Consider the following 144,179-nt stretch of genomic DNA (forward strand, 5'->3'; position numbering starts at 1 on the left):
GGGTGGTGCTATCCTCCCCCATTCCCTTATAAAGGAAAAACTAGGCTTGGAATCTTGAGCGACTTGCCCAAGATCCCACTTTAGAGCCTAAATCCAAGTTCCTTCATGTTCAGGCCAGGCCAGCCAAGGCAGACGACCTGTGAGGGCCTCGGGGGCCGCAATGCCGACGCCCCCGGCCTGAGAGGACCCGCCGCGAGAGGGGAGGGGCCCGCGCGCGCCTCCAGCCCCAGCCCCAGCCCCAGCCCCAGCCCCTACCTTCCTTGACTCCTGGCAGCTTGGACTGGTCAATGCTGACCTCGGCCATGTCGGGCCAGGGTCCTGGCTGCCCCCGGCCGCTCACTTCCCAGCCGCGCGGGCACCGAGCCGGGCCGGAGCTCACCCGCAGCGCCTAACGCGGCGCAAAGTCTGGCGGGCACAGTGCGCCGGCCGGGAGCCCGAGCGGGCCGGCGGACAGGGGTTGACGACAAAGAATGCGATGACGGCCCGGCGATCCAGGCTGGCGGCCCAGCTGCCCCGCCGCAGCCACCTGCTCCGCGCCCCGCGGCCCTGATCGATACCAAATACCAGGAGCCCGGAAATGGACCCGGGAGGTCCAGTACGGAGGGAGAGAGGAGACAGAAAGGCGGGCAGGCGAGCGGGCGGGCGGGCCTGGGTGGGGAAGGGGGAGGGGATCTGCAGGTCTGTAACCGCAATAGCGAGTGGCTGGCGAAAGAAGATCGGCTCCCGCCGCCGCCTCCAGTTGTCTCCTTTGTGCTCAGCTAAGCGCCAGAGGCTGGGGCCCTGCTGTGCCCAGGTCCCAGAGTCCTGCCCCGCCTCCCGCGGGAAGGTCGTGTCTTTAAGGTGGGGGCTTGGTATTCTGAAGGCCTAAACCAAAAGGCCACAAGGGTCACCCGGTTATCAATCCTGTCAACTGTGTAGTTAGCATTCTGTGCTACGGTTCAGAGATTAAGATTTCCACAGGGTGTTTACTGCGTGCTTGGCTGTGTCTCAGGCACTTTTTTGCACCTGGGATTAAAAGGGAGTTTATATGTGGGCATAAAAACTTCAAATACAACAAACAGAATGAAGAGCAGCTGATAAAATTCTGGGCCAGTGTAAGGAAGAGAGTAGAATGTTCACAACCAGCTGGGGGAACTGAGTCATTCATTGATCAAAAACACATGGAAGTCTACCAAGTTTGCTGGTAGGGACTGGGGGTGGTAAAGACATATGTCATATTTATCGCTGTTGTAGCATGCCACACATTGAACTATAATTATAACATTTCTATCACCTTATTTCATCTCCTGGTAACAAGAGTTCTCCTTCCTTTTGGAAAACTGCCCGAGCCACCCCCCATCACACATACACACACACACACACACACACACACACTAACACATCCTTGAGTTCACTCCTATCCTAAATTTGTGCAATGGAAGAACCTGAACACCACCTCCAATCTTACCCACTTTCATCAGAGGGTGTGTGTGTGTGTGTAACCAAGATAGGGTCTGTAGAATACTTCCTTAGGTTTTTTATATAAAGAGAGGCGAGTATTTTCTGTGGGGGAGGTCTGCCTTCACTACAGACAGTGAAGCCAAATGGTAAACAGAAGCAAAGATAAGAAAAAGGAAAATGAAGAGGACATGTTCTGATGGTAACACAGAAGCAAACCAGGATATCCCCAAGAGCAGCTGTAGTTTCTGTGCTCCTGGATTCTGGGATCTGCCCTCAACATTGGTTCCATTGAGCCTCAGTTTCTCTTAAGTGAGTAAAGGCCTGTTCTGTCACTCACAGCTTAAAGTCCAGGAGAAGGAGGTTTTATTTTAACTTAACATTGAAAAACAGACCTTAGGTTAGCAAAAATTTAGGAGAAGACTTTCTAGGCCAAAAAGTGGCAAAGTAAGATCCACAGGCCAAATTTGAATAACTACATGAGTTAAATGACTATATTTTAAATGATTATATAAACATGACATCTTTTTAATTTTGCCTCTTAAGCCCAAAGTCTATTAGACCCTTTACAGAAAAAAAAAAAAAAAATTGCTCTTCCTGTGCTAGGCAGAGAGGATATCTTTTTAATTTTGCCTCTTAAGCCCAAAGTCTATTAGACCCTTTACAGAAAAAAAAAAAAAAAAAAAAAATTGTTCTTCCTGTGCTAGGCAGAGAGGATACTCAGTAAGTTAAATATTAAACAAGTTAAATATAAATATACTCAGTAAGTTAAATATGTGAACATAAGGAGATAATATTAGAAAGGTAGGTTTATGGGGATTTTTTAAATTGTCCTGCCATCTATTTTTAACCTCCTGTAATTATACATAATATTTAAAATAGCTGTGTTTTCTGTTTTCCTCCCAAAATCTATTGTTTCCACTTCCCTACCAAGCTCTGCCCTGAGAAGCTAACTTGTATGGATAAATCACCAGGATCCTCTTGCTGTGTGACTTCCTGTTGAATCTGACCAATGATAATCACTGGCAGAAAAATCATAAGAAGGGAAGTAGAAATAGCAGATTATGTACCGCACTTTTCTTCCTCTATGCTAAAGCAAAATTTGCCTTGGCTCTGTCCTTCTATGACTACAATGCCCATCTAGAGGGCTCTCTTCCATGGCTTCAGTCTCTATGGTTCTCTAATAATGACATTTCCTTTCAGGCCTCTTTAGGCCTGGTCATAGTGGCTTCCACTGTTGCTAATTCCCTTAGCCTTAGCAACACCTCTATAAATGTCCTTCCTTATATTCTTTCAGTTAAACTATTTCAATTATTACTTGTTTCCTGCTTAGACTTTGAATGGTAAGATATGCCAAAAGGTCACTGCTTTGCTTTCCTTAAAAATACTCGCATTTCTGGCCTAGAGGAAAAAATGAAAACATACATAAAACTCAGGCCTATTGTTTAGCGAATCAGCTGCCTTTACCAGAAAAAGTAATGAAAAGGAACCAGAATCCCCAACCAGTTTCTAGAAGACAAGATCTGGAAATCCCCCATATAGTTGGACTTTCCTTCTCCAACCCCACATTCACACTGTATCAACCCCCAACCTGGGCAAACAGAACTCAGGATTGTGGGCATGGACACCTTCTAGCAGAAGACTAAGCAACATGGGTAATAACTAAATTTTTTTGAGTATTTATTTCATAGGAAATGAATATATGGTGAATTCTTTAGTATGTGTCCTTTAATGTCCAGAAATATCACTTGTGCAATAAAAAATAAATAAATAAAAGGACAGGCTTCCCAGAAGGAATAAAAATCCCTAATTTGTTGTAGGTCACAAACAAGTAATTTAAAGCCAAATCACAACTTGAATGCCGTAGTGGTAAATAAGGTTTCTATCTACAAAGCAACATGGAACCACTAATTGGTTTTTAATTCTATATGTTTGACATTAATAAGGTAAATTTGGGAATAATGAAAAAAAGTGATTGGAATATGGACAATTTGATCAGAGGAATTCCAACTGGAAAACATAAAATTCTACAGAGATAACTAGAGCCTCTATAAGGTAAGCTCTATGAGGAAGGGGATTTTATCTGTTTCATTCACTACTATCCCTAATACCTCAAATAGTGCTTAGCATATAATAAGCACTCAATAAATATCTGTTGAATATATAATATAGTTATCTAGCTATTATCAATAAAAATCATAACTTAAAGGAAGACTAAAGGGTAAAGAAATACCCCAGTGGTAGAACACTGGCCTACCATGTAAGAAGCCCTGTGTTTAATCCCCAGCACCACCACCAAAAAAAATAAATAAATAAATAAATAAATAAAAGGAAAGAAAATAATATAGGCAAATGAATAAATGACACTGGACCTTGAACACATAGGAAAGGATCCAAGGAGTTTCACACACTTGCAGGAAAGAATCCTCCCTACCTCATCAATAGCAGTTCCAGAAAAGAGACTGTAATCAGAACTGTTATCCACTTACACAGAAAAGTGATAGTCTGCTAAGGCTGCCATTAAAAAAAAAAAAAAAAAAAAAAAAAAAAAAACAGACTAGGTGGTTTAAACACACAAATTTATTTTTGTACAACTCTGGAATCTGAAAGTCCAAAATCTGGGTGTCAGCAGATTTGGTTGCTTCTGAAGCCTTTGTTTCCTTGGCTTGCAAATGTCTGCCTTCTTGCTGGGTCTTCCCATGCTTTTTTTGTTTGTTTGTTTGTTTGTTTTTAATATGTGTGTATGCACCAAATTTCTTCTTCTTGTAAGGATGTCAGTCAAATTTGAATTATAGCCTACTCCAATGTCCTCATTTTAACTTTAATCTTCTCTTGAAAGGCCCTGTCTTCAAATGAAGACACGTTCAGAAGTACTTAGGGTTAGGATTTCAGCATATGTCCTTTGGGGGAACATAATTCAGCTCATAAAAGAGACTAGCAGTACAATTGTACCATCCTGTTTATCTTTGTACTATGTCCCATCTGGACCCTCCTACTATGAGGAATGTCAGTAATGTTAGGCAGGATCCCCAAATTCCCCAGTTGCCCAGGCCCTTTCACTCTGTCCAATGGAATGGTTCATTATCCACAAAATCCCCTGTATCTCAACTATGAATGTTCTCTTTTCTTCTTTCCCTATGGAAACCTGGTTTTTCTTTTTTGTGGGGTTTGAGTGGTGGGGGGGTGGGTACTGGGGACTGAGCTCAGGGGCACTCAACCACTGGGTCACATCCCCAGCCCTATTTTGTATTGTATTTAGAGACAGGATCTCACTGAATTGCTTAGCACCTCGCTTTTACTGAGGCTGGCTTTGAACTCGCACTCCTTCTGCCTCAGCCTATGGAGCCACTGGGATTATAGGTGTGTGCCACCGCACCCAGCTGAAACTTGGTTTTCACCTGAAAATACTGCTTCTCCAACAGCCATCTAAATTAGTGGTATTTCTTCTTGCATACCCAATATCCTACTGGACATGGAGGTGTCTTGATTTTCTTCTTTGTATCTTTTTGACTCTTCTAGAAATACACATACATATACACAAACACATGTGTGTGTTTGTGTGTGTGTGTGTATTACCTTCAGAACTTTCTTTTTTGTTTTTTTAAATTTGTCCTAATTAGTTATAAATGATAGTAGAATGCATTTTGACACATTATACACAAATGGAGCACAACTTCTCATTCCTCTGGCTGAACATAATGTAGAGTCACACCAGTAGTATAATCATACAGGTAAATCGGGTAATAATGTCTATCTCATTCCATTGTTCTTCCCATCCTCACACCCTCTCCCCTCCCCTCACTTCCCTCTGCACAATTCAAAATTCTGTCATTCTTCCTCACACCCCCAAACCCCATTATAGATTAGCATCTGCTTATCAGAGAAAACATGCGGCCTTTGGGTTTTTGGGTTTGGCTTATTTCTCTTAGCATGATATTCTCCAGCTCCATCCATTTACCTGCAAATTACATAATTTCATTCTTATTTTAGGCTGAGTAGTATTCCATTGTGAATATAACACATTTTCTTTATCCATTCATCTGTTGAAGAGCATCTAGTTTGGTCCCATAGTTTAGGTATTGTGGATTGAGCTGCTATAAACATTGATGTGGCTGAGGCCCTGTAGTATGTTGATTTTAAGTCTTTTGGGTATTAACCAAGGAGTGGAATAACTTGGTCACATGGTGGTTCCAGTCCAAGTTTTCTGACGAAACTCCGTACTGCTTTTCATAGTGGTTACACCAATTTGCAGTCCCACCAGCAATGTATGAGTGTACTTTTTCCCCCACATCCTTGCAAACACTTATGTTGTTGTATTCTTGATAATTGACATTCTGACTGAAGTGAGACGAAATATTAAAGTCATTTTTGATTTGCATTTCTCTAATTGCTAGAAATGATGAGCATTTTTTCATGTTTGTTGATTGATTGTATTTCTTCTTTTGTGAAGTATCCATTCAGTTCCTTTACCCATTTATTGATTTTTTTTTTGTTTTTGGTGTTAAGTTTTTGTGTTCTTTATATTTCTGTGAGATTAGTGCATGTGGTAAAGATTTTCTCCCATTCTATAGCCTCTCTTTTCATGTTTTTTTTTAATTTTTTATTTTTTTATTTTATTTATTTTTATTGGTTGTTCAAAACATTACAAAGCTCATGACATATCATCTTCCATACATTTGATTCAAGTGGGTTATGAACTCCCCTTTTTTACCCCAAATACAAGTTGCAGAATCACATCAGTTACACATCCACATTTTTACATAATACCATATTAATGACTGTTGTATTTTGCTACCTTTCCTATCCCCTACTATCCCCCCTCCCCTTCCCTCTCATTTTCCCTCTCTATCCCATCTGCTGTTGTTTAATTCTCTCCCTTGTTTTTTTTCCCCTTTCCCCTCACAAACTCTTATACGTAATTTTGTGTAACAATGAGGGTCTCCTTCCATTTCCATACATTTTCCCTTCTCTCTCCCTTTCTCCCACCCCACTCGTCTCTGTTTAATGTTAAACTTTTCCTCGTGCTCTTCTTCCCTGTTCTGATCTTAGTTGCTCTCTTTATATCAAAGAAGACATTTGGCATTTGTTTTTAAAGGATTGGCTAGCTTCACTTAGCATTATCTGCTCTAATGCCATCCATTTCCCTGCAAAATCCATGGTTTTGTCATTTTTTAGTGCTGCATAATACTCCATTGTGTATAAATGCCACAGTTTTTTAATCCATTCATCTATTGAAGGGCATCTAGGTTGATTCCAAAGTCTACCTATTGTGAATTGTGCTGCTATGATCATTGATGTGGCAGTATCCCTATAGTATACTCTTTTAAGGTCCTCCGGGAATAGACCGAGAAGGGCGATAGCTGGGTCAAATGGTGGTTCCATTCCCAGCTTCCCTAGGAATCTCCATATTGCTTTCCATATTGGCCGCACCAATTTGCAGTCCCACCAGCAATGTACAAGTGTACCCTTTTCCCCACATCCTCTCCAGCACTTATTGTTGTTTGACTTCATAATGGCTGCCAATCTTACTGGAGTGAGACGGTATCTTGGGGTGGTTTTGATTTACATTTCTCTGACTGCTAGCTATCATGAAATTCATATGGAAAAACAAAAGACCCAGAATAGCAAAAGCAATGCTAAGCAGGAAGTGCGAATGAGGCGGTATAGCGATACCAGATTTCAAACTATATTACAGAGCAACAGTAACAAAAACAGCATGGTACTGGTACCAAAACAGGCAGGTGGACCAATGGTACAGAATAGAGGACACAGAGACCAATCCACAAAATTACAACTTTCTTATATTTGATAAAGGCGCTAAAAGCATGCAATGGAGAAAGGATAGCATCTTCAACAAATGGTGCTGGGAAAACTGGAAATCCATATAAAACAAAATGAAGCTGAACCCATTTCTCTTGCCATGCACAAAAGTCAATTCAAAATGGATCAAGGAGCTAGATATCAAATAAGAGACTCTGCACCTGATAGAAGAAAAAGTTGGCTCCGATCTACATATTGTGGGGTCGGGCTCCAAATTCCTTAATAGGACACCCATAGCCCAAGAGTTATATACAAGAATAAACAAATGGGACTTACTTAAACTAAAAAGTTTTTTCTCAGCAAGAGAAAGAATAGGAGAGGTAAACAGGGAACCTACATCCTGGGAACAAATTTTTACTCCTCACACTTCAGATAGAGCCCTAATATCCAGAATATACAAAGAACTCAAAAAATTAAACAATAAGATAACAAACAACCCTATCAACAAATGGGCTAAGGACCTGAACAGACACTTCTCAGAGGAGGACGTACAATCAATCAATAAGTATATGAAAAAATGCTCACCATCTCTTTTCATGTTATTGAATGTTTCCTTTACTAAGAAGAAGCTTTTTAGTTTGAATGCATCCCATTTATTGAGTCTTGATTTTACTTCTTGTGCTTGAGGACTCTCATTAAGAAAGTCAGTTCCTAAGCTGACATGGTAGAGATTTGAGCCTACTTTTTCTTCTGTTAGGCACAGGTTCTCTGTTCTAGTGCCCAAGTCTCTGATCCACTTTGAGTTGATTTTTGTGTGGGGTGAGAGTTAAAGGTTTAATTTCATTTTGCCTCTCATGGATTTTCAGTTTTCCCAGCACCATTTGTTGAAGAGGCTATCTTTTCTCCAATGTATGTTTTTCGTGCCTTTGTCCAGTATGATATATTTATGTGAGTTAGTCTCTGTGTCTTCTATTCTGTACCATTGGTCTACATATCTATTTTGATGCCAATACCATGCTGTTTTTATTACTGTTGCTCTGTATTATAGTTTAAGGTCTGGTGCTATGATACCTCCTGATTCACTCTTCTTGCTAAGGATTGCTTTGGCTATTCTGGGTCTCTTATTTTTCCAAATGAATTTTAGGATTGCTTTTTCTAGTCCTATGAAGAATGTCATTGGGATTTTAATAGGAATTTCATTAAATCTGCATAACACTTTTGGTAGTATGGCCATTTTGACAACATTAATTCTGCCTATTCAGGAATATGGAAGATCTTTCCATCTTTTAAGATATTCTTCAATTTTTTTCTTTAGTGTTCTGTACTTTTCATCATAGAGTTATTTTACCTCATTTGTTATATTGATTCCCAAGTATTTTACTTTTTTTTTTTGAGGCTATTGCAAATACAACAGTTTTTCTAATTTCTCTTTCAGAGAATTCATCACTAAAGTATAGAAATGAATTTGATTTATGGGTGCTGATTTTATATTCTGCTACTTTGCTGAATTCATTTATTAACTCTAGGAGTTTTCTGGGGGCTGCAAGCTTGGTTCCACATACAGAAATCAGTAAACATAATTGATCACATCAATAGACTTAAATACAGAGAACAAGAGCAAGCTGGAAATGGCCTGGAGTATAGTAAGCTAGAATTGTCCTTGGGTGCAGGTGTTTGGGTAACAACAGATTCATGTATTTAGGGACCTTGGAGGTGGGGGGACATGGAAACAGGGCATCCCAAGTTTCTATTTCTTGGAAGCTCATAAGCCCTGGCCCTGGGCCAAGAAGTAGTTCCAGAACCAAAATGGAGTCATTGATGTCCAGGATATCCCATTATTCTCCCTATTTTTTTTTTTTTTTATTATTGCAAAGGACTGGAGGTCAATCTTCTGTAGTTACTTCCTGATGGGAAGGGTGGTCTCTAGGCAGGGAAGCTGGGGTCATAAGGTTTAAGGTTTTTTTATAGTTTCCAGGTATGTCGTTCTGTGATTCTTCGGGTGTCCTTCAGGTTGGAGTCTCATATAGCTACTCAGGACCATCTAGTTGACTGTCTGGTGAAGATCTTTATCCAGTTCATCGGGAAATTTTGGAGGCCATTAAAAATGCAGGGACCTATAAGAAGTACTAAGAGAATCATTAGTAAATGCCCAATGAGTTTGGTTATCTACATCCAGAAGTGCCCCAGTAACCCTATATGCCAGGGGGAGTGAGTGGTCTCTTTTAGCTATTTTTTTTATAGCCGGTTTCTTTAGTTTATCTGCTGCATCTCTAACTATGCCAGACTTGTTGACCTAGAAACAGCCTTCTTCCTGGAGGAAGGCACATAGGCCTCCTTCTTTTGCCAGTATATGGTAGAGGGCCCATCAATTTTAGAGGGCCACAGCCATCAAGGAGTGTACCTGAATTTATAAAGTCAGCACCAAGTCAATGACCTGTTGGATATCTGCAATAACCTGTGCTGTTTTTATAGTGAATAGAGGTTCTTAATCCTGCTGCTCCTATATTAATCCCAGGAGATGTTTTTAGCCCTATGAGTAAGAAAATAATTTGGGGGCTCCCCTATGTTTGGTGTGTGTTGTTATTGGAATGGGTAGACATTGGTTGTGGGATTAAATGTCAGTTTGGGAAGTAAGAAAAATTAAGGTATAGAGGCCAGTTTATGAGCCTTGCAAAAGATAAAAACCTCAGAAGTTAGGGGATATTAGGACTGTGGGACTGACATGAGTGTGCATCTTAAGTTCTATTTTAAAATAATTATTAATATTATTATTTTGACTAAAATGTCCATGTGTGGCTGTGTTTTGGTTATACTCTCTTGCCAAGTGTTTAAGACCAAGTTGGTCAAAAATTGAATTTGTTTTTATCTGCTATTAAGAGTCACCTGAGTTCCCACAGGGGTTACTCTTGGGGAATTTGAGAACAGCTTCTTAGCTCTTTTACTGTCATCTGCTAATTAGGCCTCCTTGATGAGGTGGCTTCCTTTGAAAGCATTAGGGATATCTCCCTTTTTCAATGACCCTCCTTTTTTGCAGAAAGTGAATGGATTGGCTTTCTGTTCTCCAGTGGTCTCATTAACCTCCCTGATCAGAAGGTAATGTGGCTCAGAGCTGTAAAGGTCCTTGGAGAAGTTCTCTCATTCTCTGGGTTCAAGCCGACTCAGACAAGAGCCAAATATTGTTTGTTTGTTTTTGTCCTTTTATTTTAACCTTAATCTTTTTTATTCTTTCTTTTTTATTGAAAGAGGCTTTTTTTGTATCTTTATTTTATTTAACTATTACTAAATATGTGATGCTGAGGATCGCACCCAGCACCTTGCACATGCTAGGCAAGCGCTCTACCGCTCCTTAAAATTAATCTTTAAGCTTTGGTGTTAAACATCCAGCAAGCTAGTTTCACTAGTCTTAAAGTAAGTGTACTGGGCTTTAATTTCAATGTATATAAACTACAGTCATTTATCCCTTATAATTGGAGTCTGTATTAGTACTAAAAGTTAGCTTTATATCTTATTTGTCTTGTAGGTGATGGCTTATTATCTAAAATTAACCCAGTTTTTGTGTTCTTGAAGAAGTACATCTGCAAAACATTAATAGGCAAAGTTATAAAGTTTATAAGAAAAATACAAAATGAAATTAACAATAGTAAAAACATGTTCAGTCTGTGTGATAGCTAGCTTGAATTTTGGCTGCCTATTATATTATAACCCTGTTTGAGATCACAGTAATCTTTACAGCAAACATCAATCTTTGAATATAACTTTAAATGAACTGATAAAGTGTTTTAGTTCTGAGGGTGATTTTATTTTTGTCTCTTTCTTAAATGTCATTTTATAATGTTTGGATAGATTGTTTCCTGAATCTATATGAATGTTAATTAACACAATATATCATTACATTTAAAACATAAATCAGAGAAAGACTGAGAGAAATTTTAGGTTTTTTTGTGTAAATAAATGGCAAAATGTTTTTATGTTTTACAAAATTACCTTTAAATCAATTAGATTCTCCTCATTATCTTTTAAAAATTTTATTTGAATTTCAATTTCAGTGTGAAAAGTAACACAAATTGTCCATGTAACTTATTGACAACAGGTTAATTTATCCAGCTATGAAACATTAAATCACATGAATAAATATTAACCAAATTTATTACTTCTACATAAATCTGAGAATTAAAATTTAGAATTTAGGGTATATGGTAGCAATAATTACAGGTCTGTATAGGTTAACCAAAAATACAGAATAGCCTTTAATCTCTTATATTTAGGTAACAGTGTTAATGATCAGAAATTGACTTAGTCAAAGTGAACAGATATAAGACAGATCTTTAAATAACAGTGTGGCCCTTGCATGATCATATACAAAAAAAGAGCACTTATTGGTTATCTTGTAATAAAGTTACCTAAACTTTCAGTTTAGAACTTTTTATATAAGATTTAGATTAGGCTTAGCTAGATATAGTAATTATATATATATATATATATATATATATATATATATATAGAGAGAGAGAGAGAGAGAGAGAGAGAGAGAGAGATGTATGTATGTTTTGGTGTGAATTATATTATTATAATTTTAATGACAACTATTTGTTTAACCAGTTACAAAATAATCATTTAAGACTTTCAAACCCTAATTTGATCTATATTAAGCCCAAGGCCCATATCATTCAAAATGGAAAAAAAAATTGAAAGCATTCCCTCTAAAACCTGGAACAAGTCAGGGATGCCCTCATTCACCACTTCTATTCAACATAATCCTGGAAACTCTAGCCAGAGCTATTATGAAAGAAATTAAAGGGATACAAATAGGAAAAGAAGAACTCAAATTATCACTATTTGCCCACAACATGATTCTATATTTAGAAGATCTTCTAGAATATATTTCTCCTCTATTCTTAAGTATTTTCAGCTTTTTAAAAACTCTTACTCTCACATCCTATCACTCACTGCATCTCCTTATGACAATCATCTATATTTTTGCATAAATTCTCATTCCTTAAAGATAACAGCTTCTTTCTTACTGTTCCAACATCATGTAACTCTTTTTTTTTGGTGGGGGAAGTACTGAAGAGTAAACTCAGGGGCACTCAACCACTGACTCATGTCCCCAGCCCATTTTGTATTTTATTTAGAAAAAGGGTCTCACTGAGTTGCTTAGCACCTCACTTTTGCTAAGGCTGGCTTTGAACTTTCCATCCTCCTTTCTCAGCTTCCCAAGCCTCTCATTGCAGGCATGTGCCACTGAGCCCAGCCATCATCAAGGAACTCTTAAAAGTCTTCACAGACTTTCCTCCTGGTAACCAGATTTCTCTTTCCCTGATTTCCTGTCTTAGTTCATTTTCTGTTGCTAATAACACAATGTCACACAAACTGCATAAATTATAAATAAAAGAGAATTATTCTGGTTCATAGATATGATCCAAAGTTGAGAGGTCACTTCTAGTGATGGCCCCAGGATGGTGCAGGGCATGACACGGCAAGAGATAAGGACTGTGTATCTGTGTGTGTGTGTGTGTGTGTGTGTGTGTGTGTGTGTATGTGTGAATGTGTTTTGTGTATGTCTTTTTTTTTTTTGAGTTGTCTTCTTGATGTCTCTTTCTTTTTTTTTTTTTTTTTATTGGTTGTTCACAACATTACAAAGCTCTTGACATAACATACTTCATACATTGGACTGAAGTGGGTTATGAACCCCCAATTTTACCCCAAATGCAGATTGCAGAGTCACATCGGTTACACTTCCACAATTTTACATAATGTCCTATTGGTCATTGTTGTATTCTGCTACATTTCCTATCCCCTACTATCCCCCCTCCCCTCCCCTCCCAACTTCTCTCTCTACCCCATCTACTGTAATTCATTTCTCTCCTTGTTTATTTTCCCATTCCCTCACAACCTCTTGTATGTAATTTTGTATAGCAATGAGGGTCTCCCTTCATTTCCATGCAATTTCCCTTTTCTCACCCTTTCCCTCCCATCTCATGTCTCTGTTTAATGTTAATCTTTTCTTCCTACTCTTCCTCCCTGCTCTGTTCATAGTTGCTCTCATTATATCAAAGAAGACATTTGGTTGTGTATGTCTTTTGATCTCTTTTTTGTTTTTATAAAGTCACCAGTTTTAGTCATGGGAGTTGCATCCTGATGATCTTCTCTAATTTAACCAACTCCCAAAGGTCCCTCCTCTAAACATGGGAGCCTGGTAGTTAGATTGTTTCCACCTCTTGATACCTCACAATGGGTATTAAATTCCAGCTCTGAGTTTCAGAGGAATCAAACCATATTCAAACCATAGTTTATCCAATGATTTTATACACCACCTATCTTAGACACTACCAAAGGTTATTCACTAGAATTTACCATCATTAAACTGTCATTTTTCATGAACCACAAACACTTCATTCTCCAACTACTGCTTCTAACTCCCAAATTCCCTCCTACTACTAACTACCCCAACTTTAATGATTCTACAACCACGTCAGAACCAAAATCCATTGGCCCTCCTTACTACTGACTCTCAACTGCTTCTATACCCCATTTTATTCTGAACTGATCTGAATTGAACCTAGGGGAGTTTAACCACTGAACAACAACCTCATCCCTTTTAAGATATTTTATTTAGAGACAGGGTTTCTCTGAGTTGCATGTTTTCCCCATTTCTATGTGCATGGAAATATCAACACCATAATCAATCTGCTATAAATTTCATGTATTTCCCTTATATATTAATTTCCTAATCCAAGGGTTACTAATTGAACATCTTTCTCTGTTAAGCCTATAAAGTACCTTGGCCCTTTTTATTCTTAGTCTCTTAGGTTCCTGTAAGAACAAACGCATTGAAAAGAGGACTTTCACATCTTACCCTTTGCAAATCTATTAACGTATTTCTTCTCAGACTAACACCTTTACTTATATACTGCAATATTTAAAATATTTAAGAACCATAATGGCAGCAGCACAAACATGCCACCAGGGCAAATTGTAGAGTTTTCTACTGTTCCAGTTTGTACTCTTTACTTTCTGGATGATGGGCAGGTCCAGGGAGTCCCAGAGGACTGGAAATATAGTCTAGGTGGATTTAGGAGCATTCAATGGACTCAGAACTGCAGTTATTTATAAGCTATTCTAAAAGTATGTGTTATGGCTTGAATGTTTGCTCTTTTGAAATTTTACATTGAAATTTAATTGCCAGTCTCAGATTGTTGAGAGGTGGGATCTTTAAGAAGGCTCATAGAATAGGCTGATATCTTACACACACACACACACACACACACACACACACACACACACATACACACACACACACACAAACATAAAATCTTTTTACATACAGAGACATATATTAATATATAGTTTTTTGTGGTACTAGTGACTGAACTCAGGACCTGTGCCTGCTATGCAAGTGCTCCATACCCTCAGCCCTTTTGTTTTATTTTAAAATGGGGTACTGCTAAGTTGCCAAGGTTTTTCTCAAAATTGCCATCCTTTTACCTCAACTTCCTGAGTAGCTGGAATTACAGGTATGAGCTACAATGCTGGGCATTAAGTATATTAATGTATTAATGATCATTATGGCTGTGGTTATACTTATCTAGTGAATATCATTCCAGATCAAACCCAATCCACTTACTTTCTCAAAGATATTGCTTCATAAATTTTCTTCTCTTTACCACATCATTATTTATTTCTTCCTTCTACACACTCTATATATTCATACATGCTATAATTCTGCCACCTTAACAAAAATTCCCCTTATCCTCAAATTCCCCTGAGCTATTACCACATATTTTTGTTTCTGTTTCATCAATCTCCCTTGAAATATTTGGTTATTTTTATGATCTTCATTTCTTACTCTTTCACTTTTTTCTTGAAGCCTTCCTATACTTTTTGCCCCTGCCACTCTAAAGAGTCTCTAATTAACATTAGCAATGACTTCCATATTGTCAAATCCAGACATCAATCAGCTCTCTTCCTTTTATTGGCTAGTGGTAGTCACCATTTAACCTAGATGAGCCTACTTCCATTCTAGAAACATTGTTTTGATTCCTGCTTATCATTTTTATTTTATTTTGTTTCATTCATTGTTTGTTTATTTAATCCCAAGACAGTTCTACATCACTGGCAGTATTGTTGAGAACTTACTAAACCAATGAATTTTCAACTCCTGGCTTATTTTGAAGAGTGATTTTTGCCAATTATTGGAAAGAGTTATAAGCTAGATTACCTTGTATCCTTAGCAGTTTACAAATAAAGTAAGACTGAAATCAAATTACTATATACACATTCACACACACATGTGTGTATTATAATGAATATGAATGTATGTGAATACATGTGCACACACACACACACACACTATATATATATATATTATTTATACACTCTTTTTTTTTGTATCGGAAATAGAACTGAGGAATGCTTAACCACTGAGCCACATCCCCAACCATTTTTATATTTTATTTTGAAACAGGATCTCACTAAGTTGCTAAGGCTCTTTTTGAATTCATGGTACTCCTGTCTCAGCCTCTTGAGCTGTCCTGTGCCACCTCACCCAGCTATTTATAGACTTTCAATATGATATTATGTGTTGACCAAGTTTGCATTGCGGTAATCAAAATACCCAATGACAACAATTTAAAAGAAGAAAAGTTTATTTTGGGCTCAAGGGTTTAGAGGTTTAGTCCATTACCCAACTGCCTCCATTCCTCTGTGCCTTTGGGGCCTGTGAAGGGGTAGAACATCATGGCAGAGGGGGCGGTGGATGAAAGCTGCTCAGCTCATGGCCTCTGGGAAGCAGAACAAGAGAGGGAGAGGTAGCCAAGGACAAGCTAATCTCTAAGGGCATACCTCCAGAGAACTACTTCCACCAGCTATGCCCAATTTGCCTGCAATTACCACCCAGTAGTTTATTCAAATTTTTAATCCACCAAATGTATTAATCCACTGATGAGTTTATAGTTTTATCATCACCTAGAAGGCCTTTCTGAACCTTTCTGTTTTCAGAACTTGTGTTTTCAAAACACAAGTTATTGGAGGACATTTCTCCATCAAAACCATAATATTACATATGCATAATATTGCATATAATGTGTATATATATTATATATGTATATAATGTGTTTATTTATATATGTATACACACATATATATACTCACACATATATAAACACACATTTATTACCAACAAAGTACAAATAAGTCATAAAACCTTCTCTGAAAACTTGATAAAAATCTCAATTCCTTATTCTTTTATGGCCTCTGACTACACAGTCCATAAAAGATTTGTTCAAAGACATTATTTTGGAATCATGCCTTGGGCACCATTGCAAAAATTTGAAAGGCTCTCTGTTCAAACAAGAATGTGGAAATATCCTCATATCTGCACACATTTCAAATACAATTTTTTTCTCCCAAGTGTATAAAACCTATTACTAACTGAAAACCTATTACTAACATTCATTTAATGATGCTGTAAAATTTTTCTTGTTAATCTGAGATTTTTAAAAGTAGCTTAAGCTCTTATAACAGATTCCTTTGGAGTCTAACCTTCTTAAGGAATTCCGTCTTTCAACACCTGGAGTTTGCATTCCTAGTTAGGCAAATGACCACCCCTAGAATGGATGCCTAAACACACACACACACACACACACACTTTCACACACCTCACACACTTTCACACACCTCATCCGCCACACATTTTTATGTCACATTCTTTGTGTGTGTGTGTGTGTGTGTGTGTGTGTGTGTGTGTGGTGCTGGGGATTGAACCCAGGGCCTTGTGCATGTGAGGCCTTGTGCATTACTCTACCAACTGAGCTATATCCTCAGCCTATATGTCACATTCTTTAGACATTTCTCTCACATTTCCTAGAATTTTAAATTTTAGAATGTTTGAGACAGTATTCTAGTTCTCTCAGTTCTACTTCCAAACTTCTTACTCTGGAGAATTCATTCAATCTGTTTATTATTTGTCAGCTATTAGGAATGAAACTGTCAGTGTAGAATCATTTTGACTAAACAAAACAAAAAACACCAGCAATTCATATAATTAAACCTAATCCAAACATTTTTTTTCAACCTGAACTCTTTCCAAGTTTCATGTTATATACTTGAATGATGACTTGTTCATATTCGTTTTAACTGGTATTTATGCAGCAGTGACCAAAACTGATTTCTTGATTTCTTCACTATCTCCTTCTCCTCTGTGCTAAGGGCCATTGCCAAGTAGGAATGACGCATCGAAATTTCCTTGCCAGCGTACCCCATGTTAAATGGACTTGCCTTGGAATTTCGCTGTTGACATTGCATGTAAGGTGACCTTGCTCAAGGACCAGGGCGGATCCAGGTTTAGAGCTGATCAGGTTTGAGGAAGTATCCCGGTCCTTGGGTTTAGGGCGTTCCCGGTTTAAGACAATATGGGTTTTAGGGAAGTTGGAGGTTGAAGATTATTGCTGTTGGAAATAGGGCGTTCCTGCTGCCTGAGCTCCGGTTGAGTTCTCCGGAGATTCAGAAAGTATTTTGGGAAGAAAGCCTCGTGGAGTAGGTGAATTGGGTGGCAGAACTGGGATTGCCCCAGAACGTGTGTAGAGGCCGGTGTGAGTTCGGGAATAAAGAATTGCTGTTTGAATCTACAAGGTGTGTGGTGGCTCGTGATTCTGTGCCCAGCCAAGACATTGGCACCTCTGTGCACTTCATCTCTATAGAGAATACCTACACTCTAAATAAACCCTAAATAAACATATCTCTTTCACACCCCACATCTGTCTGTCAGTATGTTCAGTCAACTTAAGTCTCAAAATATAACTAAAATTAACTGAATTTCTTCCCTGACTGTTACCATCATGATGCAAAACCCCATCATTTCTCACCTGGATTTTTGTTATAATCTCCTTTCTAGATCTCTTGTTCCTGCCCTAGTCCTCCTTGAGTTTGTTATCTATCCAACAGAGTAACTTAAAAGATGGCAGAATATGTCATTTATTTGTACATCAACCTCTAAGGGTACTTACCTTTCTCAGAATACAATTCAAAGTCTCTATCATAATCTGCTATGGTCATTCCCTCTTTCTGACCTCTTATCTTTGCTTCCTTTCATTCCTTTTCCCACTAACCTTCTGTTGCACTTACACTTTATATTCTTTGAATAAGTTATGCATATTCTTGCCTCAGGGTCTTTTCATTTAATAGAACCTTCCTCCTGGTAAGCCTGCTCCTTGTCACATGTCAATAACTGCATGATGTACTCCCCAGATTTCATTCCGGAATTTTCTCAAATCACCTTCTCTGAGAGACCTTCCCTATCCTTATACAAAATAGCAACTCAATTTCTCCCTCTTTCCTTCCCTCCCTCTCTCTCTTTCTTCCCCAAATATTTTTTAAATTATTTATTTTGAGACACAGTCTTGCTAAATTTCTTAAGGCCTCACTAAGTTGCTGAGGATGGCCTCAAACTTACAATTCTCCTGCCTTAGTTTACCATGTCACTGGGATTATAGGTGTGCCATAACATGTCCAGGGTCTAATCTCTCTCACTCTGCATATTGCCCATTCTTTTTTCTATACAAGTTAGCCATTCTTGCAGATATTATATGTTTAAATGTTTATTTATCTGTCCAGTCTATATGAGGAACGGATCTTTTTCTATGTGGATTACTTCTGTATCTTTAGTACATACAATACTGTTGGCATGTAATACCTGTAATTAAAATATATATCAGATAGTGACTGGAGGTATAGCTCAGTGTTGTAGTGCTTTGTAACATGCGTGAGGTCTTTGGTTTGATCTCCAGCACCAAAAAAAAGAAAAAAATATATATATACACATATATATCAATATATGTATATGTATGCATATGTGTGTGTATATATACACATATATCCAACAAATTATTGGATAAAACATTTGATAAAGAATTATTAAAGGAAACCAGGCATAGTGGTACACACCTGTAATCCCAGCTACTTGGAAGCTGAGGCAGAAGGATTAAAGTTCAAAACCAGTCTGGGCAATTGGCCCTATCTCAACACCAAAAAATATTTTTTTTAAATTATTAAACTAATCATGGTAATGCTGATAAAATAATTTTTAAAGTAAATTTTTAAGAAAAATGAATTTTGAAGAAATAAATTTAAAAAAAAAACCTATCTGGGCATGGTGGCACACACCTGTAATCCCAGCAGCTCTGGAGACTGGGGCAGGATGATCTCAAATTCAAAGCCAGCCTCGGGGACTTAGCAAGGCCCTATGCAAATCAATGAGACCCTTTCTCTAAATACAATAAAAAATAGGCCTGGGGATGTGGTTCAGTGGTCGAGTGCCCCTGAGTTCAATCCCTGGTACCAAAAAAAAGTACCTAGACCTTAATAGATAGCAGGCATAATTTTTAAAATTTAGAGAAACAAGTTAAACAACAAGCTTTGCCATGAGGACACTTTAGCTTTTACAAAAGATATAGAATAAACTCAATAATACAAGGAAAAACAAGCTCAGTTTCTCCTACTGTACTCTCATAATACAAAGCACTTCTGTGACCCTGAATACATGTGCCCCTCCATGGCCCCCAAGCAATTCTGAAGCAGATTCTCCATTGGACAAGCTGAGTGTCTTCTAATTTAAATTAATTCTGAAATTATCTCCTTGGAAATAGTGTCAGATACTATAGTTTGAGGTATCAGCCCCACAAGATTCCCACCCCACTAACCCAATTTAGATACCAGTTACATTCATAGGTTATGGCCTTGTTTCTAAACAACTGGCTATAAATTGAGGTTCCCATAATCTCCTCCTTGGGTTCAACTAATTTACTGAAGTGGCTTACAGAATTCATGGAAACAACAATTTATTATAAAATATATTAAAAATGATACAGGCAAACAGATGGAAGAGATGCACTAGGTGAGATATGGAAGAAGGGCATAGAGCTTCTGTACCTTCTATAGGCATACTATCATCCAGGAACCTCAACTTGTTCAGCTAGTTGGAAGCCCTCTGAAACACAGGGTTTGTTTTTTTTGTTGTTGTTGTTGTTTTGTTTTTACTTTTTTTTTTAAATGGAAACTTCATGATTAATTGCATCACCCATTGGCCATTGGTGATAAACCTCCAGAATATCTCCCCTCTATGAAAGTAGAATATGAGACCAAAAAGTCCCAAAGTTCTAATCTTGCCTTTATCTTTCTACAACCAGCCCTCATTCCAAGGAGAAGCCAACTGATTAACATGCAAATAGACACATCATTTTGGAGAGTCCAAGGATTTTATGAGTTTTGTGCCAGGAAACAGGGATGAAAACCAAATATGAATTTCACACTATCACAAGCACAATATCTGAAGTCTAGTTTTTGGTTAAATGACATTTATTTATTACAAATAAATACATTTCTGCTTTGGAAAAGGAGAAGAGAAAAAAGACTTATTGACTCCTACTGTCATTTGAAAGATTTTCCATGACTGCCCTAGTAGTGTAGGTAAGAAACAATATAAAGTGAGTCAATATCGAGAGAGGTAAAGGGAATCTTAGCAAAGAGAATTCACAGGAACTCTGGTAGGAGGTCAACAGTTATTGTTACCAGATTCCTTGGTCAGAGGTCTGACAAATGGGGTACTAAAAGAGTATGGCCACTCACCTCAATAACAAAATGGAAAAGTAATTGTGAAAATCAGGAAAGGAAATTTAAACAGTATAGTTATACCATAAAGACAAAGGGGACCAGGATTTCCATCGTTGTCTTCAGGGGTACTGGCATAAACTCCCAGAATAGTCAAGGGAGACCAGAAATATGCATAGTTAAGCAGTCTTGATGGGTCTGGCTGACCATTATCTCAGAATTGGTCAGAATTTGGGGAGATAAGAAAGTATCTGTTGCCTGGAAGGTTGTTTCACCTTATCACAGATATTTATTGATTAGACTTGGAATTCATAATGATTCAGAGCAGAGTGTGAGCTATGATAAAATGTTCCTGATCTCTGGGCTACAAACATCTGACAGGCCAGGTACCGTCAAAAGTCCCACAAATTCTTATGTACATCAAGAATTATCTATAGACTACATAAATAATAGACCTGTCATAAAGCATATTTCAAATGTTTAAATGAACACAAGTGCAGTTTAATAAATATAAATTTAGTTACAAGTATTAGTAAAATCATAAGATTTATGACTATGTATTTTTCACCAAGGGTCCTTTGAAAATGAAACAATTATTTATGAAAGGAGATGTTAATTAGACCTTTTAAGTTAAAAAATATTGAAACCATTATAAGAGGCAAAGGCTGTAATCAAATGAGAGTTTCAAGTAAAATTAACTGCTAATTGGAACAAACTTCAACAGTTTTTTCCAAAAGAATATTCTTATCCATATTTCTTACACCACAGTATCCAAAATTCAGACAACTATTGCTAGACATGCAACTTGGAAAATATAATGTGGTTCACATGATCATGCTATATCATTAACACAGACAAGATATGGTTGTGTCTTTTTCTTTTGTTGTGTACTGGGGATTGAACTCAGTGGCACTTGGCCACTGAGCCACATCCCCACCCTGCTTTGTATTTTATTTAGAGATAGGGTCTCACTGAGTTGCTTAGCACTTGGCTTTTGCTGAGGCTGATATTGAACTCAGGATCCTCCTATCTCAGCCTCCCAAGCCTCTGGGATTACAGGCGTGTGCCATTGTGTCCTGCATGTTTGTGTCTTTTCACAGGCTACAATATTTTCATCAGTGGCAGTTCACTGAATACGTGTGGAGCACCTTGTAGCGGTAGTGGGCAATCACAAGATCAGGTTCTTTTATTCCAATCTTAATATTCCAATGCCTGTAACACTCAAGTCACACATCACACATTACATATACATATAAATATAAATAAATATATATGTATATAAATATAAATAAATATATATATGTATATGTATATATATATTAATCAATGAAATTAAATTTTCATGAGGTTGAAGTGTGAAAGACTTTCAAAACTTAGGATAAAACATGATCCAATTTATTTATGTGTACAATATTGACTGAATATAAAACCTAACAGAGATATTTTATAAAAATAAACACATGAAAATAGATGCAAAAAAATCTCCAACAAAATATTAGCAAATTAAATCTAGCAATAAACAAAAGGAATAATAGATAAATACCAAGTAAGGATTACTCCCAGTAATGCAAAATTGATTTAACATTAAAAAATCAAGTCAGTGTAGTTCAACATAATGATTAACTCAGTAGATTTGATAAAAATGCAACATGAATTTACAATTTCTAAAACATCTATCAGTTGAGAATAGAAGAAAACTTCTACAATATCATAAAAAGCATTTATGAAAACCATATGGTTGTTTTCATACTAGATGGGGAAATATTTCATGGCTTCCTTCTAAGATTGGGTACAAAGGAAGTATATATGTAAATATACATATATATGATATAATATAAAATATATATACATATATATATATATATGAGATATAATTATTTAAGTAGAAAATCCTAAGAAATCAAAAAAGTTACCACTAGAAATAATGAAGTAAGAGAAAGCACAGAGTACAAAAATTAGTTGTACTTCCAGTTAGCAGCAACAAATAATTAGAAAATAATTTGGGAGTGGGTACCTGGCATTGAACCCCAGAGTGCTTTACCATTCAGCCACATCCCCAGCCCCTTGTTAATTTTTTTTTTTTAATTTTGAGACAATCTCACTAAGTTGATTAGGGTCTGGCTAAATTACTGAGGCTGGCCTCAAACTTGTAATTCTTCTGCTTCAACTTCCTATGTTCCTAGGATTATAGGCATGTACCACCACACCTGATAGAAAATAAGTTTTAAGGCCAGAGGTGCAACTCAGGCGTAGAGAACTTTCCCACCATGTATGAGGTTTTGTCACAAGCAGTGCCAAAAAATAATAACTAAAAGTTTATTTACTGTACTACTATAGTGCATACTATTTTTAGAATTAAGTTTAATAAATGTATATAAGACTTCAAATCTGAACATTACAAAATATTGTTCATAGAAATTAAAAAACATCTACAATGGAGAAACATTCTGTGTTCATGGTTTAGAAGAACGATATGTTTAAGAGACTGATTCTCTCAAAAATTGATCTGTACATTAAGTATAATTCTATTTCATATCCCAATAAGCTTTTGGATAGAAATTGACAAGGTGATTTGAGAATTGTGTGTTTGTGTGTACTGGGGATTGAACCCAGCGTATTTTACCACTCAGCTACATCCGTATTTTTTTTTTTAATTTGAGAAAAATTCTTCCTAAGTTGCTGAGGCTGTCTTGGAACTTGCCATATTCCTGTATCAGCCTTCTGAATTATGGGGATTATTGTACAAGGCACTGATTTGATATCTAATATAAAATGAAATTACTAGAATGGTCAAAACCATTTTAGAAATGGTGAACTTAACTATTGGTTTTCATATCTTAACTATAAAATTAGCAATGAAGACTGCAATATTGCCATAAGGAAATAATTCCATGGAATAAAATAGAGAATCTGGAAGTTCTGTATATATGTTTAATTGATTTTTGCTTAAAGATGCCAAGGCAATTTAATGAGAAAAGGACTGTCTTTTCAACAGCTGAAAGAACTACCACTTTAGAAAACTATTTATCACTAATATTAAATATGCTTATTCTGTGGTCCTCACCTTCCTGTAAAAATGTGGCCAGCAAAGAAAATTGTGCTTGTTTTCTCTTCTTTCTGCCTCATTTTCCTTTCCTTTTCACTCCTACTTCATTTAGGCTTTCCATTCAAGTTTTAGCATGCAGCAAGTTTTTCCAGTTTCTCTTTTCAAATGGTTCCAAGCAGAAGATAACTGATATGAGTGACTCACAAGAGCTAGTCCTCAGAAAGTGTTTTGATTTGGGATCACACATGTTCTTGAAGCCATAAGGACTCATTCCATCTCTAGTGCTATGAGGAATGTCAACATAAATAAATAAATAAACAAACAAACAAATAAAGGAAGAAGAGGGGCAGTAATAATCATAAAGCTTTTACTTTTGGCTAAGTAAAATGAAGTGCAGGTTAAAAAAAATCTTTAGGAGGTGAAGTATTTGTTACATAGGATTGATGTAGATACATTTGCAATTATCAAGTTGTAGGAGCTGCCAAAAAAGAAGTAAATTCAGATTTTATGGGTTCTCCATAGCAAAGGAATCATAGTCAAACAAATATATAATCAGGGTCCACACATTTAGCAGTTGGTGGGACTCATATTGATTTGATTTTCTGACTTTGTAATACGAGCCAATTCATGGTGATATCTGAAAGCATCTGAAACTGCATCCCCCAAAATAATAAATAATATAATATTCCAAAGCAATTGAAAAAATTCAAATCATCATGAAAGGCTTAAAATGTGTAGAAATGCTATTCTCTAGAGGTTTCCTAATCAATTCATCTGTTTGATGTTTGTAGAAAACAATTGGATCAGGGTAGATTGGGGAGAAATCTAAAACTTTAACCAGTTTTAACTCTAATCATTGCTTCTGTGTCTGATTTTAAGAACTGTAAGGTCTGAGATTTTATTCCATTTGCAAATAAATGTTAGCCTGCCAATTTCAAGTATCTTGGCAGGAAATGTGAGATTCTTGGTTTAGACAAAAATAACAGTAGCTAGAATATCAACATTGTACCAGATCCCCAAGCTAAGGTCACAAATGCTTATAGGAAGAGGGTCAGGTAATTTCTGCATACTAAATGGGATGTGTTACAAGAGAGGATACTCAAGCTTAGGTACACTGAATCTTTTATAATAGTTGGTAAGCTTGCTTGGCCTTTGCCTCAATGGAAGATATTATCTTTTTAATCTGCACTAGAAAGAAAATTACTCTTTATTCTGAAGAGAGAGATGCTACCTCTATTTTCCAAGGATGTTTGCTATAAAAACATGCTGAAAAACTGTCTTGATGGAACAAAGGAAGTTAGAGACTGCTTACAAGACATGAAGAAATTTGGGGCATCCATTGAAGAATGACTCCAAATAGCAGATCTATTATTTTTGCTTATGCACATTAACCTAGTCACCGTCATTGGTCTGCTTGTCATCAAATTAATGATCTCTTTAGTGTGGCAGATCAAGTACTATTTGCCTTTACATGGCTATGTTACTTTTCCTAATCTCTTATAAAACAGTCTTCAGTTATCTTGACTATGCTGATCACTTTCATATTCTGCAGAATGTCATGCTTGTCTCTTCTATAGATAGAATTGTGATTTGTGTCTTTATCAATTTTGTGTTGCTTTAACAGAATATCCAGAACTTGGTAATGTGAAAAGGAAAGAAGTTTATTTGACTTACAATTATGTTGTAAACACATGAGGTCTCTGTCTAAAGAGAAGCTCCTTTGCTGGCAATATGGTGGAGAAGGACAAAGGAAAATGGCCTCATGCAGAAGGTGCATATATATAAGGAAGGACGCAAGAGACTACATAGAGCCAGGCTTTTAACAACTCACTCTTATAGGAATAAAACCAGTCCTGTGAGATCTGACTCACTTCTGGGATGAGATATCATTAATCCATTCATGAAGGTAGATCCCCTACTACCTAATTATCCTCTACTAGGTCCCATATCTTAAAGCTTCTATTGCCACAATGGAGACCAAGCTTCCAGCACATTAACCTTTGGGAAATAAATTGTATTCAAATCATAGTACCTTGTAATCAAGGGGTGACAAGTACCTTCAGTGTTCTAGTAAGACATAAATATGTCCCATAATATTTCCAGAGTAATGATCTGGGGCATATTGAGTTATTTCTTATAAATCAATGGCTCTTGATTAGGGATGATCTTATCTCAAAGAGACATTTGGCAACTTCTAGAGATGTTTTCAGGTGTTAAAAACAGCCAGAAGGGTGATGGCATCAAGTGGTAGAGGCTAGAGAAGCAATTAAACATCCTACAATGCATGAGGCAGTCCCTCCAAGAATTATCCAACCCAAAATCTTAAGCAGTATATGTGATGTTATCCCTTGGAAGTTCTACACAATGTAAAGTACAGTACACTGGGCCTGTTTGCATTTTGTAGGTCATGTTCACAGCAATTGATAATACTGCTTTGATCCTTCAATTGAGTGACTTAAAGGCTGCATGATTTGAATGTGGCCTTGCACAAAAGAGGGTTTTATGTAGATTTATGTTGTAGTGAAGGCTACTCTGCCATTTGGGACATTCATATGGCTCCAGTTTACCCTTGTTCCTGGCCCTGGTACTTGTCTTCTTTCCAAGGCACAGAGGTTTTAGCCATAGTTCTTGCCATGCCCATGGTGATAAAGGCCTCACCATTTCTGCTTGTCCCACCAACACAGATGAAGGACCCCCTATGTAAGATACTGACTAACATAAGGAGACCACTTCGAAATGGCTTTTAAATAAAATGAGTTGAAAAGATTCCAGCTTCCCTCCTGGACACTTTAAAGGCAAGGAGGGTGATAACACAGCCTGAAAGGGAAGGGGAGTAAAGTGCCATGGGGCAGACCAGTGAGAAACAAGAGATGAGAAGAATGCAGCGGAGAATCTTATGCTTCCTACCACAGGTTGAGCTGAGGTACAGTCTAGATTAGCACTGCAGGACTCAGCATTTGACTGTTTTCCTATGAATGTGGAATATTCCAGCACAAGAGCATATCACATTGCAATTGCTTTCCCTTATTCATACCTCATCTCTTTTTCTTCCTCTGCTCTTTTGTCCTCCTCAATGGAGCATTGGTATGTAGTTTTGCCTCAGGTACCAGAAAATGAGAGAACAATGAAATATAGTTTGTGAGGAGATTGTATGGATGAGTTGAAGTTACATTATGGAGAATCTTCAATGTCAAACTAAAGATTAAAACTATGCTTAGGTTCCAAGACTGTAGGATTCTGTATTCACACAGAGTGGCAGGAATTGAACTCTACATCAATAAAGTGACTCAGTGCCTGTCCAGGCATTCATTAACTAATTAAACTGGGGAACAAATATTGCTGATTATTTCTCTTCACATAATCCCTATGAATCTTTCACTTAATTGCAGGGGCTGTACTCTCTCCTACCCATAACTCTTCTGTTAGGAGTTGGGGAGAAAAGGTCTGCCAGAGATAAACCAAGGCTTCTGTGGGAAATTGGTTAATAAGAAAATCTATAGTAACCACAGCAAGAAAATTTCACTTCCTTACCTTTCCCTTCCTTAACAGAGGGTCTGTTTGATACTCAGGAAATTTAAGAACCTCCAAACAGACCTTCTGTTCTATGACCATTATCAATGTCTCTATACCTGAGGCAGTTTTTGAAACCACCATGGAGTCTGGTGAGTATTGTGTTTCTGACTTACATGTTTTTGAGGAGAAATAAAGACATAACTTATAAAATAGATGATCAATCAATCAATGTGAAAATTGCAAAATGTGTTTGGATTCAACCATCACTATATCTAATAGAAATGATCAAATCTGCAAGCTGGTTAAATATATCTTTCAATTTCACTTGTGATTTTTATGGTTTTAAGAAATGTAGTCTTTATGACTTAGGATGAGGGAAAAGAGAAATAATATAAAAATAGCTAGTGTTGGATGAATTTCTGTACAATGGAGTTTTGGGGTTAAAAAAAGAGATGCAAGTATTGTTTGAAGGGAGAATAGTATTTTGAATTGTTTGTACAAAGAAAATGCAAATCTCTGCAAGTACAGGCATGGTTCAGGCTGTCCTTTCATAAAAGAAGTTTACATCTATAAAAGAAATCTACCTTAGTAAAATAAATATCTAGAGGATGTAAACAGGCTTTAAAAATTCTTACATGTCCCTTTCTGCCTAAGATCTTTTCACAGAAAGAAGAGATTGGGGTTTGATACCTGACTGAGAGATTACCAAGAGATTGCAGCAAGTGGCTGTTTCCTGGAAGACTTTGTCTGCAAAACAAGGCAAGCTTTGCTGGCTGCATTCACTCATCTCAACCCTCCATCATCTGCACCACCTCCTTTACTCCTAGAAGTCCAAGGCCCTATCCTTTTGTTTAGCTCTATGTAAGCTTCCACTGTCTAAGCATCCTTTGAGTCTCATGTTGTTCGTGTGTAGTTTCTGTATTTAGTACATCAATAAATTTGTCTGGTTTCTTCACTATTAATCCACATATTGTGTTCATTTATATATTAAAACTATTGAACCTTTAATGAAAAAGAACAAATTTAAAGCTTTGCTGCAACATTCACGTGGTATAGAGATGTCTAATTGCTTCCTGCAGAAGCACACCCTCAGACAAAGATTCGAGAAGCAGTTTATTCAGGACGAAGTACCAGGAAAGAATGGGGAGAGTAGAAGAAGTGCAAACACAAGAGAACCATTATCAAACCATTTACCACTGTGGGCAACTGGAGACAGCTCAAGGTAACAGTGAACAACATACTTCAGAGTTGTCCCAATCAAGATGGAGGCAGCCAGCATATTTATTTTCCAAGTCCTTGTCTTTTATTGGATGAAGTCTACTCTCCTAAATTTGCTTTTAAAGTCATTAGCAAAGTTTGTCTTCTGTAATACATCTTTCCCAGGTGAAGGACTGGTACAAAACTGGAACTAAACAAATGTGTCTCCTCATCTGATTCTATGTGTGGCCAAACCGAAAACTACAACCCCAAATAGCAGGAGCAAGGCTCAAAATCATATGGTATTCCATGGACATTTGTTCATTGTGCTGTCAACCTGAAACATGAGAAAGTACACTGGTAAAGGAAGCACAAGATAAGGAAATTGGTACTCCAAAAATGCCATAACATCCATGAGTAGTGCGCCACACATTGAATGAAGGCATTCTGAATTCCAGTGATGGGCTCTGTTAGGTGCCTGGTCAGCCATGAATGACTGCACAGGGAAGGGACAATGAAGGATGACTGAGAACCACAGCGAGTCTTTTCTGACAAGCAAACATCTGGAAGATGGGGCTTGGTGTGTTAAAATATTTCCCAACCATAATTACATTCCCTTAAGGAAAATGTCAAAATCATGTCACGCCCTACCAGGTAGCCTGGACCCTGCCTTATCATGGCAATTATGTCACTACTCCCAAACACTTGGTCAACCAAAGCATCAAGTCCCTCACACAGAAAGCTTGCTGAAGGCTATACAAAGGTTAATAAACTGCTTAATGGGACAGGAAATTGAGGAAAAATGAGGGGGACTCAATTTCATTAAAATCTTCAACTCTGTGAGCAACATACCATCCTCTCTTGGAGGTAGTCCATGCAATTTCTATTCTCAATCAAAAGTCAAAATTTGTATCTAGGTGGGACTCTCTGGAAACTTCCCTGGAACCCCCAATAAAACTGGAGGGCAGGAGAGGCATACTGTCCTTCCCTTCTCTGAGAAGATCTACTCTCTCCCTTGACAGTGTCCCCTTTTCCCTTTTCCTATCCCTTTAATAAACTCATACCTGCTTTTCTGAGTGATATAGATGAAATCTTTCTGACATGATTGCAAGAACAAGTGAAAAGGAGACTTTGGCAGCTGCCTCAGCTTTGTGGCAGGCTTTTGCCCTGTAACACCCTCCTTCTAACATGGAACACAGCTTTTTTAATAACTTTACAACACTGCACAATACTTAGCTCACTGATCAGTAAGTGGTTGGAGATAAAAAGTTACTTAAGAATTGACTATGAATTAAAACTTTTTTTTTGTACCTGTAGATGTACCCAATACCTTTATGTATTTATCTTTATGTGGTCCTGAGGATCAAACCCAGGGCCTCACACATACTAGGCAAGCGCACTACCACTGGCCCATAACCCCAGCCTCTGAATATGAAATTTTTTGGAAAGGTAATATTTTCCTCAACACTACTCCCCAAATTCCTTATCTTAAATTCTTCCTTGCCAAAGCTCTCTCTTCATCTGTCTGATGGAGATGTCTCATTGCAAAGCCATGAGTGAAGCTAAACCTCAGAAGCCAACAAAATTGATTCTTTCTCAATCTTCCACCTTCCAGGGATCTTTTCCTCTCAACCCCTACCTCTTAGAAAAGCTTTCAGTAGTGCCAATAAATCTGAGTCTATCCTATTATAGTAGTTAATGGACTAACAAACAGCTGAGCTTAAAAGTCATACGCAGTCAGGAGTAACAAATTATACAACTCAGGGTAAAAGCTCTATAAATATTGACTCCATCTAATGGTTTCTGTCAGAGAAAGAAATCTCATTGTGATAAAAGCAATTTCTCCCTCCAGCACTGCTCTTCTAACTGGGGTTCTTCAGATGTATTAGTATTACCAGAATTTAATTAATAATACTCATCTGAATTGTTCAATAAATAACTTCACCTATTGCTCAATGTAGTGATGACATTGCAGATTTTTCATAGTGAAACCTTGAAAAACATTGTGGTGAGAAGCAAAATGAAATCTGTGGAAAAACATGGACGTGCGCCTGAGGAACTTCCGGATCTGGGGGCCTAAACATGGAAGCCTGAGGAACTACGAATCCTAGAGTCTCAACATGGTCATGCACCAAAGGAACTTCCGGATCCTAGAGCCTAAACATGGATGTGCAACTGAGGAACTTCCGGATCCGGGGGCCCAAAGATGGAGGACTGAGACATTTCTGGATCCCAGCACCTAAACATGGATGCCTGAGGAACTTCCAGACCCCCGGGCTTAAACATGGACATGCACCTGAGGAACTTCCGAATCTGGGGGCTTACACATGGACATGCACCTGAGGAACCTCCAGATCCGTGGGCCTAACTATGGACGCCTGAGGAACTTCTGGATCCGGGGGCCTAAACATGGATGTGCATCTGAGGCACTTCCGATGCTAAGGCCTAAATATAGACGTGCGCCCAAGGAACTTCCAGATTCTAAAGCCTAAACATGGACGTTCCCTGGAACTTCTGGTTCCTTGTGCCTATAAAGGGCAGGGGGTGACTCTCAGAAGGGAAGTGGCCCATGAAGGGGAGCCGAGTATGGGGCCTGTTGGGAGACAGACTGAGCTGTCGTACCCTGAACTTGAATGTGACTGTGGCCTCACTTCCCGGCCTTCTGTTATGCTCGAATTTGGGACCCCCAAAAGACCACCAGAGACCAAGATCGATGTAAACAGCAAAGAGGTGTTTATTGTGAGCTAGCTAGGTCCTCCACACGCACACAGCAACTGGTGATGCTGAGAGGCCCCGAGCCCAGGGTTTGCAGCAGTTTTATACATTCTTTGGAGAAGGCAGGGACCCCCACATACATCACAGCATCTCTTAGCAAATCATCACACACCACAGGAAAATCATATAACAACTCTAAAACATGATTATCACATTCACTGGCGGGAACAAGTTGGGTAGGGGTGATTGGTTACTACAGGAGGGGGATTCATTGGAACTGATTGGTTTAAGCCAAGAGGAGTGTTGTGCTGAACTGTTGGTTTCCCAACAGGTTATCAACCACCATAAACTACTGGGAGGGTCATCTGGCATCCCAGGTATTTCCCTGTCTCATGCTGATTGGTGGCTGCTAGGGGGTTGCTATGGATCCCCACCTAGTCTGACTGAGTCAGGGACACCTGGCACAGCAGATCTCTCCTGTTATTTGTAGATAAACAACTTGGCCGGGTGGGAATGTGCCTAGGAGTGCTCTGTGGGTCTTTCCAAGGACAAAGGTGATGTCTCTTCCTTGGACAGGCTTTGCTCTGAGGTAGAGGCTGGTTTTTCACTTCCAGGCGGTGCTGGGGAGGAAGTGAGACCAGGAGCAGGGGCCAGGCCCTGAGGAGGGACACCGTCTTTCTCCTCGCTTAGCCAGGCGCCCGGCCTGGCTGGGGATGGGGACATCTTGTGACACTGGCTGCCTCCTGCATCCCTGCCCCAGGACCTCAGGGTCCACAGGCGGGGACAATCGTTGATTTTCCCCTGGCCGCTGACCCTCAGCCCCGGGATCTGCCCAAGAAGAGCTCTGTCTCCCAGAGGGTCAGGGGGTCCCCGTGACCCGCTGCTCCTTACCCACCGTCATCCTGGGCAAGCACAGGTCAGGACACCAGACGCTACTGAGAGTGACATCTCCTGGATGGGTGGCTGGGGACTTTGCCTCTGTCCCCAGGCCTTGGACACCAGATGATCCCCCCCTCAAGAGACAGAAAATAACCCCAAACTGCCAAAGACTTATTTTTAAGCTTTGGATTCTGAAATTTTCCTGCTGCCACCTTCTTTGTGAAGCCAGTTTTTCAACAGAGACAATATTCTGGGGGGGGGGGGACTTGGAGTCAATCAAACCAAGCTGACATATCTGTCCCTCCAAGAGAAATCTGGATTGGAAGGAGAACAGCCATTCTCAACTGGCGAAATAATGAAATTCCCTTGTCCTTATTTTGTGTAAGCAAAATAAATAATCTGATGTTAATCATCAAATTATTTTTGATGAGTGCTTGGCTCATAGGAAAACTGATTCTGTTTTGTGGAATGAAGTGTTACCTGATTTTAAAATTTAAAATGAAGCCAATTAGGATTGTTAAATTATACTGTCAAATTCTGTTCTTTGATAGCAGAAATAAATAAACCTTTAAAAAAAAAGAAATTTGTGGAGGGCAAGGTAGCATTGTGAATCCATCAGGACTGAGAAAAATTGCATTCTATGGAGCCAAATTTGCTTGAACAGCTGTATTGTTTTTCACTTCATTCTTTAGGCCACCAGTCAGACCAAGACAAAAAAAAAATTTCTTCTTTTCCTTTGATAAGGCTTATATGAACTCTTGAATCTATTTGTCCATCTAGAAAGATAACTAGAACCCACCTAGAGAAGAGGAAATGACTGTTAGTCAAGGAGACCAAGGTGACTTATCATGGTTAGGGCAGAAAGTCACTCCTATAAATGAAAGAAAATAAAGTAACAGAATGAAATGTACACCAAAATAGATTTGCAGAAAAAAAGGAATAATCATACAAAGTTAAACAAAGCAGTGACTTTTTAAGTAATTCAATTCATGAATTTTTCACAATGTTACTGTGGATCTAATATTGTGGTAGGTACTTTGGTGAGTGTTAAAATTTATTATAAGGGACTTGAATTATTTTTTTCCTAAAAAAATAAATATACATGCTATAATCAGACAATAGTAGGCGATAAAGTGTTTATTATAATATTGCCAAGGAATATTTGAAGGGAAAAGATCTTATATATATTTAACCTCAACATCTTAACAAGGGAGAGACCAAATCCCAAGGCTTTTAAGTGCCAATGTTATATGATAGAGGTAGAAAGTGTTTTCTTCTAAAGAAATGAGCAAAAATCACTTAATGGGATGGATGAAAAGAATTATCACAATGAATAAGGTTTTCTTAACATTGATTTGCTTAGTAAATATAGATTATTTAAATCATAATAATCAATGTATATTATTCATATGAAACATTTGCCAATCTCATAATAATGTGCCAGTTGCCATGTTAAATATTTTGTATCTATTTCTTCTTTTAACCCTCATCATAGGCTAGAAGGAATGTGCTGTAAGAAAAATAAGAAATTATTATCCTTGTTTTCAAGCAACTCAGAATTTAGAGAAAGGACCAGATATTGACTTAATTATTAATAGAATGCAAAGGGTAAAATGACACAAAAATAGGAAAGATAAAGCAATTAGCTCTACACTAAGGAAAAGATTAGGAAATATAACCTTGACTTTTTTTTTAAATAATATAATTTTCAGGTAGAATGAATGAAGGATAAGGATTTTCTAGATAAGTTATAAATAAGGGAAATTGTGTGAACAAAGGAATGGACTCTTGAAAGCATTCTCTTATCTTCATTGCACCATGAGGCAAGTTCTAAGCCAACTCTCAGGGTAAGAGAAAAGGAGAAGTCAAAATCAAAGTCAGAGAAGAGTAAATGAGAACTCAGAGAATAAGTAATAACAGTGAGGAAAGTAGTGAGACCAGGGCAAAGGACAAGTACCTTATTATCAAAGAAAAGGAAATGGGTAGATAGCACTTTCCCATCAACCGGTTGCTAACAGCCTCTGGGGGAGAAGGATCACACATTTCAACACAAGCAATCACTCCTGTATGGCTGGCTCTCTTTCTGCCTTTTGGTCATGTAGGCATGAGAAGAAAGGAAACCTAAAATCTATAAAGAGGCAAGACATCCCCACTCTTCACTCCCACGGGTACCAGCTCTGGGTCCTGGCACCTCCCCAAGGAGTGTGCATGTGTGTGGGGGGGTGTGTTCTTTTAAATAAGATTTGCTGTTTGCTCTGGCTTCTGCATTTCTCAGGTGTTTAACCTTCAACATCAAGGGAATGAGGACCGGATCTGGATTTTCAAGACAGGTATCATTAGCAAAGGAGACATGGGTATTCTATGGTTCATATGCTTTTAAAAACATTTCAACTCATCCTTGGTCCAAATTCAAAAGGCACACAGAAGCAGAAAAGGCACAAAAGTTACAGGGAGGCCCATCATTTGAAGATACGCTCTTAGAAAAACAGGCACCGAAGCTCCTCTGGAAATATCCTTGACTTCAGAGCCCAAGTGAATTTGCAGGACACCTGCTACTTTCCTTTTGATATCTCTCAGCTTCAACAGTGTTCTTCCTTATTGATATGGACAATATTTCCCAAGCGCACTGTCAAAAGAAAGCAGGAGCTGAAACTCCAAACCCTGATTCTTGTGTTCTGATGAAAGAAAAGAGCGAAAAGTCAGGCAAGAGATCTTTATTATAAGTGAAAGTGAAGTGAAAGTAAAGTAAAAGCAAAGTGAAGCTTAAGGTGAGAGCGCTCCTTCTCTCTCTCTCTCTCTCTCTCTCTCTCTCTCTCTCTCTCTCTCTCTCTCTCTCTCTTAGAAAGAGCCTTCTCTGAGCAGAGAATGACAAAGGAGACAATGCTGTCTCCAAATTTATTGTGGTTTGATGTTTACCAAGAGAACTGGGGACCACCTTTGGTACTCTTTGCCAATCAGGTGTTCAACTCCTTCTTCACATTTGGTGATGGAGTTTTTGACCTTAGTTGGTCTTCTCTGGAACTATCATGTTGGCCATCCTATTCAGGGGGGCTTCACCTATATGTAAATCCCATGTTAATGTGGGCTCTGGGGTCAATAGCTGGTCAGAAGGAATCTTCCTTCCCAGACCAAAGGAGACACCTCTGGCCATAATTCCTAGCTTCACACCAACCTCAGTGGACTCTGTCAAGATTTAGTCCTATTAATCATTTTCTTGTATTTCCCATTGCTTCTGTTTGTTTGTTTGTTTATTTATTTTTTACAAATTAACCACCACCCTTTGCTTTCTCATCTACTTTGGAAGTAGTTTAAAGATGACCCTAAAGTAATTTGAAGTATACTTGTGTGACCTTGCCTGCATTTCACTGCTCATTTTTAGCCACTGCCTAACAACACAAGTGTGTCATTACAGTGTTCTCAAAGTTGAGTTTGGATCCTTTCCACCTCACTCATAAAATGCCAGCTATTTCCTGCACTTAGAAGAATAACAAACACACACAACAGCCTTTTATTCTCTTGTCCTGTTTTCCTCCATGCATGTGACTCTGAATTTGACTATCTCAGTCCTGGCTGGTTTTGAAGACATTTGTCCTACTTTCCTTGTAATAATTCTCAACAATCAAAGACACTTCTTCCCTCCAGCAAGTGGGACTTCAATTAGTCAAGCTAATGGGAGGCTGGGAATCTCTGTATGTGCTGTGAGAATCACAAACAGAGCCATAAATGGAGCTCTTCTTTTTTGTTAATGTGTTTAATTGTTAGATATTTTGGGGGACATATATAGACCAGAAATTCTGGTTGCTGGAGATAAATCGTTATAAACAAGTTATATATCACATCATATTGAATCTTATACTGCAATGGAGACAGACACAGCACAAAGAGAAACAAGTAATTGATTTAGAGTGGGAACAGGAGCTTTTCAGGACACGTACACAGCTCAGTGAAAAGCTATGACAAGATTACCCACTCTCACTTTGTCTGGAGGAATGAACAAAGATTTTTTTGAGGAAGCAACAACTTTAACTGAAGCTTAAAATGGAATCTGTGAGGTGGTGAGGTGGATTATGCCACCCCACAGGTGCAAAGTTTCTTTGGTAGAGAACAGCTGGAATTTTTTAAAAATTATTTATTTATTTATGGTTTGAGGAATTGAACTTGGTTTCACTCATTTCTAGGCAGGTTATTTTGATAAGGGTGGAGGAAGGGCTCTGAAGGAATTAACATTTCAATTGCTCCATTCTCTGGATCTGACCCTTGCCTATCTGCTTGTTTAATTCTGGCTTCACAGTGACCAGCAAAATAGGAGAAAACTAGGGACTTTTCCAAGGAGAAGGAGAAGGTCAACTACAGGGATTATGAATGCCTACAAGAGAACAAGGACAGTAAATATGTGTTGGATTTTCCAGCAGTGTGATTTTTGGTAAAGGCCATTGAAGCGAAGCTGTGAAGAAAAGTAAAAGCAAGATTGAAATTGTGAGCAAATATGTGGGAGAGAATTGGAGACAGGAAATCATTTGACAATTTTGGCCTTGGCTGCATAGAGAGGGGAAGGAAGGAGGAAGACTTTGTGAATTTGTTTTGTTGTTTTGCTTTGTTTTAAGATGGGAGAGAACAAGTTTTGCTTACATGGTTGTTGGGAAAATTTGGAAGTGGGGAGAGAGAAAGAAATTAAAGATACAGCTATAAAAGGAATAATTGATAACATAAAACTCCTGAGAAGATTGGAGAAGCAGATACAGAGATTTTGACCCTGGATAGCACAGATCATTCCTACAAGTACTGTCACACTGGTAACTGAAAGAAGGCAAGACTAGGGCCTTTTATTATATCCTAGAGCCCCTTTGGCCAAGGAGTCTACCCTTTAAATTGATTCCAATCCTTTTTATTCTCTGCGGTTTCTTCTTCTTTGAGTCTGGTTTTCTGATGCTTACAACATCCTGGGCTTAGAGAATCTTTAATCTCATTCAGACATGGCTAATTTCATTTTACATCATCTAACTGACTTGGGATTTTTGAATCAAGTTTCTGCTCCTGGGGATTGATTCCCAGATTAGATCAGAATCTAGGTGATTTCTTTCTTTCTTTCTTTTTATTGGGAGGTGAGGGTATGAGGGTTTGATCACTGAGCCCTTCTGAACATCACCAGCCCTTCTTATTTTTTATTCAGAGACAAGGTCTTGCTAAATTGCTGAGGTTGGCCTTGAACTTGCAATCCTCCTGCCTCAGCCTCCTGAGCCACAGGCATTATAGGTGTGCATTACCACACCCAGGTCTGTATTCACTTCTACTTAGGCGTCTTCCATGTTCTGAACCACAGTGAGAGATGATGCTTGAAAACTAACTAAACTTCCACATACAGTATGTCTGTGCTTGGTAATTCCTGACACCAAGCCCACCCATTGGAGCAATTCCTCTTCTAAGAGTTATTACTGATTGGTCATAAATAATCAGTGTATATTTTATTATTATTATCACTCTCTCCTATACTCTACTAGACAGGTCTTTAGATTTCACGGCTCCTTTTAATAAAATTGTGACAACCTCACAATGTCTTATTTCCACATTTTAAAAATACAATTAAATTCTAAGGGTTGGTGATATTACCAATAATCTTACAAAGTCAAAAAAGAATTATAGAGGAATATTATGAGTAATTATATGCTAGCAATTAGAAAACCTATATGAAATGGATAAAAAAATTTTCAAAAAAGACAAACTATCAAAAGCAAATCAAGAAAAAATAGACTAGACCTATAAGAAGTAAAAAAATTAAATTAGTATTTTTAAATAACTTCCCTCAAAGAAAATCCAGATTTGGATTTTACCAAATGTTTAAAGAGGAAGTGAAAACTAATTATTCACAAACTCTTCAAAAACCCAAAAGAAGCAAACCATTCTCAATTCATTCAGTTAGACTGGTTACTCACAGATATTATAACCCGGCAGGGACGTAACACGAAAACTATAAAATAAAATCCCCTGTAAACATGGACTCAAAAATCCACAATAAAATGTTAGTAAACTGAGTCCAGCAATATATGAAAAGGATCATAAGCCACGACCAAATGGAATTTAGCCCAAGAATACAAGGTCTGTTTAGGAAACACAAGCAAAAGCTGTGCATGGAGGTGCACACTGTAAATCCAGCTGAGGCAGGAGGATTACAAATTTGAGGTGAATCTGAACAACTCTGTTTCAAAATAAAATAAAAAAAAAAGGGCTAGAAATGTAGCTCAGTGGCAGAATGCTTGTACCATATATGCCATATCCTGGGTTCAATCCCCAGTACTGGGGGGAAAAAAACAATGTAATACACATGTTAATAGATTAAAAGAAAAGAATGCTGTTTTAAGATCATCTCAGTACCTGGAGGAAGAAAATTTAACAAAATCCAAAACCCTTTCACAATGAAAGCACTCAGCAAGCTAGGAATTGATGGGAACTTTCTCAATCTGATAATGGGCATCTACAAAATTTCCAGAACTATTATCACACTTAAAGTGAAAAGTTGAAAGTTTCCCCCCTCTAAGATCAGGAACAAAATAAGGAGTCTATTCTCATCACTTCTGTTCAACATTGTACTTGATCTTGCCAGGGCAATTAGGTAGGGAAAACAAAACAAAACAAAATAAACAGAAAACAAATGAAAGGCACCCATATTGAACAGGAACGAGTAAAACTATCTTTATTTGTTCATGACATCATTTTCTATGTAGAAAATTGTAAGGAATATACAAACAAATAAGCAAGCAAATACATTAATAAAAGAGGTTAGTAACTTTGCAAGATACAAGATCAATATACAAAAATCAATCATAGTTCCATATTTTAGCAATGAATCATGCAAAAATTAAATTAAAAAGATAATTCCACTTATAATAACGTCAAAAAGGTAAATGATGAGATATAAACTGAACATATGAGGTGTGAAATTAACTAGTTTGCCCCCCAAAACAAAGTAGCATTGAAATAAATTAAATATCTAAATAATTAGAAAGATAATCCAAGATCATGATTGAAAGGCTTAAAATTATTAAGAATGCAATATTTCCCAAATTGATCTTCAAATTCAATGCCATCCCCATCCCCACAAAAATATCAGATTTCTTTCTTTTTTCTTTCTTCCTTCCTTCATTTGTTTTTCAGAAATTGACAAACTGATTTTAGTATTTGTAAGGAAATGCGAGGGATCTAGAAAAATCAAAACATTTCTTTGCAAAAGAAAGACAAAATTGAAAGTCTCAAACTTCTCAATTTCAAAGTTTTCTACAAAGCTGTATTAATGAAGACAGACATAAGGATAAACAAGTTGATCAATGGAATAGAATTGAGAATCCAGAAAAAAACAATACATATATCTATACTAGTTGATTTTGATAAGATGCTGAGACCATTTATTTGGGAAAAGAATAAATAAAAGGCGTTGAGACAACTAGATATCCACATGCAAAATAAAAAGTTGGAACCCTACTATATTCAAAATTTAAATTAAAATAGATCAAGGTCTGCATTTTAGAGTTTTAACTATAAAAACTCTTATAAAAATAAATATTCATGGCTTTGAACTTGACAATGTGTTTTTTAGAAATGTTACTAAGAAGCAAAGAAAAATAGACTTTATTCACATACATAATTTTGTTCGACCAGGCACTGTAGCGGAAGCCTGTAATCCCAGTGGCTCGGGAGGCTGAGACAGGAAGATTACAAGTTCAAAGCCAGCATCAGCAATGGAGAAGTGCTAAACAACTCAGTGTGATCCTATCTCTAAATAAAATACAAAATATGGCTGGGGGTGTGGCTCAATGATTGAGTGCCCCTGAGTTCAATCCCCAGTTACTATCCCCGCCCAAAAAAATTTGTTTCAAAAATACTTTAAGAAAGTGAAACAATAGAATGTTTGCAATTCAAACAAAAGAATGTTTGCAAATCATGTATGTTATAGGGACTAGTATCTAGTATTTAACCTACTCTTACAGCTTAAAAAGACAAGTTTTTAAAATAGTCAAAAGTATTTGAATAGATATCTCTATTTTGTTTTGACAGATATAAGTCATTCTGAACTCTTTTAAAGAAAAACATACAAGTGCTATCTTGACAGAGAGTAGAACCTTCATTTTGGTTTATCTTGTTCTTCCCATTGTTTTTTATTTATTCATTTAAATATATGTTAGGAATTCTATAAATGAATAACAGAGATGTCAAAATGAAATTGTTCATTTTTGTGGCTTATCTTCTGTTGCTTAATAGAGTCTGAAAGTAATTGTTTAAATTAGCTTGAGACACCTCATGGACACTCATTCTCTCTGCTTTTCTTGTCATTCATTATGAGTAATCCTTAAGATCTAAGTGAAATTAGAGCTATCCTCTGTAAATTTTTTTTAATTGTGTATGAACAACATGCCTTTATTTTGTTTACTTTTATGCTGTGCTAAGGATTGAACCCAGTGTCTCACACATGCTAGGCAAGAGCTCTGCCCCTGAGCTATGGCACCAGCCCTATTCTTTGCAAATTATAATATAACTTTACAATGTTTCATGAAAATATTATTTGTCATATCTAATATGTAGACTAAGATCAAAGAATTGAAAATACAAGGCAAAAATGCTTGTAAGTTTTTCTTAAAGTGTGGGACTCTACTTTTAAATGATGAATTGCTTTCCAATTCTGTGTTTTCCCAATTTTGGAAAAGAGACCACTTGGGGTTAGACATGTATCTCTGAAGCTGAGTAGATATGGGTTTCACTTTGGGCACCAGAACTTTCTTAATTTGTTGTACAAGGTGAAAAATTAGAATAATTTTATAATTATTGAGAGCCTTCTATAGATATTAAAGGAGGTTCTGTGATTACTTGAAACTGGGTCTGGAATGAATAATTGCTCAATAAATGGCAACAATAATATTGCTGTGTATTATTATGGTGTATACCAAGAACCCCAGAAGCCAGCATTCTAACTGCATTTATCCATTCAATATAATCAATAATTTTTTTTTAAATGTTTATTTTTTAATTGTAGTTGTACACAATACCTTTATTTAATTTATTTATATGTGGTGCTGTGGATTGAACCCAGGGCCTCACACATGCTAGGTGAATGCTCTACCACTGAGCCACAACCCCAGCCCCCACACCCCCCAAAATTTTGTTTTTATTTGAATAATTGGATTATGCAATTATGACAGGAGTTAAGTAAAATATTTAGGAGATTTCTCAATAAAACAATACATTGTTATTAAGTCACCATGTTATACAATAGATCTCTTAAAGCCTTTGCTTTTGAGGAAATATCCTAGAAACTAGAAACTGTTGCCCAGATCAATGTCATGGAGCTTTTTTACTGTATTTTCTTCTGGTAGTTTTATAGTTGCAGGTCTTGTGTTTAAGTCTTTAATCCATTTTAAGTAGATCTAGTTTCTTTTTTTTTTTTAAAGAGAGAGAGAGGGAGAAAAAGAGAGAGAGAGAGGGAAAGAGAGAGAGAGAGAGAGAGAGAGAGAGAGAGAGAGAGAGAGAGAGAGAATTTTAATATTTTATTATTTTTTTTTTAGTTTTTTCGGCGGACACAACATCGTTGTTTGTATGTGGTGCTGAGGATCGAACCCCGGCCGAACGCATGCCAGGCGAGCGCGCTACCACTTGAGCCCCAGCCCCAGCCCAAGTAGATCTAGTTTCATTGTTTTGCATGTGAATATCTAGTTCTCCAATATCTCTTACTGCCTTTTATTGAAGAATCTGTCCTTTCCCCCACTATGTATTCTTGGTATCTTTGTTGAAAATCAGTTGATCTTATACATCAATTTATTTCTGGACTCTCTATCTGCCGCAGTCCGGCTGCAGCAAAATAACCAGGGGGTGACGAGCAACTTGTGTAGATTGATACAGCAGGAGTGGGAGCCGTTTATTGTAGGACAGGAGGGGTATATATATATTACACACAGCTTATCTAATTAACATAAACTAGATACAGCAGTCAACCAATAAGGAATCTCCATACTTAATGGCTCGCTGGCGTTACTTCACAAACCACTCCCTCTGGCAAAATGCCAGGCGCCATCAGACTTGTTTACAGACCCTAACATCTATCCTGTTTCATTGGTCTATGTGTATTTTTTTTTTTCCTGGTACCAGGGATTGAACTCAGGGCCACTTGACCACTGAGCCACATCCTCAGCCCTATTTTGTATTTTATTTAGAGACAGGGTCTCACTGAGTTGCTTAGCACCTCTCTGCTGCTAAGGCTGCTTTGAACTCTGCTTCAGCCTACAGAGATGCTGGGATTATAGGCGTGCACCATACACAGGGATTGTCTTGAATCTGCTGGTTGCTTTGGTAGTGTTGAGAACATTTTAACAGTAGTAACTGCCAAACTATGACCATACATGTCTTTTTCAATAGCTTTCATCAGTGTTTTATAGTTTTCAGTGCACAGGTCTTTCACTGCCTTCATTAAATCTAAGTATTTTATTTGGGGGGTGCTATTTTAAATGACACTGTGTTCTTAATTTTTTTTTCCTTCAGATAGTTCATTGGTGTATAGAAAGGCTATTGATTTTTGCTATTTTGATCTTCTATCCTGCAAATTTACTGAATTCCTGTATTTGTTCTAAGATTTTTTTGGTGGAGTCAATATAGTTTGTAGACAGGGAAAATTAAACTTGTTCTTTTACAAAATGGATGTCCTTTATTTCTTTTTCTCATGACCATATTTGTTTCATTTTACAGTTTTAAATTAAATTTCATTTTATCTTCTGTACATTCAGCCAACTTGTTCTCTTTTGGTTACCATTGCATGGAAAATCTTTTTCCAACCTTTCATGTTCAACTAAGTCCTTTATATTAGGCAGCTTTTTCTGATATAAAGGACTTAGTTGAACATGAAAGGTTGGAAAGAAAGGAAGATTTATTTTGGCTCATAGTTTCAGAGCTTTCAGTCCATGATTACTTGATTCCATTGATTCTGGGCCTGTAGTGATGCATAATATCATGGCAAGAAAGTTGTGGCAGAGCGAATCTACTCACCTCATGACAGCTAAGAAGCAGAGAAAGAGGGTCGGGGGGTGGGGAAGAAGTGTCTAGAAACAAAAAATGTACCCTTCTAGAGCATGTTCCCAGGAATATACTTTTTCCAACTAGGCCCTACCTTCCTTAGTTCCACTACATTCCAACAGTCCATTCAATTATGGATAATCAATAATCAATAATAATCAATAATCAATAATATTCAATAGAGAATCCATTGCTGAGGTCAAAGCCCTCATGACCAAATCTCTTTCCCAAAGCCCCACCTCTGAACACTGCTGTATTGAGACCAAACTTTCAGCACATGAGCCTTTGTGGGACATTTCATATCCAAACCATAACATCTCTAAATGTGGATTAGGTAGCACATTGTATAGTCTTATTTTTTTTAAATGCATTCATCTATATGTTTTGATTATTGAATTTAATCCCTTTAAATTCATATTATTGGTTAGTCAGAATCTACCACTGCCATTTTGTTAATTGCTTTCTGGTTGCTTTGTAGATTCTTTCGTTCTTCCTTGTTTTCTTCCTTGATGATTAGAAGTCTTCTCTAGTGATATGCTTTATATTGTTATATTTTTTGTCTTTTGTGGATCTACTGTAGGTCTTTGTTTTGTGGTTATGATGTTTACACGAAATATATCTAAGATGATACAACTTAATTTTGATTGCATAAAACAAAGCTACATTTCCATCCCACTCCCTCTGTGAGTGGGGAAGAAGGGTCTAGAAACAAAATGTACCCTCTAAAGCATGTTTCCAGCATGCTTCTGACGTCCTAATTTATATCTATTTATATTGTCTGTCCTCTAACAAAGTATTATAGCTACTATTGTTTTTAAAGTTTCAATTTTTAGCCTTTTTGTTAAAAATAGACGTGATATAAAGGATCTACACACTGTCACTATCGTAGTAGAATATTCTGAATTTGATTGTGTGCTTACTTTTACCTGTGAGTTTCACACTTTCACCTATTACACAGTAGCCTTCATTTCTTTCAGCATGAAGAACTCCCTCTAGGGTTTCTTGTCAAACAAGTCTGATGGTGATGACTTTTGACAGATTTTGTGTGGGAAATCTTTTTCTCTCCTTCATTTCTGAAGGACAACTAGAGATATATTTTTCATTGCTTTGTCAAGATCCCCTCAAATATAACAGAAAAGACTTGTGAGATGCATCAGATTTCCTAAAACAAACATTTGTGGAACAAAATTTGTGGAAAATATAAGTATCACTTTGTACAGGAAAGAATCATCAGCATTCAACCTTATCAGAGGATGCTTAAATTATTTTTCTACTTTCATAAAAACACTCATAGGCCAGGGTGTGGTTCAGTGGTAAAGGCACTTGCCCAGCATGTAAAAGGCTCTAAATTCAATCCCATCACTCAAAAAACAAAAAAACAAAAAACAACAACAAAACATGATCCATGAAAATTGTTCATATTGCAGTTTATATCAAAACTTAAAATAATTTTATATGTAAATATAAATATGTAAACCTTATATATATATTTTAAAATTATTCATATTTCAGAAAATATTACTTGTATTTAAAAATTTCTTTTCAATAAGGAAACATAAATTAAATATCTTCAAGAATGACTCAAATTTAACTTTCTCATTTCATTAAAAAACTTATTCACAAGTATTAATTTGGGATTATTGATTTGACTCATTGTGAGTTTATTTGTATCTTATTTTTTGCTTCTTTAACATTCAGCTTGCATTGGTATTGTTTTTTTCATCACATTTATATATTCTGTCTACATTAAGGAATATTGATTTCTTATTTTCTGTCTTTATATATATTAAAATGTAGTTTCAAAACTCAACTTCTATAGCTTATTAAATAAATATAGACTGATATCATCAAGATATATTTGAATGACATAAGTTTTTGAAACTCCGTGGTGTGATAAGCTTCTAGGATCAAGATTTAAAGCTATTGTTCATTGTTCAAATTTGAGGCTTGAAAATAAAAGACATTTAAAGAATAACAATTATTCTTTAAACTCATATACCTTTGTAACTAGAGAGAAGCTTAAGGCACTTATCATATTTTTGCCTTTTTATTACCAGAGATTTTAATGACTTATTCACACATTATTTGTTTTTTCAATTATTTTTTCTTCAAATAGCTATGATACTTACAACTCAGGGCTGAAATGACTATGAAAGTTCTTGAAAATATGATCAATTTAATAGTGGAAACAGACACACAAACACATAACTATAATGAAAAGAGGGATGGATTTTGAGATATGATATATAAGCAAAATGTTATGGTGTCTGAAAAGAAAGTTCTGACTGAAAGTAACAAGCAAGTAAGTGAATAAAGAGAGATCCAAAAGTCAAAACAGAGCTGGTGGCTTCAGGAATGGGTAAGTAAATGTCATAGAATAAAGGATTCCAGGAAGATAGAAACATGTCAGAAAAGTTCTAGAGTGAAGAAAGTACAGGATATGTTCAGGAATTATGAGTGGAAAGTGAACCTAAAAAAAAATCCACCAAAAAAAAAAACAGCCTAAATATCAAACTAATTAGTGTAGATTTTATTCAGGAAAATATTAAAGCAGTGGTTATGAGAAAAGTTTGGTTACTGCCCCTAATTAATTAATATCATCATGTGCTGCAGTGTGTACACTTGGAACTGAATCAGTTTTAGAACTGATGCATCTTAATCCCTTGGGAGTCATAAATGCCAAGACCAGAGGTCATTATAGCATCTCTGGAGCCATAAAATTGGAATTGGAGATATAAAGAAAGACTTTGACTTAAAAAAGAATACCATCACAATTAAGGGGTGTATTAAAGAGAGTAACTGATGGGACATTTGCCAGCTTTGAATTAACTAAATTGAGCCTGAATTTATAAAAGTGCTGGTTGCAGCAAAATGAAACCATCCTTCTCCAGTGCAGTGAGACAGTAATGTTATCCCATTATGATTCATTTCAAATTGGAGCTCTTCCCAACTTTAATTTATTTGGTTGGTTAAGAATGAAATGATGGTTACATTGCTATCTGAAAGACTATCCCTTGGTTTAAGAGAAATGGAAAGTATTTTCTCTGCTTTTACCTGCCTTCTATGTTCTTAGCCTAGTGGGATTAATTAATCCTGGAATCAAGAAATTAAGCAATAAATTACAAATGTTCAACCCACAGCTTTTGCATTCCAAGTCTTTGCCTTATGCTTATGTGTGTGTTTGAGTGTGTGGGCATGCATAGGAATGCTTGCTTTTAGTGAAATGGGCAAGTATGAGATATATTGATCCAGTTTTTCCTGCCATTGACTATATAACCTGTCACTTCTCCAAGTACTAAATCATGTTGACAGGACCCATTACATTTTATGATTTTTTTTTCCTTATCTAGAAGATTCGTAGTTGAAGCACATTTGATTTTAAATGTGAGCTCTGCTGCACTGAAATAACCGCCTTGAGTTGGAAAGTCAGTTTCTCTGCTAGCAGGGAAGAAGATTTTTAACATGAAGATTTTCTCAACCCCTTTTTGCTTTGGACTAACTTTGGTGTCTGTGATGATCTTTTTAGAATCAGTGCATGGATGGCCATATCTCACCCAAGGTATGTGCACATAAATCTAAAATCCTAGAAGTGGGTAAGTCATCCTAACCTTCCCCTTTATATCACTTTGATTTTCAAAAAATCCTTATTACAATGTGGATGTAAGACAAAAAATATAATTTAATTGCCAAACCTCCCCTTGAAAAGTTGCTGTTCTGAATCAAATGGATTCTATGATGTTTTCCTTTTAAGCAAAGTAAGTAAAATAATGTATACCAAATCAATTTTACTCAACATTGTACTAAATTAATTTCATTTACACTTAATTTTTTTCTAATTGTGTGGCATTTATTTTTTGTGTAACAGTATTGTAGTCAATGACAAATTCAATGCATATTCCTTCTCCATCTTGAAGAAAGGAGATTTTCATTCTTCAAGGTTATTAATGAATTACTTATGAAAGAGAGCATCTCAAGGAAAACTACAATAAGATAAAAATGTATTTGCAGGAATTTAGGAATAATAGTGGAGACCATGCTTTTATAATTATGTCAAAATGAATCCTAATGTTATATGTGACTAAAAAGAACTAATAAGAAAGAAAAAAAATAGTGCATGGGAAACCATAGTACTTTCAGGAGGGCAATGCTAACACCCATATTATGCACTGACTATATTTATCAGATTTCTAGCAAATTTATGACAATTATGATAAATGAAATAATTTATGACATTTGCAATACCATGACAAAATTAATGAAGATAAGTTTCTGCTCTTATCATATCATAATGTGATCTTTCTTTAAAATTTTCAGTGCATTCTATAGTAGAAGTAGCTCTGAAAATAAGTAAGTCTAAATTTTGTGCTGATTTATTAGGCAATCAACCTTATTGAAATGTTTATATATTTCATATATAAAAATATATATTTTATGTTTTAAAAATAGTGACTTAAAATGTAATAATAATGTTCTTCAAATAATATCCCTTCTGGCTTAAATTCTGTTTTTTTTTTTTTTTTTTTTTTCATCTAACTGATGTCCTTGTCAGGAAGGACCTCCTTTACTCTTTCATAGAGGGAGTCAAGACAGAATGTAATAAATTTTGTCCATGACACCAGATTGAGAAAAGGGATCAAGCTTCCCACATTTGGATCTAAGTCAATTTTACAAGAACTTGTTACCTCCAATGTGGTTTTAAAAGTCAAAGAAAATTAGAACAGTTCTTTTGAAAACAGAAATAAATTTGCATGCATCTTTTTATTTATGAGAGTTTTCACTTTGAAAAACAGATAGTAACAGAAACTTAAATAAAAGTCTGGGAGTCAAAGATTCTGGATTTTATTAATGGCACTCACATCTTTGTTTATCCAGTCAAAATCATTATACTTGGTAGGTCTCTTTCTGCAAAATACTTAGATTTCTAATATTTTTAACACAGTGTAAATGTGAGGGAAAATATGGCCATTTGTTGAGAACTTCACAAAATTAAGTGTAAGTTAGTGATAACTAATTGTAACTTCCAATTTCAGATGTATGTAAAATATATTTTAAAAAACTAGTTCTATAGTTTTACTACATTACAAATCAATAATACTCTGACCTTGGAATTCCACACAGTGATTTCCTTAACTCACCAGCAGCATCCTGGGAACATCTATCTCTGACATCCTCTTTGATCTCAGTGTCATCAAATATTAATGAGGAATATTAAGTTTTCTTATTAATATTATTTTCTGATCTAAATTGTTCAAGACTAGAGGGAGCTTCTCTCCCTACACAAATGTCTGAAAGTTACCAAGTATTTCAAGCCAACATTTATCTGCTGATATTGACTATAAAGCTTTCTCTCTATCTGGTAGATAACATCTAAGACAAAGGGCATTCTCCTTCCTGCCTTTATTTCCTGGGGCCATACGAAAGTGTGCCTCAGTAGATAATCCGAAGTTGGAAAAATCCCTTACCACCAAGGTGAAAGAAAGAATGATCAGAAGTATGGAAAATTTAATTTTTGTTATATTATCATTTTGAGAGCTTCCAAGTTTCTTTCTGGTAAAATCTCTTGACTCTGTTCAGTTAAAAGCTTCACATGAAAAGCAAGGGGATAACTAAAATTTTTCAGATTTAGTATGTAGAGAGTGGCAATGAGTCAACATTTTCTGTGTATTTGCAACATCACTCACTCTAGCAGCTGAACAGTGTTACCATCCTTTATGCCAAAGGTCATCTATGCTCAGATCTTTCATAAGCAAATACTTTATCAATCTTAATCTGCTGTTCGAAGGTAGAAACATTTTTAAAGTACATGTTTTCTATTTTAAAGCTATGTGTTTTAAAACTAAAAACAAAAGTAAGACAAAGACTTATTTTCAGTTGTTTTTCTTAGCCAATATTTTTCTTTACTTTAGAAATAAAATGTTCAACTTCTTGAAATAAATTCTGTCCTTAGAGACTCCATTAAAAGATGGTTGTCTTTAAAAGTGGCAAAAAGAACTTCTGAGGACAAATAGTCATGCAGGTATAGTCACTAGAAGCAAAAATGATATAGGCAAATATATTCATTTTGTTTTTTTTAAAAAATTCCACTTACATATGCAGAGAAATGAACTGTGCAGTAAGCAAATGAAAACTTAGGTTCATATTTTCCTAGTTATCTTCCTCCTACTCTCATGAATTTTCCAAATTGAAAGCAATTAATCTATTTCTCTTATCTCAGCCTAACAGTTCTCTTTCTGAAACAGTAGTCATTGTCATCTTGCTTTAAAATACACCTTTTTTTTAAATCAAATGAAAACATTTTAAAGATTATAATTTAACATTTTAAGGAATGATTAGAATAAAAGGCATTACCTAATCATATCTTTTTATTAACCATCTCTTGAGGATCTTTGTCTAATTAATGTTGAGCAAAACTTACATTAATATTCTATTAATATTTTAAATAGTCAAAAGAAAAAAAAAGTCTCATGCAGATAGTTTCTAATCTATGAACCAAAGGAAACTGAAGAACTGAATCACAATTAAGTATCTTTGGTCAGTGCAGAAAACTTTGATGATGTCACTGGCCCCAAATCATCATTTTCTTCCTTTACTTAGCCACTTAACTTCTTTCAACAACTGACATTTTTTAGACACAGGGAAGACAGATGACTTACAGAATACAGTCAGGTTATGAATCCAGTCCTCTAGCTAAATCTGTAGTACTGTCACTCCTAACCTTCAACCTGGGTAACCTAGCTTTGGTCCACCCTGTAGCAGTTATTATGAGGAGAGAAGGAAAGGGGAAATAAGCCTGCAGTCATTAAAGTTCATTGCTATATCTAATTATTATTTCAATGGCATTATTAGTCGAAATCTTGTCAAATATTCCATATTTTACACCTTGAATCAAGTTGTTGTCCCAATTTCTACTCCAGAATAAAGACGTTTGTAGTTCTGAGAGAGTTGCAAGTAATAAATGGCTGTGAGTAAATCAAGAAAAATTGAAAGATGTCAATATGAAAAAGTAGGTAGCATTTCAATTGATTTGTATTTAAATATACATATCAAATCAAATAAAAATCAAATGTTACTATTTTCTCTTTAAAACAACTTTTAGATTTTTATTTCTTATGTTAAATGCAGTAACATAATATTTTAAAAACACAAATTATAAAGAGGGAAGTACAATTTACCTGCAATTTCACTACTCAAAATAGCACACACAAAGGATTAGGGTACAATCTTCCATGTAATTCTCTCTCACATCATCTCTCTCTGTTCATATATAGTCACTGATTTATAAAATGGTCTCTTTGAATTATACATCTCTCTACATCTCTATTATTGGTGAATATATACATTGAGAGTTGCCAGTGCAATCCATTTAATTAGAAACAATTTCAGTGACTGACTCCAATTGGAAATGGTGGTGTGTGATCATTACAGGAAATGAACTGTTTCTACATAAGAAAGATATGAATCGTGAGGAACTATTATGGACTCTCCTGAATAAAAAGTTTGATTTCCAGAGGCCCTCCAACACTGGTGAGTTAAGAATGAAGTCAAGATTTTGCTATTAAACAATCTATTCTATCTTCAGGCCTGCTCTTTCATTTCTACTGGGGAATGTAGCTCAGTGGTAGAGTGCTAGCCTAGCATGTACAGGCCGTAATGTGTCAAAAAAGTTAACAATTAAAATAATAATAATAATAATAATAATAATAATAATAATAATAAAAGATACTTCATATCCCTATACTGAAGGCTTAAGTGTTGCTGTTGTTTCATATTTATGCTGATAGCCATGGAGTTATTATTCTGCTATATTTGAAGGTCCTAAATGGAATTGCAATTTGGAAAGTGGCTGGCGTGGAGACTATAAATTAGGAACTGATGGTACATTAACTGAGATTGTTTTCCTTTGTAGTATATTTACAAGTATGCACCAAACTGCTCTCCAAGAAATTATTGAAATTTTGTCAGAAATTTAGCAAGTCTAGAAAATGTCACAATACAACAATGTGGTGCCCTCTCATACAACATCTGCAGTAGCCTTTTTTTAAGGTTTATATATATAGGACAAAATATTAGCTAAAAGAATACTTTAGGGCTGGGAATGTAGCTTAGTAGAACATTTGCCTAGCATATGCAAGGCCTTAGGTTTCATCTCTACTGCAAAAACAAATAAATAAAAAGCCTTAATTAATACTTTTTAATAAAGCAAGATTTTAAAGTTAGAAGTAAGGTATTCCCACTGGAGAAAATTAACAAAATTACAAAAAAAAATTTGAAATTATAAAATCGGGAGAGTTACTGTTAGTATTTTGGGTGAATTTTCTTTCCCAAAGAAATTATTTACATGTAGAATTTGTATCTGCTCTTTTGATTTTTTTCTTTTAATATTTTCCATGTCAGTAAAATTATAGGAGTTTATTATAAAATAGTCAACGATGTAACTATTGATCTATGTTAGAAAATTTTGTGATTAATGTTGGAAGGAGATATTTTCTCATGACTTAACTGATTGAACTTTAATATTATGGGTATTGAAAAATACATTGAGTTTTTATATTAGGAATTCGTAGGTAACCTCAAATCATATGAAAAAGACCTTTGCCTTCCATGTAAGATTTTGAATGTGTTTCTTGAAGTGATTAAATATTTATTGCAGTGTCCATTTTTCATATGACACATTTTTTTTTTTACAGATTTAGAACTGGCTAACAATTTGGGAGAACATAACCAGGTGAGAATGTGTAATACTTAAACATTCAATTTTAATAACAATTATAAAACAATTTTTGTCACATAATTTAAAAAAATATATTACTACTAGCTAGGTGCGGTGGTGCACACCTATAATCCCAGCGGCTTTGGGGGTCTGAGACAGAAGAATCACCAGTTCAAAGCCAGCCTCAGCAAAAATGAGGTCCTAAGCAACTCAGTGAGATCCTGTCTCTAAGTAAAATACAAAGTAGGGCTGGAAGATGTGGCTCAGTGGTAAAGTGCTCCTGAGTTCAATCTCCAGTAATGGCCTGCCCCTGAAAAATTATTAATACTGTATTGTGAAACATTGTTCCCGCTGGAGGAAGAGTGAAACCAATATTTTTTAGGAACTGGTATACTATACAACACAAAACAATTAAAGTACACTATACAACACAAAACAAAACTATGGCTGTATGATCTTAAGTATAAAATGTTTAGAAATCTAGATTGTAGTTTTAGCTCTCTAGTTACCCAAGTATGAGAACTTTGGCCAACTAAAATTCTCTAGAAATCTCATCTGTAAAATAGGAGGCTAGAAATTGGTGTTTCTTCTAGTTATTATTTTTGAACCATGGGAAATTTTTTCCCCCAACAAAATGTTGTGTGTTCTGTCTATGAAACATCTAAGAATGGAGCTACTGTAATTCAGGCAAATGGCTTGGAGAGACCGCAGTGTGGCCTTCTTGAAAGGGAGCCTCCTATCAACCCCATCTTCTTCACTCCTTGGCATTTTATGAAGATGGTTTGAAAATCATTGAATTGCATGATTTCTAAACTCTCTTGAAAACAATTGGATGCTATTCCATTATTCTGTGAACTGTGTTGTCCTTGAGGAGAGAGAATTATGCCCATCATTCTCTTCCAAGCAGCAAGGATGTGGATTCATGAGTTGGTCCAGGCTGAACCCTATTTTGGTAGTTGTGTCTTCAGGGGTTAGGCAACTGGCAAGCTTGTTGAAAATTCAGACAAGTGGAATTTTTGATTGAAACCTTAGATTCTCAAAATATTTCTCCCTTCCTGTGAGAAAGGACAAAGATTTCAGGAAATCTAGACTTTCCTATAACTATTTGGAACTCCTTGAAAGGACTTCTCATTATAGGTGACATAAAATCAAGAGCAGCTACCCAGACTACATTTCCCTATGAATTGACACTCAGAGTTGCCTTCTTTCACCAAAGCTCTATTTCTTTGCATACCTACCTGAGTTGTGTACCTTTTTCAGACAGCCTCTAAATGCAAGTTTCCCATTTTTTTTTTTTTGAAGGGGAATGAGAATTGAGCCCAGGGGTGCTTTATTACTGAACCACATCCCCGGACCTTTTTCTTTCTGTTTTGAGACAGAGTCTTGTTAATATTCCCTCTTGTGATCCTCCTCCCTCAGCCTCCCATTTCTTTGGGATTACAGGCATGCACCCCCACACCTAGCTCCTATTATTTTCACGCATTTCTTTTGCTTATTTCCTCTTATTCCTTTCCTCTTTTTCTCTCTCTTCTTTTCTTCCATCTTTCTTTCTATTTCTTGCATTTGTTTTTTCTTTTCTTCAATGGAGACTACAGTGGTGGTTATTAAAGGCTAATTAATTATCTTTTAAAAATCTTAACAGCTAGAAAAACTCAAAGAACAGCTTACGGAGGCAAAAGATGCTGAGCTGTCCTATGCTATAGATGGTCTATCCTCTTCCCATCCTATCAAACGAGGTAAGCTTTTATTTGAAAGTTTTGTAACTGACTTGTAAACTGTTATTTTCATAATTAATTGTGAGATGGAAAAGATGAAGTGGATATTTTCTAATCTGATGGTAATGATCAAGATCAAGACTCATATTTTTGAAAAGCAATTCTAATGAGAGTGTTCCCCTGGAATGAATCTGAGCTTTGTAATGGTTGGACGGTCATACTTACCAGGTTTCAGTGAAAAGGGTCCCTAATGCTTAAAACTTCTGGTTTACTGTTGCTATTTTGGCCTAAAAGTCGATCCCAGGTGGTTCAAAAATAAAAGTAGTTCAATTTTCAGTTAATTCAGATCTTCAGACCTTTTTCCTTTATGTGAAGGGAACCCCACTTCTGTAACACTTGCTCTGAACTCCAATGTTCATTCATAACAGTTAAACTTACCCAGATTCTTTTGCATCACTCTAAATTTTCATAGTTTTTCCAGGAAATTCTTGATTTTGCTGACTCAGTTCTTAGTATTGAAAAAATTAAATGTACTCTGTCTATCCCCATCCATTATTGATGTGAAATTTCTTAGGGTACATATATTTTTACTTGTCTCCTTATTCCAGATGTGAATTTAAATTTTATAAAAGTATCTTTTTATAATACTACTAAAAGGAAAGAGGATAAACTAGTATCTATGAACTTAGCATATATCAGAAGTTTTATATTTTCCAAAATAGACTAGGCATTAGCAAGACAGTCAGCAAGACACACTGGTAAATGTGTGCAAGTTTTTTTTCTGAGTTTACATGAAGTCTTACCTATGTTCGTCATATTCTCTTCACTTTGTGCCTATTGTGTAGAACACATGGTGTCCACACAGCAGAATAGAAAAGGAAGGAAGTAAACATGCTCTTAATTGTAGGAACTAAGTCCATGATCCAATTCTAACTTTATGAGATTGGGGGCACCTGGGAAATGTAGAGAAACACAAAGAATAGTTGGAAAGTTCCATCCCTATCTTGAAGAGCTCTGCCTCCACACAGTCAGTCCTTTGTTATCTTCTTAAAAACATAGATCCCCCTTATCCACTCCCATTAGAGACAATTCCAAATGCTTTTCACTGGGGCCACAAAGCACCAAGAACAGGCATTGGGTGTGGTGCCTAGTCTTCACTAAACACAACATGTCTACTCTTTATTTACGGACATTTTAAACTAAAAAGACAAGATATCCACCCCATGCAAACCCAATAATTGGCAGAGGAACAGGGAAAGTATAACCACATTCAACAATCTCATTCATAAAGGAGGACAGGAGATAAACACTGACTGGAATGGTGGCCTCCTGCAATTTGGAAATATCTTGGGGCAAGTATTGTGAAGGACCCTGCCCTGAGGATGGAGAATGGTTTCTTGATTAGGGCGTGGTGGTTCTCAGGAGAGTTCCTTTGATGGTTGTTTGGTTTCCCTTGGCTCCATCTTTTTTGAAGTTTTGGTTTTTCCATTAATGTCCCTGAATGCATGTCTCACTAGATGGAATATTCCTTCTTGTGAATCACATGCTTTTTTGGGGTCTTTTCAAACTCTTACAAGGTTAGAAGTATGAGCTTTGTTTCAAAGGGCCAAAGACATTTTTGTTTCTAAGGTTTATGACTTCTTTTTCAATGATACTTTTCACAAACTTAGAGAGCTTTTCCACTGTTTTCTACATAACATATCATATCTTTGAACTATTATAATTTTTTGCATTCTTACCCCAACTTAATAGCAGCTGCCTTGAAGGTGTCTGGAATAATCCTTAAACACTGCATACTTAGTCTGTGTGTCCACCCCGACCCCCAGCTCTTTATTCCAACTGATATTTCCTGAGTCTGTCACTTGAAGTTATTTTAAAATTTCCTTTCATAGTTCTTGGGATCTAGAAGCTGTTGGCTTTTTTTGTCATCTCAAGACACTGTATTTCTAATCTCTCTTTAATCCAATTTTATTTGTTGACAAAGATACCAGTTCCTTCCTGAACTCATCAATCTCTTGCTAGTTTTTGCTAAATGAATCCCCAAATAACCAAACATATTTCTTATTTTTCTATTTTCCAATTTTTTGTCTAGAAGATCAAGAGATGAATGATTTGAATTCCAAGCTATTACATATGCCAGCTTTACCACATATTTTACTGTTTTGTTAAATGGCTCTTAATTTTTCCAAAACATAATATCAGTTTCATTTTCTGCCATTAGTGAGTTGCTGAGACTGTGTCATATTTTATATATTTCTTGGAGAAGCATCCTACTTTGAGTTACAATTTGGATATTGAAATATATTACATTAACAAAATATCCTTAAAATAAAGAGGTGTGATGTCCTCTAAGGTTTTTTTTTTCTGATTTTACATGAAGTCTTGCCTCTGTTCATTATATTCCCTCCACTTTGTGCCTATTGTGTGGAACACATGGTGTCTTGTGTCTACACAGCAGAATAGAAGAGGAAAGAAGTAAACATGCTTTTAATAGTAGGAACTAAGTCTATGATCCAAATCTAACTTTATGAGATTGGGGCACCTGGGAAATCTAGGGGAAGGAAAAAGAAATAGTTGGAAAGTTCCATCCCTATCACAGACATTTTGGGCTTATTATGCCATGTGTAACTAAATTGCCTTAGTAGTAATTTGAGGAGATCATTGGATATATGACTTTGGAATTTAGGAAATTAACCCAGATTGGAGATTTAAATTTGGTATTTATTAGCATCTCCATATTGGGCATTGTGATGAGACTACTAAGAAAATGATTCCAGATATAGAGAGAACATATGCAAAGGCCGAGGTCTAGGTGTCTCCAAATTTAGAGATTGGACAGATAAAAGGGAATTAGTTGAAGGGACTGAGTAGGAGTAATCACCACAGAAGGAGGCAACAAAAAAAATGTGCCCAGAAGTCAAATAAGAAGGGGTTTCCATAAAGGAGACTAAAGCTATGATAGATACAATAAGAATTGATACCTTCCAGCTCAATTTGGCACCAAAAAAATGTCAATGACTTTGAAAATAATTGGTAAACTTTTGGTTAAAGAAATCATGATTAATGAACTAGAATCACTGACAACAGACAATACTTTTTAGGAATTTTGTCATAAAGGGTAGAAAAAAATGGGAGATTAGCTAGAATTACTTGTTTGAGAGCCTCAAGAAGCTTTTTTGTTTTTTCATTTTTATGCAAGGGGTATTAAAACATGTTTGTGTGTCATAGTAAATAAATAAATATTTATGGTGATGAATGTATGAAATAAAGTCACAAAAATTTAGCCCACATTATGTGCAAAGTGAGTATTATTGGCATAAGTAGAAAGTGACTACCACATAAAACAATATGCAAATGTGAAATGGACCTAGAAATCCAGGTTTCAGCAGTAGGAATGTACACTTGCTATGATATATTCTAACTTTTAAAATTGTTTAATATATAGTTAATGGATAACTGTTAAAAACATAGTCGTGTAATACCAAGCATAGCATTAATAATGGGAAATTGAATGAGATATCAGGGGACACCAGGATGAGGGCTGGAGTTTTACTTCATGTAAATGATAAATGATTGTAATCAGTGGTGAGTTCAGTTGGCTCTATGGCAATACCCCTCATAAACAATTCCTTTCAACTAGGTCCAAAATTTCTCCAAATTGTATTGCATTACATATGCAGTTGAACTGCTTATGTGGTATAAGTATGTCTTGGCTAAGTGTAATTTTATATTTTTCTGCCAGATAGAGATATTCAAAGATCTCTGAAAGGACAGAGAGCACAGTGATGATAACTTTCTAAGGCATACTATAAAAAGAAAATTGGATTTGTGGGCCAAGCTCCTCAGTTTCATGTCTAAAAATAGACTTCTGCTTTCACAGGGGTTTGAGTTTAGTTTTGTTTAAAGAAAGCTGTGGATCTTGTAGAAATGAGAAGTATACTCTGAGTATTATGCCATACATTATGTATATGTGGTGCCAAGCACAGGTGTTTTTAAAGTGAGTTTAGTTGGGGAAGGAAAGCTGGGCAAGCAGATAGAGTTTAATCATTTATTTCAGAGAGTGGCTAAATTATACTATGGGTTTTTTTAACTCTTTTTCATTGTGCATCCCATTATTTCTGAACCAAAGACTCATCTCTCAAAGGTTTTATACACATTTAGATAGAAGGAAACGAAAGAAATTTATAATTAGCTAGATGAACCTACTGTAAGAAACATGATAGATCAGGGACAGCCCATGGAAGACTTAAAATGATTTATTTGCATAGTTAAGGATTAAAGTGATGCTAAATTTTATTTGATTAATCTGAAGCACAATTTTATGATCACAATTTGAAGGCTCAGTGTGATAAAGATTGAATTTATTTAAATATCACTTGGTGGTTTGCAATGCGATGTTGAAACTCTCTTTCTTCCTCTTTTCTCAGTAAATAAAAGCAAATTTAGCACTGTGTTTTACTTATGTGACTTCCTCTTTGAGACTTCAATTACATAAAAGAATGAATTTAACAGGTCATCCTACCATGTTCTCTGGATTGAATTACATGCCTTGTGATGTATAACAGTTATGTCCAATAGAAGTTTCTGTGATGGGACCATTCTCTAGTTTGCATTATCATTCTGGTAGACAATGGCTTCGAGTCACTCACTACCAAGTGCTTGACATGCAGTTGGTATAATGGAGAAGCTGAATTGTTAGTTATTTAATTTTAATTAATTTAAGGATAAAGCTAGATCCACATAAAGCTACTATATTGAATATGCTTTTCACAAAGCAGTCCCTCCTACTCCCTGAAGTACACACATTTTATTAAAATATAAGGTTTCATAAAATACCATCTAATAAAAACATTTTTTTTCTTTAGCTTGCTTTTGGAAATACTGTGTCTAAAGCTTTTTCTATGGATGCAAAAAAGATAAGAACGGCAGACAAAGATCTATCTATATGTCTATTTACCAAATCTCTACTGCTTAAATATTGCAACTGTTTCAAACATAAAGATGCTGTGGTATTTATTCTGCACATTATTTTTCTCACTTTGTTACTAAGTGGGTTCCAATGTACTTAATGTTTATGTTGTGAAAAATGACAGATCACTTGCATTGGTGAATTGCATGTGACTATTAAAATTACTTTTGAGCTGAAGTTGAAATTGCTGTATCTATTTATGTTTTCATAAATTCATTGCTTATAGTTTTGTCTTATGATGACTGCAGTTAAAATATTTTTAAAAAGCATCTTTGAAAATTAAAATAAATTATATTGTATCAATTTATGTGGAAAATATGAATTATTATTTTTTTATGATTGTGCTGGTTACCCTTTATTCTCTGTTAATTTGAACAATTGTCACTGAGACTATTGAAAAAAAAACATATATTACTGACAAGCAGAAATGTATTATTTATTGGACTCTAAGAGAAGTAGTGCTGGATATCTCTTACAATAAAATGTAAGAAAACTTTCTTACAAAACAATATGTCTATTAATTTTCAGCTCTGTTTCCCCTACAACATTACAAAACTATTTAAGACTCCCAGCATGCCTGTAAGAGGATAGACCTAGTGTAATAAAAACCACCAACCAAAGACCAAAGAGCTCCTTGGTTTTCCTTTGTTATATTTTTGTTTCACACCTACTTTTTCTTTCTTCTTTTTTGGTACTGGGGATTGAACCCAGGGCCTTATGCATGATAGGCAAGGACTCTACCACTGAGCTCCACCCTCAGGCCTTGTTTCCTGCCTATTCATCAGGCTAGTACATCTGAGAAAGCTTATTTAACCAATCCAAGGTTGGAAATTTAGTCTGAATTCTGTCTGCCACCCATACTGGAACAGAGGTATTATCAAAGAAACTTTATAGTTAAAGAATTTAAATGACTTGACTAGTATGTGGTAGCTGACCAGATGAGCTCACACACATTCCCTTACTTTACCATATGAAGAAGAAATGGATTTTTATCTAATCATGTGTGGTTCTTAAAGATAAAATCTCAAAAGATGACATGAACAGTGTTTCTTAAGCCCCTCAAAGTAAAACAGTACATAAAACAGACTAATTTTAGCAACTTGCCTATAATGCTACCAATATACTTGGTTAGGAACTATTCAAGTGGACATTAATAAATATTAGTGGCACAGTAATGCCTGAAGATGTTTCCATGTATTTACAACAGTTGTAAACACAAAAGTACTTTTACCAAAAGAGAGATGAAAAATTCTTTTATCATCTCATGGTTATTAACTTTGGAAAAGCTGAACAATATTTAAGCATCTTAAATCTTTGGGTATAAGGAAATAATGACATTCACAAAGTTTTTTTTTAATTATTTTATTGTTGGTTGTTCAAAACATTACATAGTTCTTAATATACCATATTTCACAGATTGATTCAAGTGGGTTATGAACTCCCATTTTTGTATACAGATTGCTGTGTCACATCAGTTACATTTCCATTGATTTACAAATTGCCTTTCTAGTGACTGATGTATTCTGCTGTCTATCCCATTCTCCACTGTCCCCCCTCCCCTCCCCTCCCCTCCCCTCCCCTTCTCTCTCTCCATCCCCTCTACTATAAATCGTTTCTTCCACTTATATAATTTTTCTCCTACTCCTCCTTTCCTCTTATATGTAATTGTGTATAACCCTGAGGCTCACCTTCCAATTCCATGCAATTTCCCTTAACTCTCCCTTTCCCTCCCACCTATCATCCCTGTTTAATGTTAATCTTCTTCTCCAGCTCTTCGTCTCTACCCTGTCCTTGGTTACTCCCCTTATATCAAAGAAGACATTTGGCATTTGTTTTTTAAGGATTGAGTAGCTTCACTTAGCATAATCTGCTCTAATGCCATCCATTTCCCTCCAAATTCTATGATTTTGTCATTTCTTAATGCAGAGTAATACTCCATTGTGTATAAAGGCCACATTTTTAATCCATTCATCTATTGAAGGGCTTCTAGGTTGGATCCACAATCTTGCTATCGTGAATTGTGCTGCTATGAACATCGATGTAGCAAAGTTTTTGATGCCTCTTCTTTTTAGAAGATTTTATTATTTTTTTTCAATAATTTCTTTAAGAAATTTAATTCCCTGAAGATATCTACAGTCTAAACGTACAATTGACAGCTTTTTTGTAGTATAAATTTTAAGATAATATAGCCAGGAATCAATGTCCTCTCATAAAAAGTTGGTTATGTAATTGCACCAGCAGGCAGAAATCCATGTTCATATATTCATTTGCATTATGAAACACTGCATGGGGGCAAGGAGTTAAAAAGGTAACATATTATTTTCAAACTAAACAATCCTTCAAATTTGTGGCTTTCCAATGAAATGTAGTTAGATTTAGTAATAAGCAAGTCCATTTAACAGAGAAATGAAATGAGTTTCATGTTCTTAACTGAAAGTGATGTCTTAATTTATAGTTATATTAGAAGAGGATCCTATTTAAACTACGATATTGCTGACTTATTTTCTATTTTGTCAGTGATAAAAATTAAAATATGAAAGTGAAATTATAGATGGGGAAAACATTTTTTTCTTCATTAAAGTTTTGTGTATATTAGACAGGCATTGCATATAAAAATAAACATCAACAAATAGATTGTGATGTCATATTTTATTTAATTGGATGTCATAACCCAATCTTGAATTAAAAATATTATATAGAAATCTATTTGTGAAACACAACTTCAAATCTTTCCCATAAGAAATATTTCAGCTGAAGTAGTTTTTAATACCATTTTTCAAAGCAGAAAGTAGCACCTAGTTGCTTTAGATGCTTACTAATATTCAAATGGGATAAAATGGAAAGAAGGAACTTCCCAGGAATAGGGAACATCTCCATAGTTCATCAGAAGGCTGGGGAAAGTAGATAGGAGAAATCATTATTTCTTTTAATTAATTTTATTGGTTCTCTTTAGTTATACATGACAACAGGATGCATTTTGACATAATTATGGAAGCATGGTATATAATTTGTTCTAATTCAGTTCCCAATACTTCCTCTTCCCTCCCCCTCCTTCTTTCCCCTGTTCCCTTTTTTCTAATCTACTGATCTTTCTGCTATTTACTTAGTCTTTCTTTTTTTAATTAGTGTCTGATGGATGTATCTGATGATAAAATTCACTGTGGTCTATTCATATATGTATAAAGGAAAGTTGTGTCAGATTCATTCCACTGTCATTCTATATCCCATCCTTACTCCCTTTCTTTCATTCCTCTTTGTCTATTCTACTTATCTTTATTCTATTGTTTTATAAACCCATCCCCTTATTTTGGATTAGCTTCTATATATACATAATGGAGTATTACTCATCTATAAAGAAGAATGACTTTATGGCATTTGTTGATAAGTGGATGAAACTGGAAACTACACGCTAAGGGAAATAGACCAGTCCACAAAAGTCAAAGGTTGCATATTTTCTGTGATCTGTGGTAACCATTACTTCTTAAATAATCCCCTCAAACTTTGAGCCCTGTAGAATATTTACCCAAGTGCTACTGATAGCTAAAACAAGAACTAGCTAAATAGCTAAAACAAATATGAAGAACATAATTGATTAGCTTTCTCAAAATTAATTTCTCTTTACTGTAGCTCTCTATTACAAATAAAATAAACACTCATTTACTGTTTTTCCCTAAACTTTGAAGATTTTTAAGCAATTTGAAAATTTCCAAAAAAACTGAGAAGTTTTATGCAAAACAGCTATGTGTTCTAAGTATCCACCATTATTTCTTTTACCTCTTTTCAGATCTTCTAAATTGGGTTTCTAAAAAGCATGTTGGATAACTAAAAATTTATTTATTTTTTAACTTAGGCCAATCATCCATTCAATTCTTATCTAATGTATTTTTGTCACCATGCTATTTCTTTGAGTTTATTTTGTTCTGTGTACCATACAAGTATATTAGGTCTGTTGGAAGGTGAGTTTTTCGAGAGTTTAAAGGAAGAGTGTTCTACAGATGCTTTACACATTTCTGCCAAATTACTCATGCTGAATCTCTGTTCCATGTTATTTTTGTATTTTGAAAGTATCTCCAGCACACAATGCTTATACACCTAAACTGCAGTAACATCACACTTTTTACTGAGAACTGAATTTTCGAAAGTGCAAACTCTTATGCCTTGATAGGTCAATTAAAAATAATCTGCCTCATTTTAAATACACCACTTCCAAATACATTATGCTCTTCAGTGCCTTATTAAGAACAGTGTCTGAACTAGGGTAAATAATTTCCTAGATGAGTCAATACTTCCAAAAAAGATTTGCCATTGTTCTATGCTGAAATGTTCTGTGCTGTGCTGGCCCCGGTCTGGGTGGTGGTTTACTGCTTACTGATTCTTTAACTTCCTGTCTACTTTCATCTGTTACTTTTTTGTGTAGTTTTTCCCCTCATAATGAACCACTGCTGCTGTTTATTAGCTATCAGTTAAAATTTAGAGAAAATTTGGGGAATAAGAAATATAAAAGTTTAACAAATGAGTAATATCCTTAACTCTAAAACAACTCTGGCTTTACAGCTCACTGGGGCTGTGTTTTATTTGGTGAAAGTGGACAAAACTTGAATATGATAAAAGTCTAGTATTATTATTATTACCAACAAGTTTATGGACAAAGAAAAAGAGACAGGTGAATGTACTCCAGCGAAAATACACATCATGGCCTTTCCTTACTACCCAATAATGAACAGATTTTATCTAGTTTTAAGACTCAAATCTCTCTCATTACTATTCTTTAACTGAAAAAAAAAAGAAGAAGAATTGTACATGCTTATAGAAGGTATTTATCTTTATCATGCTTTTTGAATGTGATTAAAAAATGAGGTCTGGCGAGCAGGTAACCATGCCTGAATAATTAACATACATATTTAAAATATACACGCATTGAAGTGATCTGCATAATTTAATGAAACCAAAACAATACTGTGACGTGATGGACTGAAGTTCAAGGTTTGGAAAAGATTTGCAGAAGGCCAGTTCTTTAAAATTTTATGCTTAAGGAGTATGAAGAACTTCACGGAAGCATCATCCACATTTCTGTGTCATTTCACCCAAGGAAGTTGCATCTGAAAAAATGAAAGTTGAAATTGCTAAAACTAATGAGATAGATCAGGTGAAAATCCATCAACTTTAATAGATGAGCTAAACCTCTAATTATATGATATTTCATAGTTTTTATTTATATGGCATATTTTTATTTTGAAAATAATGCAATAGTTTTGGATCAAAATGCACTAAAGAACATTTAAAAAAATGTATATGTTCTAGGTGTTTGTGCTCATGTGTTAATAAAATTTATAAAAAGTTTCTGTTAAAACTCCTTTCTTCATATATCTACTGTATTCTATTTCACTTGAACTTTCAATCTTGGCTCAAAGGATGCTGTCACGACAAACCAAAGACAGATAAAGAAAAGCTCACTACAACTTTCTGTTTATTGTTAGCTAACATATCTATAATTGCTATCTATTTTGCTCTTGTTAAAGGGATCCCAACATACACTGTCATTTATGTATGATCTTCCTGCTATATTTGAGAGTTATATTAATTTATTTAAATGATAGTTATCAAAATTTTTCTAAAATAAAAATTGTCATGGGCTGGGGTCGTGGCTCAGCAGTAGAGTGCTCACCTAGCATGTGCAAGGCCCTGGGTTCGATCCTCAGCACCACATAAAAAATTAAAGGTATAAAAAATTATATAAAAATTATTTAAAAATTGTCATTATAAAACCACACATATTCATCACATTATTAAAATAATAGCCTTAATGGAGGCATCTTAATTGTCATATTGCTAAATTCATCAGGCAGGTATCCTGATTTTAATGGCAGAGGTACAGAACTTGCTAATTGAGTCTAGAGAAGCTATGATACCTGAGACATAGAACACCTCTTTAAATTTGTGTTGCTTAGAACTAAGGCCCATTTAAAAACTCAAAACTTTGGTACAATGTATTAATAATTTGAGAAAGATATTGTGAAAATATTAGATTATCTTCTTTTCTAAAACACAGAGGAGATTGGTATCAGTTTGGAAACTAGGTAGTGCATAGCAGCTGTGTATAGACTTGACCTCAAACCAAGCAAAACTTCCATGATTAGGTTCCAGTTTCACTTTTGGTGTGAAGACTTAAAATGAAACCCAGAAGGTGAAAACCCACAACTAAACTTGCTTCAAAAGATAATATTTCAACCCTCACAGAAATGAAACAAAGATTTTCAGAATGTCTAAGATCTTGTTTCTCTTTGTTTTAGAAAGTATAACCAGTGAAGTTAAAATTCAACAATGACAATTTAGCACCAAGAAGGCCTGATGGGCCATGAAGAGAATGTTGGCCTAGAAGGCCAAACCTGAGTCTTAGATCTTGCTTTGGCCAAGAGTCTATAAAAGTTTGGGTAAATAAATTTCCTCTCACAGCACCTGTTTCCTGAATTGCTTTAAAAACTGGGATTGGATTAAAAAGACTCTAAGATTCTGGATATCCAACTACTTAGCTGTTTGACTATAGGAACATTATTCAATGACTTGTTATCTAATAAATGAGTTGCATGTTATATCACATGCTTTTTTCAAAGGCATGTAGTCACAATAGGAAGAAAGATGTCAAAAATAATCTTGAAAATTTGAATGGATATAAATATCATTTTGTGGGTTCTGTAATTCATATAAAACACAAAACTTCACATGAGGAAGTAAAAAATCTTGGGGATATTTGTGGGAATATAAACAATAATTAAGAGGGTGAATTCACAATGATTTACAAAAGGGAAAGAGAAAATACATGATGTTAAGTTCTTTTCTAAACCAGTCTTTCATGATATAACTGTCTTAAGATTTTAAAGATTAAAAAAAGCAATTTTAAAGATGCTAAACAAAATTTGTTAAGAGAAGGATAAAATTTACTAATTTGGATTGCACCCAATAGTGATTCAGGAAAGATTATATTAATTCAACTCTGTAGATTAGGAGTTATCCAGAATTTCTATGGCCTGGGATTTTATATAAGTATTCATATGAGCATGTATTTCCTGTACAGTTTGTTTATCATACTTGTTTCGGTTTAATTCAGAAATTTAAAAATGGGTAACAATCAAGGGTGGAGAGTTAATTGAATTTAATTGTTTCAATCTCAGTGCCATTCAATTAATACATTAAGAAACTGAAGGACATGGGCCCTATTCCATGAGTTACTTGGGTTTTAATAGCAATTAGCTACTTCCTACTTTAATGTGGCGATTTTTAACAACTCTTAAGAATGAGTGTACTTCGTATATTCTAGATGTGAAGAAAAAGTTCATTCTGAGTTTTGAAGATAGTGCAGTTCAAAAGGTAGTAGGAAGGGGAAGGAGTATGGGGGTAGGAATTATAGTAGAAAGAATCAGACATTATTATCCTATGTACATATGTGATTATACCACTGGTGTGATTCTACAACATGCACAATCATAAAAATGAGAAGTTATACTCCATTTATGTATGATGTGACAAAATGCATACTATACTGTCATGTATAACTAATTAGAACAAATAAAAATAGGTAGCATTCAATAAATAGTTATATTTATGGGCATTCAGTAACTGTAGAACATCATTAATCAACAAATACCTAGTGGACAAAATTTATTTTAATTAAGTCATTCTGATAAAAATATGTACTTCTTATTGTGACTGTAAAGCATTTGAGGAGAAGGAAAATTGGTTCATTTAAATTAAGGGGGGAATGGGCAAAAACCATGCTTTTGGAGACTGCATTATTGATCTGAGGATTATTGTTAGAGAAACAGGAAACAGAATTACCTCCTCGTTAGCCTGAAACTGATAAGGTAGTTATAGGTTGTCTTAAATGTTTGGGAGAAAGGATAAACCTGTGTAAGCCATATTGAGAGAAAATATATTGCCTAGATTTCATATTCAAAAATATTTAGTTTTTAAAACACAATGTATATGATTAAATAAAGTGTTTGACATATAAAATCAGGATTTAAGTTTCCTGGATTTTAATTCTATCTGCATGTATTACCATATGGCTTTGTGATTTAATTAATATATCTAAACCTTCTACTTGCTTATATAATAATGATAAAAATAATAATAATCATATACCTTATTAAATACTTATACGTTAGGCACTACCCTAAGTGCTTAATATGCATCATTCATTTTTATCCTTAGGAAAATACTATGTGTTAGAAATTGTTATTATACTAATTTTATAAAGTAAGATTTAAGAATTTAAGGTCGGTCCTTCAGCTAACAGGTAGATGACCTGGGATTTGAACCTAGAAAACCTGATGTCCCCTGACACTTTTATTCCATATTCTGCACTGCTTCTCAAGATACTGGAGATAGAAATAGTTCTACTTTAAGGGGCAGAATGATTCAATGAAGAAATGCATGTGAAGCACTAAGTGTAGGGCCCAAGACAGAGTATATTTTCAGAATGGTAATGTAAATTGTTGTTAATCACAAGTATTGTGTGTGCAACATATTCTAGATTTACTACAAAGATCTGATTTAATCTTCACAATGACACTATACTAGTTTAACATAAAAGACATATAAAAATAAGGTATACTGACAGAAACAAGATAATGAATGACAACCAGGATTTGAATAGGGTATTTTGATTCCATGACTTATATTCTTTCTACTATATCATTCTCTTTCCTATGTTCCATATTATTATAATCCTAGTAATATCTTCATTGATAATAATCAATAAAATGTGTGCTTTTTATAACAAAGGGATGACTATACACTTATGCATATTTATGAAGATGATTTATTGTTTTCATTATAAGTTTAAACTTTTTTCATGTTAATATTTACTAACTACATAGAAATTTGTGAAAATAATATTTTAGGATGAAGAAGATATAAGACATTCCTCTGTTTTCCAAATGTCTATTAAATTGCTTAGCATCAATGTACTAATTGTATACAGAAATGCTTGAAAAAGTGAATTTATGAGCTAAGAAATCAAAAAGGGGATTTATAAGCAAGAATGGATTAGTCTATCATGACATGTTAAATCAAATACTTGCATGCATTGCTACTTATTCAAATTGTACTCACACTTGATATCAATTAGCCTCTAGAATTTGAAAGCCGGTTTCTACCAATCCGATCCATGGGGATGCCAAATCGTCTTTTTGGATGAGCTACTACTTTCCTGAAACAAATCAAAGAGAATATTTTTAAGCTAAGGTTGCCATTATTAACCATTACTTTTATGCTTCCATTTCATGCAGAACTGGGGGTTTTCTTTGGGAGTTGGTATAAAGATAATAGTTACATTCACCAGTTACCATTCTCGCACTCTGAATGTTTGTGGAAGTGAGTATAACCACATCCATCTTACACACCAGACACCTAAGGTTTAGAGAAAGTAATATATGCAAAGTCAAATAGACAAAGTGAAAAACCAGGTTGTATTGACACACTGATCTGCTAAGTGGGTAAATCTCTTGTCCTCTTCAGATTTTATTCCTCTGTTTATTGAGGAAAACTGAACTGTTCTCCCCAAACTCTGCCTCAGAATAGATCTTTGGGGAAGTATAGTGGTGGGAGAGGAAAGGATGCAGAGAAGAAGGCTGAGTGGAAGGAAGTTTGCCTCTCATGCCTTCATGTAGACTTCACCCAGAAAAACCTTATATGCAGTGGTCTGTGTTGTGTGTATAATCTTGATATTAAATATTGTTTGAAAAATTTAAACAAGCTCCCTATTAAAATGAAGTTTGAAAATATCCACACAGGATTATAAGAGGCCCATTACATCTTTCAGTTTATATGTCCTATACATTGGCTTTTCATTTGGTACATATATAGTAGTGGGATTCATTGTTACATATTTGTACATGCAGACAATATTACAATATGATTTGGTCAATTCATTTCTCAGTAACTCCCCTTTTATTAGCTCTTTTGTTTTATTTTAAAACATTTGCTCTTTAAAAGGAAAACTATATTTAAGCATTTTTATTTGATTTTTTTAGTATTATCATCTATTGCTGTCAAAACAAAATCCTAACATGAGATGTTAAAAAATTTGAATATGTAACTTTCACTTTCTAGCCTTGTTATAAGAGGAGAAACTAGAATTTACTTAATGAAGACAGAGATAGGTGGGATAAACTAAGAAGTCTCTATAAGTGACTTGCCTCTCAGCAAAAGGTTACTAATAAAAGCCAGGCTCCGTGGTGTATGCCTGGAATCCCAGTAGCATGGGAGACTGAGATAGGAGGGTCATGAGTTAAAAATCAGCTTCAGCAACAGTGCGGCACTAAGCAACTCAGTGAGACCCTGTGTCTAAATAAAATGCAAAATAGGCCTGAGGATGTGGCTCAGTAGTCAAGTGCCCCTGAGTTCAATCTCTAGTTATACCCCCTGCAATAGTTACTAATACACATATGGCTTTTGGTTGACTTCTATATGCAGAAAAGTAGGAATATTACAAATGAATTATATTAGACATGTACAGATACGTACAATAAACACCTAGATCAAAAAAATAAAAATATTATTAGTGAATACTTTAGGACTGAGAATCTGAAAAGTTATTCCCCAACCAAATTCAAGGTTTTCTGCTTTATATTTTTGCAAATGAACTGTAATAATACAGTTTATTGCTTGAAAATCTCAGCGATGTGGCACATATTGCATTATAGTTCAAGTTAATTTTCAACATCTTATTTATAATATTTATTTTTTAGTTGTAGTTGGACACAAAACCTTCATTTTATTTATTTTTATGTGTTGCTGAGGATCGAACCCAGGGCCTTGCTCATGCTAGGCAAGCACTCCACTGCTGAGCCACAACCCCAGCCCAATTTTCAACATCTTAAAGAGTGGAAATAAAGACTTTTGGGGGAATATTTTCAATAGCTTCTTTAGTTCATTGCTTCTTGCATTATATAGTTAATCTCTACTACATAAGTGCCAAAAATTAATGAAAACCTCAATGATTTTTGAGGTTTTATCCTATAGTCATTCGATTGATTTATACTTTACTATGTCCTTACTATGTATAAGGTTGTTTCTGTGGCTGTCCTGACTTAGATGGATAAGAAATAGTCTTTGACTTCAAAAACTTTTAGACAAATACTCTCAGAAGTGATGATAATTTAATGCAAATTATAGAGGAAAATCTCTTATTCTTACTGAGACCAAAATTTTTCTTAATGATGGTCCTGATAGTACTGTGAAGCAAATAATTTATTAAAAAGCTCTGAAAAGCATGGAGAACAAACGAAACATGAGGGACTTTTAAAGTTGTACCTTGCACATAAAAATCTATAAATATCACTTAATTTATTTAAAAGAATTAATTTGTAGGTTATTAATATTTAGTACCTTCTACATGCCTGATGCTGTGTATTGTGCTATCTATACAAGGATGATAACAACACACAGGGGAGCTGATATGTGATTACCATCAAATAATATTTAGGAATATTATATTTTCATCTAATCTAACTTTGTTTTCTGCTGATTCACATCCATCTTCCATTCTGGGTTGGCTCTTGGTTTTGTTAGCTGCATTGACTATATGTACTGTCTTATAAGATTTGTCTTCTAGGAAAAAATTTGGTCAGTATGGGAAAATACTTATTGCTCATTTTTACCATTTCTGCATCCCTACCTTCCTTCATTATTTCTGAAAAATATTACTTCTTAAGGTGATGTCTGTTGTTTGCACTTCTGGATTTCTTAATTACAAATCGACTATATATTTGTCAATTTGTTAAACAAATAGGAAACTTGTTATTTGTAAAATTAAAATTTATGTTTAAGACTTATAAAAAACTAGGCATGTTGGTCATGCTTTCAGCCATTTGATACAATTATAAATAATTGCTGTGAACAGAAAATAACGTCTCTTTTGCATTTTAAATTATCTTTAAGCAGTTGTTTTCTTTGTGGTAGTCAGAAAATCAGCTTTCCACAGATGTCCACATGGTAATCCCCAGAATCTGCAAATATGTCACTTGCACACAGGATTAAGTTTAAGGACCTTGAAATGGGAAGATGATGCTGTTGTATCTGAGTATTTCCAGTCTAGTCACTGAAGTCTTTAAAAGTAGATGATGACTGAAGGAGACTAGGTCAGACAGGAACAGCAAACTGAGAAGGACTGCCCACAGTTGCTGGCTTTGAAGAGGAAGGAAAAGCTCATGAATTAAGGAATGATGTATCCCTCAGAAGTTTTGGAAAGGAAACAGGGACTTGAGCAACCATGAGGAACTGAATTCTGCCAACAATTTGAAAGAACAGAAAATAGATTCTCCCTTAGAAACTCTGGGAAAGAGGAACAGCTGGTGGATATCTAGATCTCCTCTTTGTCCAGATGGAAGACAATGCAAGAAGGACAGCATAGAGCACCCTGCAGGAGGAACTTTACAGGACACCTCTTGGCTAGCAATGGATTCTATGACTCATACGATCACAGGACCATATGACCTAGCTGAAAGAAGCCTGGAAAAAGTCATCCAGCATTATATACATGTTGGGTGGTGAGAATATACTGGAGTCTGACCTACAGAATTTTAAGATGATCAATAATTTTGTTGTATTTTTTTTATTATAGCAATCAAAAACCAAATACATCTCTCTATGTGATGTAGGGCTTATGTCTGAGTGTAATGGGGTTAATATATAGAAAATAGTAAGCCAATGTAATTTTCACCCTAAATCCCTTTAGTGACTATTCCACCATTGTAACTCCAGGAGACACCAATAGGGCAAAAGCCACTTCAGGAAGGGAGGGAATGTCCCCAGTAGTCTCTGATAAATAGGAAGAGGAAGTGAAAAAGCAAACCCTCCCAGGTGTTAAAAGGACTGTCAAAAGGGGAAGGAAATGGTAGCTGGGACAAAGATTCATATGACATGTGCACTGATTTCCCAAATCTTATTTAAGAAAAGTGGTCATAAAAATACAAATATTTTTACTTTTTAAGAGAAGTGTGATATTCTCATAAATCATATAAATTAGAACAGTACTGTTCCCTGCTGCCAATATATTTTTTCAAAAATGAAAGTAAAAGGAATAGATATAATATTTTTTTCTTTTAGGCTTTACTATAGTTGATCTTTCCTTGAGAGATCAGACTGTGAAAGATGTTATAGTGCTGAAAGCAAAATAAACCTGCTTTTTCCCTCTTTCCTAACTTCCCTCCCTTCCTTTCTTCTTTTCTTCCTTCCTGGATTCCCTTTCCCCCCTAATTTTTCTTCCCTCCCTTTTCCCAGGTTTGATCAAAGCAGTATTCAGAACCAGGAAATGGAGGGCTTGGGCTCTAATTTGATTGTTTTACTTAGTGTTAATGTGATCCTTTGCACGTCTGTTATTATCAGCTTCCTTTTTTTTGATAAAATTTAGATAATACTTGTTGTTTCTATCTTCTGGAGCTGTTTATTCATTTAATATATTTACTTGTTAAGTAATAGTTGCATTTGGATTTATTCTATGCACTGGGGATACAGTGGTGAATAAGACATGCTACCTCTCAGAGTTCACAATTCACCTTGAAAAGACATAATGAGTTAACACACGGGAAAAAATTTTGTACTTTCCAACTGATATTATTCTTTTCTACCAGTCTAATCCAGTGATTTTCAAACTATTTATAGCCTACCTTTATAAACACAAAACTTTTTAAAAAAGAGCAATATTTAAAGTGTTAAGTGAATTGTGTCAGTAAGTTACCTCTCCTTGTCCATATATAGTGACCACTGAAAGAGCTTCCAGAAACGCTTAAACCTCCTTAGAGCAGAGGAAGTTGCCAAGTGGGTAAAGTAGAGACTAACAATAGATACATAAGTACTTGATTTATTTTATCAAATTTAGGATTGGTTGCAAATGCTCAAAGGTATATAGAAATTAAATTTTAAAATTAAGCATATATATAACATATATTGTTTATATAAATATATATTATATATTATGTAATATATAAGATATAAATATATAAAATAATATATGTCATATATATATATATATATATATATATATATATATACACACACACACACATCTACTCAGCATTAGTGCTTATATAAAAACAAAATCTTTTTTCCAGAAAGTAAATAGAAATTATAATTGTTCAGTAAGTTAAAGAATTTCTGTATAATCTATATCAATTCAGAAGTAAACTGGTAATTTAGTTATTTTGTTATTATTATAAAAGTATAATAGTACTTTACTCTAAAACACATGTGCTGACAAAAATAGAGTGTGTAAAAATTAATATTAGAGCATTTAAAAAAATATTTTGAATAATTTTTTTAGTTGTCAATGGATCTTTATTTTTAAAATTTATTTATTTGTATGAGGTGCTGAGAATCAAACCCAGTGCCTCACACATGCTAGGCAAGCACTCCACCACTGAGCCACAGCCCCAGTCCATAGAGAAATATTCTTAAGTCCAAAAAGGAAAGCTGTACTTTCTGAGTATTTAGTCCCTCTTGTGACAAAATGGTGGTATGACATGGCTTATACTATAGGCATTTAAAACAATCCACGTTTTTCATTCTAAAATATTCTTTAAGTAATTTAAAGGTTTAGAATATCAAATTCATATAAAGGGAATGATTATTTTTTTAATTTTTCTTTTTGGTGCTGGGAATTGAAACCAGGGGTACTTTACCACTGAGATAGATCCCCAGTCCTTTTTATTTTTTATTTTGAAACAGGGTGCTGAGCGTCTTAAACTTGCATGCCTCTATCTTCTTAGGTGCTGGGATTACAGACTGTAATTACAGACTGTACTTTTAAACATGACTAAACTATGTAGTTTAGTGTACACTAAAATATAGACTTCCAATGTTAAATAGGATTTTCTTTAAAATTTATATTCTTGGATAATTCCATTTCTAAAGGTACTTGAACATTCTAAAAAGGTGCAGTTAAACATTGTATCAAAAATCACTTCATATAAAATACTATACATTTATTTATGATCTGTTTAAAGAAAATGAAAAGGAGTTTTCTATTTGCAGCACCAGCATAAGAAATAGAATATTATCAGCACTCTTGACATCACCACAGCATCCCTCTCCCCTTTCATGGCTCATTCCCAGAGGTAATATACAGACTGAAGCTTAGCCTAATAATTCTCTGCTTTTCCTTATCTTATTATCTGTGTATGTATTCTTCAAAAATTTTGTATTTACCTTAGACAGTTCTAGAATTGTACTTAAAATGAGTCATGTACTGCAGACTTAATGTACAGCATGGTGACATAGTCAATAATAATGATGTTAATACTATTACTAGTACTGATAATACTAATGTTAATATTAAAAATGGTAGTTTATTGTTTGACTATAATGTATTATATACTTGAAATTTGCTAATAGAGTAGATCTAAGTATTTCATTACCAAAAATGAAGGTAACTATGTGAAAGAATGGATATACTAGCTTGATTTTGACAATCACTTCACAATATAGATTGTATTAAATATCATTTTATGCCCTGAATATAATCAAGTTTTGTCCATCATAAAAAGGAATCATGTATGAATCTTCTCTCTTTCAACAAGTATTATGTATTTTGAGATTAGACATTATGTTCTTGTCTGTGTTAACATGCGTTGCTATAGTTTCTTTATTTATAGTTGCTGCATATGATTTCATCACATGAATATACAATGGTTTGTCCATTCTACTGTGAATTAAAAATTCAGGTATTTTCTTTTTGTTCTTCAGACTGTTCTGCTGAATTTTTTCTTATACATGCCTTTGGTGTTCATTTTAATGATTAAAGTATATTTTCAGAAGTAGAATTGCCAGCTATGCTTATACTTAATTTCATTTTATAGACCAGTTTCCAAAGTTGCACCAATTTACACATCTGAGAGCAGTATATGGCAGATCCTATTATTTCAAATCTATGACAACCATTGTATTGTCAGAATTTCAATTTTGCCAATCTAATGCATCAGTAGTCACACATGGTTTGGGTGTTAATTGACTTTTCCTGACTACTAATAAGGTTACTCACATTTTCATTTGTTTATTTTGGAAGTGCCTGTTTAAGTCTGTTATCTGTTTTTTTTTAATTGTGCTTTTCTTTTAAGTCTTTATTTGTAGAAAGGCCTAGAATACTCTGAATATTAAACTTTATAAGTTATATATATTCAAATATCTTGTCCCATCTGTGATTTTTCTTGTTTTTTTTTGAAAATAATATTTAGTGTTATTTTTATACCTCATCTAATAATCATCTCTATCTTAATAATGGATTCAGCTTGCCATGTTTACTGGAAATTCTATTGCAGTATAGACTGAAATTGTACTGAAATTGAACATATAAGTCAATTTGAAGAGAATCAAAATCTTCATGATAGTGAGACTGATTATTCAAGATCATTTATCATTTAGGTTATTTTTAATCCCTTCAAATAAACTAATTTTTAATAAATGATTTTAATAAATAATTTTCTCCATAAAAATCTTCTATAGTTTGTTGTATTTGTTTTTAGTGGTGTCAGCTAAGGATATGTATAGTAGGTGTTTTTTTTAATAGGTGTTCTTTCTCTTGTAATGAAGTTTTTTTGTATTATTAATTTACTGGTTATTTCATTCAGGAATAGATATTGAATTTTATCAAATGCTTTTTTGCATCTATTGGAATGATGTCCTTTATTTCTTTGATTTGTTAATTCCGTTATTGATTTTCTAATATAAACCACCCTTATACAGTATTTTTTGTGGTAACCCCTGTATTTGTTTTGTTATTTTGTGTGTGTATATGTGTGTGTGTCTGTGTGTCTGTGTGTATGTGTGTGTGTGTGTGTATTTGTGTGTCTGGGGAGGAGGTGGGATTTGGTACCTGTGGTCACTAATGAAGATGTCTGATAATTTTCTTTCCTGTTTTCTACATATGTGGTTTTGGTCTTCAGACAGCTCTAGTCTCATTAAATGGCAGAAGATTACACCTTCCTCTTTGGTCTCCCTTTTGTTATTTATTTAATTGCATCATGGTTTGAGAACATGTTCTTTGTGAAAACCATGCCTCGGGCTGGGGATGTGGCTCAAGCGGTAGCGCGCTCGCCTGGCATGCGTGCGGCCCGGGTTCGATCCTCAGCACCACATACCAACAAAGATGTTGTGTCTGCTGAGAACTAGAAATGAATATTGAAAATTCTCCCTCTCTCTCTCTCCCCTCTCTCACTCTCTCTTTAAAAAAAAAAAAAAAAAAAAAGAAAACCATGCCTCCACAATTTGTAAAGGTTTATTTTCCAGACTAGCAGTTCATTAATTTCATGTGTAAAGGTTGATTCATGTGTACTTAAAACTTTTTTCCTCCAACTGTTGGACAAAACAACAAGTTTTACTTATCCTGTTTATGGTTTTAAGTTCCTGGGGAAAGAAACTTGGAATCAGAGCATGGAGAATGTTCCTTCAAAACAATAGTCAGATTTGCTGCTCTATTTTAAAGAGGCAATAAAATGGTAGACCTCTATGAAGAAAGTCATACAGCTCCACCCATATTCAGTATTATGCAAAAGGGGAGGAAATAGTAACAATTAACTGAGGATGTAATTTGGATTAGTAAAACAGGGAGATGAATTATTAAGTGTCTATGAGTATAGCAGCCAGGCTCTGGCCCCCAATATTTCTGCCATTATATATTCTCCTTCCACATGGGGCAGAGATGACTTGTCACCAAGGATCTTGTGGAAAGACCATGTGAAAATGAGGAAGCTGCTGCACCTCTTGCTTTGCTGTGTTGAATGAATGCCTGGAGGGTGTGGGGGGAAACCAGCAGCCATTTCCTAAAAACACTCCAACAGCCCTATACAGAGATTTTCATAGCAAAGAACTAAGGCCTTGAAAATAGCCGGTGAGGAACTGGGACTCCCAGCTGCCAACCCAATCAGTGGGCCATTTTGGAAATGGATACCCAGCTCCAGCAGAGCCTCAGGTGCTGAGGCCCTGTTAACATCTTCACTGTGACCTTGGAGAGCCTGAATGAGAAGCACCCAGCCAGTTTTTTAAAAAATTTTTAATGCACAGAAATGGTTTTATAATTATAATGCTTATTGTTTTCTTAAGCTGCTCAATTTTGGATAATTTGTTTCACTACAATTGATATTTATTATCATGAGATTCTCAAGCAATCACACCCAATTTAGGGGTTCCAGGAAAAACTTAGGAAGCATGTGGGAACAATAAGCCAGATAGTCACCCCTGAATCTTGCAATTGTGGTTACTCTAATTTAAAATTCAAGTATAAAATTAAGAAAAAGAAAGAGAAGGACTGATAATTAACTATATAGGAGTTTGGAAGGACTGACATGTGAAAAACCTAAAATGAAGTACTCAGCCAGGCCCTGTGAGGGGTGAGAAGGAAATAATCAAAAATCTGTCCACAGAAAGACAGGTTTTCAAATTCAAATTCCATAATGTTAGAATGAAGGATCATACTAAATCTGAGTGATAAGATGGTTTTAACTAGTTATTACATAATGCCTTCTCCCCACTACCAAGTCCACATCTAGAATAGGGAAATAAGGTATGTATCCAATATACAGAAACCCAACATGCCATTTTTATTACTGACAAAACTCAATGTAGAATATGACTTCACATCTGCATTTCAAAGACCTTCCTTATATTTTCTGCCTGTATTAGACAGATTGACATAACTAGCTAGCCATTGCTATCTAATAAAAACAGGAAGGAAGCGTATGAGCTGAACATACTCAACTACTCCTCCCAACCTGACCAATCAAAGAAGAGGCTATTCCCCTGGAGGGAAGTGAATAGAGGTAGAAGAAGCCTAATTAGAGCTCCTGAACATGGAGGATGGAACCAGTTGGTTCCTTCATAATCAACAGTGTAATTTTAGAATGATGAAAGGAAATGCTACTTCACTCAGCAGAAGTTTACTTTTGACTTTCAGAATTCTATGTCAAAACTAGTAATTAAATTTTAAACAGACTGCTATTAAATTGATGATGATGATGATGATGCAGAAGAGAAATAATATTGGCTTCTGAAGTATTGTCCCAGGAATGAGATAACTAAACAGGCATTCGGAACAAAACCACCAGCACTGGGATCAAATAATGAGATTTAGGCAGCTATAGAAAGAACCAGGGATGCTTAATTTGGAAAGCACTGCAGAGTAGTAGGATAGGGCAAGGGGATCTGCATTTACTTGGTTCATGAATCTCTCTGAGGAACTAATGAAATTTTTAAAACTTCTATCTAACAAATAGAATCACACAAAAAATGTATTACAAAAATTTCTTTTTGGAGGGATGGGTAATACACATTGCAAAGCCCATGTATGGAGTCAAAATATTCTCCCTTTTAGAAGAAAGATTAAATCTTCATGACAAGAGTTAGGTGGGGAGAAAAGGTAAAGAACTGCGTCATTTTGTGGTGTTGAGCTGAAGTGAGAAGAGACAGGCAATAAAGAACAGTTATTGGCAAGAATGGGCCAAGATCATTATGCTCAAGGGCATTTCCCATTGCATGGTCAGGCTTTTTAACTTGGAGGGAAAAAGAAAGCTGGGGCACCTCCCTCTGAATACTTTTTCTGAGTTTCTAACATCTGAAATGTAGCCCATTTTGAACTACTTCCTTTGGGCATCAACAAATAAGAGCTAAAAAGAATCAGCAAAAATCATAAGATGTGGAGGTTGGCCTAGGTCTGTCACAGGATTTACAATGAGTTAGAAAGGAAATAAAATGTTAGGATTTTTATCTTAGTCTCTCGGACAGTCATCAAGAAGGGCAGTCATATCTGACAACTCAAACCTGGCACTACTCTTCTCAACTTTATCCTGAACCTTAGGATAGAAGGCCATATATCTTCAGTATGGTAATTTTTTTTATTAGTTGCACATGACAATACAATGATCTTGACATATCATACATTTGAATCAAATGTGGTATAATTTCTCATTTTTCTGAGTGTACAGGTTGCAGAATCAGTTGGTTATACAGACATGTATATACATACAGCAATACTAGTGTCTATTTTATTCTGCTGCCCTTCCTATCTCCCCATCCCCTCCCTTCCCCTCCCATCACTTCTCTCTACCCAATCTAATGTGACACATTTCTTTTTTTTCCCTCACATCATCATACATGTATTTTGTATAACGATGAGGGTCTCCTTCCATCTTCCATGCAATTCCCCTTCTCCCGACCATTCCCTCCCACCTCTCTTCCCTATTTAGTGGTAATCTTCTTCTCATGCTCTTCCTCCCTACCCCATTAGTATTTATTCAGTGTATACGTTCTAAGTGAACTTCACTGTTCTTGGTCATGGATAAGCACCTTATTCATGCAGCTTTAATTTCTTTATCAAAACTGGCTTTAAGTGGAAAATCATTGGTCTTGGAGTAAACAACTTGATGCATAATTTATAGTTAGGTAATCTCAGAAAACTCATCTCTCTAAAAATACACCAATAAAATGGGATTCATAGCAACCTCCTTCTTAGAGTGTTATGAAATGTTAAAAAGCAAGTAATATATCAAGAGTTTTCAAATAAGATTCTATTTCAGTTTTTGGCTGTGGTCCCAAAGTAGGCAAGTATTTCCTCTTGTATTCTAAAGTTAGGTGCTAGACTCATGTAGTATTTGCAAAGAATGTTGCTGCAAACTGATTTTTTCCAACTTTAGTCCAATAAAAGAATTGATGTTGAATGGGTCATGAGGAAAGAATTTCTCAGGAAGGAGTTATTGGAGAACAGGGGCATTTATCCTCTACCTTCAAATAGGGGTCTTCAGGAAAACCACTCAGAGTGGGATGTACCCAGGAAGCATGATAGACTTGATGCAACCGTACTTATAAAATCTAAAGGGCAAGAAGCTTTGAGAGTGGGCTTGATATCAGAGCAAAGAGGGATGACTACATAAGGAACAGCTTCTCTTTTAGTAACCAAAGTTAAGGATGTGGAGCATGTGGATGGAGCTGGCCTAGGTTAATTATAAAGGGTAAGTTGCCTCAAGGTCTCTCTGCCAGGGGTGATGGGTGAAGCAAACTCAGCAGGATGCTGGTGGTGGTGTGAAATGGAGAAGCTGAAAGAATAGAGGGTGAAGAGCATCCTGCCAGAAGAGAAGCATGGCTGGAGGCCAGGATGTTTATAACAAAGTTCCCAGTGAGGGTTATGTGATGGTCTGTAAAAATAAGTCCAAATAAGGAGTCAGCTTTGGGTTATAAAGTCCAGGGCGCACTAGAGCCAGATCATGACTGATCAGTCAAGTCAGATTTCTCTCTGCATCTCCAGTCTTGATTCTGGAGGAGACAAAATCAGGGGGGCTATTGCAGTGATGGGAGGGTGAGGATGAAACTGACAATAGCCCTCTTTCCACTGCAGCTTCCCAGCATGAATGGGCCAAGGCTGGGGAAAAAACTTTAATAATATTCATGGTTTGGGCTAAGACTTAAGATTTGATATTTAACAGAAAATAGTTATTTTTCAACTAAAAGTGAACACAAGGATTCCTATTATTCTGATATGACTATCAGAGCCAATGTGCCTACTTTTGGCTTTCCCAAGAGAAAGGAAACAAGCACTCCCATTAAGTGGGCTTGAATGCAGGGAGCAAGGTGTAAAATTGTCTTTGACAGTTATTTTCTTTCAATTAAATGATTATAATAACAATAGTCTGAAGCAAAATGTTAATTGACCCAGTTCTATTGAATGTGCATAACTGTGCTGGGTCTCTTCCATCAGCTCTTCACATTTATTTCTTTATCTTTTCTCACTCACTTTTAGTCAGAGGTGGCTGATGTTTTCGGATAACATAAAAGTTCCTGCAACCTCAGGCTTGGTTTGGGTCAAGCAATAGGTGACCTTGGCAAGAGAGACCAGGAGAGTGGGAAAGATGAGAGGAAAATTTTTCATGCTCCCATTCCCCCTTGTAAGACCTTCTCCAGTGAGCTATGCTTCTCAATGAGGCTTACTGTTTCTCCCAGGCATCTGATTCTCTATGACTATATATGATATTCCAGAAGCCTCTTGTTTCTTCAGGCCAGGGCCCTTGGCTGTTGTGCCAACCACTATGATTTAGCTGTACTCAGACTTTTGTAATCTTCTTATGAATAAACTTTCCCCAAATTTTCCTTTTTCAAAAGTGCTAAATATTTCCTGTGGGTACCCTGATTGACCAAGTAACATTATTTGCTTCTCTAATCTCAAAATCTTAACGGCAGCACTAAAGCAATAATAGTTGTGAAAATGTTTAGCAGTAATTAAAATAAAATAGAGTATTATTATTGTTCTTATCATTTGCAAGATATTTTCAGGAATGTGTGAAGGAGCCAGAAAAAAATCATTTGTTAGAAAAATTCCAGGCCTATCATCAATATCTCCTAATGTTAAAGGGCCATTCAGAAAGTAAGCACTATTTTACCAGGGATATAATCATACCTGTTTCCTTTGCTTTGCATTGATGAGGCGAACATTCATTAGTTTTAACTTTTGAACAAGTGAACTAAAATGAGGAAAATACTTTATACTTCAAAACGTAAAATTAACTTTGCCCTGGGAATTAAGTAACATGCATGTGTATCTGAAAATAAAGCTAGTGTCATAGTCAGTGAAAAACTTGGGTAAATAGTACATGATAGCACTGTTCAATGCATTCTAATATGATCGGACATAGACTTTGCCCTGTTTAGTGGTTTCTGTTTGTCTGTTGTCATTTTTTATTTTTCCTAACTATTCATGTATTGTGCTGTTCCGATATCTTGGTGGACTTTTTCAAAGCAGTTTAAATTTTTTTTTCTTGCCTAAATATTTTGAAGTTATCAAGAATAAAATAATGCATTTTATATGCTCAAGTCTCAGGGTTTTTTTTTTTTTATTGTTGTCGTTCAAAACATTACATAGGTTGGAACATGGCCGCCGAGGAGGAAGCAGGGACTCTGATGTCGCTGCACTAACGGGATCAAAAAGACCCTTTGGAACAGCGGCAGTCTTCACACTGAGGAACTTCTAGCAGAATTCCATGAAGAGGGGTCCTGCAGGGATCTGGTAGGTCTTTAAGAAGTGTCGGTGTGTGGCCGCCGGGACTCGGGGCCTGGGGACTGTGATACTTGCCGGAGTCAGGCCGTCGCCTCCCCGGCCCCGGGCGCCACGAGCCATAAAGACACGGACCGGGCCGCGGTGCAGCTAGAAGCCGGGAACGCCGGGGGCGGAAAGAGCGAACAGGGCAGCGCCGGCTGTAGAAACCGCGGCTGAGAGAGGCGCGGGAGCTCGAAGCAGAGACACACCGGAGAGAGTGAGCCAGCACCCCGCCATCATCCCGAAATAGCGAGAGGAGAAAGTTGGCGGCGGGAAGTGAGTAAGCCCCTCCTGTTCCGTGCCCCGCACCACCGCGTCTGAAAAGCTAAGACAGACAGCTGCGACTCAGCATTAAGCTATCCGGCTGAGGCGGCTGGTCAGCGCTTCTCATTCCCCGGAGGTGGATGCCTGCCGGGCCTTCGTGGGTAGTGGCCGCAGGGTCCAGGCGGGGCTTGGGAGACAGTGGGGACCCGCTCGAGGCATTGGTCGCCCGGCAGGGGGAGGCGAACTGCAGCCGTTTGCTGAGGACACCACTGTGACAGAGGGCTGGCGTGGCAGGACTGCAGCGGAGGAGATAAATTCATTGAAGCCTGCTGCAGCAGGTGTGTGGTCTCCTGGTTCTCCCTCCCCACGCATCAGGGAAACCTTAAGAGCCCCTCCCAGCTCTCCCGAGAGTGCTACAGCCAGCCCAAGGGAGTCAGAGGTGCTGCGGGACTGCCGCTCCCTCCAGGGATGGCTGTTGAGGTCTCTTGCACCAGCTACGGGGGTGTGGCTACAGGAGGGCAAGCAAAATTCGCTGAGGATTCTCAGCACCAAGCTCTACAAGCTTAGGGTCTGAGGGAATGGCAATCTGGAGGAGTGAGCCCAGTCGTTCATGAAAACAGGGCTCCCGGGAGCAGCAGACCCGGCCTGTAGCCAGTATTGTGGTGAGAGGGGCCTGGCTAGAGGAAAAGTGGAAGTGTTTGGACACAAGAGGAGGCCCTAGGCACTCAGGATTGGAGACTCGCCCAGTCTGGGAGGAGCTGCTGCACAGTGATTGGTTCCCGCTTACTGACGGGAAAGACTTGACCTGGGGGGCACAGCGCCACCTAGTGGAAGAGAAGTTAATCAAACTCTAAGACGGCATTTATTAGTCTTTTTTATTGTTTTTTTTTTCTTTTTTTTCTTTTTTTTTTTGATTGATTGGGGTTTTTCTTTCATCTTCATTTTTCAATCTTGTTTTTTCTTTCTTTTCTCTTTTTTTTCTCCTTCTTTCACTTCTAATCTCAATTTTATTTATTTTTTTTAATTATTATTAATATTTTTTTAAATTTTTGTTCTTTTTTAGTTCCTATTTCTTTCTTCTTTTGTCTTTTCATTTTTCTTATCCCCCCTTCCTTGAATTCTACCTGCCTACTCTCATTCTCCTTAGTGACTCCTTCCCTTCCCTTCTAATACCTTTCCTCCCTAGCATCAAATAAATTTATAGGAAAATAACACTAACCCAGCAGTCAACCAGAACAAGAAGCAACATGAGCAGCTTCAAGAAGCAAGGAAGAAGAGGAGTACAAGCAATGCAGGACAGCCTAAATACTCAGGAGGACCTAGAGTCATCAGAAAAATGGTCATATAAAGACCTCAAGGAACACCTTAGACAGATGGAATGGAACCTCAAAGAGGATACGAGACAGCAAATTCAAGCAGCGAAAGAACACATTGAGAATGAGTTACATAAACAGCTAAAAGAAGAAGTTAAGCATCTTTATAAGGAGATAGAGATTATAAAAAATAATCAAACAGTAATTCTAGAAATGAAGGAAACGATAAACCAAATTAAAAACTCAATCGAGAGTATCACTAACAGAGTGGAGCAAGTAGAAGCCAGAACGTCAGATAATGAAGACAAAATATATCAACTTGAAAAGAGTCTAGCCAACTCAGATAGGCTGGTTAAGAATCACGAGAAAAACATCCAAGAGATTTTGGATAACTTAAAAAAACCAAACTTACGAGTCATCGGGATAGAGGAAGGCACAGAGATTCATGCCAAGGGAATGAATAACCTGCTGAATGAGATAATTACAGAAAACTTTCCAGAAATAAAAAAGGAAACAGATATACAAATTGTAGATGCATACAGGACACCGAGCACACAAAATCACAGTAGACCAACGCCAAGACACATTGTTATGAAGCTATCCAATATACAGAACAAGGAGAAAATATTAAAAGCTACAAGAGAAAAGAGACAGATTACATTTAGGGGTAAACCAATAAGGTTGACAACGGATTTTTCATCACAGACACTGAAAGCGAGAAGATCCTGGAACAATGTATTTCAAACACTGAAAGACAATGGATGCCAACCAAGAATTCTGTATCCAGCAAAATTAAGCTTCAGATATGACAACGAAAGAAAAATCTTTCATGATAAACAAAAGCTAAAAGAATTTGCAGCCAGAAAACCTGCATTGCAAAGCATTTTGAGCAAAACACTACACGAGGAAGAGATGAAAAACAATAACCAAAACCATCAGTGGGAAGTGCCTCAGTAAAGACAGAGGGCGAGGGGAAAGATAATCACGGAGAAACAAACTAAATATTAAAAAAAAAAAAAGGATAAACATTCAAACATGGATGGAAGTTCAAACCATATATCAATAGTAACTCTGAATGTTAACGGCCTAAACTCTCCAATAAAGCGACATAGGCTGGTATCATGGATTAAAAAAACAAATCCAACAATATGCTGCCTCCAGGAGACACATCTGATTGGAAGAGACATACACAGGCTGAAGGTGAAAGGATGGGAAAAAATATACCACGCACACAGTTCTCGTAAGCAAGCAGGAGTGGCCATCCTCATATCGAATAAAATCGACTTCAAGACTAAGTTAATCAAAAGGGATAAAGAAGGTCATTATATACTGTTAAAAGGAACCATTCACCAACAAGACATAACAATTATCAATATTTATGCACCAAACAATGGTGCTGCGACATTCATAAAACAAACTCTCCTCAAGTTCAAGAATCAAATAGACCACAACACAATAATTATGGGTGACTTCAACACACCTCTTTCACCGTTGGACAGATCCTCCAAACAAAAATTGAATAAAGAAACTATAGAACTCAATATCACAATCAACAACCTAGACTTAACTGACATATATAGAATATATCAACCATCATCAAATGGATATACTTTTTTCTCAGCAGCACATGGATCCTTCTCAAAAATAGACCATATATTATGCCATAGGGCAACCCTCAGTAAATATAAAGGGGTGGAGATAATACCATGCATTTTATCTGATCATAATGGAATGAAACTGGAAATCAATGATAAAAGAAGGAAGGAAAAATCCTACATCACATGGAAAATGAACAATATGTTACTGAATGATCAATGGGTTACAGAAGACATAAAGGACGAAATTAAAAAATTCTTAGAGATAAATGAAAATACAGACACAACATATCGGAATCTATGGGACACAATGAAAGCAGTTTTAAGAGGAAAATTCATCGCCTGGTGGTCATTCCTCAAAAAAAGAAAAAACCAACAAATAAATGAGCTCACACTTCACCTCAAAGCCCTGGAAAAGGAAGAGCAAAACAACAGCAAATGTAGCAGAAGGCTAGAAATAATTAAAATTAGAGCGGAAATCAATGAAATTGAAACAAAAGAAACTATTGAAAAAATTAACAAAACTAAAAGTTGGTTCTTCGAAAAATTAAATAAGATCGACAGACCTTTAGCCATGCTAACGAAGAGAAGAAGAGAGAGAACACAAATTACTAACATACGGGATGAAAAAGGCAATATTACAACAGATCCTACAGAAATACAGAAGAAAATTAGAAATTATTTTGAAAACCTATATTCCAACAAAATAGAAGATAGTGAAGACATCGATAAATTTCTTAAGTCATATGATTTGCCCAGACTGAGTCAGGAGGATACACACAATTTGAACAGACCAATATCAATGGATGAAATTGAAGAAGCCATCAAGAGACTACCAACCAAGAAAAGCCCAGGACCGGATGGATATACAGCGGAGTTTTACAAAACCTTTAAAGAAGAATTAAAACCAATACTTTTCAAGTTATTTCAGGAAATAGAAAAAGAGGGAGCTCTTCCAAACTCATTCTATGAGGCCAACATCACCCTGATTCCGAAACCAGACAAAGACACCTCAAAGAAAGAAAACTACAGACCAATATCTCTAATGAACCTAGATGCAAAAATCCTCAATAAAATTCTGGCGAATCGAATACAAAAACACATCAAAAAAATTGTGCACCATGACCAAGTAGGATTCATCCCTGGGATGCAAGGATGGTTCAACATACGGAAATCAATAAATGTTATTCACCACATCAATAGACTTAAAGATAAGAACCATATGATCATCTCGATAGATGCAGAGAAAGAATTTGACAAAGTACAGCATCCCTTTATGTTCAAAACATTAGAAAAATTAGGGATAACAGGAACCTACCTTGACATTGTAAAAGCTATCTATGCTAAGCCTCAGGCCAGCATCATTCTGAATGGACAAAAGTTGAAGGCATTCCCTCTAAAATCCGGAACAAGACAGGGATGCCCTCTATCTCCACTTCTATTCAATATAGTTCTCGAAACACTGGCCAGAGCAATTAGACAGACGAAAGAAATTAAAGGCATAAAAATTAGAAAAGAAGAACTTAAATTATCACTATTTGCAGATGACATGATTCTATACCTAGAAGACCCAAAAGAGTCTACAAAGAAACTACTGGAGCTAATAAATGAATTCAGCAAAGTGTCAGGATATAAAATCAACACGCATAAATCAAAGGCATTTCTGTATATCAGCGACAAATCTTCGGAAACGGAAATGAGGAAAAACACTCCATTCAAGATATCCTCAAAAAAAATAAAATACTTGGGAATTAACCTAACAAAAGAGGTGAAAGATTTATATAATGAAAACTACAGAACCCTAAAGAGAGAAGTTGATGAAGATCTTAGAAGATGGAAAAACATACCCTGTTCATGGATAGGCAGAACTAACATCATCAAAATGGCGATATTACCAAAAGTTCTCTATAGGTTTAATGCAATGCCAATCAAAATCCCAACGGCATATCTTGTAGAAATTGACAAAGCAATCATGAAATTCATATGGAAAAATAAAAGACCCAGAATAGCAAAAGCAATTCTAAACAGGAAGTGTGAATCAGGCGGTATAGTGATACCAGATTTCAAACTATATTACAAAGCAATAGTGACAAAAACAGCATGGTACTCGTACCAAAACAGGCAGGTGGACCAATGGTTTAGAATAGAGGACACAGAGACTGATCCACAAAGTTACAACTATCTTATATTTGATAAAGGGGCTAAAAGCATGCAATGGAGGAAGGATAGCATCTTCAACAAATGGTGTTGGGAAAACTGGAAATCCATATGCAACAAAATGAAACTGAACCCCTTTCTCTCGCCATGCACAAAAGTTAACTCAAAATGGATCCAGGAGCTTGATATCAAATCAGAAACTCTGCTTCTGATAGAAGAAAAAGTTGGATCCGATCTACAAATTGTGGGGTCGGGCTCCAAATTCCTTAATAGGACACCCATAGCACAAGAGTTAACAACAAGAATCAACAAATGGGACTTAATTAAACTTAAAAGTTTTTTCTCAGCAAGAGAAACAATAAGAGAGGTAAACAGGGAGCCTACATCCTGGGAACAAATCTTTACTCCTCACACTTCAGATAGAGCCCTAATATCCAGAGTATACAAAGAACTCAAAAAATTAGACAATAAGACAACAAATAACCCAATCAACAAATGGGCCAAGGACCTGAACAGACACTTCTCAGAGGAGGATATACAATCAATCAATAAGTACATGAAAAAATGCTCACCATCTCTAGCAGTCAGAGAAATGCAAATCAAAACCACCCTAAGATACCATTTCACTCCAGTAAGATTGGCAGCCACTATGAAGTCAAACAACAATAAGTGCTGGAGAGGCTGTGGAGAAAAGGGTACACTTGTACATTGCTGGTGGGACTGCAAATTGGTGCGGCCAATTTGGAAAGCAGTTTGGAGATTCCTGGGAAAGATGGGAATGGAACCACCATTTGACCCTGCTATTGCCCTTCTTGGACTATTCCCTGAAGACCTTAAAAGAGCATGCTACAGGGATACTGCCACATCGATGTTCATAGCAGCACAATTCACAATTGCTAGACTGTGGAACCAACCCAGATGCCCCTCAGTAGATGAATGGATAAAAAAATGTGGCATCTATACACAATGGAGTACTATGCAGCAATAAAAAATGACAAAATCATAGAATTTTCAGGGAAATGGATGGCACTAGAGCAGATTATGCTTAGTGAAGCTAGCCAATCCCTAAAAAACAAATACCAAATGTCTTCTTTGATATAATGAGAGCAACTATGAACAGAGCAGGGAGGAAGAGTAGGAAGAAAAGATTAACATTAAACAGAGACATGAGATGGGAGGGAAAGGGTGAGAAAAGGGAAATTGCATGGAAATGAAGGGAGACCCTCATTGCTATACAAAATTACATACAAGAGGTTGTGAGGGAATGGGAAAATAAACAAGGAGAGAAATGAATTACAGTAGATGGGGTAGAGAGAGAAGCTGGGAGGGGAGGGGAGGGGGGATAGTAGCGGATAGGAAAGGTAGCAGAATACAACAATTACCAATAGGACATTATGTAAAAATGTGGAGGTGTAACCGATGTGACTCTGCAAGCTGCATTTGGGGTAAAATTGGGGGTTCATAACCCACTTCAGTCCAATGTATGAAGTGGGTTATGTCAAGAGCTTTGTAATGTTGTGAACAACCAATAAAAAAAAAAAAAAAAAAAAAAAAAAAAAAAAAAAAGAAGAGGGTTTAATGTGAACAAAGCTTAAACATTAATTTCCAAATGGTCATCTCTGAATCCAAGTTCAAAACCCATTAATTAGATCTTTAACCCCAGAATCTAAATAATTGAAATTCCATAACTTGCTAAAGATAAATAAACTATTTCATGATAAAGAAAAAACAACAACAACAACAACAAAAAAAAAACATTACATAGTTCTTAATATATCATATTTCACAGTTTGATTCAAGTGGGTTATGAACTCCCATTTTTACCCCGTATACAGATTGCTGTATCACATCAGTTACACTTCCATTGATTTACATATTGCCATTCTAGTGACTGATGTATTCTGCTGTCTATCCTATTCTCTACTATCCCCCTTTCCCTCCCCTCCCCTCCCCTTTTCTCTCTCTACCTCCTCTACTGTAAATCGTTTCTTCCACTTGTATTATTTTTATCTTACCCCTCCTTTCCTCTTTTATGTAATTATGTATAACCCTGAGGATCACCTTCCAATTCCATGCAATTTCCCTTCTCTCTCCCTTTCCCTCCCACCTATCATCCCTGTTTAATGTTAATCTTCTTCTCAAGCTCTTCGTCCCTACCCTGTCCTTGGTTACTCCCCTTATATCAAAGAAGTCATTTGGCATTTGTTTTTTAAGGATTGGCTAGCTTCGCTTAGCATAATCTTCTCTAATGCCATCCATTTCCCTCCAAATTCTATGATTTTGTAATTTCTTAATGCAGAGTAATACTCCATTGTGTATAAATGCCACATTTTTTTCAATCCATTCATCTATTGAAGGGCATCTAGGTTGGTTCCACAATCTTGCTATCGTGAATTGTGCTGCTATGAACATCGATGTAGCAGTGTCCCTGTAGCATGCTCTTATTAGGTCTTTAGGGAATAGCCCGAGAAGGGGAATACCTGGGTCAAATGGTGGTTCCATTCCCAGCTTTCCAAGAAATCTCCATACTGCTTTCCAAATTGGCTGCACCAATTTGCAGTCCCACCAACAATGAACAAGTGTACCCTTTTCCCCGCATCCTCGCCAGCACTTGTTGTTGTTGGACTTCATAATGGCTGCCAATCTTACTGTAGTGAGATGGTATCTTAGGGTGGTTTTGATTTGCATTTCTCTGACTGCTAGCGATCGTGAGCATTTTTTCATGTACTTGTTGATTGATTGTATGTCCTCCTCTGAGAAGTGTCTGTTCAGGTCCTTGGCCCATTTGTTTATTGGATTATTTGTTCTCTTATTGTATAATTTTTTGAGTTCTTTGTATACTCTGGATATTAGGGCTCTATCTGAAGTGTGTGGAGTAAAGATTTATTCCCAGGATGTAGGCTCCCTGTTTATCTCTCTTATTGTTTCTTTTGCTGAGAAAAAATCTTTTTAGTTTGAGTAAGTCCCATTTGTTGATTCTAGTTGTTAACTCTTGCGCTATGGGTGTCCTATTGAGGAATTTGGAGCCCGACCCCACAGTATGTAGATCATAGCCAACATTTTCTTCTATCAAACGCCGTGTCTCTGATTTAATCCATTTTGAGTTAACTTTTGTGCATGGCGAGAGAAAAGGATTCAGTTTCATTTTGATGCAAATGGATTTCCAGTTTTCCCAGCACCATTTGTTGAAGATGCTATCTTTCCTCCATTGCATGCTTTTAGCCCCTTTATCAAATATAAGATAGTTGTAGTTTTGTGGATTGGTTACTGTGTCCTCTATTCTGTACCATTGGTCCACCCGCCGGTTTTGGTACCAGTACCATACTGTTTTTTTTACTATTGCTCTGTAGTATAGTTTGAAGTCTGGTATGGCTATACCGCCTGATTCACATTTCCTGCTTAGCATTGTTTTTGCTATTCTGGGTCTTTTATTATTCCATATGAATTTCATGATTGTTTTATCTATTTCTAAAAGAAATGCTGTTGGGATTTTGATTGGCATAGCATTGAACTTATAGAGAACTTTTGGTAATATCGCCATTTTGATGATGTTAGTTCTGCCTATCCATGAACAGGGTATATTTTTCCATCTTCTAGGATCTTCTTCAATTTCTCTCTTTAGGGTTCTGTAGTTTTCATTGTATAGGTCTTTCACCTCTTTTGTTAGGTTGATTCCCAAGTATTTTATTTTTTGGGGGGATATTGTGAATGGAGTAGTTGTCCTCATTTCTGTTTCAGAGGATTTGTCGCTGATATACAGGAATGCATTTGATTTATGCGTGTTGATTTTATATCCTGCCACTTTGCTGAATTCATTTATTAGCTCTAATAGTTTCTTTGTAGACCCTTTTGGGTCTGTTAGGTATAGAATCATATCATCTGCAAATAGTGATAATTTAAGTTCTTCTTTTCCTATTTTTATGCCTTTAATTTCTTTCGTCTGTCTAATTGCTCTGCCCAGTGTTTCGAGGACTATGTTGAATAGAAGTGGTGAGAGAGGGCATCCCTGTCTTGTACCAGATCTTAGAGGGAATGCCTTCAATTTTTCTCCATTCAGAATGATGCTGGCCTGTGGCTTATCATAGATTGCTTTTACAATGTTGAGATATGATCCTGTTATCCCTAATTTTTCTAGAGTTTTGAACATAAAGGGATGCTGTACTTTGTCGAATGCTTTTTCTGCATCTATCGAGATGATCATATGGTTCTTATTTTTAAGTCTATTGATGTGGTGAACAACATTTATTGATTTCCGTATATTGAACCAGCCTTGCATCCAAGGGATGAATCCTACTTGATCATGGTATATAATTTTCTTGATATGTTTTTGAATCCGATTCACCAGAATTTTATTGAGGATTTTTGCATCTAGGTTCATTAGAGATATTGGTCTGTAGTTTTCTTTCTTTGAAGTGTCTCTGTCTGGTTTAGGCATCAGGGTGATGTTGGCCTCGTAGAATGTATTTGGAAGTTCTCCCTCTTTTTCTATTTCCTGAAATAGCTTGAAAAGTATTGGTGTTAGTTCCTCTTTAAAGGTTTTGTAAAACTCTGCTGTATACCCATCCGGTCCTGGGCTTTTCTTAGTTGGTAGTCTTTTGATAGTTTCTTCTATTTCATCTATTGTTATTGGTCTGTTTAGGTTGTCTATATCTTCCTGACTCAATCTGGGCAGATCATATGACTTAAGAAATTTATCGATGCCTTCACTATCTTCTATTTTATTGGAGTATAAGGATTCAAAATAATTTCTGATTATCTTCTGTATTTCTGAAGTGTCTGTTGTGATATTGCCTTTTTCATCCCGTATGTAGTAATTTGGGTTCTCTCTCTTCTTATCTTCGTTAGCATGGCTAAGGGTCTGTCGATTTTATTTATTTTTTCAAAGAACCAACTTTTAGTTTTGTCAATTTTTTCAATTGTTTCTTTTGTTTCGATTTCATTAATTTCAGCTCTGATTTTAATTATTTCTTGCCTTCTACTTCTTTTGCTGTTGTTTTGCTCTTCTTTTTCTAGGATTTTGAGATGAAGTATGAGATCATTTATTTGTTGGTTTTTTCTTTTTTTAAGGAATGAGCTACAAGCAATGAATTTTCCTCTTAGAACTGCTTTCAATGTGTCCCATAGATTCCGATATGTTGTGTCTGTGTTTTCATTTAACTCTAAGAAGTTTTTAATTTCTTCCTTAATGTCTTCTATAACCCATTGATCATTAAGTAACCTATTGTTCATTCTCCAAGTGATGCATGATTTTTCCTTCCTTCTTTTATTGTTGATTTTCAGTTTCAATCCATTATGATCAGATAAGATGCATGGTATTATCTCTACTCCTTTATATTGTCTAAGAGTTGCCCTGTGACATAATATATGATCTATTTTTGAGAAAAATCCATGTGCTGCTGAGAAAAAAGTGTAACTGCTTGATGTTGGGTGGTATATTCTATATATGTCAATTAAGTCTAGGTTATTAATTGTGTTATTGAGTTCTATAGTTTCCTTATTTAACTTTTGTTTGGAAGATCTGTCCAGTGGTGAGAGAGGTGCGTTGAAGTCTCCCATGATTATTGTATGGTGGTCTATTACACTCTTGAACTTGAGAAGAGTTTGCTTGATGAACATAGCTGTACCATTGTTTGGGGCATATATATTTATGATTGTTATGTCTTGTTGGTATATTGTTCCCGTGAGCAGTATGTAGTGTCCCTCTTTATCCCTTTTGATTAACTTTGGCTTGAAATCTATTTTATTAGATATGAGTATGGACACTCCTGCTTGTTTCCGCAGTCCATATGAGTGATATGATTATTCACAACCTTTCACCTTCAGTCTATGTATATCTTTTCCTATCAAATGCGTCTCCTGTAGGCAGCATATTGTTGGGTCTTGTTTTGTGATCCATTCAACTAGCCTGTGTCTCTTAATTGGTGAGTTTAAGCCATTAACATTTAGGGTTATTATTGAGATATGGTTTGTTCCTCCAGCCATATTTGTTTATTAATGTTACTAAACCTGATTTGTTTTCCTCTTTGATTACTTTCCCCCCTTTACTGTCCTACCTCCCACTGTTGGTTTTCAATGTTAATTTCGATTTCCTCTTCCTGTAATGTTTTGCCAAGGATTTTTTGAAGAGATGGTTTTCTAGCTGCGAATTCTTTTAACTTTTGTTTATCGTGGAAGGTTTTAATTTTATCTTCCATCCTGAAGCTTAATTTCACCGGATACACGATTCTTGGTTGGAACCCATTTTCTTTCAGTGTTTGAAATATGTTATTCCAGGATCTTCTAGCTTTCAGAGTCTGTGTTGAGAGATCAGTTGTTATCCTGATTGGTTTGCCCCTAAATGTAATCTGCTTCCTTTCTCTTGTAGCTTTTATAATTCTCTCCTTATTCTGTATGTTGGGCATCTTCATTATAATGTGTCTAGGTGTGGATCTCTTATGATTTTGCACTTTCGGCGTCCTGTAGGCTTCTAGGATTTGGGATTCTGTTTCATTCTTCAAGTCTGGGAAGTTTTCTTGTATTATTTCATTGAATAGATTGTTTATTCCTTTGGTTTGGAGCTCTGTGCCTTCCTGTATCCCAATGACTCTTAAGTTTGGTCTTTTAATGTTATCCCATATTTCTTGGATGTTCTGTTCATGGTTTCTTAGCAGACTTGCTGAGCTGTCTATGTTCTTTTCAAGTTGAAATACTTTGTCTTCATTGTCTGATGTTCTATCTTCTAAGTGATCTACTCTGCTGGTAGTATTGTCAATTGAGGTTTTAAGTTGGTTTATTGCTTCCTGCATTTCTAGGATTTCTATTTGTTTGTTTTTTATTACCTCTATCTCCCTGTGAAATTGATCTTTTACTTTCTGGATTTGTTTATGTAGTTCCTTGTCAAAGTGATCTTTCATTGTCTGATTTTGCTGTCTCATGTCTTCCTTGAGACTCCAGATCATCTGAAGCATGTATATCCTGAACTCTTTATCTGACATTCCATCTGTTGCAGCTATTACCTCTTCTAAAGTTGAGTTGACCTGCATTGCTTGTGGTCCTTTCTTTCCTTGTCTTTTCATACTGCTCGCGTTTCTTTCTGCTTGGTGAAACTGTTGTGTTTTTGAAATTTTCCCCCTATTTATTTATATTGCTCTTGTATAGTTGGGAGATCTCTCTTGGAGGGCGGGTAGTGGCTGTTCTCCTCCTCTAATTAGGGTGATCTATCTACCACGCTGGTCGGTCGCAGGTCTGCCCACCCTGTGGGCGCGGGTGGCGGCTCTACCCTGCCCCCACTCCAATTGTGGTGACGTAACTACCCCGCCCTTGGGTCGTTGGTCCTGATCCGGATGTGAGCGGCAGCTCTGCTCCGCCCCTACTCCAATTGGTGTGATGTGTCTACCACGCTGGTCGGCCTCTATGCCTGTTCCGCCGGTGGGTTGCAGATCTGCCTACCTTGCGGGCTCGGGTGGCAGTTCTGCTCAGCCCCCACTCCCAGTGGGGGTACCTAACTGCCTCTCCAACGGGTCGCTGGGCCTTTTCCGGACACGGGCGGCGGCTCTGCTCCACCCCCACTCCAACCAGTGTGACGTGACTGCCTCGATGCTACTTGTCCACCACACTGGCAGGCTGCCGAGCCTGTCATGCCAGTGGGTCGCAAGTCTGCCTACCTTGCAGGCTCAGACAGCGGCTCTTCACAGCCCCCACTCCAAATGGGGTGACTTGGTTACCGCGCCGTCGGGTCGCTGGTCCTGTTCCAGGCGTGGGCGGCTACTCTCCTCGGCCCCAGCTGCAGTTGGGGTGTCGTGATACCACGCCGGCTGGTCATTTGGCCTGCTCTGGGCGCAGGTGGCAGCTCCACTCTGCCCCCCAGGCCCCCACAGCACCCAGCAGGACCCGGACCGAGAAGCAGTCCCCGCAGGTTCCCCAGCCCTGGGCCAGAGCAGCTTCGGGACTCAGAACCCGGCCTCTCCGATCCCAGCCACGCTCTGCTAGGAGCAGGCTCCACAGAGCGACCCCCGCAGATTCCCAAGCCCCAGGCCAAAACAGCCCCAGGAGATCGAGCCTGGCCACTCCAAACTCTCCCAGCTCGGTGCACGCTCCGCTAGGAGCAGGGTCAAAGACGCAGTCCCTGCTGGCTCCCCAGCCCCGGGCCAAAACTGTTCCGAGACTCAGAGCCCAGCCGCCCCTCAGCGCACGTTCCACTTGGTGCTGGCCTCAGCATGCAGTCCCCGCAGGTTCCCCAGCCCTGGGCTAAAGCAGCTTCAGGAGCCAGAACCCGGCCTCTCTGATCCCAGCCACGCTCTTCTAGGAGCAGGCTCCACAGAGCGACCCCCGCGGGTTCCCCAGCCCCAGACCAAAGCAGCCCCGGGCGCCCGAGCCTGGCCGCTCCAAACTCTCCCAGCTCGGTGCATGCTCCGCTAGGAGCAGGGTCAAAGACGCAGTCTCCGCGGGCTCCCTAGCCCCAGGCCAAAACTGTTCCGGGAGTCAGAGCCCAGCCGCCCCTCAGCGCACGTTCCACTTGGAGCTGGCTTCAGCACGCAGTCCCTGCAGGTTCCCCAGCCCTGGGCCAAAGCAGCCCGGGGAGCCAGAATCCGGCCGCTCAAAGTCCGGCGCATGCCTTGCCAGGAGCGAGCCCCGAAGAGTATTCTCCTCAGGTTCTCCTGTCCCGAGCCTGAGCGATCTGTCTTCGAGACGCAGGCAAGTACCAGCCTGAAATCACCTGTTCCGTAGTTGAATGAGCTGAGATCAGTAGAAAACAGGGATGATTACATCAGCTCTCCAAGATGGCGGCTGCTGTCCTCCTCCGTGGTCCAACCGGTGTCGAGAATCAAACTGGACCGCTTCTCTCCTCTGTCTCAAAGCCGGAACTCAGCACTAAGCACGGCCAGTGCACCGCAGGCAGGAGCCCCCAGAATCCGCATCGCTGTACTCCCGCTCCGGTACCTTGCCGCTACCCAGCGCGTGCCCTGGACTCCATCCGCGGGGCGGTCCGCCGACCAGGCTCTGCTACCCTCCGTGCGGAGAAATCGCCCGCGACCGAGCCCCCACAGCTGAATTCCGTGCGCTGGAAATCCGTCCTCTAGATTCTGGAGCACCTCAATTTCACTGGAAATTCCCAACAAGGTAGCCTTCAGCCGTTTCACCTCGTCTTTCTCCCGCACGGTGACGTGGCGCACTGGGGTGATGCACTCCCAATGCCGCCATCTTTCCAGACCCAAGACTCAGGGTTTTTTAGAGGGCAGCTATGTACTAATATAATTCAGGGGTCTACAAATGTGGATGGACAAAGGTTGCTTTTTTTTTTTACTTTTATTAACCTGTAATTAAAATACAATACTTCAATTATGAAAATAAGGAACAAATTCCAACAGTATTTAGTTCCACCTGGACCTTTGTGACAATTGGATATCAAAATACTGTCAGACTACATTTTAGTTGTTATAAATACTTTGAAATGTTTTTTATGGTCCATTTCTTGAAATTATTATTGGTTTTAGATCCATTTCTAAATCTTGTTATTTTGTGTATTAATAATCATATATGTTAATATACTACAAGTTAATAATTCTGTTTCTAATTTGTAATGGTTGAATTCTTGTGAATTCTACCCATTCAAAAGTGATATATGAGATAGATGATATAGACTTCTTCAAAGTTCCCAAGTGACGTATGGCAGAAAAAGCTTATGAATCCCTGGGTTGAGTTATCGGTGCAATTGTTAGGACTAGAGAATGGATGACAGAAATCAGTTACCTTCTCTCCGTCAGTAAGAAGATTGAGAAAGTTTGTTTGAGAAGGAGAAAAATGTATGGTATGCACCTGAAAACCACGGGTGTTTATAAGCAAATCAGAAAATATGTAGATTCATACATATTAAAGTAATAAATTCCCAGCCTTGTGAAAAATCAAAAAATAAATACTGGACCAAAACTATCATTTCATCTATTGAGATAAAGGTGCAGGCAAATAATCCTTAGTAGAGATCTCCCGTGTAAAATTACTGTAGTTTTAAACTATATCATTGTTACTAAATATGTAAAGATATCTATTTTAGTCCTGTGCCTCTATTATACATGTTTAATGATATTTAAATATCTTTGTAATGTAAAATATTAACCTTGAATATTTTAAAATTTTTATATACCACAAGAAGTCTAAAATTATTTTACTAAAACTCAAGGAGTATAGAAATATGTTATGTAATATTTATTATTTATCTCCTCTAGTTTTCCACCTCTCTAATTTACAAACTAAATTTAATTTTTGCTTTAAGACTAAGATCAGGAATTCTTGTAAAAAACATGAATGCTGCAGCAATATCTCATAGGAAATGCAATTGGAGTTTAATTTGAATGCACAAAGTATCAGCTATCATACAAAAATATATAAAAATATAAAGAATTTAGTTTAGAAAAAAAATTGTTCAACTTTTCAAGCTCAGGGGTCAGTCTGTGCAAATGCCTTTTGCTCTCTTTAACTTGCTAAACTTCTGGAAATAGTTGGAGGTGAAGGTGAAGGCAGAGAAAAGGGGACAAGATAAAGATCATCAATTATTCTACTAAAATCCTTTCTAGTTGTTATCGTTTGGATATGAAGTTTCTCTAAAAGCTCCTGTTCATGAAGGAATACTCAGAGGTAAATGATTAAATTATGAGAGCTGTAACCTAATTGGCCCATCCTAGTTTGCTGGCTGACTGGGTGGTAACTCTAGAAAGGTGGGGAACAGCTAGAGGAGTTGGGTCACTGAGGTTGTGTCCTGGAAGAGTGTGTCTTATCTTTGGCCCCTTCTCCCCTCCCTCCTTCTCAATGTTTCCTTACCCTTCCAAGACCCCAGCAACTTGACTCTGCTGGGCCCTTCCTTCATGAAGTGCTGTATCACCTTGGGTCCAGAGTAATGGAGTTTTGCCTCCTCTAAATTGTTCTTGTTGGATATTTTGGTTACAGTGATGCAAAAGCTGGCTAAAACACTCTGTTCATACAATATTGGGTGGCACTTTTCAATATGGCTCCAGGAATAGAATGAAGCTATAGGAGCTTTGCATTGCACATTCCAGAGTGCATCCCAACACACACCATCCCTGTGTGACCCCAACTCTCCTTCATTATTTCATTTATAATTCAGCTTTTTTTCTTATTTCCTAACATCAAACCCACTCCATGCTATTCAGTTCTCCCAATACGACACCCCAAATATTGAAGTCTCTAAGCTATCTCTTACATGATTTTCTCTTCACAGAACAATGTTCCTAATTCCTCCAAAATGTCAAGAATATTACTTATTCATGTCAAAATTTGTTCTTATTACTGAATTTAAAATTTTATATTTTTTCTATCATTTATTGAAAATTATTCACAAATATGCACAATATTGTCAAATAGTAATTTTTCTCCTCCGTTTGTTCCCACAAAACTTCTCTTTCAGATTTTTTTTATTATTTTAAAATTTGTACTCAGCTTTAGTAAGGCATAATCCACAAATAAAATTGTATATATTTATGGTGTAAATATAATGTGACATTTTGATACATATATGCATTATAAAATGATTAAATCAAGTTAATTAATATATGCATCACCTCACATAGTTAAACATTAAAAATATACTCTATTAGCAATTTAAAAATATATAATACATTAATATTAGCTGTAATCACCATGTTGTACAATAGATCTCCAGGACTTATTCATCTTGTATAACTGAAACTTTGAACCCTTCAACCAACACCTGTACCAATATTGAATGGCAATATTGGATGGCAAAATGTTTTTAAAAAACAATTTTTTTTTTGTACCAGGGATTGAGCCCAGGGGTACTTAACCACTGGGCCACATAATATTTTATTTAGAGCCAGGGTGTCCCTGAGTTGCTTAGGGCCTCACTGAGTTGCTGAGGCTGGCTTTGAACCTGGAATCCTCTTGCCTCAGCCTTCTGAGTTATCGGGACTACAGTGTGCACCACCAGGCCTGGCAGTTTGACTTTTTCTTTTTGATTCCATATATGTCCCACAAAACTTATTAGATTAAATTTTATGTTACAATTGTTTATTCTACTCTCCATATATTTGTGTTCTATTCTGAGTTATTTCTTTATAATAGATTTATTTATCTTTTTTCCTGGTCCAATCTGCTATTTATCTCATTGTTTAGTTTTCAAAAATATCTGTTGTAAAATATTTCAAACACATATCAGAATAAATAGTTTAATGAACCCCTCTGAACTCATCAATCTGTTGAGAGCCACAGCCAAAGGGGCCCCAGCAAACTTCCAGCTGCCAGCAAACTTCAGACTGCCAGCTGATGATTGGCTCACAGCGGCCCCAGCAACATCTAGCTGATTGGCTTCTCTGCGGTGATGTTCATTGGGCTGTTTCCCTGCCCTTCAGACTGCCAGCTGATGATTGGCTCACAGCGGCCCCAGCAACATCTAGCTGATTGGCTCCTCTGCGGTGATGTTCATTGGGGGACTTCTTTGGCTCCGCCCACACAACCCAGCCAATCAGCCTCAAGAGCAGGAGGATTGTGGGAGGTGGTGAGGTTTGTGTGGGGGTGAGAGGCTTGGGGGAAGCCAGTGGTGGCAGTTGGGCTCTGAGGGTTTTTTCCTGAGGAGCTGTTTTGTTTGGCGTTTGTAGTTCTAAAAATAAAGTTAGTTTCTTTTGACAAGTGGCTCCTGAATTGTGCCCAGCCAGACTGCGGCATCAATCTAAGACAATTGCCAATTTATTGTGAATCTTGCTGTATCTGGGTCCACTTCTGCTTCTGTATTATTTGGAAGCAACTTTCAGATAAATAAACAAATAAACACTATCCCAGTTACACTGGTCTTTTTCACAGTAGTGAGAAAGCAGTACTTAGTAGAAAACATACTTTGAATTTTGAATTTTTATCTTTTTCTGGACAGAAGATTTTCGGCAGAATACTTTGTAGCAATAGCAAGCTACTGCTTCTAATGAGACACTTGATCATAAGCATAAATAAGCAATATTCTACTATATACTGTGTTGCTCATTATGCTGTTCAGTAGGTGGGATGTATTAAATGCATTTGGACTAGTGAGATTTTCCTCTTCTGTTGGGTTTATCAAGATGTAACCCCATCATAAGCCGAGGAGCATCTGCACTTTCAATTTAATTATTTTTCTGAGGTGTCTCTCATTTTGAATGATGGTATCATTTTCCTATTTGAAAGTAAATAATAATTACTTAATATCAAATAGTTATACTGCTTACATTTGCAACTGTCATTTACATATGTTAACTTATAAAAAGATTATTGTTCAAATCAGGCTGTAATTAAAAGAAATTGTTAATGCTTAATAAGTCTTTTAGGTCTACTTTAATCTCTAGAATCCCCTTTGCTGTCCATCTCATTTTTTCCTATTATTTCTTGAAGAAACCGGATTATTTGTCCTGTAGTTTCTCACCATCTGGATTTTGCTCTTTGCATCTTTGTAGTGTTTCTGAAACCATTCCTGTCTTCTATGGTTCCTGAACATTGCTTGGTGGATCTGGAGGCAAGACTACCTTTATTTATTTATTTGTTTGTTTGTATGTTTGTTTGTTTTCTGGCAACAGTCTCTTATGTGGGGCTGGCTTCTTTCATCAGGAGGCATGTAATGACTTGCTGTTTCCCCTTGTGGATGCTGGCAGTGTTCAAAAATCATTGTCTACATCCAATGTCCATTAGGGTATGCAAAATAGAGACATCCTAATTCTGTCATTCCTTCTTTATTTATTAGAGAGAACAATTCTATAAAAGATTTCTACCGCATCAGCTAATCTTATCATTTCCTGATTATTTTAGCTACAAAGATTTAAAGAGAAAATTTCATGTCTACTGTCAGTAGTGGAGTTCTCAAAAGAAAGATTAATGTTATCCCCATTTAGAAGTTTTTAAAGCAATGAACTGAAAATTAATATTCTGTAAAGATGACCTATTAGACTTTAAAATATCATTTTAATACACAGATTTATGCTGATTTGGTGTACTGTATTTAATGTCTTATTTAAAGCTAAGATTCTCATATTTTAGATCCTTTTGACTGACCATCATAATAGCATGCTTCCTTGCCATCAGGGTTCTCAAGACAGTTAGATAAAAGATAGACAATAAAAAAAGAAAACTTAGGGAATTTAGGGAGAAATATGATATTTAGGGTAAGAAAAGGAATCCTAGTAGATTTTACAGAGAATTTGGTATGATAATTGGGTGGTATCTTGTGCCTTTGCTAATATAAAATTTATTACACAAGGAACAGATATTGGGAGCATAGAAAATAAATTAAATCTGGAATCACTGCTGTAAAGTCATTTGCTGATTCTTTAATTATGGGTTAATTAAGGGAGATCAGTAATTGAGGGAGATGCATTTATTCTAATTCTTTTATGTTGATTAAAATATCACAATGCACTTTAATTTGATTATCATGTTTAATTTTTTTTACAGAGGTAGGTAATCAGACCCATTTTGTAGACAAATAAGCTGAGGATTACAGAGGGTAAGCTACTTTTAAAGTCTCCAGGCAAGAAAAGAGCAGAAATTTGACTTAAATACCTGTTTTCTCACTCCAAGTTCTGAGAGCTCTTCATTATTTCTTGGTAGAGGAAAATGCATTAATTCACATATTTTTGAAAACTTTGTGTTGAGGATAAAAATAATGATATTCTGAATGCTTCTATTAAGTAGAAGACTCAGGTGATCAGAACATTTATCCCACTATGCACATGTTCTCCTTCACTTTGCAAATGCAAACATGTCTTACAAGAGCCATGGTATACATGTGTGTGAGGATCCTCCTCAGGGAACATTCTGACAGGAAAGCTAATGCACACTGTAGCTAGAGGTCATTTTGTTCCTTAATCACTTACTTCCAAATTCATACTATTAAACCCACAAGTTTAATACTCTGTCAAATCTGTTTGCATAGAATTTTTTCACTGTATTTTTTTTACATTTAATTCTCTTTACTTTGGAGCCCAGAATGAAAGGATTAGAGAGTGCAGATTTACCTTCTCCAAAAAGCTCGCTTACCTCTGTTTAACTTTATGATCTGCAGAGCCCGCTGAGAGCCTGTCTAGGGGAGACCCAAAGCCAGAAAAGCTCCTTTTCTTCTTTGTCTCTGTCACGTCGTTCTCCAAAGATACCAGCTCATCAAGGAGCAAGAGTTTTGCAGTCAGGTCAGTGGCTGACTTCTCTTCTCGGACTGTGGGTGGTGACTGCAAATCTGTGACTCCAGAATCAAAGGCCTGTAGAGTAGACAAAGGTGATTCTACTCTTTAGATGAAGAAACCCAAATTAGGTAAAGTTAGTGGACACTTCCTGTGTTTAGATGACATCCCTTTTGTGTAACGTTCTATACTTTCTCATGGAATTATGTTTCTCACAGAAAGCTAAAACTTTGGAGAAGGAAACATATAAAGGTACTATATATATATATATATATATATATATATATATATATATATATATAAGAAAACAGACAAAACAAAAATTCCAGGCTTGTCTCTAAAAATTGAACATATTCTGATTATTCTTTTGATTTTGTACCACTAAGAATTGAATTCTTGCTTATCATTCTTAGAATGCTTTATCTATACCTTTTTCATCATCATATCTATTACATTTTATTTTACTTATATTAGATGGCTTACAACACATTTGTACTCCTTATTAGATTATAAATAACTTGAGGACAATGATTATCTGATTAATCTTTTATTTGTTCTATTCAATGCATAGCCCAGTATTTTACTCAGAGTTAGTACTCAATAAATAACTTATGAATATTTATTGGATGAACTCTCTCAAAAAAAAAAAACAAAACCAAAACTAAATCTCTTGCTGCTTCCCTTTAGTCACTCATTCGTTATTTATTTATAAAACCTATTAAAAGCCCAATCTATGCCAGGCTCTGCATTACATTGAAGGGATACAAAAATGAAGAAAATTTAGCACTTGCATGTCCAGGGACTAAACTTCTTCATCCATGCAATTTATTCACAATCTGTGAGTGTCTACAATGCATGATAACTAACCCAATTTAATGTCAAAGTCTAGGATAAAATTTCTTGTTTGCTTAGATGTTACTATATATTGTCACTTTGTACTTCATCCAAGTCATAATATAGGTGTGGATGCTCAGATTGTGAAGTCTGTTTTGTTTTTTTTCCTTTCTGGGACCCAGCAAAACAAAACAAAACAAATCCTCTGCTCCTATTAACCATCCCTATCAATCTGCTGTACAAGAAACACTGCTTCTTTTTAAGAGCCTGAGAATATTTCTCTAAGGGAGTAAACTAGCTTCAGGGGCTTTCTTCCTTTCCTCTCTCACTTCCATCACATTTTTCCATTTGCCTCACTCTTGGTCACAACATAGAAACTGAAGAAGAGATGGAATGTCAGAAAGAAACCCCAAAGAGCAGGAGACAGACCTTCAAAGGCAAAGATCTTACATTATCTCCAAAGCAGCCTTCACAAAATATTCTTCGAATTAATATATATACAAAGTAGAGTTTTGTTTCTTTAATATACCCTTAATTCTGCAGGGGGTGGGGGAGTGAGCTATAGAATTCATGTAAGACTAAACCTTTTGTAAGATGCATTTCAAATCCTCACTTTAGGTTATTTAAGAAGTACAGAGAATACATGTTTCTCATAAGATCACACTTAATTTGATCTTGAGTTTTTTCTGTGTGGAGATGTCCTCATATTTGCTTTTCTTTGTACTGTGGTCAAGACATAAAGAAAACATTTATACTGTAATAAAAATACACAAAATTTGGAATGCAAACAACTTCAAACTGATTTAATTAAAACTGGTAGAGCTGTGGGCGGTGGTGCACACCTGCAATCCTAGCAGATCAGGAGGCTAAGGCACAACTTCAAGATCAGCCTTGGCAATTTGGTAAGATCTTAAGCAACTTACCAAGACCCTATGTCAAAAGAAAAATTAAAAAGGAAAGGGACTGAGGATATGGCTCAGCAGTTAAGTGTTCCTGGGTTCAATTCCCAGTACCAATTGAAAAAAAAAAAAGAAAGAAAGAAAGAAAAAAATGTGGTAGAAATTATATATATATATATATATATATATATATATATATATATATATTTAATAATGCTTTCTACTTTAAGGAATACAAGTGTTTCTTATTTTGAGTTACTTTTAATGTTGAAAATATGTGACTTGCTCTGAATTTGCTTTGAAGGTTAATAATCATTACTATTTACATTTAAAGTTCTCAATCTTGAATACCATTGGCAAAACAAACAAACAAAAAAAAGCAATAGCAAAAACACCTATTTCCTTGACTTTGTGTTATCAGAATATATCCCTATATTTTAGCTGTGCCTCCTGACTATAGTAAAAATAGCTTGTGTTCATAAAAATGTTGATAAAGTCTTTCAAGGTAGTTTCCTTACCTCTGTTGCTGCATCCACCGAGAGCACTTTTCCTGAGCTCCACAATATCAAAGACACAGCCAGGATGAAATGTGCACTTGCCAGTCTCCAGTCCAGCATCTAAGGGTCATGTAGATCAAGGTTAGCATTGATTAGTTTTGAATAGAAATATAGAGAAAACATCTCCTAAGAAGTATGTTACATGCACATGATAAGCCAAATTATTCACTTCTGTGTATTGGAGTGTATTTCTACAAAACTTAAATAATACTCAATAGAAGCTGTCAGTCTTCCAGATTGAATTCAATCAAGTCTTCATTTCCACGGAAACCTAGATTGGGTTTGTATAGCTATAATAATAATAATAATAATTTAATTCAAAGAAACCTGAGGTCTGAGAAATTTATATAACTTTATTCTTTGTCTAATACAGAGAATAAAGCCTCATGTACCTAAGGAGAAATATGTAAAATTGGCAAGGTAAAAGAGAAAAAGGCCTGATGGGTTCTGAATCAGACAGAATGTGGTGTATCTGAAAGTATTTACATTAAAAAAAATTAAAAAATTATATTTTTATTATGTCAGAATTTTTATGCAAGTTTCAAAGTGTACATATAGAAAAAATAGTGAAATTTCAATACAAAATGTTAAAATTCCATGTCCAATCTAATAAAATCAAAAGACAAATTACAAAATGGAAGATATTATTAATAAATATATAAAAGAAAAAATAGAATTTGGAGCATGTAAATAAGTCTGATAAATAAATTTAAAATATAGACACACAACTAAATAAAAATGGCCAAAATTATAAATGGAGATTTCATAGAAAAGGAGAGAAGTTAATGGAAAATAAACATCCCATAATATATATAGCCTATTTAACATAAATAAAAAGAGAAATGATATACCATTTACACAATAAGATCAGCAAGAAATTTAAGATACCACTGCATATGTTTAGAATAATGCTAGAAAAAAGAAAATATAAAAAATGCTGATGGATTTGGAAATGGATCCTTCCATTTGAAAAAAATTGGGCATAAGGATTGAAAATTATCATGCAATACCTATGATCTTTTATTTTGTTTCTGGGTATATATTTCTGAGAAACTCTTATAAGCTTATTAGGAAGTCTGGAAGTCCAAACCCTTATAGTAGTAAAAAGCTGGAATCAACCCAAGTGGTCCATTCGAAAGATGAGGATTTGTCAATTGAAATTTATTTATACTATGGATTTAAAGAAAATGATTTAGATATACTTTTATTTACCATTGAATTTTTAAATGTATTTGTGGATTTCATTAAAACTGGGAGTGGGGAGTATAGAACAATACATGTGTTATGATTTGGATGTGAAGTGTCCAAAAAGCTCTTGTGTGAGACAATGAAAGAAGGTTCAGAGGACAAGTGATTGGGTTGTGAGAGTCTAAACCCAATCGGTGAATTAATCCCCTGATGGGATTAACTGAGTAATAACTGAAGGCAGTTGGGGTATGGCTGGAAGATGTGGGGCAAAGGGGGTGTAGCTTTGTATATATTTGTACCTGGTGAGTGGAGCTCTCTCTCTACTTCCTGATTATCAGGTGAGCTGATTCCCTTCTCCACACTCTCTTACCATAAGGTTCTGCCTCACCTTGAGCCCCAAGGAATGGAGCCAGCCATCTATGGACTAAGACCTCTGCAACCATGATCCCTCAAATAAACTTTTCCTCTTCTGCAATTGTTCTGGTCAGATCTTTTAGTCATAGCAACGAAAAAGCTGACTAAAACAACATGCCATAATAACACTATATACTTGAATTGGAAATACAGTAAACACTTCCATATATTTTTTGAATATATACATATAATTAAACTGTAAACCAATGGAACTTGATTTATGAATATGAGTGCCTCAGAAGAAGAAAGAAGGTGAATAAGATTATGGAGGAAAGATAAAGGACTTAGTTTTTAATCTATAATTTTAAAAAAAGTATATATAAAAATTACATTTAAAAATTATGTGTAGTAGGCACAAATGTATGTTATTTATACATTTCTGATTTATACAGCCAATTAAAATTCATCTATGATTACTTAAATTATCACTATTTGCAGATGACATGATTCTATACCTAGCAGACCCAAAAGGGTCTACAAAGAAACTATTAGAGCTAATAAATGAATTCAGCAAAGTGGCAGGATATAAAATCAACACGCATAAATCAAAGGCATTCCTGTATATCAGCGACAAATCCTCTGAAATGGAAATGAGGACAACCACTCCATTCACAATATCCTCAAAAATAATAAAATACTTTGGAATCAACCTAACAAAAGAGGTTAAAGACTTATACAATGAAAACTACAGAACCCTAAAGAGAGAAATTGAAGAAGATCTTAGAAGATGGAAAAATATACCCTGTTCATGGATAGGCAGAACTAACATCATCAAAATGGTCATATTACCAAAAGTTCTCTATAGGTTTAATGCAATGCCAATCAAAATCCCAATGGCATTTCTTGTAGAAATAGAGAAAGCAATCATGAAATTCATATGGAAAAAGCAGGAAGTGTGAATCAGGTGGTATAGCGATACCAGACTTCAAACTATACTACAGAGCAATAGTAACAAAAACAGCATGGTATTGGTACCAAAACAGGCGGGTGGACCAATGGTACAGAATAGAGGACACAGAAACCAACCCACAAAACTACAACTTTCTTATATTTGATAAAGGGGCTAAAAGCATGCAATGGAGGAAGGATAGCATCTTCAACAAATGGTGCTGGGAAAACTGGAAATCCATATGCAACAAAATGAAACTGAATCCCTTTCTCTCGCCATGCACAAAAGTTAACTCAAAATGGATCAAGGAGCTTGATATCAAATCAGAGACAAGGCATCTGATAGAAGAAAAAGTTGGCTACAACCTACATACTGTGGGGTCGGGCTCCAAATTCCTCAATAGGACACCCATAGCACAAGAGTTAATATCTAGAATCAACAAATGGGACTTGCTCAAACTAAAAAGTTTTTTCTCAGCAAAAGAAACAATAAGAGAGGTAAATAGGGAGCCTACATCATGGGAACAAATCTTTACTCCTCACACTTCAGATAGAGCCCTAATATCCAGAGTATATAAAGAACTCAAAAAATTAGACAATAAGATAACAAATAACCCAATCAACAAATGGGCCAAGGACCTAAACAGACACTTCTCAGAGGAGGACATACAATCAATCAACAAGTACATGAAAAAATGCTCACCATCTCTAGCAGTCAGAGAAATGCAAATCAAAACCACCCTAAGATATCATCTCACTCCAGTAAGATTGACAGCCATTCTGAAGTCAAACAACATCAAGTGCTGGCAAGGATGTGAGGACACTTGTACATTGTTGGTGGGACTGCAAATTGGTGCAGCCAATTTGGAAAGCAGTATGGAGATTTCTTGGAAAGCTGGGAATGGAACCACCATTTGACCCAGCTATTCCCCTTCTGGGTCTATTCCCTAAAGACCTAAAAACAGCATGCTACAGGGACACTGCTACATCGATGTTCATAGCAGCACAGTTCACAATAGCAAGACTGTGGAAGCAACCTAGATGCCCTTCAATAGAGGAATGGATAAGAAAATGTGGCATTTATACACAATGGAGTATTACTCTGCATTAAAAAATGACAACATTATAGAATTTGGAGGGAAATGGATGGCATTAGAGAAGATTATGTAAGTGAAGCTAGCCAATCCCTAAAAAACAAATGCCAAATGTCTTCTTTGATATAAGGAGAGTAACTAAGAACAGAGTAGGGAAGAAGAGCATGAGAAGATGACTAACATTAAACAGGGATGAGAGGTGGGAGGGAAAGGGAGAGAGAAGGGAAATTGCTTGGAAATGGAAGGAGACCCTCAGGGTTATACAAAATTACATACAAGAGGAAGTGAGGGAAAAGGGAAAAATAATACAAGGGGGAGAAATGAATTACAGTAGAGGGGGTAGAGAGAGAAGAGGGAAGGGGAGAGGAGGGTAGGGGGGATAGTAGAGGATAGGAAAGGCAGCAGAATACAACAGACATGAGTATGTCAATATGTAAATCAGTGGAAGTGTAACTGATGTGATTCTGCAATCTGTATACGGGGTAAAAATGGGAGTTCATAACCCACTTGAATTAAAGTGTGAAATATGATATATCAAGAACTATGTAATGTTTTGAACAACCAATAAAAAAAATTTAAAAAAATGATCTATGATTTCTATTGGGCTTTCTGATTGCCTGTTTGAATACTAGACTATGAACATTGCATAGTACAGGAGGAGACATTGTCCTACTGAGGGCAGATTTCAGGTATGAGCCAGGTGTAATTGCCACTTAATATGAAGAACTGGGAAAGTTCCCAAGGTTCATTGGTAATGAATGAGAAGTCTCAGTACACTTCTGTTTCCTTAAGGAATAATAATTTGAAAAACTTGCTGGGGGCAAAGAGAAAGAAATGCTACCATAAAATCCGAAGGACTGGGTTTGATTCTCATTTTTTTTCATATTAGTGTGACCTTGTATATATATATCATTTAACACACTTGAGCTTCATTTTACTTATATATGAAGTAAGAAGTAATTCTCACCTCATAAGAGCTTTGAGAGGATTAAATTGATTCATGCATAGCCCCTTTATATGGTATTTATAATTTGTAAGTGAAGGAATATTTATGAGCGTTACTAAATATTTCTTTAATAACCACATATATTTTGGTGTGACTAAATTTTTTCTTTATGACACCTCCTTAAAATATTATCTTAAAACCTCAGTGTAAATCTTAGTGATATATGTTACATGTTAGAATATGAACAAATAAATTTTTTGTATAAGCAGAGTAGCATCTGTATTAATCATGTTTATTGAGACTAAATGGAGATAAAAATATTTTGGCATTGTCTGTAAAATTTATTTTTATCAAATATAATTTTAATTTTCACATAGTTTAGCTCAAACTATTTGCTCATTATCACATCAAATAATTTATTTTGGAATCTTGCACTTCATACTATTCACTATATATTTTCTTTATTCCATCCTTTCCTGGAAAGAAGCAGCAAACAAATTTTTTGTTCTCTTTTTGCTAAACTGATATTTGATTTGGGTATTTTCACAATAAATAATAATTTTTGCATAAATCATGACTATGTCTCTAAATTGAGAAAATATATGAGAAATAATGCAACCAACCAAACACTGCCTTAGATATTCCTTTAGAAAGTCAGCCACTTAATCATAATTTGTGCTCATTTTGCTGATGTTTCTTTGTCTTCCACATAAACGAAAATATGTTAAGAACAAAGGTATATTTTTAAAACTGATCGCATGTTTTATATATATTATTTTAAAATAGAGTTCTATCATTTAATCAAAGATAAACTACCACTGTGATATTTTCCTTCTTCATTTTTATTATGTTAAAAATAGGTTTTAAAGTGTGAAATTGCCCAATTTTATAAGTGTTTCCATGTGGATTTCCTTTAACTATTTTTATAAACAGCTTACTAAGGTTTCTCTCCATTTCTGTAATCTTATAAATGGCACAGAATGATGGGTGTTTATAGTATTGATGATTATGTCGGAGGCATATATTTTTGTGCTTGGGTGTATATAGGAAAAAAGTCATAATATATCATCTAACAGATAACCACATCCTGATTATTTGGATAAGGAGATGTAAAAATAAATGCTGAGTTAAATACACTCTTTTAATGGTTTAAAGCCAAGCTTGTAGCCAGTTAACCAAAAGGCCAAGTTCCTAAATATGGCATTTGGTACACTAATGAAAACAAGCACCCTGGCACCTGCCGCACAAAAGACATTTGATTAACCAGTTGAAACTTGACTGCTACAAAATTAGAAACAGAGGAAATTATAGGGAGGAAAGGAAAAGATTACCTTCAGGCCCATTTCCCTATTTTGTTGATAGTGCATAAATATAGCTCATGGTTTAAAAATCTCCTAAACGCCATATACACTCTGATTCATAGAGAGAACCTCAAGGGATGTTCATTGACTGTGTGAATTCACCAAAGGGGGAAGCATGTGCACCCTTTCAGTATATCAATCATTTTTATTGATTAGTATTCCTTGGGGTATTGAAGAATTTCAAAAGAGACAAGTGAACACAGGATTTACTATATAAGAAGATTTTGTGTGTGCTTCAGTCTTAGGCAATTAGGGAATAGTATACGTGTTAACTTTGTAAACAATACTGCTGATGAAGAAATATTTCACATAGTCAAACATTTTCAGCTCTGTTTCACAGCCTTTCTACCTGTAAGACTTTCTATCCTGAAAGAATCTTCTGAACTCAAGCTAGAGTGGTGGTAGATGGATCAAGAGAGAGGGATACCAACTTTTGTCATTTAAGTTGGGAAAAAAGTATGTATTGCTTATTCCTTTAGAAAAGTGATAGTTCATATTGACATGCTGCTATGAAAGTCCAGCAGACTTAAATATATTTAAACCACAGTTTAGAGAGAAGACTATTAAAATGAAGAAAAGTGTTTCATTGTTAAGAATCATTATTCATCTTTAATGGGAACAACAAATCTCTGAAGTGGCTGGGCATGAAAAAGAAAAAAAAAAAAGATTGAGAATCATCATTTGAAAAAAGGGAGACCAAACTGGAGCAAAGTGCTAAATTTCAAGATGATAAAGATGAAAAAGAGATGCATTGTGAGCTGGTATCTGACCTAAGGCATTTTAAAACTGATAAAACTTTTAAAGTATCTCTATCTGAAGAATAAAACTTCTCAAGTGATTAAAAACATTTCTCTTTAACCTGAGACTTCATGATTTACATTTAACTTAAGGATAGTTGATCCAAGTATTAGAAACTACTGGGGTTTTGGGTGAATCTTGATATCATCTGGGAATTTTTTATTTTCCCCAATATCTTGATTGAAGATATTCAAAACAGATTCTATGCACATTTTCAACAAAAATTAAAAATAAAGGACTTAATTAAAGATTAAAGATTTATGGCTAATTCAACTTTCACTTTTTCTTTACCTTCTCTTCTCAGTTAAAAATTTTTGACAGGACATTCTAAAAAGGGAGACTAGTTCTGACACCATGAATTGGCCACGTGTTCCTGCTGACAACACTGTGTACAGACTTTTTTCTCTGAAAGTGAAGGTGGTCTTCCAAGCAGGCAGAGTCAGTATGATCAGTAAATCTGTATGACTGTGAGTTCTTCAACTCACCACTTATCCCACTCCACTAAGTTACAGTCACATAGGTCTTTTTGATAACAGAACAGCTTGAGATATAGTAGACAACAGAGTAACTATTGCACACACACACACACATACACACACATATTAAAGGAGGGTCCACAAACACAATGCTTAACACAAAGTCCATGCAATTCACTGCATAGAAAGAGACCTGATACAGGAATTCAGGGACTAAGGTTGCTCACTGCCTCTGCTGGTATTGAGCAATGTGGCGTTTGCAAACCCTTTCTTCTTTAGACCAAATAAAACAGAATTCCTAACTGACTACTGATGTTGCGTTGGCTTTTAAAGTCAGTTGGTAAAGCTAGTTGGTGGAGGAAATGATGGTAGCTGGTGCAGGCTTAGCTAAAAGAAGCTTCCTGCTGTTCCACCTACCAAGCGGGAGGCTATGCACAAGACTGCATCCTGGTCGTGACATAAACATTCTCCTCCATAATTTTAGGTATTTCTAGGCAAAAGAAAGAACTTCCAAACCTTTGATTTAAAGATTCCACTTATAATAAGATATTCTATTGTTAAAATGTGTTTGAAGAAAGAAAAAATGCTGTTCATTATGTGGTGACATGCTATCACATATCAGACTCCCTCCAAAATTCAGAGATGTTAAATGTGGGACAGAATTGATAAAATAAGGGTTACACACACACACACACACACACACACACACACACACACACACTTTCAAATGTTTACATAGAATTTTTTTGTTTTACGTTTTCTTTTTTCCATCATGAGTAAGTCACTAGATGCATTCCCCTACAGTTCAAAACAAAAAATTATTAGCACTAAGATTCAAGTTGCCGTAAAGTACATGTATGTTTCCTCTTTTGGGCTCAGAGAAGGGAAGGATAATATGATACTGAACTTGATTATCCTATATAATTTTAAAACCACACAGTTAATATTAATAATTTTAAAGTGTTGACTGAGGCCTACTCCCTACCATTTGGAATAAATAGTCTATCAAGGTAAAATAATTATTTGAGTAGACTCTCAGAAATCAAAAATCTTAGTGGATGCAGAAAGGTGGACACAAAAAGAGGAGAGTTCTTTATGTTTTTATTAGTGCATTATTATTATACATAATACTGGGTGCATTTTGACATAATAATACAGACATAGAATATAAGTTGTTTTAGTTCGGTCCGTAGTACTTCCTCTTTCTTTCCCCTTCTCCCTCCCTCTTTTCTCCTTCCTCTACTCTACTGCTCTGCTATTTACTCATAATATTTTAAAGTCAGTGTTTTATAGATATACATAAAGGTGACATTCACTGTGGTATATTCGTATAGGTGTATGTCATAATTTAGTCATTTTCATTCCACTGTTCCTCCTTTTTCCTCTCTCTCCTCCCTTCCCTTTCATCTCCTTCCTCTGTTCCAGTGATCCTTCTTCTATTTTTATGGGATCCCGCTCTTCCCCTTTTTTGCCATTTTGGTCTTTAGAGAAAACATTGAACCTTTGACTTTTTCTGAGTCTGGTTTATTTCATTTAGCATGATGTTCTCCAGTGCCTTCCATTTACCAGCAAATGCCACATGATGTTCTCTAGTGTCTTTCTTCTGTATGGCTTAGTAAAACTCCACTGTGTATAGATACCACATTTTCTTTATCCATTTATCTGTTGGAATACACCTGGGCTGGTTCCACAACATGGATATGTGAATTGTGCTGTTATAAACACTTGTGTGCCTGTATCTCTACAGTATCAGGGAAATGCAAATTAAAACTACAATGATATTTCATCTCACTCCATTCAGAATGGTAATTATCAAGAATACAAATAATAAGAAATGCTGGTAAGGATGTGGGAAAAAAGTGCACTCACATAGTGTTGGCAGGAATGCAAATTAGTACAGCCACGCTGGAAAGCAGTATGGAAATTACACAAAAGATTAGGAAATAGAATCAGTATATGCCCCTGCTCTCTCACTCCTTGGAATTCATCCAAAAGAAATAAATCAGGAGGTTTTGATAACAAAAATTTTCTACCAATATCACATAATTATATCTTCATATATTTGCTATATAATATTACTACAATAATTTTGGTTATGAGTAAATGAATATTTAAAAAATAAAGCTTTTAGTCAATGAACATCTATTCATTAACATCAGAAAAATTATTTCTGGGGTGATTAGGAAAAAATTAGTATTAGATTTGAAAAATGGTGATAAATATCCTTGCTGTGCTCCTTATTGGCCTGGTAACTTTGACCCAAACTCTTAAATTGTTGAATAAAAGTCACTTTTTTAATTCACAAAATTTTAATTAATTAATTTTAGTTAAACTTAATTATTTTATTGGCTTAGAATTAGCAAAAAATATGAAACAGGCTTAGAGTTGCCAACTAAGAGCAATAAGCATATTTGTTTATTTAATGTTATTTACTAAAAATTTATAAAGATGTATATATACATCTCATAAGATTTCTTATTTTATCATAGATAATATCTCTGCACTGGGAACTTTAAAATGGTGCATGAAAACATTTGTAAAGCATATGATAATGTGAAAGGTTTGATTAAATGTTGTAAAATTCATGATTAAGCTGAAGGTAGATCTTTGAAGCCAAGCTTTACTAGAAAACATAAAGGTTACATGCACTAAACAATCACATATAGAATTTAGAGCCATTCATAGAGAAAATCTGCAAAATTTGTAATGAAAAATCAAAAAGATCAATAATAGTTTTTCCTTATATAGATAACCTTGATATTTCAATAAGTAACAATGTTTGAACAGAATTTTAAAGAAGGTTGTTTCTAGTTTTCTTCAGTGTGAGGCAATCAGTTGGTTGAGACACTTCCTTGAACCTTATAATTTGTAGATTCTGTCACATACATCATCTACATCAATTTCATAAAGTACATCTGAGAATTACTCATTTAAGATTCTCCTTAGAAAATTTGATTTTAACAAATTGTGTGATGGACATCTTACTTTATGGTGGGGTATGATTCTGCAAAGAAGGTGCACATTGAAACTAAGAAATGTAACACTTTCCAATTTTTTAAAGAATTAAAATACCAAGGCACGTGCAGTGGTGTGTGTCTGTAATCCTATTGGCTTGGGAGCCGGAGACAGGAGGATCGTGAGTTCAAAGCCAGCCTGAGCGATGGCGAGGCACTAAGCAACTCAGTGAAGCCCTGTTTCTAAATAAAATACAAAATAGGGATGGGGACATGGCTCAGTGTTAGAGTGTCCCTGAGTTCAATTCCTGCTATATATATAAAGAAAAGAAGAATTAAAATACCAGGATTGTGTTCTCCATTTCTCATTGCTCTTCAATTGGCAGTAGTAAATTTTCCAAAGTCACAAAACCAGTCAGAAGTGCCAGAACAAGTTACATTTTCAGACTTCCAGTTTCACTCTCTTTCAAGTATAACCTATTTGTGGAAGTATAAAACATTTTTCCACCTCCAAAACTAATTTCATCTAAAGCAAGGATTTTATGGATGAGTTGTTAATGTGGTGGACATCTGTCTTTTAAAATGACTTTCCCTGGATACTAGAGAATAGGATAGACAGCAGAATACATCAGACACTAAATGGCAATATGTAAATCAATGGAAGTGTAACTGATGTGATACAGCAATCTGTATATGGGGTAAAAATGGGAGTTCATAACCCACTTGAATCAAACTGTGAAATATGATATATTAAGAACTATGTAATGTTTTGAATGACCAACAATAAAAAAAATAAATAAAATGACTTTCCCTGTGTAATACAAATCAGGAAGAATGGTAATTTTCTAGTGCACATGTATACCTGATTTTAGTCTGTTTGGTACCATTTTCATTCTTTTTCTGATACTATTGCCTTTGAAAAATCTCAAAAATTTTGTGCTTAAGTGCCTCTGTTTTATTTTTGTTGTTGTTTGTTCGTTTAGTTGGAATTTTCAGTGGGATTACTAGTCTTTCATTTGCAAATAAAATAAAATAAAATAAAATAAAGGTAGAAACCTACAATACTACTTTAAAGAAAAATCCTATTATTAGAAAACCCAGATCTTTATGTTTAACAAAAGTTATTTGTGGTTGTAACCTTCTTGAGAACAAAGACTATGCCATATCCCCAAATTAATCTTAGCACCTAGCTGAATACTTGGCATAGAGTCAACATCAAGTTTAATGAATGAGTGAAGAAGCCTCATGCAGTAAACAGGAATGCAGGGCAGATATTAAAATCCCAGTGTTATCAGTATGGATACTAATTCATATCAACAATCTTATCTAGATTTAGAAAAAAGATTGATCCAAATTTTTACACCTATATTAAACTGTGATGAAGTTCTTACTAGAATCCTGACATGGCCATTAATGTTTTACATCATAGACTCTTACTCTAAAGAAAGCAACATGCAGCATCATTCCCCAATAATCATTCCTCCAGAGTTTAAGAGCTTTCCTTATTAGATATTATTCTGCACTTAGATCTCTGAATAACTAATATTTTTTGATATAAAACCATGACATGGACAAGCCAAAAAGAACTTTGGCATATGACTATGAACAATTCTGCTAAGAAAATTTATTCTTTAATTCATATGCTTATGCTCACAAATGGGAAAAGAGAATACCTTTAAAACTATGGATGGGAAAGAGCTGTAGAATTGCCCATAAGCAAGTTGGGTGGCTATTCAGTACAGAGGCAATTTTTATGGAGCATAAAAAATCTTTCAGAGGGTAAAAGTGAATAAACAAAGTAAAATGTTACATATAAATAAGCCTTATGATAATGTGGGACATGACCACCCCCTTCCCTCTTTATCCCACTTTCTATTGATATATTTTAATAAAATTCTTACATTTAAATTACATTAAACAAGCCAATACAATCAATGAAACAGTACTCTTCCAAATATAAAGAAAGAAAGAAAAATAGGGGCTGGGGCTATAGCTCAGTGGCAGAGCTCTAGTCTAGAACATGTGAGACACTGGTTTTGATCCCTAGCACCACATGAAAAAAAAATAAATAAAGGCATGCTGTCCATTTATGACTACAAGAAAAAATTTTTAAAAAGAAGAAAAAATATATATTTTATATGTACATATATAAAGTATATATATTATATATATTTTATAATACTCAACCACAGGATACATTTATTAGGCATACTCAGCATGTACCAGGTACCAGGGATGTAAAAGAAAGTCAGTTACTTTCCTGGTCCTCCAGGTTCTTCACTTGCAAGGATTTCTTTCCACAGGAGCAGACTCTCTGGAATGCATGCATTTCCTTCAGCTATAATTGTTAGAGACAACCTTTAAATAATCTGCAGTGCTTATTGGGAAATTAATTCATGCCCTTTAATCTCACAAGTCGGGATAGGTCAATATGGAAAGCATTATAATTCTATTTTGTTTAAAATTGATGAACTGAAATTAAGCTGAGTTGCTTTAGAACTTGGTCTCTTAACTCCTGGTATTGCATGTACACTTTCCATTATAAAAATATGCATTAGTAGAAATGTGTCAATTCTTAGGTTATGTAGACCTTGATAGACATCCTGATGGAGCATGTTACTTAGCCTCTATTTTAATATATTCATCAGGTAAATGGGGCAAAGACATACTTTGCAGGTTTATTGTGAGGAGTAAAAATAATACAGGTAAAGTGATACACATGAATCAATTAACAAATAATAATTATATTAGCCTGACATTGCCTTTCAAATGTGGTGACTTCAAAAACTTTTTTATTTTTATGAAAAAATATCAGTTTGCATTCTTAATTTCAAGGAATACAGTTAGTCCTTGGAAACTAGAATTACAACATAGTGATAAAAATAAAACATAATAAAGAAAATAATATTGAATGGGGGTAAGGAATTTTACTAAAGAGAGTTCTAAGTAGCAATCACTATGATACTTAATGAATTATCATTGTTTTCAGTCATGAAAATATTAGTATGCAATAATAGAAATATCCTCCAAGGCAGAAGACAAAGGAAAGAGAGCTCAATTGAACCCAAAGCACAGTTATCTTTCAAGCTCTAATTTATTAACTGAAATGAATTTTTAATATTATTTCATATGATATTTTTTAAAAAATGTTATTATATCTTTTATGCTTTTATTTTATTTGTTTATATTTATACGGTACTGGGGATTGAACCCAGTGTCTCATGCATGCTAGGTAAGTGCTCTACCACACAGCTACATCCCCAGCCCTTCATCTGATATTTAGAGTGTGCTTTTCACATTCGGAGCCACACATATCAAAGGAATACAGAATTTTAGGAGGGAGATTGCGATATTACAAATTGTTGAATTTAGCACTCAGTAGAAGAAGAAAGTGTCCATTTTGGAATGAACTTGCTCAAAGGAGAGGAAATACGGGAGGGGAGACAGTAGTGCATAAAGAGGAGGCAGCAGAAGGTGGTGGTGAAGGCATGGTGCTTGGTAAGGAGGCTTGAGCCCACGTAGGTGACTAGAACAGACTAGAATAGAGCAAGGGCAATGCTGAGGAGCAGCAACCATTGCAAACCAACTGAGGCATCTGGCAACTGCTGGCATGTTATGTTCTCTCTGCTTCAGAGCCGCGTCCTGAAACTTATTTGGAGAAATGGGGAGAGCTTTAGCTAAACAGTGGCTTAAGTCAGAACATCCAGATGATGTGCTTTGGTCTGCTAAGCAGGGTGTCTAAGGCTAGAAAGGAACTTGCATCTCACCTATCTCACCTCACAGACTCCAGCACAATGAAGCTGAGTGACTAGTCCAAGGTCACAAAGCTGTTGAAATCAGGATTAACAAAGGTTGTTCTACTCCAGTAATGCCAATGAATCTAAGCCAAAGGTTTCTGGTGGAGAAGGATCACAGTAAACTAAGTATAGGCAAAGAGGTTAAATAGGTCATATCTAAAGATTAGCTTAGAGAGTCTGTGAATAAATTTCTTGAGCGAGGCCACAGTGCAACTCAATTAGAGGGGGGACTTGAACTTGTATCTATAAAAGGCTCTTAGAAAAGTTCCATAAGAGTGGGGAATAGTAGTATCAAAGTGAAAAGGAGATACAAAATGTGCCTGATGATTTGGGGTAGATTGTTATCTATGACACTGTCTATTCTATAGCTTACATGGGCATTAAAATTACCATAATCCATTTCTAGAAGGATAACTCAAATAATTCTCATATTCCTAATTCTATAGAGTCTATTACAGTAATTAAAAATAATACTATTTTACATTGTTAGAGCTGAATTTATTGAGCATATGCTGGTATTTCCAAACTGAAACAAAAATTTGAATTCGTTCAGACAGAACTCAAATGTATATTTTATATTATTAAACCAATCACTAAATAGGATAACAGAACATTTTCTTTTCCATCCAGATTGTTTAGACAACTTTTATAAAAAAATTAAATTTTTTTCTGATATTGAGCTTCTGTGATGAAAGCAAAATGCTTCTACTGACATAGAATCATTCTCCTGACTTTCCTTTTTCTTATGAAATGCAAAAAAAAAAAGCACAAAGAATATAAGAAAGATAGTGTCTGAGCAGATTATTAGCTTCACTTTAAGCTTGTGCTATAGAAATATTCCAGCTTTTCTACTTCTTTGAGAGAAGGAAAAATTATCAAAAACATTTTAACAAAATCAAGACATAAGCAACATATTTTACAAGTATGTGTAAATAAATATAATAGTTAATAAAAATAATCTCCTAGATCTTTACAAAATTTTACATTTAACTTACCTTGTGAAAATCCAGGGGTGCCTAACTTTAGAGTCCTGTATGTGCAGTTTCTCCCAAACTCAGCCCTGATGGAGAGTTTTCTCTCTGAGTTTTTATAGTCTCAGCTATACACCCCTTACTCCAATCCCTGCCTTTGCTGTCTCTTACATCATTTCTACAGATTTTCCACTGAACATGTTCCCAAGCCTCTCTTCAAGCTCCCTTCTCTCTCTTTCCCCTCCCTCCCTCCTTCCTCCTTTTCCCCTCCCTCCCTCCTTCCTTCCCTCTCCCCTTTTTCTTCCTCTCCTTATTTATTTTATCTATTGCTTTGATTATGGCACTTAAGTAGCAATGGGAGCTTAACTCTGGAAAATTTAATTCTACATTTAGTATTGTATTCCGTTTCTGACCCATCACCTCTTCCTGAGGTTTTAGTCCAACTCTGAGTATTACAAATCATATTTGGGAAATTAAATGCACGAAGATTTGTTAAAGTCACCAGGGAATTTCAAAGTAAGATTTAGGGAGATTATGATCAGAAACCCAAACTGATTTATTGGTGTGTTTTTTGGACCTTTAAATTAAATGATTGTCCATGGAAATGATGAATAGTTCCAGCCTCCGTCAGGTGCACAGTGCTGTGTCAGTGAAACCAGCAGCTACTTCATAATTAACATGGCTATACTGGGAAGGCTGTCACTAGCAAACCTATAAATACCAAACTGTGACATGTGGGCTATAAATGCAGACGTTGTAATCATTCTTATCTTGCTCTTGTTCTCCAGTACTTTAATTTCCTTTCAACCAAAATATTCCTGCCTCTGTCTGAAAATTTTCTTCATTTTTATCTCCTACCACTAACACATATATCCTTACATACACAAATTAGTAAAAAAAATAAATGCCTAAGTTTTAAAGGTAATATGTTATGACATTAGATCATTATTGACTTATTTGCTTCACCAGCAGGTCCCCATTTAACAGATACAGAGACTGAGTCTCAGATAAATCAAGTGTCTTGAAGAGAACACACAGCTAAGGGTTACTAGCAGAGCCGGATTTCAAATACAGATTTCCCTAATTCCATATCCAGTTCTTTGCCCATAGCTGCATTTCTGACTCACTGTTTAAAAGCTAGAAAAGAGAATCCAAACCAGATTATGTTTTTGCACAAACAGAAATAAGTTTGTTCTTTTTGGTTTTGCTTAAAAGCCATTCAAAATACTACTCACTAGTATAGGAATTATTACATGGTTAATTTGGAACTAGATAGGGGAACTGACCAGAGCACACTGAATTGGTGGAACAGTAAAATGCTTCATTTTTATGAAGGGTTTCCAGGGATAACATATGTCTCAACAAGTTTGAAATCTGAGAGGTTGGCAGTGATAGTTCACAAGTCAAGATAAAAATACAGCCTAGTTGTAGACCTGTGTTTAGACATTACTGCCATAAAACAATTATGTTTGCTTGAATGCACATGATGGAAAACTCTCAATATAGATTTAACGGATGCATCATAATACTACCATAGCCAATATTCCTGACGTACCTTCTACCCTTATTGGAAATGCCTCCCTTAGCATGCTGACAAGTGATATCTGTGGCTGATTTATTCCAGATCTGTCCCTGCTTAGACAGTCCAAAGATTCCACCCTATTTGTGGATTTTGTTGACCTAATTCAAAAGTTTGACTTAACTGTTCTGCAGCAATAGAAATAGAAACAGTTTATTCCAGGAACACAACCATGGTACATTTAAGCCACTTATACAGACTTATGTAAATTACACACTAAGTGACTTATTGATGCATTTTTACATGACAAAAAAATTAAAATATCTTTAAAGAGAGAGGACAAATGAATATATGCAAACAAAGAGAATGTGAGGAAAATAATCATTCTGTGATAGATGGGAAGAAACTTACGATGAGAAAGGGAGAAAATATTAATGAAAGATTTTTCAGATTGCATATCATTAATTTCCCTGACAACCTTGCAAAGGAGGTATTATTCACATGGAACAGATGCAAAAAAATAAATAAATAAACTCCACTTAAATAGATAGCCCAAGTTCTCATGGCTTCAAAGTGATGGAACCAGGGGTTGAACCTGTTATCCATATCAGTCTGGACTGGCAGTAAAGAGAAGTTGAGGGAAGTTGAGAGAAATGTAATTTGTGTACAGTGTATAGGAACCAGAAGGGATAGTGCAATAACATTAACCAACAATAGGCATTCCAGTGGAAAGATTTTACAGGGATCCAGAGATAGAGGGATCCAGGTAGAGAAAGTTGTCTAACCGAAGTCTGATCTTCCATTAAAAGACAAAAGCCAGTCATGAGCAATCTATGGGGCAGGGGGACAGACAGAACATTGAGATTCTACTCAACTTCCTTGCTACAATTTTCTTTTTCCCTTTAGTAAAAACCATCGGAAAAGGAATTGAAAGATGGGAGATAAAAGAGCCCCAGGGCTGTTTAACCTTAAACAGTGCTAAGAGGCATATAATGAGGTCTTATGGAAAGACCAATGTGAGTCTCTCTATCCAATCTAATGTGACACAATTCTTTTTTTTTCCTCACATATGTATTTCTAGATTATATGTCAATTCTTTTTCCAGTTAATTTAACTTCAATGAATATCCTATTGAGATTTATTTATTTGAGTTTAACAAAGTGAATTTTTTACTGGAAGAATAAATGAGAAAGGACAATAAAAAAAGACCAATGTGAGTGAAATTGACACTGTTTTGGTATTGTTATCTAATGCTCCTTTTTTCTTTCAAGTCCACTTTTTAAATTTACATACAAAAGTTACCCTTTTAAGGAATACACTTTGATGAGTTTTGACAAATGTAGACAGCATGGAACTTTCACTGTCATCAATACTTACGTTTCTATTAACCTCCAAATTTCCCTCATGCCCCTTTTCAGTCAGTCCCTTTTCCCAACCTGCAGGCCCTGGCAATCAGTGATCTGATTTCTGTGTACAAATTTTTGCTTTTCCCAAAGAACATAGTAATGAAATATCCACTATAGTATTTTCCTTATTATTACTATTGTTTTATCATTTTCCTATTGGATGCTGCCAGGGTTTGGATCTTTTTAAAATTTATTTTAATTAGTATGTAGTATTTGGGGACTGCTTTTGTTCACTTAGACTAATGCTTTTGAGGTTTATCTATGTCACTAGTTGTTTCATTTATTATTTGAGAAGAGGTTGTTTTTAGTCTGTAGATGAACTGAATTGCGACTGTATGAACTCTCCTTGATCATGATGTATTATCTTTTTTTTCTCATGATGTATGAGTTTGTTTACTTTTTGCTAATGTTTGTAAAGAATATTTATTTATAAAAGAGATGGAACATTTATTTCTTTTAAATATATTTTCAAATTTTAATATCAGCAATATGTTGATTTCATAAAATGATTAGGAAGAATTTTACTCTCAACTATTTTTTTGAAAGATTGTGTGGAATTTGTATTATTACTTTCTTAAATATATGGAAAATTTGCTAATGAATCCATCTGAGCCATTTGTTTCTTTGTGGGAAAGTTTTCATGGAAAATTTCAACTTCTTTAACAGGTACAGGGCTAGTCATTTGAGCTATTTTTTTCCTAAATGAACTCACACAGCTGGTCTTTTAGATATATTCATTTAATTAATTATTAAAGTTCTTTATAGTATTTTTTTCTTTTTGCTATCAGTAGGATCTATTATGATGTCCCTGTTTTATTCCTAATTCTATATTTTTATCCAAATTTTTCTTGATCAGTCTAGAATTTTATGCATTAAAATAATTAACCGTTTGGTTTCATTGATTTTTCTCTACTATTTTTATCATTTAATTTAGTTGACTTCTGTTTTGATTTATTTCCTTTCTTTTGTCTCATTTGGATTTAACTTGTGCATAATTTTTAATTTTCCTAAGGTGGATGTTTAAAGGATTATATATTTCTTTTTTCTAATATATGCACTTTATGTCATAAATTTTCCTCCAAGCACCCACAACTCTAAGTATATATTTTGAAATATTCTTTTTCATTTTTTATTGTATATTTTTGTAAGTTATCTTTCTACAATTAGCTATTTAGCCATGTCATTTAATTTTCAAACATTTAGTGATTTTTTATATATCTTCTGCTATTGATTTTTAATTTAATTATTTTGTTGTTAGCAAAGGTACTTTGCATTATTTAATTTGTTTATAATTTGTCAATATTTGTCTTATGGCTGAGCATTTACCAAACCTTGGTGAAGTTCATTTGGACTTTAAAGAAAATATTTGTTTTATTGTTATTGAGTGGAGTGGTCTATAAATCCTCCCTAAATTTGGTTGACTGATAATGTTTAAATCTATATTTTAATAATTTTTGTCTTTTTTCTCTCAATAATTGAAAGATTGCTGATAATATCAGCAATCTTTAAAATTGTAAATTTTTCAGTTTTATCAGCTTTAGTTTCAAACTCTTTATCAGTGTTTACGCCTTTATTATTATAAAATGTATTTATAATAAAAATTCAATGTTTTGTAGTCTACTTTATCTGACACAATTTGTTCAACATAAGCTTTCTTTTTACTGTTGTTGGCATAGTATAACTTTCCTTCCTATTCTTTTTTTTAGTCAATCTATGTAATTATTTACAAATAGGTTCCCACTGAGAGATTTAAGATTTATCCATGTCACTAGTTTCTTTAAATTTTTTCTTTAACTATTGGGAAGTTGTTGTTTTTAGTCTGTAAACAGACTAAATTGTGATTGTGTGACAGGATGGCTTTATGCTCCCCGCTCCTTACATTCTGACAAACTGTAAAGTTCAATTGATATGTTTTGACCATATATATATATTTTTTTTGGGGGGGGAGAGGTGGGGGTGTGGCTACTGAGGATTGAATTCAAGGGTGCTCAACCACTGAGCCACATCCCCAGCCCTAGTTTATATATATATTTTTTATTTTTTTTATTAGTTGTTCACAAAATTACAAAGCTCTTGACATATCATATTTCATACATTAGATTGAAGTGGGTTATGAACCCCCAATTTTACCCCAAATGTAGATTGCAGAATCACGTCGGTTACACATCCACAATTTTACATAATGCCCTATTAGTAATTGTTGTATTCTGATACCTTTCCTATCCCCTACTATCCCCCCTCCTAGTTTATATTTTTTTTTTTAGAGACAGGGTCTCAATGAGTTGTTTAGTGCTTGGCTGTTGCTGAGGCTGGTTCCTCCTCCTCCTCCTCCTCCTTCCAGTAGTGGGGATTGAACCCAGCCCTTGGCATTGACTAGTTAAGTGCTTTACTACTGAGCTACAACCCAAGAACAGATGTTTTCTTTCTTTTTAATCTTTTTTTTTTTTTGGTTGTAGATGGACACAATACCTTTATTAAATTAAGTAATTAATTAATTTTTTATGTGGTGCTGAGGATCAAACCCAGTGTCTTGTGTTTGCTCGGCAAATTCTCTACCACTGAGCTAGAACCCCATCTCAGATTACCTGTTTTAGTAAAATTAATTCTATGATTTCTTTTGGATTGCTATTTGATGGAAAGTCTGCTATCATCTGTTTTTCTTTGACCTGCTTAGTTGTGCTTTTCTAACCTTCTTGGAATTCTCTGAGTTTCTTCATTATTATTATTTTTTTTAATTTGAGAAGAAATGTACTGTTTTGTATTCTGAATACAGTCTCTGATATTTGTGTTTATGTATGTGCATTTTTTGCATATTATAGACCTGGAAAATTAATATAGTTTTCACTTATGTCTGGGGCTTCTGGGAAATTCTTTTGAAGCCTACACATTTATTTTAAAATTTTGTGAAGATTTCAGCTGTTTTTCTTAACTTCATTTATGGTAGTTAGATCACCATCATGAAACTTGTTCTGAAATGTTCTAAGAAAGGTGAAACAGTTTGTGAACCACTTTTCCTTGGAAAGGCTTATAACTAGCTGAAATTTGGTATCTTTTATTGTTCAATGGGCTCAAAAATAAGTTATGGTTTTGCATGATTTTGTTGAAGTGATATTTTCTTGCACTTTTCTATATACCCATTGGAAGCACAAATCATTTTCCTAATATTTTTGGTGCTTATTTTGTGGCATAAGATATTTTGATAATCCCTTTCCATTTTTTTTCTGATAATGTTTAATCATCCCAATCTGGTAGATGTGAAAATAGCATTCATATTACAGAAATAAGTTGTAAAGCATGACTTTTAGCTATATCCTACCTTTCCACTGCATTTTTCATTGGTATAAATCATCCCTTTAATGATGGAATTCAGAACTGTGAGAATTGCACTCACACGCCTCCTCACATTTTCTCTTTTATTTATTCTGAAGTGAAGTCCAGAAAAATGTTTTTACATTTCATTTTTTTTTTCAGGTGAGGGACTCATTTGTACCTATGGACCACAATAGGACTCCTGTTCCTCTAGATTTGCACTGTTTTTTGATGTATTCCATGTCTGGGCACGCTGAATTTATGGAACTACTGTGTGGGGCCTTTTTCAATATGTAAAGGTTTACAGATGAACTCTTAGCTAAAGCACATTAGCTTTTACTTTTATTTTTATAGAGGTAGAGCTCAATTAGTCTTGGTGGCCTTATTTCAAGACTGTTTTTATGACCACACTATTTGCTGACCCTGATGGAATGAATACCCTTGCCATCTGATACCTCCACCCTTTGCACTCTCTCCCCATTCAGATCACCCCAACTCGTTAACATTAATGAAAGAATTCTTCCTACCACATCCCAATAGCTCATCATTGACCTTAAATTTAAGGACCAGGGATTTCTGGGGATAGTCACTGACACATATGCCCAATTTTATCTCTTTCTTACACACACACACACACACACACACACACAAACACATACACACATACACACATCACACATACATACACAAATTAGAATAATGGTAATGTAATGACAATACATGGAGGTCAGCCTGGAAGATCAGTTGCCTGTGGTGAGGCAGTAATATAATAAAAAAAACATAATAATGAGACCTATTAGCACATGACAAGCTAAAATTTATAGATCTTATTATGATTTATATCACTTTAATAGTAATGGTTCTCTTGTTAATATAAAACTCTTATATAATGGGGGCAGGCATTATTAATACCATTACATAAATGAGAAAACAAATTTAAAGAATGATATTTACCTTTCTTATTTAATATGCAAGAAATTTTGCTTGTTATGTGGAAATAATGGCCTTGCTGTCTGTGAGGACATATTTTAATGAGCAAGGCAAAATTTTATGCAAATAATTACAGGAAGACTTTCATATCATTCTGTGAGGTATTTAACTCTTCTTTTTGAGCTCTTATTTGCATAATTTTTACAGGGCTTCTTTCCCTAAAGGATTTTTTCTGATTCTCCAGAAAAGTTTCCATCAATTGCCATGTCTACTGTATCTCCTCTCATATTGAGTTCAGGAAATTATCATGTATTGATTACTTTCTTTTAGACACGACTGTACTATATATTAATAGCCAATATAATAATCAGTAATTTATTGAGAAGAAAGAATTATCTTAACTTTACAGAATTAAAAATCAAGGCTTATCTGAGATCAACAAACTAGTCAGTGGTAAAGCCGTGAGTTTAGTCAAAATTTTCTGACCTTAAAGTTTATGTTTTTAACAACTACATGATATGGTGTCTTTTCTAATTTTAGAAACCATCTAATTTTAGATACCATAAGATAGGAATTATTCAAGATTAAACCATGGGAACTAAATGTGGAATATGTTCAAAGTCATTCAGGTATAAAGGTCAAAGCTGGGGTTTATTTGTGTGCATAAATGACTACTCCAAAACCTAATTTAAGCAATTATTTCTACTGCATTACACCAATGGCACTGAGAAGTCAGCTTGACAGCTCAGCATTCTTGCCACTTTTCACATGCAACTGTTTAGTCTGTCAGCTTCCACTGTGCAGAGAAATAGTATCTCTGTGAGTCATGCATCCCATAAACTCATGTCTATGAACACACACTGGACAGAATCTTCAGGGTAACTTATGTTACCCTGCTAACATAAGTAAACTAGAACTTCTCAAGGAAGGACAAAAATGCTACCAACAAGATTATTAAATTCTCTAAGAACTTGAAAAGCTCATATGCCTAGTGCAAATCTACACTGTGAAAATGTTGATAAAACATTTTAACATAGATATGATATCCAAAGGATGGAGGTAAAAGTCCTCTTCTGCTTTATAGTGGTCAGATTATGTCATTGTTCAGGAGAGGGATAAAGACAAAGAGGGTGTCCAAATAGAACCCAGGAAAGAATGGGGACTGGAAGATAGTAAATCTAAGGGCAATGTAAAAGTGTTGGGATGTTTGATATGAAAAAAAAAAAAAAACTATCAAGAGTCTTCATAATGATTTGGTTTGTAAGTTACAGGAAGACTGGCTTGAATTCAACAGAAAGAAAAGATTACAAATTATATTTTTATTTCATACTTTTGATAGAGGAATTGTTTCTTTCAAGGAACAGCAAATGCTTGCACCATAAGGTATTTGTGTAAAAGTAGATCTGTCAGGGGTTCCAAAGAAAGGACCACCATAGCAAGTGAGAATTGAAATTAGAGAACTAATAAAATCTTTCCATGTTTTGTTACTCTAAAAACAAAAATGAAAATTATATACATACTTACATCAAATTGATAAATAGTAAGTTATTTCAGTAATTCATCATGCATTGATCAACGTTTTTACCATCAAAAGTTTTTAAGTTACAAGTTTCACAACCTAGCATGCTTGCTGGTCACTATCAGCATAAAAATGTTTTTGTTTGATAATTTTTACCTTTGCTGTATAGTTAATTTACATTCTGTTACCTTAACAAATGCATTTATGTATAAAACATACTTGTAAAATGTGATTTGATCATTCATCTTTCTTTCTTCAGAATTAATTCTTTTTATTCTATTTTTTTCCACAAAATTATACATATTTTTATTTTAAATAAAGGTATCATGGGTTAGGCATGAATTTAAGTTCTGTTCAGCTAGTCTTTGTCAGATTTTCATTCATTTCTCTATTTATTGCTTCCATATTTTAAATTATAATTTAAAACAAATAAAACAAATAATTTTAGAGTTATACACTTTTTGCTTTTTAATGCTTTTCATTAATTGATTTATCAAACAAAAATTTTAAACAGTTTTCTGTTTACCTTTTTTAGTAATGAATTCAAATTTGTGGAGGAAGAAGGAATGACTTATAAGAAATTTGATTATTTCCTTTAACTTCAAATTTTCTTTTCTTTCATGTGTCAGATTTAGAAGGCACATTGAAGAATTCATAACTTTACGTCCAGGAGTTTGAATGTATGTTACGTTGATCAAGCACACACTGTGAACCACAAGATGTTCTATGGTGTTATACATGCGCCAGTTTATTTGATTATTTCAATGATACTATGAAGTGATTATGTTGTGATATTCATTTCAAAAAAGATTAACTGAAGTATGAAGAAGTTAATCTTTGATACAGAGGCCACATGCATGGCTATTACTCTATTTACTGACAAAGAAAGTGCATTATGTCAAGGTGGTGACAAGTATGTCAACTTTAGCTGGAATATCAATAAGTTGTAATAATAAAAATAGTCAAGATTTGTTGGCTGGGGTTGTAGCTCAGTGATAAAGCACTTGCCTAGCATGTGTATAGCACTGAGTCCAATTCTTAGCACCACATAAAAAAATAAATAAATAAAGGTATCATGTCCATCTACAACAAGAACAAAACAAAAAATAAATAAAACATAAAAAAGATAGTCAAGAGTTGGTGAAGATAATGGTACCTTTTTTTTTTAAAAAGTATTCATATGTAAAGGTTATTACACTTAGTTTTTGATTTTTAATTAATTAATTAAGTAAATTTCCTTCGAAAAATTGTTTTCATCCAAACCTTGCTCTCTTATGATCTCACAAAATACACTAACATTTTTAGTTGTTATGTATACTTTATGACTTTGTGAACTAAAAAGCAATAGATATTTAGCAGAAGTACCAATTTGCCTTTTGCTTCATGAAGAGTCTTTATCATATCTTTCTATAGAACTGGGCATTTCGTTGTGAGCCCTGAATTAACTTAGGAGTATCCCATAGCTTTTCAGTGTGTGAATCTGAAATAAAATATTCACCAAAGCAATGACTCTCTTGCACCAGGGACTTTCCATGAGCAAAGACTGGGGTAATTAGGTTCAGGAAGTGGCACTGGAGGGAGCTCTGTGGTCCAGTGTTGGTCTTAGATAAATCTTGCATTTTTTAAGTTTTTAGTTTCTTGTCTGTGAAATAAGCTTATTCATGTGATTCCTATGCCCTTTTCCAGAGTTCAAGTCTCCTTGATTTAGTATGTTAAGCAATTGCTCATTTGAGAATGTGTCTACACTGACTACAGAATCATGTCCTTCACTTCCACAAAAATTTCTCCACAGCCCACTGTATACCTGGTCCTGAGATAGTCACTGTAGGATAAAGTTTGTAGGAAAATAGCTCCCTTAAAGTAAAGTAATTTGAGGTCTTGAGAAAGAGAGAGTTTATTTAAAAAATAATGACCCTTCAATGTAATTTGTGCTATACAAACAGTAATAAAATTATTTTTTATGGAACCATATTTTAAAAGTGATTTGAGAGATTTACCTTCTGTCACATTATTTTAGTTGCCAGCATGCCTGAAGAGTGGCTGACAGATCTCCCCCTAACATTAAGTATGTGCACACATGTTTTTTCAATAAGGATGCATCTTACCAGCCACAGGCCAAGACTAGAAATGGCCTTTAATGTCTACATCATTAAAATCATAAATGGACAACAGCAATTTTATTTTCACATCTCAGATTCACATTCTCTTTCAGCTTACATGAATGTTAAAAAAAATTTTAAGCTATAAATCAACATCCAGGCTTAAAATGACCTAGCTACAACTTTCACCATGAACTTTTTTCTTGAATAGACATCACACCTGCTTAGCATTGTTTCTTTATATTTCTAAGAATGTTAAAACAAAACCAACACTGATTCTTACTCTTCACACTGAGACTTTGTTTCAGCATTTGCACTGATCTTGCTTATTATCTGAAATATACTCTCACCTGTACATCTGCCAAGATATTAGAATTTACTCTCCCACCAAGGTGAGCTCTAATTAAAATGTAAACTTTAGTCTTAAATCTAATTATAATTGTGGACATGATAATGTGAAATTCAATGAGAAATTCAAGCTTAACCTTATGCACAGTTGTGGGTGAAAGCAAAGCTTCCCCAATACATTTAACAATAATCCCAACTTCATACAGTCCTTTCCAAGCAGCTTTGAAGTGCTGCCATCTTGTTTTTATTTTTTACACATGCTTAAATCTAGTATAAAATAACAGTGAAAATTCATTACAGTATTAGAAAAAGAATAAATTTTATTACTGACATAAACAAATGAACAGGATGAAATAAAATAAATACCTATTAAAGGTTAAATACTGCCATATTAAAATTACTTCTTTAATTAAACATGTATAAAGGATGGATGTAGTTAGTTCTTTACTTATTAAAAAACTTTAAAATGGTTTTTAAAGATTCTGAGTTGATATGCAACAGGACTCTCAACAAAATGTTTCCTTGGATTATTTTATTCATAGATCCTTTGACCTACCCTTTAAAAAATCATGATTTATTGAAACTTGCCTCATTGGATAAAAAGTCTCTATATTTATATAGTTATGAACATTAATCTGAACAACTTTATGATCCTCTATTCCTGGAGAGTAATGTCATGTTAGGATAAAAGAAAATTGAAACAGAATGACACATTTTCTTATTTCTAAAACATCAAGTCTAATAATGATAATAACTATTGGTACATAGTAAAAACCAGAGTTCTGCTAGTAGTATTACATTCATTTTCCTGTTCAGCTCTCACATAGCTATCACTATTATCCATAAGTTTAAACTAAGTTCACTTTTGTAATAAAATCCTTAAATGACTTACCAGAGTTAATCCAACCAGTAAATGGAAGAGATAGGATTCAAACCTGAGTATGCAGAATCCGAACCCAAATTTCTAATTTCTTCTTACACACTTATCTTTTCTTTTTCCCCTTTGCATTATTATTTTCTTGAAACCTTTTGCTAGGATGAAAAATGTATTTGAGAAAATTCAGAGGAATTCTGCAGAAAGAGTATATGCTGATGATATGCATGTATACAAATCTCTTTTTGGAAACAGGGCTAGCCAGATTAAGGAAAGAAAAATTAATTGGATGTAGGGCCATAGAATGTGGCTCAGTATTTGTTGCCTCAGCCCAAAAGGCTATCATCACAGTTACACATTCAAAATCCCCAGGAGAAAACTTTGTGTAGATCTGAGGATTTAGAATGTAAAGATTGTTGACATATTGAATTACACTGAAATAATATGTATTGGAAATACTTTTCTGTGTTGGAAGCCTTAAAAGAGACCTTAATACTTAGTTTGATAATTTACTTTTGTAATTACCATTAGAAATTAATCTTTGGCACATGATTTTTGGCATCTGTCTATTACTTTTAAGTTCTCAAGATAAAAGTTTCCCTTTGTTGAAAAGAGATAGAATTTATGTGAAAAGTATTTATTCATTCAATTTATTCACCACAATGGTCTAGCTTGATACCTGACTTGTATTAAGATAATGATCAATTTTTCCCTTAATCAAACACATGATTTGTTTTTAGCTTTTGTAAAATTTATGGCCTCTTGAGATTTCATCTATAAGTCCTTATTGGTTTTGCTAAAATAGTCTTGACTTTGTATTATTTTATTAAAGATAGTGGCTCCTATTAAAATTAGAACTCTGTTTTTTTGTCTTAACAACTTTAGCATTATAATGAGTAAAAATCCATATTAATCAGATTGTCTAATATTCCTTTCTACATTCTAGTTGTTTCCTTGTCATATTCCAGCTCTCTTTGCCTGGATGACTATACTGGTCATGTTTTTCACACATACAGTCATGACTTAGAGTAAATTTTCTGTAAAAGATGGCTATAAATATTTGTTCTGTAAGGGTACAGAGATGATTAACTTGAATAATTTATGTAAATAACTATAAATGCAAATATATATTTAATAAATAGTGACAATCATCACAGTTACACATTCAACTGAACCGTATAAATAGATAGTAATGTTCTGAGGTGGTTATTATCATTATCATAATTTTTCAGTTGAGGACTTGAGACAGAGTGAAATGTTCTGCTCAAAATCACATATCCAGTAAAGCACGGAGATTGTCTCGAAACTGAGAAAATTATTCCCTCATCCTCAGTTAATTTGCTCAATGGAAAGTATCAGACACACTCATATGCAGACAAATGAATGTCTGCTCTTTCCAGAAGTACTTGAGAATTAAAATAGGACTGGGCTGTGAGGTAAATGAAAACTCTTTGTTGGTAGAGTTACTGGCAGACGTGGCAGTACTCAGGAGTTCCTTAAAATACAACAGGGAACAGCTCTCCTATATCAAGTGTCTATGAATATCTTCTGTCTCTGCCAAGGATAAGCAAGGCAAACTTATTTAACTGTTTGAACAAAGCTATTGTGACAAACAAACAAAAAAGTGAAAAGATTCAAAAGGCAAATAGTCCTATATGTCTGAAGCATAAAGTGCATGTATGGTACAGGAATGAGGTGTGTAGGGAAGATCTAGAAGGCAGGTTCACTCATTGAACAATCATTCTTTTTTCTCATTTGTGTTCCGGAATGTGCTAAACAACAGAAGTCTAAAGAGAACAAGACAAGTCTCCTGCCATTGAGAAATGCAATCTGAGAGAGGAGGTAGAGAAATAAGCACCTTATTTTAACATGTTTAATGGCCACTGTCATTTCCATGGGAGCTTGAAGGAAGTTCTAACTGATTTGGCCCAGAGCAGTTGACGAAAGTTCCATCAAGAAGATACTAGATCCTGAGCACCACAAAAAGAAGAAGGAGGAGGAGGAGGAGGAGGAGGAGGAGGAGGAGGAGGAGGAGATGATACTGAATTTCAGACTTGAAGGGTCGTAACAATTGTAACAATTCCAAGTGATGAGTAAAGACTGTGAAAAAGGCCTTAACAGATGAAAGCGCATGGTCTAGGAGAAGCAAAAATTAAACTTGGTACATAAAATAATTGGAGACATAATCTTTCAATCTCAGAAATGGGAAAACAAACAAAAAGTACCATTGTAATAAGTAGGTCCCTCATATTTAAGATAACTTTGGGTCTGGGGCTGGAGCTCAGTGGTGAAGAGCTGACTTAACATGTTCAAGATGCTGAGTTGAATCCCCATGCTGGACAGAAAATTAATGTACCTTTCTTTCCATGTCTAGTTTTAACATACACTAGCCCAATGCACATTAGTAGAGCACTCTATCATAGATTTACTTTTTAATCTGACACAAAAAATAAGAGTTAGTGATCACAACTTGCTTACTTTAATTAAACTATTAAATATTCCCCATTCTGAAGCAAGGAGATTAGAGAAGTGTGAGCTATATATAGTCAAAAAGACTCAAACCCTCAGTAACTAGAACAGACATCTGCTTATTGGCATAGGTACTGGGGGATGTCCTCTCCTCACATTACTGACATGTCAGGACTTTTAACAGATGTTATTAAGACACCACAGTAACGCAGGGATGTATGTAAACCGAGAGCATAATCACTAGGAGGACCAGGGGCTGATGATCTGACTGTGTTGAAATTACTCCAATGTCCCTCTAATTTGTCACATGACAATGTTTAACTCTGTTATATGGTTTTAAAATCTGGATTCTTGATGATTTCTTTTTCTTTTTCTTTTCACGAAGTGGATAATGATTTGTAAACTGACTCTTCATTTTCCCAAACCACCGAGCATTTTAAAAATTAGTTTCCATGAAATACAAGTGGTTTCAAAGGAAGTCTTGGCTCAAGTAGCTTATGTTGGGACTTTGACTGCCAGGATATCCATTCAAAGAAAGATGGTGATTTCTAAATTATTCTGTTTTTACTTTGATATCCTCCCTGAAACTCTACAATTTTCTCCATGCTACTTCCCATGATCTCCTCCTGTTTATTCTCAGGATTTGTTTCCATTAGCAACTGCTGTTACTGGCCCTCAGTGTTCCATCAGCTACCAAATCTTAGTGTAAAAGTGGAAAACCTTGCAAATGCAATAATCTAGGGAAACCTTTCCACACAGATTAGTGGACAGGACCTTTGGTTTTCTTTTTCAACATGTTAATATGTGAAAAGGAGATAAAAATCAAGAAAATTATTTATTTAGTATAAAACAAGCTAAAACAAAGAACCTTAATAATAGACACACAAAACTGGATTTTTCCTCCAGATCTTTTGACTTGACTTGTTAATTCACTTTATTGCCTTGCAAACTTGACAGTAAACATTAAATAAATGTTTATTGTTAAGTACTTAGAAAATGATTGGAAAAATAGGAACTATGAGTCTTCTCTTGAGAAATTTACCAGTTAAAGAGAGACACATAAAAAATGGTTTGCCTAAGGATGCTAGATGACTTTGCATGATGCAATGTTAAATCTATTGTTTTTTGAGTGGAAAACCAAAATTCATTTTCTATATTTTAGGGATTCACAAATCTCACTGTGGATAGTAACTAGACGATTTTGATGTTTAGACATGTCTGGAGGTTCAATGATGGGGACTCATCTGGAATTTCTTTTTATGAGAAACTAAAGGACTTTATGGGAAGGAGGTCTAAATAGTGGAATGGATGAGGTATATAAAACATAAGTCCCTAACACAGTGGAAGTGTGAAAAAGAAACAAAGGAAGGTTTTAGGTTTCTAAATCTCTGTAAAGACATATATGATGTACAACAGTCCATGGGCAATTCATGGGGCTGGTAAGCACCGAAGCTCACGAAGCCAACACTTTCTAGCTAATGGGCCAGGATAAAAGTAGGGGAGAATGTCATGCTTTAGCATTTATGGGCAATTCTGACAGTAGCATAGGTACCATCAATTTTGGCCATTGTACTGGAAATGCTGGCTACTTTGGTAGTGTCTATGAGGCTTAGTAGTGATTTTAGCAATCTCAGCAGAAATCCTTTCAATTTATTTATCTGTAGCAGTAGAGGAAAAATGTGGCAAATAACACATGATCATTGAGAGGGATTATATTATTGTGAGCTCATGTGTAATATCCTTTGCAAACATTAAGCACTTGAGTTTGAAGGATCCTGGAAGTATTCACAACACCAGACAAAAGCCAAACAGAGCATTCATTATTTGGTACTATTATTATATTACCTGTCCCCATTTTAAGTGTCTTTGAGATGATTTTTCTGTGAAGAAAAATAAACTCTAAATGATAACAGTATGCTTAAAATTCATTCTTCCATATTTTCTAAATACTCCTATTATTAACTTAGACCTCTAATAAGTAGCAAGTCTGTACCTTAAAAATTTGGTCCTTGCCAGAAAAATGCCTTCTTGGAAGCTAATCAATCTATGATCTAAATGTTAATCATATCCATTTCAAAAAGATCCATACAAGATATTTATGTATACTCTTTAAATTTGTTCTGTCTCAACTGTGCCAGTTACCAACTTATTATTGTTCATATCTACCTTCACACTTCTTAGACCTGCTTTAGAATATCAGAGTAGGACCCTGTGAGTTCTCTCAGTTGGTGGAATATAAGTCCTCATTGGTAAAGGGCACAGGAGTGAAACTGCAAGATGATGGAGAACAGGAGGAAGGCTCTTTTCTTTTGGTCAATCCTCCATTAACATTATTATTCAGAGAGGGGAAATTCAGGTTCATCCTCAGACTGTATTTCCCCAAAGAAAGCACTTCCAAGGAGCTCAGTACTTACGAAGACCAGCTCTGGCCTGTTGATTCTCTCTGTAGTAATCAGCCACTGCCACAAACTGCCACAGAACAACTCAGGCTGAACTCTCTGGAGGTGTGCTGGCCATGGGCAGGATTATGTCTTCCTGTGGTTGCCATGACTTGCTCTGCCACTGAGGCCTGCATTTCAGTTCTGGGGGCAGGCTCCTTCTACTAACCCTTCGTTCCTTTGTTGTGTGCTTCTCTTAGGAGAGAAATGGGAGCTGCTTTTTTTGCACCTGTCATTTCTGGACCTTGTAAATGTTCTGTTGTACTTTTAATAGTTTTTAATAGTAAAATATGATAGTTAATAACTTTTATTTATATTAAAATATCTCTGTGTAAATGACTGATGTGCTCTTAGTCATCTGATCGCTCCCTGGTGGACATATCTCATTTTCTATGTTATTTAATGTAACACATAAATATTCAAATAATAAATTTAGCATCACAGATAAAAATAAATCCCCATCTTATTGCATAATGGAAATCCATTTGTTTTACTTTCTATTTTGGTGTCTAGGAAACTGAGTGCTCAATACATGTTGGTGAAAAATAATGGAATCCTTATACCAGGTTTGGCAAACTTTTTCTATAAAGAGCCAGGTAGTAAATAGTTTAGGCTTTGTGGGTCACACAGTTTCTTTTGCAAATATTTAACTCTGCTAAAGCAGTCTTGGACAATACAAACTGAATGAGAGAAGCTGTGTTACAGTAAAACTTTATTTACACAAATGGGCATCTGGCTGGATTTGTCATTGAGGTTGTTGATTGCCAAACTGCTTTAGGTAATAATTTCATTACACAGATTTACAGCAAAAATATCATGTTAAAATATGTTTTTGAGATGTATTACTCTTATTTTATTTTTTAATTTTTTGGTACTGGGGTGTGAACTCTAGGGCACTTTTATCACTAAACTATACCTTAGCCCTTTTTATTTTTTATTTTGAAACAGTGTCTCACTAAATTTTTAAGGCTGGCCTGGAATTTATCATCCTCTTGTCTCAGCCTTCTAAGTGGCTAGATTATAGGCATGTGCCTCTGTGCCCCATTAAGTATTTACATACACAAAAATGTGTGGACACACACACACACACACAAAAAAAAAATAACAAAACAAAACCAGAATTTGAATGGACCTTCCAGTTAATCTAAAATGTTTGAATTCAATAAGGAAGCAGGATTTGATAGACGGAACCTCAGCTTTGGAATTATACTTGAAATATTAACTCTGCCATCTCCAGATTATCTATGTGTCCAGGGTACTTTAACTTCTTTCTCAAAGAAAACTTTGTTTTCTTCTTATGCGGAATGGAGATAATAATTCTTTTTTTCAAAAGCATATGGCCATAGTAGTATTTATGAAATTTTAATGAACATATATAGATTGTTATTATTTTATACAATGGAAAAAAGAGGCCAGTTAGATGTGAAACCTGCGTAGAAACTAATATTCATTTTGGGAAACAAAACAGATACATAGGGACAATTGATATACAGGAACAACTGAGTTGTGTAGGTATATTATGAAGTCTACTCTTTTAGCTCTGGTTCAATATTATATCCTTTAAATATTTGTTCAATATTAATTTAGAAGAGATAGCACTGATGGCGGAGGGATTCTAGCCAAAGAGGAAAGGGCAGCTGTTGCTATAGTCAGTCTGACTACCCCAAATAAACTATTTTTAAAAAGAAAAGACTGAGATACCTTTATTTGTCAAGGTCAAATACCACCTACTATCAGTTGTCACAGGGGTTTGAAACTAAGTAAATTTTAATAAGAGAAAATAAAATTGTGTGCTTTTTATAATTCAATTTCTGACCATATGTACTTATATGTATATACAGATACTTCTATAATGAAACATTTCTCTGTATACCTGCAATGTAGAATACACACATGGAAGTGAATGTAGAGAAAACATGTTTACAGAAGTCTATATCCAGTTCAAGAAATGGAACTTTTCCATAAATGAATACCCATTCTCTACCACCCAATTATCCCTTCCCTCCTGCCAAAACTCTTTATTTTTGCTTTAATTTTTAAAAATTTAATATGCATGAAAAGAGCAGAAATATGTTATTCTTAACAGTAAATTTTAGTAATATTAGGTTAGTGATTCCAGTATGTAACTGCTAGCTATAACTTTATTTTCATTACCATATAGTGATCCATTGTATAAATATGTTAAGAGTTAAATGTACATTCCTCTTCTGCTTATGGTCTGTTAGGTTTTCCAAGTTCTTGTCCATTGTGAATATTGTTGCTATGAATAATTTTGTTTTTTATACTTACATATGTATTTTTATATATATGATTGGAACTCCTCTTTCTTAAGTTATATATGTCTTTGATTTTTCTAGAATTGCCAAGCATGTTCTCTTACTTTGTTTAGTAATTTTCTTTCTTTCTTTTTTAAATGTAAGTATGCCTCTATTTTATTTATTTATTTTTTATGTGATTCTGAGGATTGAATCCAGTGCCTCACATGTCTAGGTGAGTACTCTACCACTGATCCACTATCTCAGCCCCCTATTTAATAATTTTCTCTGGATATTCCCTGTGTTCTTACAATGTGCGTTAGGCAGGGGTTGAGTGCTGTGTTCTACATATTTCAACTGGGTCAAGGTTGCTAGTCATATTGTTCACATTTTTTGCAATAATTATGCTTTTATTTTTTCCTGTTTGTTCTATTAGTTTATGAATAAGTTACATTAAAATGTCTGCTTATAGGTTCGTTTATATCTTTTCATACTTCTGTCATTTTATTCATCATATTTTATTAGACAATGACATTAGTTTTATTATACACACCTATATTTTAATTTTTCATTCTATCTAATCCTGGTGAATTAACTATTAACCAACCCCTTGATGTTTCTCTATATTTCTAATAGATTTTGTATTAAAAACTACTTTGATACACATAAAATTTAAGAGCTTTATTTTGGTTTGTGCTTATACTCCACATTTATCAGCAATTTTAACCTAGAATTGTTGTTCTTATGATTAGACTTGCTTTGTATGTAACATATTACTTTTTTATTCAGTCACATCTTTCCTTTAAATAGAGCTAAGTTATATCATCTTTGTTATGCTTAATATTTATATCTGCCATGTTCTTATTTGGCTTTCTATGTATCCCATCTCTCTTCTTGCTCCTCATTCTGTTCCTTTTCTGTAGATTACATGTTTACTTGGCTCCAGTTTTTTCCTCTCTTAAGAGAAAGACTTTTTTTGGGGGGGGGAGGGATACATTAGAAATACAATACTCTTGACCAAGTCTAATATTTATTTATACTTTTGCTTTACGATTAAAAATCCAAGGAATTCGTAATACTTTGCTTCCTTTTAATATTATATTTCCATCTATTCATTCTCTCTCTGTATGTTTGTATCCTAAGGCACCATTTTATATAGGTAATGTTTACTAGATCCATCTTGATTTTTTTTTCTGTTTTTATGCATGAAAATGAAACCAATTTATAACAAGGGTTTATATGACAGTGTGTCCTGAGGGCCTTTGCATTCTATTCCAGATGTCTGGAATACTTTTTCTTCAGATATTTGCAAGGCAAAATTCTTATCCTTTAGCTTTCTTGACTCAAATGAACTGTCTTCAAGGAGACTTCCCATGGCCAATTAATCTAATATTCACTTGGCTATTATTATTATTATCCAGTTTTATTTTCTTCTTGGAAGTTCTCTGTAACATCACCTTTTAAATTAATTTTTTAGTTCATAATTTTTCCTTTCTCCTTTCTTGGAAGCAAAATCAAAAATACTCCATAAAACTCAAGATTTTATATTTTTGTTTGCTTCTGTGTCTCTCCCAAAATAGAACAATGCCTGGCACTTGGAGGCCCTTGACATATTCCTATTGAACAAGCAACAATCTCATATACTCTCACAAATATTTCAATATGCTTTTTTTTTCTTTTTTTTATATCTAGAAATATACATTTTAATTTTTTTTGGCAGCCTGAAATTTTTATTATATTGCATCCAAGATTTCATAACTCATTACATGTCTATGTGCATATTTTCTTTTTTTTATTGTTGGTCGTTCAAAACATTACATAGTTCTTAATATATCATATTTCACAGTTTGATTCAAGTGAGTTATGAACTCCCATTTTTACCCCGTATACAGATTGCTGTATCACATCAGTTACACTTCCATTAATTTACATATTGCCATTCTAGTGACTGATGTATTCTGCTGTCTATCCTATTCTCTACTATCCCCCTTCCCCTCCCTTCCCCTCCCCTCCCCTCCCCTTTTCTCTCTCTACCCCCTCTACTGTAAATCATTTCTTCCACTTGTATTATTTTTCTCTTACCCCTTCTTTCCTCTTATATGTAATTATGTATAACCCTGAGGAACACCTTCCAATTCCATGCAATTTTCCTTCTCTCTCCCTTTCCCTCCCACCTATCATCCCTGTTTAATGTTAATCTCTTCTCAAGCTCTTCGTCCCTACCCTGTCCTTGGTTACTCCCCTTATATCAAAGAAGTCATTTGGCATTTGTTTTTTAAGGATTGGCTAGCTTCACTTAGCATAATCTGCTCTAATGCCATCCATTTCCCTCCAAATTCTATGATTTTGTCATTTCTTAATGCAGAGTAATACTCCATTGTGTATAAATGCCACATTTTTTTTATCCATTCATCTATTAAAGGGCATCTAGGTTGGTTCCACAATCATGCTCTCGTGAATTGTGCTGCTATGAACATCGATGTAGCAGTGTCCCTGTAGCATGTTCTTATTAGGTCTTTAGGGAATAGCCCGAGAAGGGGAATACCTGGGTCAAATGGTGGTTCCATTCCCATCTTTCCAAGAAATCTCCATACTGCTTTCCAAATTGACTGCACCAACTTGCAGTCCCACCAACAATGAACAAGTGTACCCTTTTCCCCACATCCTCTCCAGCACTTGTTGTTGTTGGACTTCATAATGGCTGCCAATCTTACTGGAGTGAGATGGTATCTTAGGGTGGTTTTGATTTGCATTTCTCTGACTGCTAGCGATGGTGAGCATTTTTTCATGTACTTGTTGATTGATTGTATATCCTCCTCTGAGAAGTGTCTGTTCAGGTCCTTGGCCCATTTGTTGATTGGGTTATTTGTTCTCTTATTGTCTAATTTTTTGAGTTCTTTGTATACTCTGGATATTAGGGCTCTATCTGAAGTGTGTGGAGTAAAGATTTGTTCCCAGGATGTAGGCTCCCTGTTTATCTCTCTTATTGTTTCTTTTGCTGAGAAAAAACTTTTTAGTTTGAGTAAGTCCCATTTGTTGATTCTAGTTGTTAACTCTTTCGCTATGGGTGTCCTATTGAGGAATTTGGAGCCCGACCCCAAAGTATGTAAATCATAGCCAACTTTCTCTTCTGTCAAACGCCTTGTCTCTGATTTAATATCAAGCTCCTTGATCAATTTTGAGTTAACTTTTGTGCATGGCGAGAGAAAGGGATTCAGTTTCATTTTGATGCAAATAGATTTCCAGTTTTCCCAGCACCATTTGTTGAAGATGCTATCCTTCCTCCATTGCATGCTTTTAGCCCCTTTATCAAATATAAGATAGTTGTAGTTTTGTGGATTGGTTACTGTGTCCTCTATTCTGTACCATTTGTCCACCCACCTGTTTTGGTACCAGTACCATGCTGTTTTTGTTACTATTGCTCTGTAGTATAGTTTGAAGTCTGGTATGGCTATACCGCCTGATTCACATTTCCTGCTTAGCATTGTTTTTGCTATTCTGGGTCTTTTATTATTCCATATGAATTTCATGATTGTTTTATCTATTTCTAAAAGAAATGCTGTTGGGATTTTGATTGGCATAGCATTGAACTTATAGAGAACTTTTGGTAATATCGCCATTTTGATGATGTTAGTTCTGCCTCTCCATGAACAGGGTATATTTTTCCATCTTCTGAGGTCTTCTTCTATATCTCTCTTTAGGGTTCTGTAGTTTTCATTGTATAGGTCTTTCACCTCTTTTGTTAGGTTGATTCCCAAGTATTTTATTTTTTGGGGGGATATTGTGAATGGAGTAGTTGTCCTCATTTCCGTTTCAGAGGATTTGTCGCTGATATACAGGAATGCCTTTGATTTATGCGTGTTGATTTTATATCCTGCCACTTTGCTGAATTCATTTATTAGCTCTAATAGTTTCTTTGTAGACCCTTTTGGGTCTGTTAGGTATAGAATCATATCATCTGCAAATAGTGATAATTTAAGTTCTTCTTTTCCTATTTTTATGCCTTTAATTTCTTTCGTCTGTCTAATTGCTCTGGCCAGTGTTTCGAGGACTATGTTGAACAGAAGTGGTGAGAGAGGGCATCCCTGTCTTGTACCAGATCTTAGAGGGAATGCCTTCAATTTTTCTCCATTCAGAATGATGCTGGCCTGTGGCTTAGCATAGATTGCTTTTACAATGTTGAGGTATGTTCCTGTTATCCCTAATTTTTCTAGAGTTTTGAACATAAAGGGATGCTGTACTTCGTCGAATGCTTTTTCTGCATCTATCGAGATGATCATATGGTTCTTATTTTTAAGTCTATTGATGTGGTGAATAACATTTATTGATTTCCGTATATTGAACCAGCCTTGCATCCCAGGGATGAATCCTACTTGATCATGGTGTATAATTTTTTTGATATGTTTTTGAATCCGATTCGCCAGAATTTTATTGAGGATTTTTGCATCTAGGTTCATTAGAGATATTGGTCTGTAGTTTTCTTTCTTTGAAGTGTCTCTGTCTGGTTTAGGCATCAGGGTGATGTTGGCCTCGTAGAATGTATTTGGAAGTTCTCCCTCTTTTTCTATTTCCTGAAATAGCTTGAAAATTATTGGTGTTAGTTCCTCTTTAAAGGTTTTGTAAAACTCTGCTGTATACCCATCCGGTCCTGGGCTTTTCTTAGTTGGTAGTCTTTTGATGGTTTCTTCTATTTCCTCTATTGTTATTGGTCTGTTTAGGTTGTCTATATCTTCCTGACTCAATCTGGGCAGATCATATGACTTAAGAAATTTATCGATGCCTTCACTATCTTCTATTTTATTGGAGTATAAGGATTCAAAATAATTTCTGATTATCTTCTGTATTTCTGAAGTGTCTGTTGTGATATTGCCTTTTTCATCCTGTATGCTAGTAATTTGGGTTCTCTCTCTTCTTCTCTTCGTTAGCATGGCTAAGGGTCTGTCGATTTTATTTATTTTTTCAAAGAACCAACTTTTAGTTTTGTCAATTTTTTCAATTGTTTCTTTTGTTTCGATTTCATTAATTTCAGCTCTGATTTTAATTACTTCTTGCCTTCTACTTCTTTTGCTGTTATTTTGCTTTTCTTTTTCTAGGATTTTGAGATGAAGTATGAGATCATTTATTTGTTGTTTTTTTTCTTTTTTTAAGGAATGAGCTACAAGCAATGAATTTTCCTCTTAGAACTGCTTTCAATGTGTCCCATAGATTCCGATATGTTGTGTCTGTGTTTTCATTTAACTCTAAGAAGTTTTTAATTTCCTCCTTAATGTCTTCTATAACCCATTGATCATTCAGTAACCTATTGTTCATTCTCCAAGTGATGCATGATTTTTCCTTCCTTCTTTTATCCTTGATTTTCAGTTTCAATCCATTATGATCAGATAAGATGCATGGTATTATCTCTACTCCTTTATATTGTCTAAGAGTTGCCCTGTGACATAATATATGATCTATTTTTGAGAAGGATCCATGTGCTGCTGAGAAAAAAAAGTGTAACTACTTGATGTTGGGTGGTATATTCTATATATGTCAATTAAGTCTAGGTTGTTAATTGTGTTATTGAGTTCTATAGTTTCCTTATTTAACTTTTGTTTGGAAGATCTGTCCAGTGGTGAGAGAGGTGTGTTGAAGTCTCCCATGATTATTGTATGGTGGTCTATTAAACTCTTGAACTTGAGAAGAGTTTGCTTGATGAACATAGCTGCACCAT

The 144,179-nt window shown here is 35.5% G+C and overlaps 3 protein-coding genes across 7 annotated transcripts in view; 1 reads left to right on the forward strand and 2 right to left on the reverse strand.

Moving 5' to 3' along the window:
* CCDC50 (coiled-coil domain containing 50) overlaps window positions 1-776 on the reverse strand; it is a 66,304-nt gene extending 65,528 nt beyond the window's left edge. The window contains exon 1 of one of the 4 annotated variants that reach the window (XM_081301385.1): window positions 256-776. In XM_081301385.1, the coding sequence (XP_081157511.1) occupies window positions 256-304 (49 nt within the window). In that variant the 5' untranslated portion in view covers window positions 305-776. The remainder of the gene's footprint in view (window positions 1-255) is intronic. The other 3 variants (XM_081301382.1, XM_081301383.1, XM_081301384.1) reach the window with 3 other exon arrangements.
* Window positions 777-46,657: 45,881 nt separating this feature from the next.
* On the forward strand, window positions 46,658-58,511 carry UTS2B (urotensin 2B; the record flags this gene model as incomplete). Its single annotated transcript, XM_081301968.1, has 5 exons — window positions 46,658-46,754; window positions 50,621-50,719; window positions 51,883-51,920; window positions 53,548-53,641; window positions 58,486-58,511. The coding sequence occupies 5 exons, from the start codon at window positions 46,658-46,660 to the stop codon at window positions 58,509-58,511; spliced, it is 354 nt and encodes a 117-aa protein (XP_081158094.1).
* Window positions 58,512-60,665: 2,154 nt separating this feature from the next.
* On the reverse strand, window positions 60,666-119,518 carry OSTN (osteocrin). 2 transcript variants are annotated; one of them, XM_081302047.1, is made up of 5 exons: window positions 119,328-119,518; window positions 104,378-104,476; window positions 101,990-102,204; window positions 67,701-67,797; window positions 60,666-63,688 (listed from the first exon to the last, which is right to left on the reverse strand). In XM_081302047.1, exons 2-4 carry the CDS (start codon window positions 104,474-104,476, stop codon window positions 67,713-67,715), a joined length of 399 nt encoding a protein of 132 aa, XP_081158173.1. In that variant the 5' UTR covers window positions 119,328-119,518; the 3' UTR covers window positions 60,666-63,688; window positions 67,701-67,712. The 2 variants fall into 2 exon arrangements, with proteins under 2 accessions (XP_081158173.1, XP_081158174.1); XM_081302048.1 differs by lacking the exon at window positions 119,328-119,518 and adding an exon at window positions 118,303-118,410.
* Window positions 119,519-144,179: the final 24,661 nt, after the last annotated feature.

This window comes from Spermophilus citellus (assembly GCF_964194105.1).
Source record: "Spermophilus citellus genome assembly, chromosome: 7".
In the NCBI taxonomy this organism is placed as follows: domain Eukaryota; kingdom Metazoa; phylum Chordata; class Mammalia; order Rodentia; family Sciuridae; genus Spermophilus; species Spermophilus citellus.

Coding starts and splice junctions, on each gene's coding strand:
- OSTN (XM_081302047.1), bottom strand. CDS start 104,476: ATGCTGGACTGGAGACTGGCAAGTGCACATTTCATCCTGGCTGTGTCT. Junction 102,205..104,377: donor CGGTGGATGCAGCAACAGAG/GTAAGGAAACTA, acceptor TCTACTCTACAG/GCCTTTGATTCTGGAGTCAC. Junction 67,798..101,989: donor GATCATAAAGTTAAACAGAG/GTAAGCGAGCTT, acceptor GATTTGTTTCAG/GAAAGTAGTAGCTCATCCAA.